Source organism: Loxodonta africana, chromosome 3 (genome assembly GCF_030014295.1).
Source record: "Loxodonta africana isolate mLoxAfr1 chromosome 3, mLoxAfr1.hap2, whole genome shotgun sequence".
NCBI lineage: Eukaryota > Metazoa > Chordata > Mammalia > Proboscidea > Elephantidae > Loxodonta > Loxodonta africana.
Window position 1 is genome coordinate 101,725,514 of NC_087344.1, and position 121,896 is coordinate 101,847,409.

Here is a 121,896-nt window from a genome sequence, read left to right on the forward strand (position 1 = left end):
TACAATAGAAGATCTCAAAAAGAATGGGGGAAAAATATAGAACAAAACTCAAATTCCTAAAAAAAGGCCAGACCTACTGGACTAATAGAGACTACAGGAAGCCCAAAGACTATTGCCCCAAAATAGCCTTTGAAGTTACTTGCAAAAAACACCTTTTGAACTTGGAATTGAAGCTATTTCTGCAGGTCACCTTTCAGCCAAATAATAGATTGGCTTATAAAATAAACGATACCATCCATGAGTAATGTGCTCCCTTGAACAATTAACTGTATGAGACCAAACGGTCAACAGTTACCCAAAAGCAAAGATGAAAAGGCAAGGAAGAGAAGAGAAGCTAGATCAATGGAAACAAAACAAACAGAATGGAAATAATGAGAATGCTGACACATTATGAATATTGTAACCAATGGAACAGAACAATTAGTATAAAAACTGTTAAAGGGGAATCTAATTTGCTGTGTAAACTTTCATCTAAAACACAATAAATACTATTTTTAAAAATTTACAAATGGATTACAATAGTAGCATCCACCTGATGGAGGAAAACAAGGCAAGCAGGCCATTTTAAAAATCACAGCTTTTAAACTAATTTCTAAAGTAAACCTAATGGTACCATAGAGAACAAGAAGAAGGTCTCCAGTCTAATCCTGGTAGCACTGTGATTTCTCACTGCTAAACCACCCAGTGTATTCACTTTTCCTTTGTGTGGGCTGGCATATTTACCTTCACCAAGGACCTTTCTCTGTTCCTTGGTTCTGTGTTATAGCACTCATGATCGATGAATTATCGTCAAGGACAAACTAAGGCTTCTGCTTCTTACCAAAACAACTTTTACAGAACACAACATTTTTCCAGGGAAGAAATGAAGATTTCAACATTATTCATTTTTGTTAACAGGTTAGGCAGGATGGTTTAATACAAATGGTGAATAAAATGAGAACTTGGAAAAGTAACTGCAAAAACGGTAGACTTGAATTAACAGTAAATACATGCAAATTACCACAGCCTTAAAGCTGTCTTCTGAGGAAAATGCCAGCTACTGATTACTTTTTAGAAGTTTAAAATGGCAATCACCCAATTATTTGCCCTTTCCTTCTGACTTCTAACCCAACCCAAAATGTTACTTCTAAAGAAAAATTATGTACATATGGCCATGATGGCCCCAAAGCATAGGAACTTTTTGTTTGTTTTGTTTTTAATCCTTTCTGGCCTGTTTCTCCCCATATGCCCAACAACCCTCCTCCCCTGTGGATACACCAACTTTGTGATCTCATCTACGATATAGACCAGGAATGCTCATTGAGTCCATTTCAACACCAGAAAAGACTTAACAACCTACAGGTACTTCTCTATCATGCAGTATACATCCTCTTGGTTCTAATATGTTAAAGTATCTCAGGTCTTAATTTACAAATCTCTTAAATATCGTGGTTTAATAGATGGTGGTCCACCTTTGGTCCCAAGCAGCAAGAGAAAGGACACATAAAAGACAAAGACAAAAGAGCTATTGAAAATAAGGGAAAACGTTATTTATTCATTCTGTCATTTTCTCTATTTTTCTGTATCTGAAATGCTTCACGGGTTTAAATATTGCTTTTCTAAGGAAAAAAAAAAAAAAAAAAGCCAGAGAAGTTACCAGGTGCTCAAATTCTAAAAGAAGAAAGAAGGAAAATTGCACCGTGTCTTCCTTTTTCAGGGGTAGTAAGTAAGTTGAAGAAAACTCTGAACTGCAGTTGCATTGGAGGGACAGTGATCTAGGGGGTCCCTGGGAGCAATATTCCTATCCCACTGAAGGAGGTGAGCCAAGGTACTTATAAGCTCTAGAGAACCTTTAACACAGGAAGCTATTTATCATAACAAGCTTGGTTGATACTGTTCCCATACTGAACCAATTAGGTTCGCCTATTTCGTCATACTTCATAACTTGGGATGATAGGTTTCCAAGTATGGTACAGTGTAGTAATTGAATTTTGATCAAACACACATGGCCCATAACCCAGTATGTGAAATTTTCAGAACAGTTCACAGCTTTTAAATATCCAGTCAACATGTTGCCAAAAGTACAGGATGTACTTGAGGCAAGGGGGAAAGAAAAGGGAGGGCTGAATCTTGGTAGAGCTGTAAAACAAATATTTTTGTTCTTTTTCTCTTCTTATTTTTCAAATAGCAGTGGAGAAAGGCCGTGGGATATCATATCATAACTCAAGTCTTCCCCTTGCTTGTTCCATGTGCATAAACATCTTTGAGTCTCATTTCAGATTACCATTTTTTTTTTTTTACATGAAACTATTTTCATGTCTTGGGCCTGTTACGCAGGACCTGCTAGCATTTCTCATCACAACACTTGTATGTTCAAAAAATATATCTTGAGGACCTACTATGTGCTAGACACCGGGTATACAAGCAAACTCCTTTGAACAACAACAACAAAAAATGACCCCTGTCTTCATTCGACCTACTGTGACTGAGGAGATGACATAAAATGAATAAAAACATCATAACTTTATGATGTGAGCTCAGACCAGGTGTAAAAAAAAAAAATTTTTTTTTTTTTTTTTATTGTAGAGACCCGCTAAATTTAAGCATATTAGTCATGGAGGAAAAGAAACTAGCCAGGATTCTCTCAATAACGACGGGTGAACACGGAAGACCCCAGTGCAGAATCCCGCCCCAAGGTGGGTGGGAAATGTGGCTTAGGGAAGACCGGCTCCCCAGTGCTGCCTGTGGGGGGTCCACGCCCTTCTGATCCAGGCCCAGCCTGTGGATAGTGTGAGGCCGGTAGCGGCCCCAGTGTGTGGGCCTAGTCTTCCCATAGTTGGGTTGCTTGGGAATGCAGCCCACAGTGGGTGGTAAATCCCATCTAAGGCTAAGGCGCTAAGTAACATGAATGAAAAATAAGGCATCAGAAGAAACAATAATGGGAATCTAATTCATCTAGGAGTGGTGAAGTGCAGAGAAGAAGCAGGGAACACATCTCCAAGGAAGTGCCATTTAAATTGATTTCTGAAAGAGGAGGAGTGATCCAAGAGAGCGAGCACTGGGAGAAAGAATATTCCCAGGAAAAACAGGTATGTCAATAAGCCCTAAAGTAGGCAAGAGTTTGACAAATTTAAGGACCTGAAGCAAGACTACCAGTATCAGTTGCCATGGAGTCAGTTCTGACTCATGGTGACCCCATGTGTGTCAGAGTAGAAATGTGTTCCATAGAGTTTTCAATGGCTGATTTTTCAGTAGATTGCCAGACCTTTCTTCTGAGAATCCCACTTTACAGGGTAGAAAATTGAAGAACTGGTACTGTGATTTACTTAGCCAACATGACAGTTAATCAAAAAAACACTCGAGCAGTTTAAATCTGAATTAGCCAACCAGTTGCTGTTGAGTCTATTCTGACTCATGGCAACCCCATGTGTGTCAGAGTAGAACTGTGCTCTATAGGTTTTTCAATGGCCGAATTTTTGGAAGTAGATCTCCAAGCCTTCCTTCTGAAGCACCTCTGGGTGGACTTCGACCTCCAACCTTTTGGTTAGCAGCCAAATGTGTTAACTGGTTGTACTACCTAGGAACTCTGAAGAAGGGCTAGAGACTAGAATAGAAAAAAAAAAAAAAAATTTTTTTTTTTTTTTAGAATAGAGAAAGGCTAAAAAGGTAGCTTGGGACGAGACGAAACAAGGCCATGTAAAAGATTATTCTAAATGCAGTCCATGAAGTGTGTTAAGCCAGGGAGCAGCATGATGGGAGATAAGATTAGAAGCAGAAAGACTAACTAGAAGGCCTTGGCAGTTGCCAAGTGGGAAGTGATAGTGGCTTGGAATAGGGCAATGGTAGGAAAGGAGAAGTGGACAAATCTGACAGGTATTTTGGAGTAGAATTGACATGACTTGGTGAAAACTGGATATGGGAAGTGAAGAGAGAGAAGTTTCCAAAAACATTTCCAGGTTTCCAGCTTGAACAACTTAATGAATAAAGTGTAGAGAATAATAAGTCATTACTGTAACTCTTAAGCCTACACCAAAGCAGTATGAGAGCTGTATCACTCTCACAAGTTCCTGTTCTGCTCTCTTTGGATTGTGTAGGAACAGATACATTAATCAGGTTCTGGGATACAGAAATTTTCCACTGCACGTGCTCATCGAACTTTCCTTACCATAAACCAGAAGAACGTCTCTAAGCTATGAAATTCAGGCTTTAAAATAAACTTTAAAATTTTACTCTCAGCTCTGTAGACACAGTCATAGATGCTTGGCAATTGAACTAGGAGAACCTGAAAGAAAACAAATTGCCCCTTTAAAAATGCTTAAAACCCAAGCATTCACTCAACAGATTTTACTGAGTGTCTTTAGTATGGGGGGTATGAGGTAAATAAGATGTCTTCTCTGTCTTGGCAAAGAGTATATCCTATTAGAAAAGCATAAAAATATGCATAGTACAGTGTAATAAATCACATAGATCAAGCAATAGAGCTACCTTTAACGAAGACAGGTCTCAATTCTGCAGGGGCTAGCGGGGATTGGCATGGGGGCACTGCTGTGAAAGACTTCAGAGAGATTGTAGACATACTGGCGTTGGCTAAGCAGAGAAGAGGGGTGGGGGAGAACTTCCAAGAGAAGGAAACAGCACAAGCAAAGGCATGAGTTTCTGAAAGATCACTAGGTATTTGAGGTTGAAGCCCTCTGGGTGAAATAGTAGGGTGTCTAATTCCAGATTGGGAAAGTCATCCTTCTATTCTGAAATCTGAAAACACAACCAACCTGATTTATCTATCTCTTGACCCAGGTAGAGAATTCTAATTTGGTAAACCTAAACCAAAAAGGACCTGGTTGTTGTTTGCTGCCATCAAGTCAGCCCTGACTCATAGGGATCCCAGACACAATGTAACAAAACACTGCCTGGTCCGTTTGCAGATCAGATCATTGTGACACATAGGGTTTTCATTGGCTGATTTTTGGAAGTAGATTACCAGGCCTTTCTACCTACTCTGTCTTATTCTGGAAGCTCTGCTGAAACCTCTTCAGTATCACAGAAACACACAAGTCTCCCCTGACAGACAGATGGTAGCTGCATATCTGGTACATTGACCAGAAATCAAACCCAGGTCTCTCTTGTGGAAGCTGAGAATCACAGCTTTGAACCAGTTCATTCTGGTTCAAGCCCTGCTGAGAATTTGCATTTTCACCCCAGATACACTGAATCAGAATCTACATTTTTAAAAAATCCTCAGGTAATTCTTACGTGTAATAAATTTTGAGAGCCACTGTTCTACTAGTGGAAACCCTGGTGGCTTAGTGGTTAAGAGCTACGGCTGCTAAGCAAAAGGTCGGCAGTTTCAATCCACCAGGTGCTCCTTGAAAACCCTATGGGACAGTTCTACCCTGTCCCATAGGGTTGCTATGAGTTAGAATCAACTCGGCAGCAGGTTTTTTTTTTTTTTTTTTAACTAATGGTTCTCCCCCATGTGTCTGGCAGTTTGTCATACTGCAGGGGCTTGCGTGTTGCTGCGATGCTGGAAGCTATGCCACCAATATTCAGATACCAACAGGGTCACCCACAGAGGACAGGTTTCAGCTGAGCTTCCAGACTGAGACAGGCTAGGAAAAAGGACCAGGCAGTCTACTTCTGAAAAGCATTAGCCAGTGAAAACCTTATGAATAGCAGTGGAACATTGTCTGATATAGTGCTGGAAGATGAGCCCACCAGGTTGGAAGGCACTCAAAAGATGAGCGGGAAAGAGCTGCCTCCTCAAAGTAGAGTCGATCTTAATGATGTGGATGGAGTAAAGCTTTTGGGACCTTCATTTGCTGATGTGGCGTGACTCAAAATGAGAAGAAACAGCTGCAAACATCCATTAGTTATCGGAACCTGGAATGTATGACGTATGAATCTAGGAAAACTAGAAATTGTCAAAAATGAGATGGAACACATAAACATCGATATCCTAGGCATTAGTGAACTGAAGTGGACTGGTATTGGCCATTCTGAATTGGACAATCATATAGTCTACTATGCTGGGAAGGACAGCTTGAAGACGAATGGTGTTGCATTCATCCTCAAAAAGAACATTTCAAGATCTATCCTGAAGTACAACGCTATCAGTGATAGGATAATATCCACATGCCTACAAGGAAGACCAGTTAATACGACTATTGTTCAAATTTACACACCAACCACTAGGGCCAAGATGAAGAAATAGAAGATTTTTATCAGCTGCTGCAGTCTGAAATTGATCGAATATGCAATCAAGACACATTGATAATTACTGGTGATTTTAATGCAAAAGTTGGAAACAAAGAAGAAGGATCAGTAGTTGGAAAATATGGCCTTGGTGATAGAAACAATGCTGGAGATTGAATGATAGAATTTTGCAAGATCAACGACTTCTTCATTGCAAATACCTTCTTTCACCAACATAAACAGCAAATATACACATGGACCTCGCCAGACAGAACACATAGAAATCAAACTGACTACGTCCGTGGAAAGAGACAATGGAAAGCTCAATATCATCAGTCAGAACAAGGCCAGGGGCCGACTGTGGAACAGACCATCAATTGCTCATATGCAAGTTCAAGCTGAAACTGAAGAAAATCAGAGCAAGTCCACGAGAGCCAAAATATGACCTTGAGTATATCCCACCTGAATTTAGTGACCATCTCAAGAATAGATTAGACTCATTGAACACTAGTGACTGAAGACCAGATGAGTTGTGGAAAGACATCAAGAACATCATACATGAAGAAAGCAAGAGGTTATTGAAAGGACAGGAAAGAAAGAAAAGACCAAGATGGATGTCGGAGGAGACTCTGAAACTTGTTCTCGAACGTCAAAGAGCTAAATCAAATGAAGAATTGATGAAGTAAAAGAACTGAACAGAAGATTTCAAAGGGCATCTCGAAAAGAAAAAGTAAAGCATTATAATGACATGTGCAAAGAGATGGCGATGGAAAACCAAAAGAGGAGAACACACTTGGCATTTCTCAAGGTGAAAGAACTGAAGAAAAAATTCAAGCCCCGAGTTGCAATATTTTCCATGGGGATAATATTAAACAACGCAGGAAGCATCAAAAGAAGATGGAAGGAATACACAGAGTCATTACACCAAAAAGAATTAGTCAATGTTCAACCATTTCAAGAGGTGGCATATGATAAGGAACTGATGGTACTGAGGAAGAAGTCCAAGCTGCTCTGAAGCCATTGGCGAAACACAAGGCTCCAGGAATTGATGGAATATACATTGAGATGTTTCAAGAAATAGATGCAGTGCTGGAGGTGCTCACTCGCCTACGCCAAGAAATATGGAAGATAGCTTCCTGGCCAACTGACTGGAAAAGATCCATATTTATGCCTATCCCCAAGAAAGGTGATCCAACTGAATGTGGAAATTATAGAACAATATCATTAATATCACACGTAAGCAAAATTCTGCTGAAGATCATTCAAAGACGGCTGCAGCAGTACATTGACAGGGAACTGCCAGAAATTCAGGCTGGTTTCAGAAGAGGACGTGGAACCAGGGATATCATTGCTGATGTCAGATGGATCCTGGCTGAAAGCAGAGAATACCGGAAGGATGTTTACCTGTGTTTTATGGACTATGCAAAGGCATTCAACTGTGTGGATCATAACAAATTATGGATAACATTGAGAAGAATGGGAATTCCAGAACACTTAATTATGCTCATGAGGAACCTTTACATAGATCAAGAGGCAGTCATTTGGACAGAACAAGGGGATACTGATTGGTTTAAAGTCAGGAAAGGTGTGCGTCAGGGTTGTATTCTTTCACCATACCTATTCAATCCATATGCTGAGCAAATAATTGGAGAAGCTGAACTATATGAAGAAGAACGGGGCATCAGGACTGGAGAAAGACTCATTAACAACCTGCGTTATGCAGATGACACAACCTTGCTTGCTGAAAGTGAAGAAGACTGGAAGAACTTACTAAGGAAGATCAAAGACCACAGTCTCCAGTATGGATTGCACCTCAACATGAAGAAAACAAAAATCCTCGCAACTGGACCAATGAGCAACATCATGATAAACGGAGAAAAGATTGAAGTTGTCAAGGATTTCATTTTACTTGGATCCACAATCAATAGCCATGGAAGCAGCAGTCAAGAAATCAAAAGATGCATTGCATTAAGTAAATCTGCTGCAAAGGACCTCTTTAAAATGTTGAAGAGCAAAGATGTCACCTTGAAGACTAAGGTGCACCTGACCTAAGCCATGGTATTTTCAATTGCATCATATGCATGTGAAAGCTTGACAATGAATAAGGAAGACCGAAGAAGAGTTGACACTTTTGAATTGTGGCGTTGGCGAAGAATATTGAATATACCATGGACTGCCAGAAGAACAAACAAATCTGTCTTAGAAGTGCAATCAGAATGCTCCTTAAAGGCAAGGATGGCAAGACTGCGTCTTACATACTTTGGACATGTTGTCAAGAGGGATCAGTCCCTGGAGAAGGACGTCATGCTTGGCAGAGTACAGGGTCAGCGGAAAAGAGGAAGACCCTCAATGAGGTGGATTGACACAGTGGCTGCAACAGTGAGCTCAGGCATAACAACAATTGTAAGGATGGCTCAGGACCGGGCAGTGTTTCATTCTGTTGTGCACAGGGTCGCTATGGGTCAGAACCAACTCAATGGCACCTAACAACAATGGTTCTCAGAACTGGTCCCTAACCAACAGCATTAGCATCACCTGGGAACTTGTTAGAAATCCTCAGCAGGGGTTCAAACCTGAACAAACGGGCCTGGTGAGAATTCTGCCATTGAACTATCCCTGCCCATGTTCATATGAGCTTTGGAAGGGCCAACTATTGAGTTAGAAGGTCCTATCTCCCAAGATTCATAATTGGTCTTACAACTTGGCCAAGGCTACAGGACCCAGCTTTCTAAGATCCCTAGAAAGGTGAGACAGTAGCCCAAGGTAATGCTTCTGTGGGCTGGAGAATGCAGACAACAGAATGACCGTGACATTTAATCTCAGTCTGGCAAATTGGTACAGCTGCCCGTGTACAACAAACAGGCACAGTGAGTGACTGCCACCAAAAAAAAGTGTGTGTGATCTTTAAATTATAATAGCTATTCAGACAGTCCTTAGAGAGAGAATTGGCTGCTCTGGCCTCGCCTTCGAGGCTTCCCCACCTGTCTCCAGGCACTGCAAACACAGCTGTGTAAGAAGGAGACAGACAGTCAGAGCTTCCAAGGAAAGAGATGGTGCGGTCTGGGAAGGAGAGGAGGTTGAAGTGAGGGTGGAGATGGGACTGCCTTTCTTACAAACCCGCTTGGGATGGGGTCTGTCTAGCAACTGCAAAAAATAAGCAAGAAGGACATGGTCAGGCTTTTTATAAAAGTTCATGTGAAGTAAAATCATTCAAGACCCAACTTGATGACCACTTTAAAACCGTTTTTTAAAGGGATGAGACAGCACACGGTTCCAGCTCAGGGGAGGACTAGGTAACATGCATTCCTGGCAAGGCCCACATTCAAGTTTTTTCCTTGCATCAAGATGAAATATAAAGACAATTTATGCACTGTCATAGAACTTGTAGTTCCTTACACAAAACACAGAACTTCCTGGTAATGTGCCTAGAAACTTCTGTCTCTGTCGTTCTCCAGGCTGAAAAGTGCACACATTTTTAAAGTTCAACTCTTTAAAAGTCAGCAGAGGCAAGATTTCAACAGACCCTGATCCAAATGTTAGCAATTCTAGAGTGGTCAGGGGTTTGCCGCTCCCAAAAGCAAGGGGAAATTAGAGGAGGGAAAAACACCAGCCGTTTTAGAAGATGAAAACCAAAGCAAGGAGATATTTTCGGTATCATTTTAATCACAAAATAGCACGAATGCGGTCTCTGCCTTCGTGCTACCCAAACGTCAATTTGAATACCACTGAACGCTAGTTTGAAAATTTCCATTTTTGTAATTTGCTTTCCTTTGTTAAGCCAAGATTTGAGAAAAACCTGGCAGCAGCCTCCAAGTCTGGCACGATTTCACCTCAGACGCACTTGGTTGGTTTGGATGTGAGGGAGACCGCACAAGAGAGAAGGAGGAAGGGAGGAAAAAGAGGGAGAGAGGAAGCGACTCCTGGGTGGCTACAGAGAGAGCAGGCCCACAGCCTTTCAGCCAGGGGGTTTGGCTCCACCTACAGGAATCAAAAGGCAAACAAATTAGATATCTCTGCATCTGCAGAAACAAGGGGGATTTTGACAATGGCCTAAAGAAATTTCCAAGTGAACAGGAATCTGAGCGGCCTGTAGGGGAGGCAGGGGGAGAGTGGTGAAGAGTTGGAAGTAGGGATCTCATCACCAGATCAAGAGAGGCATATCAGATTCAGCACTGTGATTCATATTTGGGGGAGAAAAGATACCATGCCTCCTACAGCCTATGAATTTGTGTAAGTGGGTAAGGCTAAGCTCCATGCTTGATGGCAAAGACAGTGTCTGATCCCAGCAGAGTTCCATCACACAGTATCACACAGCTCAACAAATTATGAATGAATGAAGAACGTAGCCCACTGAAAAGTCCACTCTATTAAACCACTGAGACAGTGTGATAAAATCAGACAAACAAAGCCTACTCTTTTTCCTTTTTTTCAAGTACACAGACACCCACCAAGTGTATCTATGCACTGTCAGGCATGTTGTTCATGGTTAGTAATTGCTACAACAATCTTGCACCATCTAGGCTTGTGCAGTGTTCCACTTCCAATGTGTGTAGAACATTGAGAACCATTAATTTCATCCAACATCCTCATTTTGCAGATGAGCAAAGAGAGGATTGGAGAGGTTAAATTCCTTTTCTTGGGTCCACTAGTCTATTGGTGATAAAACTCATTTGGGGCTAAATTTTCCCAAGCTTCTTTCTGGTGTTTATTTTCTAAGGCAAAAGGATCATTTTGCCTTAGTATGAATTGTCCACACGGATACCCTTAGGTGACTGACTCTCCCAAGTGGAACTTGGCTTCCCACCTACCTGTTGTCCTGTTCCTGAGCTTCTGCCCCAACTTCTGCTCTGGGCCAAGGCAGCTGCTCCTGCTGCTTTGCTCCAAAAATCAAATGAGGCTTGTAGCTGATGCCACCTGGTTGCTAAACTTTATTAATTCATGTCTTAGAGCCTAAAGGAGAGAATCTTTGAACTTGTGGGTTGGTGAGCTACAAACAGGCAGGTGCTTAGTTTTAGCAACACAGGTGTCTTATATCCAATATCTAGGACATGTACTTACACAAAGTGCCTAATAAGTAGTTATTGAGTTTCCTAATGATAGTAACTATGAAGATGATATTTACCAATTGAAAAGGAATTTTTGCTGTAGGCAGTTAGCACTCAGTTTTCTAATAAAAAAGTGATCTTTCTCATAAATGAGACACCACTGGCATTATGTCAGATGAATATGATCCAGTGAGAAGCTGAGAATCAGAGGACTAGATTCTAATCACAACTCATCTATAAAATGGAAATAACACTTTCATGACCTTTGAAAGGGATAGAACTGAAGCCTTATTATTATTAATCATGATATTAATAGTAGCTTTGAGCTGTAATTAAGTGCTTACTGCACTCCAGGCTCTCTACTAACTACTTCATGTGCATCATCAACTGTAGCCTCACAACAACCCCATGATGTGGGTTATAATTATTATCTCCGTTTTACAAAATGAGAGAACTGAAGCTCAGAGAGATTAAGACACTTACCTGTGGTGACAGCTTGCTATGGTGAGACCACTATTAGAACCCACTCCTGTCCAACTTCAAAAAAAAAAAAAAAACCGTTGCCTTCAAGTCTATTCCAACTCATAGCGACCTTATAAAACACAGTAGAACTGCCCCATAGGGTTTCCAAGGAGGGACTGATGGACTCAAACTGCCTACCTTTTGGTTGACAGCCAAACACTTAACCACTGCACTACCAGGGCCCCCTTCTGGCTCCAGAACTACTAAACATTATGCTACACAATAAATACCTGTTCATTGATTCTCTGGAAACCCTGGTGGCATAGTGGTTAACTGCTATGGCTGCTAACCAAAGGGTTGGCAGTTCAAATCTGCCAGGCGCTCCTTGGAAACGCTATGGGGCAGTTCTACTCTGTCCTACAGGGTCGATATGAGTCAGAATCGACTCGATGGCACTGGGTTTGGTTTTGGTTTGGTTTTATGATTCTATGCCGGTGGCATCCAAATCTTTATCTCCAGTTCTGAGCTCTCACTGGAACTCTATACTTCTACTTCCAATTTCTGAAAGCGTTAATTACATATTCCACTGTTAGCTCAAACTTAAAATGGCCTAAGCCAAACTCTTTCCTCCCTTCCTTCCTCCCTCCTTCCCTTCCTTCCTTCTACAAGCATTTACTGAGAACCACCCATGTTCAAACCTCCAAATTTGGTCTAGGGTAGTGGTCCTTACTGGGGGCGATTTTGCACCCCAGAGGAAATTTGGCAATATCTGGAGACATTTTTGGTTCTCACGACTGGGGTTGGAGGTGGTACTCCTGACATCCAGTGAGTGTAGGCCAAGGATGATGATAACATTCTACAATGCACAGGACAGCACAGGGCAGGCCAAAGAATTATTTGGTTCGAAATGTCAATAGTGCTGAGGTTGAGAAATCCTGACTTAGAAATATGAATGTGTTCAGACATCACTATCATCAATCATCTGAAATGGAGATGTATGTATAGATTTCAGGCAGTCTCTGGGTGGTGCAAATGGTTAACCAAAAGGTTAGAGGTTTGAGTCCACCTGGAGGTGCCTCAGAAGAAAGGACTGGTAATCTACTTCCAAAAAATCAGGCATTGAAAACCCTGTGGAGCACAGTCTACGCTGACACACTTCGGGTCGTCATGAGTCGGAATCAGCTCAATGGCAACTGGTTTTATGTATAGATTTTAAGCACAAATTTTACACAGATGCCCATGTGACAGCAAGAGTAAGTCCATAAAGAGCTGTGGGGGGTTATTATGGGCTGGCGAAGGCTTGGTGGAGGAGGTGGCACTTGAGCCAGGCATCAAAGAAGAAATACAATCTGGATTCCAGAGAGAGGAACAAACAGTGTGCAGGGTGCGGATATACGTTAGGAGGTCGGCTTATTTTAATTGGAATGGAGGAGGTGAGACATGGAGTGACAGAGAAAAGGGGCAATGTTTTGTTGGGGCCAGATCAAAGTGCCTTGAGTGCAAAGAGAAGGACTTCAGACTTTAATTGCAAGTAATAAGAAACCATTTAACATGTTCCCATAGGGGAGTAATATGACCAAAATGTTCTGGGAAGATGAATCTAGCAACTAAATGAAAAATGGATTAGAAAGAGTAAGAGTTTAGAGAGAGGAAGACATAACCCTATTGCCATATATTTTACTATTTTTTTTTGTAAAAAACCACTTAGCTAATTTTGCTATTAGTAGTAGCAAACAATAATTGAGTGATACTTATGTATATTAAGCTAAACACTTAATATATATAACCTTACTTAATGACCTCCACTATTATAAGGATTTCCTCATTTTACACATAAGGAGATAGAGTCTTAGAATGGTTAATGTGGATAGTAAGTGTCAGAATCAGAGTTGGAGCCCACCTCTGGCTACCAAAGCCTTTGCCCCTAGTTGCTTTGGTGCTGGGTACGTGGGTGGGATTCTTAATCTGACCAGACCAGACTGTTCTCATTTCTAAGGTAGGCACAGCACCAAGCAGCCCAGATCTCCTGTTGGAGTGGGAGTGCCTAGGAAAAATGATCTCAGGAAACTTGTCTCTCCTTGGCAGGCTGGAAGGACAGAGGGATGTTTATCCCACTGCACTGCCAAACTAATCTTGGGAGTGTGGGGAGCAGAGGCATATGCTCTACTACAAAGTCACCTACAGACTTTATTGTTGCTGTTAGTGGCTGCAGAGTCAGCTGTCACCTCGTGGCCACCCCATGCACAATGGAACGAAATGCTACCTGGTTGTGTGCCGTCCCCATGATTGGTTGTAGATTGGAGCATTGTGATCCACAGGGTTTTCATTGGCTGATTTGAGGATGTAGGTTGCCAGGCCTTTCTTCCTAATCCTTCTTAGTCTGGAACCTCTGCTGAAACCTATTCAGCATCAGAGCAACACACAAGCCTCCACTGACAAACGGGTGGTGACTACACACGAGGTGCATTGGCTGGGAATGGACCCTGGCTGCCTGCCGTGGGAAGGGAGAATTCTACAACTGAACCATCGTTGTCCTTCACCTGCAGACTAGTTTCCCTAAATCCACTTGAAGTTAAGTCACATAGATAAATGGTAAATGATAGCAAATATGGGGCACAGTCTAGGACATCTAAGCCAAAGACTGGGCTCCTTGTTTGAGGTCTTTCCTGCCTGATGAGGTAGCAAGCAAAAGATATGAAGTAGGGCATAGAAAGTCTGTGATTCAGAAATTGCTAACTGGATCCAGCTGTGTATTCTGGTTTTCTTTTGAGACTTTTGGCCACAGGCAGGGAAGGAGAAGAAAGGGCTGGCAATCCACTTCCAAAAAATCAGCCATCGAAAACCCTGTGGAGCACAGTTCTACGCTGACACACTTGGGGTTGTCATGAGTCGGAATCAGCTCAATGGCTACTGGTTTTATGTATAGATTTTAAGCACAAATTTTACACAGATGCCCATGTGACAGCAAGGGATAAGTTCCCAAGGAGTAAGTCCATAAAGAGCTGTGGGGGGTTATTATGGGTTGGTGAAGGCTTGGTGGGGGAGGTGGCACTTAAGCCAGGCATCAACCACATGGTTAGAGAGATTGGATGGCAGCACTAGAATTGGTGGAGGTGCTGACAGAGGAATGGGCATATACTCCAGCTGGCATATATTTGGCGTGGACCTGAAACTAGACTGTTTTTGGTGACCAGCTTGCCAGCTTTTGTCGTGAAAGCAAGGTATCATTGCAAAGACCTAGAGAAGCAAATGGTCAAAATGGTGGCCACCGCCGAGTAGCCAAGGACTAGTAGGTGTAGTACAGGAAAGAACCTCCTGGAATACTTCCAGGACTATCTGCAAGGAATCGAGAGCAGGGAGATTCTCACAGAGCAGGCAGGGGAAGAGTCAGAGGGACAGTGTTTGATGGCCAGTTGTGACACTCCATTGCAGGATAATCTTTAAACTATCTTGGAGAGTCTGTGATTTATAATTTAAAGGTCAAAGGCTCAGGATATAGCCACTCTTCTTTCTAAAATCCTACAGCTTTAAAGAAACATAAATTTTTGCTGTGGCCTCTTAGATTTTGACATTCTAATAAAAAGAATTTTTTTTTTTAATCAGTATACAATCTTCCTCTCTACACTTGAGCTCCTCAAAGTCTGAATCTGCAGCACCAAGCTCAGAAGATTCTTGAGAAATGTCTGCTGGGTTAAACTCAGTGTAACTTTTGCCCAAAACATCAAGAGTATTCATTAAATGCATTAATATAGCTTTAAAATACAAATTTGCTTTTCACCTAGTTAAAAAAAAAAAAGCCAAAAAAAAGCCTAACCTTATGCATCAATATGCCTGTTTTCACAAAGCCTTTGCCCACAGTCTGTAAGTTGTCCTAATACTAAGACCAATGCCAAGAGCAAATGTTTTATCCTTGAGAAAATCTGGAAGAGGCAGTTAAACTAAAACATACCACTCAGAAGGATCTGTTTCACTGCTTTTGCTTGTGTAAATGGCATAATTAGGCCTCTTTAAACCAAACCAAACCAAAACTAAACCCAGTGCCGTAGATTCCGACTCACAGCAACCCTATAAGGTTTCCAAGGCAGTAAATCTTTACAGAAGCAGACTGCCACATCTTTCTCTTGCAGAGCAGCTTGTGGGTTCAAACCACCAGCCTTTCTGGTTACCAGCCAAGTGCTTTAACCACTGCACTACCAGGGCTCCTTTTAAACCAAACAGTGTCCTGGAAAAAAATGAAAACCAAAAATCAAACTTCCCATTGCTCTGGCTCCCTCAGTTTATTGCCCTAACTGGGAAAATCCTTATGGAAATGAGGTTTGGTACTGAGGCACAGACATCAGGGCTTGAGGGTCTCCAGACAACTCAAAAAAATCCCTGGTCGCTTCACACACACCCCACGCTTCAAACTCTGTTGCTTGAACCCAATCTGGTGTACAATATATTACTTAACATTGAAGCATCAAAGGACCAGGCTGGCTTCATCAATCCCCATGTCTTTGTGGAGCACATACTATGCCCTCAATGCAGAGTTAGAAGTTACGGGGGTTAAAGAGAAAGGGGGGGCAAGATATGACTCTGGCCCCCAAAGTTTGGCTTATCAGCAAGTTGAAGAAGAAACGCAGCGAATATAGAACAATGGAAAACAATATTCATTCCTCTAACGCTGAGTGTCTACTTTGAGTTAGGCCCTGTGCTAGACCATGGGGATTCTGAGCTGAATTGGTTCCATTTTGTTCAGTTCAACCCTTATTATTCTCTCAGCATATATTTACTGAATCTGAATCTACAGTTTAACAAGATCCCCATGTGATTCTTATGTATAATAAATTTTGAGAACCACTGCTCTACTAGTGGTTCTCAGAATCCGTCCCTAACCAGCAGCATTAGCATCCCTTGGGAACTTGTTAGAAAAGCAAATTCTCAGCAGAGGTTTGAACCTGAGCAGGTTTGAAGCCCTGGTTTGAAGGCCTAGAGGCGAAAGAAAGCTTAAGACAGTCAACAAATACTTTTTTTTTACTATTGCCAAGATCTATGCTGGGTATAAGATAATGAATGTCCTGAAGGACAGTGCAGTAGAGGAGACAAACATATAAAGAAATGACTTCAAAATAATGTGGTAAGAGTTCTAATGGTAAGTGGTAAGCACAGGATGTGAGACAAGTACTGAAGAGGACTACCTAATCCAGTCTGGGAGAGACAACATCTGAGCTGAGTTTTGATAGTTGACTGGGAAATAGGCAAGAGAAAAAGATGTGGCAAGCTGGAAGCCCTGGTACTCTGAGGAAACATAGTCTAATGGGGAAGTTATACTGTATCATAATACGGTATGATAAGTGTCTATGAACAGTACCTGGCACATAGTATGTACTCACTAAATATGTGTTGAATGAATGAATACATAAATGCTATGCTGGTGGTGAAGTCCCTGGGGGATGCAAACAGTTAACCTGCTTGGCTGCTAACCGAAATGTTGGGGATTTGAGTCCTGCAGAGGTGCCTTGGAAGAACAGCCAGGTGTTCTACTTCTGAAAAATCAGCCACGGAAAACCCTATGGAGCACAGTTCTACTCTGACACACATGGGGGCTCCATGAGTCACAATCAACTCAACAGCGACTGGCTTTTATGCTAGTGCTAGGCGTAAGATGTCAAAGATATAACTGAGTACTAAATCGAGTGGCACCAACTTCGAGTGCCCTAGGAGTTCAGAGAGAAAAAAGAGCTCCAAAAGGGTGGAACCTGAACTGAGCTTGAAGAAAGCGTAGAATTTGTGGAATGTAAGGGAGATCCCTGATATCCATCCCGAAGAGGAAAGACTACCAGTGTCACTGCTAGGAGTGAAGCGGGGAGAAAACAGGAAACGAGCACAAAGCAAGGTTTCTTTACCTAGGAGCCACGGAATTTCTGGAGCATCTATGAAGCTCCTGAGACTATATGCAAAATCCTGTGTGTGTATGTGTAGGGCCGTTTTTCTAGGTAAGGAACTAGAGCTTTCATCAGATTCTCAAAGGGGTCCAATGACCCATAATAGGTTTAGACCCTCAGGGGGAGGACAGGTACCTTATGAATCACTTACCGATGACAAATAATTATGCCAATGGAATCCCAACACAGAAAATCTTGGGTTTGAGTAGCTGGAATGGTTTCAGCCCTGTCTTTAAGTGGCAGTTTAGCATTTCCTTGCCTTGCCGAACAGTCAGAATCTGTCTATGTTGTCAGGGTATCCTTAGCAGCTGATGGAAATACCTCCTTCCAAAGCTATTTATATGCTCCAAAGTCCTTCCTCCTAATGACTTTCCAGTGGGGACAATGCCCTCCTGTTAGAATGTCAATTGTTTACATTTCTTTGATCTTTTCTCACAGTTTCCATTGAGCAGCAGTTGCTGCAGCCACCTGAGCATTGAATGGGCGATTAATTGGAACAGATTTAATAAATGTACTGAAGAAGAAAACTGTATGTTTACGGACTACAGTGCTTTCATGGCCATGCGTAATGGACCAGGCACTTTTCCACCCACCTGCTTATGCTACCACAGTGAACACAAAATTTACATACTTGGAAGAAAACACTAGTTTCTGAAACATTAATAATAAATGCAAGAATTTTGTCTATTGTGGATAGACGTTGCCATGGCTTAACTTTGCACTATTCTATTTTGGTTTAAAACGTCTACAGTACTACCCCTTACCACCTTCCTTCTAAGGTGTACTGGTGATAACTGAAATGGCCCCATCTCAGGAATCTGAGAAATAACGATGACCTATCCTCGTATATGAGGGCACAGGCAACGTTTAAAGTTTTTAGAATAAAATAATTTCAAAGCAGAAACCTTAGCAACCAGGTTGTGCTAACAGAAATACAATGTTCAGATGAGGTAGCTGATAGTCCCTGTTTCCTCAGAACTAGACACAACACAAAAAAATACTTTTTTACTCACTACTTGATCCTTTTTTTTTACTTGATCCACATCGTAAGAGGGATAATAGTAGGTACGTGAAGTTGGTAAGTGGTCTTAAAATGAAGGCAAAATGGTAATTGCTTACATTCATGGGGTCCTCACTAAACCTTGTGCACTGTACTAGGCATCTTATATTTAATCTTCGCAACTACCCTATGAAAGGCGCTGTCTTATTATCCCCATTTCACACATAAAGAAACTCAGGGTCACACAGATAGTAAGTGGAGGAACCGGGAATAAATCTCAGCTCTGTCTGACTCCAAAGGCCCCTTAGTGCAGGAATTTGGTGTATTGTCAGTTTTTTTTTTTAATAATATATTTTATTTAGCCAACTACATTCAAAATATTATAATTTCAACACATAATATAAAAATTATGAGTGATATATTTTTCATCCTCTTCTTTGTACTAAGATGTGAAATCCAGGGTGTTTTCAATTATTCTTGCAATAAATGATTGATTATTATGGCATGGAAATCATTGCCCCGTTAGTGTGTATGCATGTGTGTGTGTGATTGTGTGTGTGATTGTGTGTGTATCTGGTTTAGTCTCATCTCACCAGTCAGAGCACACACTGTCTGAAGGCGGTGGTCACATTGATTATGCACGTATTTACTTTGCAGCCCTGGCACCGAGTTGGGCTAAGGCAGGTCTTCTTTACATCTTTCACTGAATAAAATAACTAATTTCAAAATGTTTCAAAAACCAACTCATTCATCAGATTACTGAGAATGCGTGTGGGTGGGGTGGGGAGGACACTCTCAGAGTATGAATTGTTAGATCTGTCTTGTGGGACACTTCGGCAATAATTACCAAAATGTGAAATGTTCATTCACTTGTACTTCCAGAAATTGATTCAATCTATCGGTAGTGCAGTGGTTAAGAGCTACAGCTGCTAACCAAAATGTTGGCAGTTCAAAACCACCATCCGCCACTTGGAAACCCTATGGGGCTGTTCTGCTCTACCCTACAGAATCGCTATGAGTTGGAATCGACTCAACAGCAGCAGTTTTTTTTTTTTTTTAATTATTCTACAGAAATATTGATACATATATACAAAGATACACATGCACCCTCATTATAGTTCTGTTTGTATTAGTAAAATAAAACAATCTATATGGGATCAAATTGACAACAGCAACTTGAAATATTAGATAGGAACCTTAGGGAGCAGTGAGTTTATGTTAATGGGGGAGGAAAAGCTCAGATAAGGAGGGTGAGAATGGTTGCACAATTCGAAGAATGTAATCAATGTCACTGAATTGTACATGTAGAAACTGTTGAATTGGTGTATGTTTTGTCGTTTGTATTCTAAAAACAAAAACAACAAACCCTGGTTCTCATATTTTACTCTATATAGTTCTGTACTGTTTGCTTTTTTTATAATGAAAATTTTTGTGCAATTTCTCTTTTAAAATTATTTGCTACAACTGCTTTTAATGCATTTTTACGTTTTGTAAACATTTTTTTCTGCTCTCTAAACTCCCAGGAACTTACCCATGGTTCTCCACTGGCACAGAGAAGGAGAGTGTTGAAGAATCGTGTTAATTATGAAGGCAAAGAAACCCAGATCATTACAAAAACAAGGTAAAAAGCAGAACTCTGGCTTGGATTATCTCAAAACAATTGCCTACAAATGCCCTGCTTACTTTTCCTGTTTGAACCTGGCTTTTTAGATTAATGTGAGGTGATCTGTTTTCTTGTGATTCAGAACCTCATAGAACTTGGCAGGCAAAGGAATATAAAGAAGGGGGGGGGGAATGCAAGGGGAAAGTGGGGGAAGGAAAGAAGATGCGCAAAACCTGAGAAGGCTTTATAAAGTAATATAACACACCCGTGCCATGTGGGAACAAAGGAACAAAGTTGATGGAAGACAACAGATGTTCTCCTTCCCAAACAATGAAAACATAACATTCTACACCCAAAATTCCTCCTCACTCCGAGGAGCGGCTAATACCTTTTACTTGGATATCTGGGCCAACAAAGAAATTTTTTTCTGTTTCCTTGGAGTATGAGTATTGAAAGAAAAATCACTGTTACCAGGTGCTGTCGAGTTTAGATTATCCAAATTGTCCATTTCTCTTGGCTCTTATTTTTTCCTAACTTAACTTCATTGAGGTACAATTGACATATGATAAAATGCACCCCTTGTAATTGTGCGTATCTATGGAGTTTTGAGAAAGTGATGCAACCATGTAACCACCACCACGACCAAGATATAGAACATTCCATCACCCAGAAAAGTTCCTTTGTGCCAGCCAATGCCCCTTCCCATCCCTAGGCCCAGGTAACAACCAATCTGCTTTTTTGTCACTATAGAGCTGGTTTGTCTTTTCTAATACTTCGTATAAATAGAATCATGCAGTATGTACCCTTTGTGTCTGGCTTCTTTCACTCAGCATAACGTTTCTGAGATTCATCCATGTGGCTGTGTGCATTGATAGTTCATTCCTTTTCACTGCTGACTAGTACTCTATCGTAGGGGTATACCCGCAGCTTATCCATTCCGCTACTCACCCCATGTGGACATTTGGGTTTCTTTTAATCTTTGGGTATTTTGAATAAAGCTGCTAGGAACATTTGTTTGAATCATTCTTGAAGTGAAATTCAAAACTGTCCATTTGGTTGGGACATGGAGATGGGAGATAAAACTAACATTTTTACCCACCTACTAAGTGCTCATCAATATAAATATATTATCACAGTAAATCTTCACAAGAACACTAAACCGTGAGGTGGGTATTATTTTTATTTTACTGATGAGGAAATAACAGCACCAAGAAGTTAAGGAACTTGCCCTAAGTCACAAAACTAGTAAGTAGTAAAGACAGGAATTTGAAAACATGTCAGTCTACCTCCTGCTTGACCCTCTGCCACACTGCTGCTGATTGCTGCATTTCTCATAGAAGGCTTGGTAAAGAAAGCTTCAAAGGCAGCAGGATCGTGACTAGGGGCATTGTGATGCCATAAAGGGAGAACACTGAAGGGGGAAGAGGACAGTGACTGGAGAAAAGAGGGCACAAAGGTAGGAAAAAGGGAACACCTCCACATCTCTAAAGAAAGCACAGTAAGAAGGATTCTAAAAATCAGGCAAGGAACTAGGCTCCCCGGAAATGGCCTAAGGCCTGAAATACTTCTGTTCACCATTGTGGGAAAACCTCATCCAGCCTTTTTATCACAGTCCTAGATCACTACCACATAGCTCACAGGATGCTAGAAGGGAGAGGGGGACACCTTTCAGTTGGACAACACTGCTGTTTTGCATGGAGTCAATGCCACTCACATTTGTGTTTGAGGTCAAGAAAGAAGTACTGTTTGGGATTAGAAAAATAGAAAAGAGATAAGATAGTTCTTTGAAACAATTCGAAAACTATAAACCAAAAAACTCACTGCCGTCGAGTCGATTCTGACTCATATTGACCCTATAGGACAGAGTAGAACTGCCCCATAGGGTTTCTAAGACTGTAAATCTTTATGGAAGCAGACTGATACATTCTTCTCCCTTAGAGCGGCTGGTGGGTTCGAATCACCGAGCTTTTGGTTAGCAGTTGAGCATTTTAACCACTGTACCACCAGGGCTCCCTCTTGAAAACTACAGGAAGTTAAAAAAGTTTAACTCAAAAATAATTGAATGCCTAGAAAGAGAAAAAGGAGGTAAAAGCAAAAAAAAAAGAAAATCTGTTTGCTCAATGTGTATCAAGCACTGAGCTAAGAGTTTTACCTATACTGAGTTGATCTTCATAATCCTATGGGCAAGTAACTTTTTTATTCATATATATATATACATATATATGTAGGTCTTCAGAGCGGTTAAATAACCCACCCAGAATAAATGACAGAGAGTCAGGAGTCCACTGCACTAACCATTACTCTATCCTGTTCCTAGGTGCTACATGTTGGGACTGTGGTGGGGGAATCAAAATATATAAAACATAGTCCCAACCTTTGGGAAGCTCATAGGTTAACAGTGAACAATACTTCACTTTGGGCAAGTGATTTAAAATTCCTAAATAAAGTGAGAATTAATTTTTTTTTTTTTCTTACCCTCCTTACAAGGATCATTTATTCATTCCACAAATTCTTACTGAACACGTATTATGTTCCAGGCAAAGTGCTGAAAGTCCCTCTTGGAGTCTATATATTCAAGAAGGAAGAAAAGGCAATAATCTTGTGAAAAATAGATATATATGTGTCTTAATCACCTCCTTTCCTTTTATCTCTTGTAAGATAAAAAGTGGTGCAGGCCACGCCCCAGGGAAACTCCTTTTACATTGGATCAGGGATGTGATTTGGGTAAGGGTGTTACAATCCCACCCTAATACTCTTTAACATAAAATTACAATCACAAAATGGAGGACAACCACACAATACTGGAAATCATGTCCTAATCAGTTTGACACGTATTCTGGGGGGACACAATTCAAGCCATAACAATATGGAAGAAAGAAAGGAAGGGGGAGGGATGGAGGAGGCAGGAAGGAGATTGTCTTGGTCATCTAGTGCTCCTATAATAAAAATACCACAAGTGGATGCCTTTAACAAAGAGATATTTATTCTCTCACAGTCTAGTAGGCTACAAGTCCAAATTCAGGGCGTCAGCTCCGGGGGAAGGCTTTCTCTCTGTCGGCTCTGGAGGAAGGTCCTTGTCATCAGTCTTCCCCTGGTCAAGGAGCTTCTCAGCACAGGGACCCTGGGTCCAAAGGACATGCTCTGCTACTAGCCAAGTTGACAGATATTTTGGGGGGACACAATTCAATTTATGACAGAGATTGATGTTTTGGATAGTAATAAATGCTATGAGAGAAAGGAAATTAGATAATGGGATAAAGTGTGACTTTAGGTTGAGAAGTGGTAGTTACTTTAGAAAAGGTGGTCAGAGATGTTCTATGTAAAGGGATGACGACTGACTAAGATCTGAATAATGAGAAGTAGCTGGCCATGTGCAGGCCTAGAGTTAGAGAGTTCAGGAGAGGAAACAGCAAGTGCAAAGACTATGAGACAGAAAAGGTCATGGCACATTTGAGGAACAGCAAGGAATCCAGGGTGGCCAAAACATGGTGTCATGGATTGAATTGTGTTCCCCCAAAATACCTGTCAACTTGGATAGGTCATGATTCCCAGTATTATATATGATTGTCTACCATTTTGTCACTTGATGTGATTTTCTTATGTGTTGTAAATCCTATCACTATGATGTAATCAGATGGATTAGTGGCAGTTACGTTGATGAGATCTATAAGATTAGATAGTGTCTTAAGCCAATACCTTTCGAGATATAAAAGAGAGAAGCAAGCGAGCAGAGAAACATGGGGGCCTTATATCACCAAGTAAGCAGTGCCGGGAGCAGAGTGTGTCCTTTGGACCTGAGGTTCCTGTGCTGAGATTCTCCCAGACCAAGGGAACACTGATGTATCACAAGGACCTTCCTTCAGAGCTGACAGAGAGAAAAAGCCTTCCCCTGGAGCCAGTGCCCTGAATTTGGACTTCTACCCTAGTGGACTTGGAGAGAATAAACTTCTCTTTGTTAAAGCCATCCACTTATTTCTGTTACAACAGCGGTAGATGACCAAGACACATGGTAACCAAAGGGGAGAGTGATAAGAGATGAAATCAGAGAATTAAGCAAGGGAAAGATCATGGCCCAAACCAAACCAAAGGAAACCCTGGTTGCATAGTGGTTAAGTGCTATGGCTGCTAACCAAAGGGTCAGCAGAAAGATCATGGAGGAATTTGGAATTTGGATTTTCTTGTTATTCAAATGAGAAGCCATAGGAAGATTTTGAGTAAGGAAGTGACATGATTTGCTTTTAATCTTTTACAGATCATTCTGGCTTCTCTCTGGAGAATGGAGTCGGAATCGACCTGGCAGCAATAGGATTGGGTTGGAGTTCTAGAGGGGAAGTAACAGAGCTCTGGTGGCTCAATGGTTAAGCTCTTGGCTGCTAACCGAAAGGTTGGTGGTTCGAAAGAAAGACCTGGTGATCTGCTTTCGTAAAGATTACAACCAAGAAAACCCTATGGGGCAGCTCTACTCTGTCACGTGGGATCTCTATGAATAGGAATCAACTCGACACCATCCAACAACAACAGAGAGGAAGCAGAGGGCACAGTGAGGGGTTGTTGCAGTAAAAAAAGCTGGACGAATGGAAATGGGGAACCCAAGGTGAAGAAGGGGAGAGTGTTGACACATCTCAGGGTTGGCAACAAATGTCACAAAACAATACGTATATTAATTGTTTAATGAGAAACTAATTTGCTCTGTAAACCTTCATCTAAAGCACAATAAAGTTAAAAAAAAAATTATGTCTATAAAGCCAGCATCACTTCTCAAAGGGTAAGTAGTTCCTCAAAATATAAGAAGCCCTCAAAACTGAGACCACAACTCCCACCTGCTCCTTGAAACCTTTCCAGACTTAAGAACCTCAAGGTTGGGAGAAAGTGTGACAGTCATGCCGTTCAGTTCCCCCTGCAGATGCCTGAACCCCTCACAGACTGCCATGTTCTCCTGCTTGAACACGTCCAAGGAGCAAGCATGGAGACAGACAGAACTGATTCTAAATCCTGGCTCTGTTTCCTACTACCTGTCGATCACGGGCAACTTTCTTAACTTCCCCGAGTCTCGGTTTCTTCATCTGTAAACTGAACACAGTAATACAAACCCTGGTGGCATAGTGGTTAAGGGTTTGGCTGCTAACCAAAAGGTTGGCTGTTCAAACCTACCAGGTGCTCCTTGGAAATCCTATGGGGCAGTTCTACCCTGTCCTGTAGGGTCACCACGAGTCAGAATCAACTCGACGGCAGCGGATTTGGTTTTTGGTTTACTTGAGAGTTGTTTTGAGTGATTTGGCATATATGAAAGGAGTCCCTGGGTGAAGCAAATGATTAAGCACTCAGCTACTAACCAGAAGTTAGGTGATTCAGGTCTACCCAGATGTACCTCATAAGAAAGGCCTGGTGATCTACTTCAGAAAAATCAGCCACTGAAAGCTCTATCGAGCACAGTTCTACTCTGACACACTTGGGGTCACTATGAGTCAGAATCGACTCAAGGGCAACTGGTTGTTTTTTTGTTAACATATGTGATGCACTTGGCCCGTTTCTCTCTCTGTCGCCCTCTAGTGATGATTGTCTCCCTTCTCTGAGTTCTCTCTCTCTTTAACAACAATTTTGACATCTAATCATATCCTATGTTTTATTGTTCTTCAATTACTTGTATGCATGGGTCATGACCTCCCAAGGAGGCTGAGGACAGGCAGCCATATTTTATACTTCGTGGGGTCCCCCAAAGGATTTCAGTCAATCCAGGGCACACAGCAAGCATTCAGTAAAACCTGCCAAATTAAATTAACGATCCATCATCATCAGAGTAACTTAAAACTGGCTATACTCAATGAACTGTCATTTAATTGGAATTTCTCGTAAAAGGGCCCCCTTTCTACAATATCCATTTTCAACTTAAAAAAAAAAATACTGACTGCAAATGCCTTTGCTTTTAAAAAGACATATTTCTATGCACCTCACGTCTGCATTTAAAACACAACTTCCTAACCAAGCAAAAGAGAGAAACTAAAAAAAAAGCAGAATCCTAAATCTAACAATTCAGGTGTTGTCCCTTACCCCTCAGATCCAGACATACTGAACCCCAAATTTGCCTCTTCCCTTTCCCATCTGCCTATCATTTGCATATCCCATAGTTAAGATTGTAAAAGTCTGATTTTTAAAAGAAATGAATCCCAAATCTACATATGAACTGTAAGGTCTTCATTTCAAGTGGATACAGGTTAGGATATGTTTGACCATAAAAGCAGAAAGGCTGGGCTAAAGTGCCATGAGAAATCTATTGGAAGAAATGGGATCAGATATATGTGATGCACTTCTCCTAAGTGCATATCACTTAGCTGCATAATCAGCTAGTGCTCCCAAGAATTATGCAGTCTCTGTCTGGCCCCCATTAGATTGAATGTGTTGCTACTCCAGTTAATTGCATATCGGCAAATTGCATAATTCAGCTATATGCACCCTGAACCGAGTTCCAAATGCCATCCGGTACAATGTAATCAAACTAGGGAAGTAAGTGGAGAGCCGGAATACTTATGAGATGCTGACCATTTGTCACATTTGGTTTAGAAAGTGTGTGTTGTAAAGAAGGCAGTCCCTTGGTCTCAGGCCTGTGTGCTTTTTGGATTTCCCCCCACCAACAACACAACCTCATGTAGTCCCCACTCCAAAGTTAATTGAAATGCATCCGAAAGAAAACAGGATGTCAGCATGTGAAAATCTGATTAAAAAAATAAAAAATCTGACTCAGAACCGTGATGGTATTCTTCCCAGGATACCATTACTTCTGTGTGGCAGAGTACAGAAAGCACAGACTAATCTTGGCTCTGCCATTGACTAGCTGGGCATGTCTCTTCATTTCTTCTGGGATCAGTTTCCTCTTCTGTAAGACAGGGGTAGTATCACCAGCCTTGTGTACCGCACTAAGCTGATATGAGGGTTAAATGCGATATGCTTGGTAACCTACAAAGTAATGCACCAAAAAACCAAACCAAACCCATTGCCGTGGAGTTGATTCTGACTCATAGCAACTTATAGGACAGAGTAGAACTGCCCCATTGAGTTTCCAAGGTTATAAATCTTTATGGAAGCAGACTGCCACATCTTTCTCCTGCGGAGCAGCTGGTGGGTTCGAACCGCCAAACTTTTGGTTAGCAGCTGAGCACTTTAACCACTGTGCCACCAGGGCTCCTACAAAGTAATGTAGAAATCCATGAATAGATGCAGTAGGGTAAGGATAAGAAGTTTTGATACATGCTACAGTATGGATGGAGCTTGAAGACATTATGCTCAGCGAAATAAGCCAATCATAAAAGGTCAAATATTTTATGACTTAACTTACATAAAAAAAAAGGCAAATGTATAGAGACCAAAGTTTATCAATGGTTACCAGGGGTGGGAGGAAGGGGAGAAATAGGGGTTTTTGGCGATGGAAAAATCGCCTTAAGGGTAGGGTTGTACAGCTGATTACTCTATTTTTACACAAATAAACCGCTACTACTATGTTTGTTTGCCAACTGTGCCCTCCCCCTAAGAAGTATTTTTGTAAATGTGCTACGCTATTCTTTTTTTATGGCAACAGGCAAAAAAAATTAGCATAGTAGCACTTATGAAAATACCTCATGCAGGGAGAGCAGTTGGCAAACATAGAAGGCCCGTGTTATTTGCGTAAAAATATGATATAGTAATTGCTGTCAATAAGTTGTACACCTGTGAAAAGTTGAATTGGCAAAAGTTGAGACAAATATATTCACAACAATGACAAAAAAAAAAAGTAGCTGCTGAGGCTGCTTATGTATAACCAAACACTGCAACATGGGATTTGGTTCCTTTGTTCAGAGGTTTAGGGTCATGATTTCATGAGACACCCCAGTTAATTGGCCTAGGTCAATTGGCATAAAAAAAAAGTTTATTAAGAAAATGTTCTGCACCCCACTTTGGCGAGTGGTGTCTGGGGTTTTAAAAGCTTGCAAGTGGCCATCTAAGATGCATCAGTTGGTCTCAACCCACCTGGAACAACGGGGAATGAAGAACACCAAAGATGCAAGGAAAATATCAGCCCGAGACAAAAGGGCCACATAAACCACAGACTCCATCAGCCCACCAGCAGAACTAGATGGTGCCTGGCTAGCACCAATGACCACCCTGACAGGGAACAAAATAGACAGTCCCTGACAGAGCAGAAGAAAAGTGGGGTGCAGAACTCAAATTCTAGTAAAAAGATCAGACTTAATGGTCTGACTGAGACTAGAAGAACCCTCAGAGACATGGCCTCTGGACTCTCTGTTAACCCAGAACTAATACCATTCCTGAAGCCAACTCTTCAAAGGTTAGACTGGACTATAAAACATAAAATAATACTTGTGGAGGGTATGCTTCTTAGTTCAAGTAGATACATGAGACTAAATGGGCAGCTTCTGTCTGAAGGCGGTATGAGAAGGCAGAAAGGGATAGGAGCTGGTTGAACGGACTTGGGAAACCTGGGGTGGAAAAGCAGAGTACGCTGTCACATTGTAGGGATTGCATCTAGGGTCGCATAAAGATATGTGTATAAATTTTTATACAAGAAATTAACTTGAGTTGTAAACTTTCACCTAAAGCACAATTTAAAAAAAACTGAATAAACATTTCACTCAAAGCTTTCCATTATATGGCTCTTTTATTCATCACTATATCCCTAGCACCTAGCGTAGTGCCTGGTAGATAGTACATGCTCAAGAAATACTAAGTTAATGAATTAACTAGTAATTTCAACCATTGTCTTCAGCCTTATCTTTCGCTATCTTCCAACATGAGCCCTTCACTGCATCCAGGTTGATCTATGCATGGTTTTGTAAACACTAACTTATTCTTACCTTTAAACCTCTGCTTGCAAAACGCCCCATATGCTATGTTCACTCTTTCTTCTTGTATTAAAATTTGTCCCACTTTTGAAGGTGTGATGTTTTGAACTATGTTGACTTGGCTAAGTGTGCACCTACATTTCCCAGAACCTCTTTTCCTGCATTATTCTAGGTTAGGGTTGAACCAAAGAGAAATTTCCAAGAGTTCTGGTAGATTAATGCGAAGCAGCAGTCATTACCCTCTAAAGCCCTTATTGATTAAATAGAGTAAGAGACAAAAGTAGAGATACTGGCAGGTTTTGAACTTCCCCTTGCTCTCCTCTGCTCCTTGACCAGCTCTTCTTCCCAACTGCTGGCCATGACGACCATCAACTCCCCCAGCCCAGCAGCACTTATGAAAATATCTCATGGGGGGAGAATGCAGTTGGCAAATGTAGAAGGCCCGTGTTATTTGCATAAAAATATGATATTGTAATTGCTGTCAGTAAGTTGTACACCTGTAAAAAGCTGAATTGGCAAAAGCTGAGACAAACATATTTAAACCAACGACCAAATAAAAAAAAAAAAAGCAGCTGCTGTGGCTGCTTATGTACAACCAAACACCTCATGGGGTTTGGTTCCTTGGTTTCGAGGTTTAGGGTCATGTTTTCACGAGATATCCCAGTTAACTGGCCTAGGTGAACAACCATACACAGAGTCAACAACCTCCCATAAGCTTCTCCATCAGTTCCCTTTCGGGGTCCCACCCAGCACCTGGATATATCTGGCTTCCCAGATTTCTTTGCAAGCTTCTATTTATACACCTTTGCCAGAGTTTAAAAGGGCTAGAGAGTGATTTTTTTTTTTTTTCCTCATCCTCCATCTCCACTTTCTGGACCTCACTTCTCCATATTCTTCCACAATAATGTAACATCTAATTCCTATAATAAATAATATTCCATAATACTATTTATAGTTCTGCTTCCCTGGCCAAACCCTGACTGATACACATAGCTCAGTTCAAGTATCACCTATTCCTTGAAGGCTTCTCTGACCAATCTAGAACAATTTCTTTCCTTCTTTGGTATAATGTGTTTGTGATCCTCTATACAGATTAATGATACAGTGGTTAAGAACTTGCCTGCTACCCAAAAGGTCGGTAGTTTGAATCTACCAGCCGCTCCTTGGAAACCCTATGAGGCAGTTCTACTCTGTCCTATACAGTCATGATGAGTCAGAATCGACTGGAAGGCAGTGGGATTTTTTATGCACATTGGTCACATACCGTCTTGTATCACACTTGCATCCGCATATGCCTTCACAGTGCTCAGTACATGGTTGGGATTCGGTAAGAGTTCAATGTGAAAATAAAAGTTTATGCTTATCATGCTACCAGGGTTGGTAAGTATGTGTCATCATTCTCCGCTTTCATACTTAAAACAAACATTATTGATCCCAGAACTCTTTCCCATCAAGCTTGAGCTAAGCCTCACAATCATTCTCAACATAGTGTTATAGACAGGAAATTGGAGCAGACATGGAAGGAGAAATCTACTTGCCGTACTGAAAACCTCTGAGTATAACGACTTAGACTTCCTCAGTAAACAGTAGATGTTCACAGTACATGCGCATTCTGAAGCTCAACAGATGTTAATTCCTTTCTCTACTTCCCACCCTATTGCACTTAAGTTTCACACAGTAGTTACTCAATAAATATTTGTTGAGTGATAGAATGTCAGCGCAACCTTCACAAAATGAGCTTTTGAATTCTACAAACCAAAAAGCCCCCCCTTTTAAAATAATGAATAAACAATAGGGCGGCAAGAGTGAACCTTCTGTATTTTAAGAAGGCCACTCCAGCTGTTAATGGTCCTTGATGAGCTAAAGAAGACAAAGTACAAACAAGCCCAGGCCCCATCCAACAACAACAACAAATACGTGACATATTGCCAAGTACTTGAAAGAAGGAAGATCTTTCTAGCTTCTCTTCTTCCCGTGTATTAGCCCACATCTTGGCAGTCATATACGAGGAAGATTGGGAAAGAGAAAAGAAGTTTGGAGGAAAGGTTTGGGTTTAAAAGAATCAGGTACGATTATTAGATAGGAAATATAGAGTCTAGTGAGGAACACTTTTTATTCATTTCTGAAAAGAGAACAAGAACAGAGACATGATTGATTTAACACTTAGAAATATTATTTTTGGTTTATTCTCTTTGTCTTGCCAAGTAAGGCCCATATCTCTAAGAATTCTGGCAGACACTTCCCATTCCTGTTCTCTTTCTCCCATTTCCTGTTCCTGTTCCCTTCTTCATGCCCACTCTCACTCCTATTGCCCATTCTGCCTTTGGTCCACTCTTGTAAATGTGCTCAGGATGAAGATGCCACTCATGATCCTGGCAACCAATAATCAAAAGCATAAACCAAAAAAACCAAACCCATTGCCATCAAGTTGACTTCAACTCGTGGCGATCCCATGTGTGTCAGAATAGAACTGAACAGGGTTTTCAATGGCTGTAATCTTATGGAAGTAGATTGCCAGGCTTTTGTTCCCCAGCACTACTGGGTAGATTCAGTTAGTGTTCTTGTTGTTGGGTGCCGTTGAATCAGTTTTGACTCATAACCACCCCACGTGACAGAGTAGATTCAGTTAGTAGTCAGCCACAAAAAATTTGTGTCACCCAGGGACCTTATAAACAAACATGTAGATGTGAGAAAAACAAAGCCAAAAAATGTGTTTGCTGACGAAATAAATTAAAAAAAAAAAAACACTCTTATAGGTGAGGGGATAAATGAAATAAGCTTACTCTATTGCGTAGACAATGTCCAAAGAAAATCCTTCTCCCTGTCCTCGAAGCACATGCATGCAGCTTTGGTGCTAAACAGGAAATAAAGGGCAATACTTTCTTTCCATGAGGTCTTTCTTGTTTGAAAATTGTGTGTCTAGTGTCTATTTGTTTCTCATTGGGAGAGCAATTTCAAGAATAGCTCAATTTAATTGGCATGTATTCACACATTCAAGTCCAGGGCCTGCATAAACTAACAAGCAGTATTTTGCAACTATTTCTGCCTCTCCATCAGCCAAAATGGCACACAAATTTGGGCAACTGTTAAATGTGAGATACTTTCATTTCCCCTTCACATTTTGGAAAATACTATCATAAAATAGATCCACTGTAAACATGGTTTCTCCACTAGACTGAAAGCAACATGAGGACAGAATACTATTTTTATCCGTGTTTGCAACCCTGGGACTGAAACAATGCCTGGAGCAGAGTGGGTGATCAGTAAATGCTTGTTGAATTAATGGATGCATTTTACTACATTAGTGTACAAAAACCCAAACCTGTTGCTGTCGATTCCAATTCATTGTGACCCTATAGGACAGAGAAGAACTGCCCCATAGGGTTTCCAAGGAGCTGGCTGGTGGATCCGAACTGCCAACCTTTTGGTTAGCAGCCAAGCTCTTAATCACTGGCCACCAGGGCTCCGTATTAGTGTAGTAGACAGAATAATGATGCCCATGTCTTAGTTTCCAGAACCTTTGAATAATTACTTTTTGTGGTAACAGTGACTTTGCAGATGTGATTAAAGATCTTAAAATGAAAGATTATCCTGGATTATGCAGGTGGACCTAATGTAATCACAGCCGTCCTTATAAGTAAAAGAGGGAGGCAGGAGAGTCAGAGAAAGAGATGACAACAGAAGCAGAGTTTCGAGTGATAAAGGGCCATGACCAAGGTATGCATGTGGCCTCTAGAAACTGGATAAGACAAGGACACAGATTCTTCCCTAGAGCCCCCAGAGGACATAGCCCTGCTGATACTTTCATTTTTGCCCAAACCAAAAAAAAAAAAACCCAAACCCATTGTAGTTGAGTCAATTCCAACCCATAGCAACCCTATAGGACAGAGTAGTACTGCCCTATAGGCTTTCCAAGGCTGTAATCTTTATGGAAGCAGACTGCCATATCTTTCTCCCATGGAGTGGCTGGTGGGTTCAAACGGCCAACCTTTCGATTAGCAGCTAGGCACTTAAGCACTGTGCCAACAAGGCTTGTCTATTTTTGCCCAATGAGACACAATTTGAATGTCTGACCTCCAGACCTGTAAGATAATGAATTTGTGTTGTTGTTGTTGTTAATTTGTTACAGAGCCAATAGGAAACTAATACAATTAGCATTAACAAGTCATTAAAACATGTAATTTTTTAACGTATGTAATCATAATAATAGTTGACATTTATTGAGCACATAGGAAGAAGCTTGGTACAAGATACTTTATAGATCTAGCTCATTAATTCTCAGAACTATATCGCTTATCGCAGGCAGATATTATTATTATTCCCAATTTACAATTACAGAAACTGGGCCTTGGAAAAGCTAAATTACATGATCAAGGTCCCACAATTAGCACGTGGCAGAGCAAGGATTTGAACTTAGGTAACTTTTCTTTTTAACCTGACTCCTAGAAGTCCTTCTGGTGCAATGGAACCCACCAAGCGGCTCCAAGAGAAAAAGAGCTGGTGATCTGCTCCCGTAAAGATTACAACCGAGAAAACCCTATGGGGCAGTTCTGCTCTGTCACATGGGGTTGCTATGAGTTGAAATTGACTCGATGGCACCTAACAATAACAATCTGACTCCATGCCATACTGCTGCCCATGCCAGTGCTAAAAATATGGAAAGTAATGGAGAGCTATAAGGCACAGTCCTTACAATAGAATGAGAAAGACCAGTCTAACATAAGAGAGTACATCACAAATTCCAGATGACATGTGACCTACATATAGTAAGAAGAGTATGAGAAAGCTGGAATACTCAGGACTGGATGGAGCTGGACCTTGAAGGGAATTTGGGATATAAGTAGACAGTGCATAGTGGAGCTCCCTTCCAGGCCGGGAGAAGGAAATAAGCAAAAGAATGAAGGTGAAAATAAGCACAGAAATGTAGAAAGAAGATCATCAACAAAGCCAGTGATGTTAAAAAAAAAAAAAAAAAAAAAGATAAACTACTTAATATGATAACATTTATTGAGCACCTATTCCACCAAACAGGACACGTTCTCATTTGTTATTTTCTTTAATCCACACACACACACACAAACCTGCCAAATAAATATTATTAGCCTCATTTTTACAAAAGAGGAAATTAACATCCAGAGAGATCAAGTAATTGCTGAAAGGCACATGGATAGTTAGTTTGATGTAGAACTCATGCTCTTGCCTTGATTTGTTTTTGCCCCACAATCATCTCAGCCCTTCTCTGAAAAGGAGCAAATTTCCATTAAAGTAAGAATGACAGGCAGAGCTGTCTAAAAAAAGTGGAAATGTCTGCTTCACGGAGGTGGCAAGTTAAAGGCAATCAAAGGGAGGCTAGATTTAGTCAACCAGTTGTTCAACAAACATTTATTAACAAGTCCTGTGCTGAGCACTGTGAATGGAAACCCTGGTGGCCTAGTGGTTAATGCTATGGTTGCTAACTAAAAGGTTGGCAGTTCAAATCCACCAGGTGTTCCTTGGAAACTCTATGGGGCAGTTCTGCTTAATAGAGAGATCAAAACAAAATGACCCTGCTAGCCTCATAATGCGTCCACAGTATTGTGAGGGAGACATGTGAGAAAAGAATTTTCAGCACAACTTCTGGTTAGTGTTTACCTTTAGGGAGGGAAGCCTGAAAAATATTTGGGAGGGTGGAGCTTTAGTTATATCCATAACCTTTTATTTCTTAAGAGAAAAAAAGAAATCTGAAAGAAATGTGACAAATCACTAACATGTTTAATCTTCATTTTGACAATACAGGTGTCTATTACATTATTTTTGTACATTTTAGTTGTTTGTAAAGTATCTTCAAAGAAAAGAAGAAATGTGTGCCATCAAGTTCATTCCGACTCATGGTGACCTCATGTGTGCAGAGAAGAAAGACCCCATGGGATTTTCAAAGCTGTGACCTTTCAGAAGCAGATCGCCAGTCCTGCCTTCCAAGGCGCCTCTGAGTGGTTCTGAACCACCAACCTTTTGGTTCGTAGCTGAGCTCTTAACTGTTGGAGACACTCGGAGCCTTCTAAGGTATCACAATAAGGCATAAATCAATAAATTTCAGAAGTATTGTTGCTATTTTTTAAAAGAAATAATTATAATAACAAAATCTGTGCCATGCTAGAGGAAAGCGTAAGAGGAGGGGCATCTCATCCAACCTAGAGAAATGAAGCCACATCTTCAAGAATCTGCAGGAGATATTTAGGAGTGAATAAGTAGTATTTTAGAAAAAGAAGCAGCAGTGAGCAGAATTCTCAGGGTAAGAGAGATCAGGGAATATTTCAGTAGTCTTACGGGGTCATTTCACCAAGTATGTACAGGGGAAGTGATCCACGGTGGCTAGGATTCAATCAGAAAAAAACCTTTTAAGCCAAGAAAAGGGAGAATGTGCCATCAAAGATAACTTCTCGGTTTCTTTCTTGATGGATTTACTGTCATTTTCTGCCATGGATTTACTGTCATGTTCATGCATGAAGAATAAGTTTAAAAATGAAGATGAGAACAATTTTGAAAAGGTTGTGTATGAGGTCCTGGAGAAATATAAGCAGAAATATTTTAACGGGTAATTTGGTGTTACTACTTCATGTGCAATTTATAGATGAGGAAACTAAAGCTCAGAAAGGTGAATTATCTTGCCCAAGGCCACACAGCACATTAAGTGGCAGAGGGTAGAATTTGAATCCAGGAAGTTTGACTCCCAAGCCCACACAGGTAGCCATGTGCAAAGTGAGATTCTGAGGTCAATATTAGTTTCTTACTGCTGCTGTAACAAATTGCCACAGATTTAGTGGCTTAAAAGAACACAAATTCATTACCTTAAAGTTCTCGAGGTCTGAAGTCTAAAATGGGTCTTACTGGGCTGAAACGAAAGTGTTAACAGGGCTGTGTCTTCTGGAAGCTCCAGGGAGAATCTATTTCCTTGTCTTTTCCAGCTCCTAGAGGCCACCCACATTCCTTGGCTCCTGGCCCCCTTCTGTCTTCAAAGTCAGCAATCACATCACTCTGACCTCTGCTTCTGACCTCTGCTCCTCCTCTGATTGATTCTCCTGCCTTCCTCTTCACTTACAAGGACCCTTGCAATTACATTGGGTCCACCTGCATAATCTAGGATAATCTCAAAATCCTTACTTTAATTACATCTGCAAAGTCCCTTTTGCCATGTAAGGTAATATATTCAAATGTCCTGGGTATTAGGACATGGATATCTTTGAGGGGCCATTATTTTGCCTAGCCCAAGATGTTATGCAGACATACTAGGCAGACCAATGATTCTTGCACAAACATAAACTCAGTATGAAGGCTGTAGTCTGATGTTGCATCAGGCACTCATGGGACTAAATCCTTCCTAAGGATCAGTGTTCCATGGGGATAACAGATACGACTGTTTCTTGGGGAGAGGTCCCTAATCCCTTCCAGGTCTGGTTTGTTTGGGTAGAGCTGGACCTGCAAATGGCAGATTTTATTACAGGCAGCACAGGCAGGCAGGAGCCGATACTCCCAAAGTTAGATTCCAAGTGACTGGGCAGAGATGGGAAAAACCTGACAGGAATTGTTGTTGTTGTTGTTGTTGTTGTTAGGTGCCGTCAAGTCGGTTCCAACTCATAGCGACCCTATGCACAACAGAACGAAACACTGCCCAGTCCTGCACCATCCTTACAATCATTGTTATGCTTGAGCTCATTGTTGCAGCCACTGTGTCGATCCACCTCGTTGAGGGTCTTCCTCTTTTCCGCTGACCCTGTACTCTGCCAAGCATGATGTCCTTCTCCAGGGACTGATCCCTCCTGACAACACGTCCAAAGTATTTAAGACGCAGTCTCGCCATCCTTGCCTCTAAGGAGCATTCTGGCCGCCCTTCCTCCAAGACAGATTTGTTCGTTCTTTTGGCAGTCCATGGTATATTCAACATTCTTCACCAACACCACAATTCAAAAGTGTCAACTCTTCTTTGGTCTTCCTTATTCATTGTCCAGCTTTCACATGCATAGGATGTGATTGAAAATACCATGGCTTGGGTCAGGCATACCTTAGTCTTCAGGGTGACATCTTTGCTCTTCAACACGTTGAAGAGGTCCTTTGCAGCAGATGTGCCCAATGCAATGCGTCTTTTGATTTCTTGACTTCTGCTTCCATGGCTGTTGATTGTGGATCCAAGTAAAACGAAATCCTTGACAATTTCAATCTTTTCTCCGTTTATCATGATGTTGCTCATTGGTCCAGTTGTTGAGGATTTTTGTTTTCTTTATGTTGAGGTGCAATCCGTACTGAAGGCTGTGGTCTTTGATCTTCAGGTCCTCTTCACTTTCAGCAAGCAAGGTTGTGTCATCTGCATAATGCAGGTTGTTAATGAGTCTTTCTCCAATCCTGATGCCCCGTTCTTCTTCATATAGTTCAGCTTCTCGTATTACTTGTTCAGCATACAGATTACGTAGGTATGGTGAAAGAATACAACCCTGATGCACACCTTTCCTGACTTTAAACCAATCAGTATCCCCTTGTTCTGTCCGAACGACTGCCTCTTGATCTATGCAAAGGTTCCTCATGAGCACAATTAAGTGTTCTGGAATTCCCATTCTTCGCAGTGTTATCCATAGTTTGTTATGATCCACACACTCGAATGCCTTTGCATAGTCAATAAAACACAGGTAAACATCCTTCTGGTGTTCTCTGCTTTCATCCAGGATCCATCTGACATCAGCAATGATATCCCTGATTCCACGTCCTCTTCTGAAACTGGCCTGAATTTCTGGCAGTTCTCTGTTAATATACTGCTGCAGCTGTTTTTGAATGATCTTCAGCAAAATTTTGCTTGTATGTGATATTAATGATATTGTTCTATAATTTCCACATTCGGTTGGATCACCTTTCTTGGGAATAGGCATAAATATGGATCTCTTCCAATCAGTTGGCCAGGAAGCTATCTTCCATATTTCTTGGCACAGACAAGTGAGCACCTCCAGTGCTGCATCTGTTTGTTGAAACATCTCATTTGATATTCCAACAATTCCTTGTTTTTCGCCAGTGCCTTCAGAGCAGCATGGACTTCTTCCTTCAGTACCATCGGTTCCTGATCATATGCCACCTCTTGAAATGGTTGAATATCGACTAATTCTTTTTGGTATAATGACTCTGTGTATTCCTTCCATTTTCTTTTGATGCTTCCTGCATTGTTTAATATTTTCCCCATGGAATCCTTCACTATTGCAACATGAGGCTTGAATTTTTTCTTTGGTTCTTTCAGCTTGAGAAACACCGAGTGTGTTCGTCCCTTTTGGTTTTCCATCTCCAGCTGTTTGCACATGTCATTATGATACTTTACTTTGTCTTCTCGAGAGGCCCTTTGAAATCTTCTGTTCAGTTCTTTTACTTCATCAATTCTTCCTTTTGCTTTAGCTGCTTGACGCTCAAAAGCAAGTTTCAGAGTCTCCTCTGACATCCATCTTGGTCTTTTCTTTCTTTCCTGTCTTTTCAGTGACCTCTTGCTTTCTTCATGGATGATGTCCTTGATGTCATTCCACAACTTGTCTGGTCTTCGGTCATCGGTGTTCAATGCATCAAATCTGTTCTTCAGATGGTCTCTAAATTCAGGTGGGATATACTCAAGGTCATATTTTGTTCTTGTGGACTTGCTCTGATTTTCTTCAGTTTCAGCTTGAACTTGCATATGAGCAATTGATGGTCTGTTCCACAGTCGGTCCCTGGCCTTGTTTTGACTGATGATATTGAGCTTTTCCATCGTCTCTTTCCACAGATGTAGTCAATTTGATTTCTGTGTGTTCCGTCTGGCGAGGTCCATGTGTATAGTCGCTGTTTATGTTGGTGAAAGAAGGTATTTGCAATGAAGAAGTCGTTGGTCTTGCAAAATTCTATTATTCGATCTCCGACATCGTTTCTATCACCAAGGCCATATTTTCCAACTACGGATCCTTCTTTGTTTCCAACTTTCACATTCCAATCACCAGTAATTATCAATGCATCTTGATTGTATGTTCGATCAATTTCAGACTGCAGCAGCTGATAAAAATCTTCTATTTCTTCATCTTTGGCCCTAGTGGTTGGTGCATAAATTTGAATAATAGTCATATTAACTGGTCTTCCTTGTAGGCGTATGGATATTATCCTATCACTGACAGTGTTGTACTTCAGGATATATCTTGAAATGTCCTTTTTGATGATGAATGCGACACCATTCCTCTTCGAGTTGTCCTTTCCAGCATAGTAGACTATATGATTATCCGATTCAAAATGGCCAATACCAGTCCATTTCAGTTCACTAATGCCTAGGATATTGATGTTTATGCATTCCATTTCATTTTTGACAATTTCCAATTTTCCTAGATTCATACTTCATACACTCCAGGTCCCAATTATTAACGGATGTTTGCAGCTGTTTCTTCTCATTTTGAGTCATGCCACATCAGCAAATGAAGGTCCTGAAAGCTTTACTCCATCCATGTCATTAAGATCGACTCTACTTTGAGCAGGCAGCTCTTCCCCAGTCATTTTTTGAGTGCCTTCCAACCTGGAGGGCTCCTCTTCCAGCACTATATCAGACAATTTTCCGCTGCTATTCATAAGGTTTTCACTGGCCAAGGCTTTTCAGAAGTAGACTGCCCGGTCCTTCTTCCTCGTCTGTCTTAGTCTGGAGGCTCAGCTGAAACCTGTCCTCCAGGGGTGACCCTGCTGGTATCTGCATATCGGTGGCATAGCTTCCAGCATCACAGCAAAACACAAGCCCCCCCAGTATGACAAACTGACAGACACGTGGGGGGAAAACCTGAAAGGAATACCTGTCAGATATTTTTACAGGCCCTATGGAAAAGCCCAGTGTGGAAGCTTTCTCTTGACCCAAGATAGGAACCACTCCCGAAGCCAACTCTTCAGACATGGATTGCACTGGAGAATGGGTTGGAGAGGGATGCTGGTGAGGAGTGAGCTTCTTGGATCAGGTGGACACTTGAGACTATGTTGGCTTCTTCTGCCTGGAGGGGAGATGACAGGGTGGAGGGGGTTAGAAGCTGGCGAAATGGACATGAAAAGAGAGAGCGGAGGGAACTAGCGGGCCATCTCATTAGGGGGAGAGTAATCGGGAGTGTGTAGCAAGGTGTATACGGGTGTTTGTGTGAGAGACTGACTTGATTTGTAATCTTTCACTTAAAGCACAATAAAAATTATTAAAAAAAAAGACTAAATTTAAACAACAAAACAACAAATAAGTAAAACCATATATACACAAAGCAGAACATGAAATTACTCATTTTAGGAAACCAAAAACTAACCTTTCCACATGAGGCTAGTCTGGGACTCAGGTAAGTAAGGCAGGCCACTCTAACTTCTTAAAGGAAACCCTTGACATTGTTTACATAGAAAAAAATAAATAGCTAGTAGGAGGTGTTACGAAAAGAGCACAGGGACAGGCATCAATAACTTCTACAAAATGAGGAAGAAAGCCAACTTAGAAGTTTCTTCCAGGTCATGAGTATTGCTAGTCCAAACTCAGAATCAAAATAGTATACATTGCATCCACGGAAGTTTTATAAAACAAACTTCGTTGATGCCAGGGAATCTCCTCTAAATTGTTCTTGACAAACGGGCCTCCAGCCTCTACTTAAGTTCTAGCGGTGGGGAGAGAACCTATTCTATTTTACGGGACTTTTAGTGGTAATTTTAAGCTTTAGTTTTCTCATTCTTAAAATGAAAATATTAACACCTTCCTCACATGGTGTTGTACAGATTACATAAGATAGTTATTTGTTATACTTAGCACAGTGTATGGCACATAAACAAAAAAAAAAACTAAAACCCCTGCTGTTATGTCAATTCCATATAGTATGCCTTAAAAAAATGGCAAGAGCTTTTAAGGCTTTTTACATTTCTCAATTCATGTAGTGCTTACAACACTCCTATGAAGTCAGTAGTATCATTTATCATCATTTAATACATAAGACAACTGAGAATTAAAAAACCCAAAACCAAACCTGTTGCTGCTGAGTCAATTCCAACTCATAGCAATCCTATAGGACAGGAAAGAACTGCCCCAATAGGGTTTCCAAGGCTATAATCTTTACAGAAGCAGACTGCCACATCTTTCTCGCACAGAGCAGCTGGTGGGTTTGAACCACCAACCTTTTGGTTATCAGCTGAGTGCTTTAATCACTGCACCACCAGGGCTCCTAGCTCAGGATTAGAGAGAGTAAATAACTAGCTAAACTTACACACAGATAGCAAGTGATAAACTCAGAGCTCTTCTTTATGCTGAGCTAAAACTTCTCTCCATCTTCCACCCATTAGTTTAATTTTCCTTTTTCAACCACACTGATAGATCCATCTTTCTCAAATATGAAAGCCAGTTAGTACAAAAAAGACTGATACTATCAAATGTTGGTGAGTATGTGGAGCAACTGGAGCTCTCATATTTTGCTGATGGGAGTGTCAACTGCAAAACCACTTTGGAAAAGTGTTATACGTTTAGCTACAAAAGCTAAATGTATGCTTACCCTATGATATGAAAATTCCACTCCTGCACATATATCCAAGAAAATAAGTGCACGTGTTTAACAAAAGACATAACACAAATGTTCACAGCAGTTTTAAGCATAACAGTCCCCAAATAGAAACAAGCTAAATGTCATACAGCAGTATCACAGATAAATACTTTTTATGTTCATACAATGGACTACCCCAAAATAATGTTGGATAAAGAAGCCAAACACACAAGAGAGCAGACCATGTATCCATTCATATGAAGTTCAAAATCAGGCAAAACTAATATATGGACATTGAATCATGGATGAAAGAATGGTTATCTATATGGGGCGGGAATAGCACTGACTAGGAAGGTATCTTAGTTGTCTAGTGCTGCTATAACAGAAATACCACAAGTGGATGGCTTTAACAAAGATAAATTTATTCTCTCATGGTCTAGGAGGCTAGGAGTCCAAATTCAGGTCACCAGCTCTAGAGGAAGGCTTTCTCTGTCAGTTCTGGGGGAAGGTTCTTCTCATCAGTCTTCCCTTGGTCTGGGAGCATTTCAGTGCAGGAACTTCAGGTCCAAAGGATGTGCTCTGCTCCTGGCACTGCTTTCTTGGTGGTATGAGGTCCCTGTGTCTCTCTGCTCACTTCTCTTTTATATCTCAAAAGAAATTGGCTAGCCACCATATCCCTGATACCAAAACCAGGTAAAGACATCACAAAAAAAGAAAATTACAGACCTATATCCCTCAAGAACATAGATGCAAAAATCCTCAACAAAATTCTAGCCAATAGAATTCAACAACATATAAAAAAAATAATCCACCACGATCAAGTGGGATTTATACCAGGTTGCAAGGCTGGGTTAATATTAGAAAAACCATCAATGTAATCCACCATATAAATAAAACAAAAGACAAAAACCACATGATCTTATCACTTGATGCAGAAAAGGCATTTGACAAAGTCCAACACCCATTTATGATAAAAACTCTTACCAAAATAGGAATTGAAGGAAAATTCCTCAACATAATAAAGGGCATCTATACAAAGGCAACAGCCAACATCACTCTAAATGGAGAGAGCCTGAAAGCATTTCCCTTGAGAACAGGAACCAGACAAGGATGCCCTTTATCACCGCTCTTATTCAACATTGTGCTAGAGGTCCTAGCCAGAGCAATTAGGCTAGACAAAGAAATAAAGGGCATCTGGATTGGCAAGGAGGAAGTAAAATTATCTCCATTTGCAGATGACATGATGTTATACACAGAAAACCCTAAGGAATCCTCCAGAAAACTACTGAAACTAATAGAAGAGTTTGGCAGAGTTGGGTTAGTTGGGTTATAAGATAAACATACAAAAATCACTTGGATTCCTCTACATCAACAAAAAGAACATCGAAGAGGAAATCACCAAATCAATACCATTCACAGTAGCCCCCAAGAAGATAAAATACTTAGGAATAAATCTTACCAAAGATGTAAAAGACCTATATAAAGAAAACTACAAAGTACTACTACAAGAAACTAAAAAGGACCTACTTAAGTGGAAAAACATAGCTTGCTCGTGGATAGGAAGATTTAATATACTAAAAATGTCTATTCTACCAAAAGCCATCTATACATACAACGCACTTCCGATCCAAATTCCAAAGACATTTTTTAATGTGATGGACAAACAAATCACCAACTTCATATGGAAGGGAAAGAAGGCTCGGATAAGTAAAGCATTACTGAAAAAGAAGAAGGAAGTGGGAAGCCTCACTGTACCTGATTTTAGAACCTATTATACAGCTACAGTAGTCAAAACAGCCTGGTACTGGTACAACAACAGGCACATAGACCAATGGAACAGAATTGAGAACCCAGATATAAATCCATCCATATATGAGCAGCTGATATTTGACAAAGGCCCAGTGTCAGTTAATTGGGGAAAAGATAGTCTTTTTAACAAACGGTGCTGGCATAACTGGATATCCATTTGCAAAGAAATGAAACAGGACCCATACCTCACACCATGCACAAAAACTAACTCCAAGTGGATCAAAGGCCTAAACATAAAGACTAAAACGATAAAGATCATGGAAGAAAAAATAGGGACAACGTTAGGAGCCCTAATACAAGGCGTAAACAGAATACAAAACATTACCAAAAATGAGGAAGAGAAGAAACCAGATAACTGGGAGCTCCTAAAAATCAACACCTATGCTCATCTAAAGACTTCACCAAAAGAGTAAAAAGACCCTACAGACTAGGAAAGAATTTTCAGCTATGACATCTCTGACCAGCGCCTGATCTCTAAAATCTATATGATTCTGTTAAAACTCAACCACAAAAAGACAAACAACCCAATCAAAAAGTGGACAAAGGATATGAACATGCACTTCACTAAAGAAGATATTCAGGCAGCTAACAGATACATGAGAAAATGCTCCCGATCATTAGCCATTAGAGAAATGCAAATTAAAACTACGATGAGATGCCATCTCACTCCAACAAGGCTGGTATTAATTTAAAAAACACAAAATAATAAATGTTGGAGAGGCTGCGGAGAGATTGGAACTCTTATACACTGCTGGTGGGAATGTAAAATGATATAACCACTTTGGAAATCCATCTGGTGTTTTCTTAAAAAGTTAGAAATAGAACTATCATACAACCCAGAAATCCCACTCCTCGGAATACACCCTAGAGAAATAAGAGCCTTCGCAAGAACAGATATATGCACACCCATGTTTATTGCAGCTCTGTTTACAATAGCAAAAAGCTGGAAGCAACCAAGGTGTCCATCAACGGATGAATGGGTAAATAAATTGTGGTATATTCACACAATGGAATACTACGCATCGATAAAGAACAGTGACGAATCTGTGAAACATTTCATAACATGGAGGAACCTGGAAGGCATTATGTTGAGCAAAATTAGAGGCAAAAGGACAAATATTGTATAAGACCACTATTATAAGATCTTGAGAAATAGTATAAACTGAGAAGAACACATACTTTTGTGGTTATGAGCGGGGGAGGGAGGGAGGGTGGGAGAGGGTTATTTACTGATTAGTTAGTAGGTAAGAACTACTTTAGGTGAAGGGAAGGACAATACTCAATACACGGAAGTTCAGCTCAACTGGACTGGACCAAAAGCAAAGAAGTTTCCGGGATAAACTGAATGCTTCAAAGGTCAGAGGAGGAAGGGCGGGGGTTTGGGGACTATGGCTTAAGGGGACTTCTAAGTCAATTGGCAAAATAAATTCTATTAAGAAAACATTCTGCATCCCACTTTGAAGTGGGGCGTCTGGGATCTTAAATGCTAACAAGTGGCCATCTAAGATGCATCAGTTGGTCTCAACCCACCTGGATCAAAGGAGAATGAAGAACACCAAGGTCACACAATAACTATGAGCCCAAGAGACAGAAAGGGCCACAGGAACCAGAGACTTATATCATCCTGAGACCAGAAGAACTAGATGGTGCCCGGCCACAACCGATGACTGCCCTGACAGGGAGCACAACAGAGAATCCCTGAGGGAGCAGGAGATCAGTGGGATGCAGACCCCAAATTCTCATAAAAAGACCAGACTTAATGGTCTGACTGAGACTAGAGGAATCCCGGCGGTCATGGTCCCCAAACCTTCTGTTGGCCCAGGACAGGAACCATTCCCGAAGACAACTCATCAGATATGGAAGGGACTGGACAATGGGTAGGAGAGAGATGCTGATGAAGAGTGAGCTACTTGTATCAGGTGGACACTTGAGACTGTGTTGGCATCTCCTGTCTGGAGGGGAGATGGGAGGGTAGAGAGGGTTAGAAACAGGCAAAATTGTCAAGAAAGGAGGGACTGGAAGGGCTTACTCATTAGGGGGAGAGTAAGTGGGAGTATGGAGTAAGGTGCACATAAGCTTATGTGTGTCAGACTGACTTGATTTGTAAACGTTCACTTAAAGCTCAATAAAAATTATTAAAAAAAAAAAAGAAGAAATTGGCTAAAGACACAATCCAGTCTTGTAGATTGAGTCCTACCTCATTAACATTAACATAACTGCTGCTAATTCCATTTTTTCAACATCACAGAGATAGGATTTACAACACATAGGAAAATCACATAAGATGACAAAACAGTGGACAATCACACAATACTGGGAATCATGGCATAATCAAAATGATACACATTTTTGGGGGGACACAATTCAATTCACGACATGCCACCCTTTGGCCCCCCCAAAATTCATGTCCTTGCCACACATAAAACCTATTCACCCCATCATATTACAGCAAAAGTCTTAAATCAACTCCAAGTTTAAAATCCAAAACTTCTTCCTCATATGTGAAATCTAGAATATAAGTTATATGCTTCCAAAGTACAATGGTGAAAACAGGCACAAGCTAGGCATTCCCATTACAAATAGGAGAAATTGGAGGGAAAGAAGGGATAACACGCATCAAGCAAGTCAGCAGAACACATTACATTACCACTCAAGGCTTGATTATAATCCTCAGTTCTCTGAGACCATTCACACAATGGCCCTGCCCTCCAGACTCTGGGTGTTGGCCACACTCTCTGGATTTTGAGTGTAGGCCCCTCAGCCCTGGGCTTCAACCCCACCTTCCAGGCCCACTGGAATGGCAACTTGGCTCCAGTGGCTTTAGGTGCACCATTCTCCCAGTCCATATGAGTAGTGACTCCACCCTTAGAAATTCCAGAGGCCATGGCTCCACCCTTTGAGAGCCCAGAGGTCGTGGCCATACCCCTGGGGACTGAGGCAGCTCGGCTTCCCTTGTTCCTTGTCTCTTCAGCTTCTGCTTCCTGGTTTCTTGGTCTCTTGGCCCCTCAGGCCTCACCACTTGCCTCTGCCCTGCTGGCGTAAGTATTCCAAAGCCCTGTAGCACCACGGATAAGTGCGTGGAGGCATTCCTCTCTGCCAGTAAATCTCAGTCAGGAGGCACTCAGCTCTCTTACTCCGTGGGTCGGCAAGCCCGGCTCCGCCAGTAAGTGCCCAGAGGCACCCCACTCTGCCAGGAAGCCTCCTGCGCACAGGCACTCAGCTCTCTTGCTCCGTGTGCCGCCTCCAGCGCTGCGTCACACTGGTCTCCTGGTTCTGGTGGGTTCAAACTGTCAACCTCTCGGTTAGCAGAAGGGCACTTAACCACTGTGCCACCAGGACTCCTTATACCTTAGTAGAGCATTTTAAAAAAAGAGTCATTAAGTCCTCGCAAGTTTGTCTTTCCTTCTGGATAAACAACTCCAATGTGGCAGCTCTAAAGAAGTTAATATATGGCTAGTTGTACACCTAGAACCAGTACCACTTGCCATTGAGTTGATTCCAACTTATGGCAACCACATGCGTTTCAAAGTAGACCTGCCATCCATAGGATTCTCACGTCTGTGACATTTCTAAAATAGATCATCAGGCCTTTCTTCTGAAATGCCTCTGGCTGGATTCAAACTGATAACCTTCTGATTAGTACTCAGTGATTAACTGTTTGCACCACCCAGGGACTCCTGGTTGTACACGCAGTCAGGATTTAATAGGGGAGGCAGTATAGTGTAGTGGTTTGGAAAACAGACTTAGGAGTCACAGACCTAATTTCAAGCTCTGAGTTCACCAGTTGTTACCTGTGTAAGCTTCGTTGGGTTATTTGATCTCTGTTACCCTCAGACTCATTATGCATAAAATGGGGATAAATGATAGTACTGACCTTACAGGAGTGTTAACATAAGAAACGCAAAAACTAAAACTTAAAAACAACCATCTTTCATCTATTGAATATGTATTGCCACATGGACCCCTGGTGGTGCAGTGGTTAAACGTTCAGCTACTAACCAAAAGGTCAGCAGTTCAAATCCAACAGGCGCTCCTTGGAAACCCTAAGGGGCAGTTCTACTCTGTCCTATAGGGTCGTTATGAACCGGAATCGACTCAGTGGCAATGGGCGTGGGTTTCTTTTTGTTTGTTTTTGTATGTCCCACACACTATGCTAAGCATAACATATAAGCTATTTTATTTAACCCTTACAGTAATTGTATGAGGAAAGTGTTAATATTTCCATTTTGAGAACAAGGAAACTAAGGTTTAAAGAGGTTAGCTTGCCCATAAAAAGTTGCAGGTGTGTCTGATTCTCAAATCCATGAGCTTACATATTACTCTTTATAGCCATTGGTAATAATTGGATGAACAGGGGGGTGGACAGTGAAAGGCTGAATGAGAAACTTGCTTGAGTCCTGCAGAGGAGCACAAGATTTAGCTAAAGCTTCGTGTTACATCTTAAAGGCTTGCAGTTTCTATCTATAGCATAAAAAACCTTTATCACTGAAACAAGATAATTGCCTTGCCTTACAACACGATTTTGAGGATTAAATGAGGTAAACAGGTCAGAAAAGTACATAATACATAATAGATAAATTCACAGTCCTTCTTCCTCCTCTACCTATTGTTTCTAATAATCCACTTGCTGGTCTTTTTTCAAGAATGACCTGTAGCAATCACCCACTCCAGGGTAAGGACTCAGTGTTTATAAAGTTCCCAGGCTGTGCCAGGCACTGGAGTTCTAGGTGCTGGGGACTGTCAAGGGCTTGAATGAATCAGCATAGGCTCAGTCCCTCACCTACCCCTACTAGGCAACAATTGGGGTCTGAACCATGTTTGAAAGGATGCCAACTCCTAAACTATATTATCCAAAGCAAAAGGTTATTTAACCTCAGATGAATTCATATTCCTATTAACTCATTCTACTGTTCCCATCAACAAATATTTTTTGAGCACCTATTGTGTTCTAGGAACTGTTCCAAGCACTGGGGATACAGCAATACCCAAGACAAAGTCCCTGCCCTCACAAAATTTATATTCTAGTAGAGGTGGCAAATAGAGAATAAACATATAATTTCAGGCAGCAGTAAGACTTGTGAAGAGAAATGATGCAAGATAAGGATTCAGAGTGACCAGTGAGAGGCCGGAGCAATATTTTAGAAAGGATGGTCAGGGATATTTGAGTAGAGACCTGAAAGAATGAGGAAGCAAGCCATGCAAAGAACTGGGGAAAGAGCATTTCAGGCAAGGGAAAGAGCAAATATAAAAATTCTGAGGTGGGCACCAATTTGGCATGTTTAAAGCATGACTGGAAGCCATTGGACAGTTTCTGGCAGAGAAGTGAAAAGTTCTGATTTACTTTTGAAACATTATGCTGGCTGCTGTGTGGAGAATATATTCTAGGAGGGCAAGAGCAGAAGGGGTACATAGTAGGTCAGTAAATAGTTGAGAATTAATAATTAATACTTTCCTAATGCAGTTTTAAAGGTTTGCCGTACTTACTAAAAGCAATTTGTATGTCTCAGACCGTTTCCCTCCACCAATTTGCCTTAATCATGTACCATACAGAGAAGACATGGTTTTCTTCCTGAAGTTTCTTATGTTGCAGTAATAAATGAATTTCATAGTCCATTCATATAATTAATCAAATTTTGAGGTTCTGAAAATCAAAGTTGAAACCTTGAGCCTTCATCATCATAACCTCTTAAACATAAAATTAGCTCACATTTAAAAAAAAAAAATTAGCTCACATGATTAAAAGTTCCAAACATCACATGCTTTAAAGTGTTACTGGTAAAACATTTTTCTTTGGCATATGCAGTCCAAATAGCTCTAACCTTGATCATTTTTCAAGTTTTAATCTCCACATGCTTGGCATATTCTGATAACACTGACAGGTTAAAAGCAACATTCCGTTGTATGCATAGTGATTGCTTGCAATTAACCTTAATTTAGGCTGAAAGGAGACTGATCAGCTGCCATCACAGCAACATTTCTAAATTTATTAGATAAATATCTCCAGAGAACTTCAGATTCAAAAGGAACAAAAACAGAATCTGCAACACTTCAGAGTTCTTCAGGTTAGTGCACCTGGGTTTAAATCTCGGTTTTAAAACTTACTTTTTGACCTTGGGTAAGTCACTCAACCTTTCTTGAACTCAATTTTCTCATCTGCAACATAATTCTTCCAGAAGACGCTTCAGAAATGTTGTGAGGATTAAATAATTTAAAGTATATGAAGAGTTTAGCACAAGGCCTTGCATACTGGAGAGCACGTAGTATGTACCAGGAACTTCTAACAGTTAAACCATCTTGAAGTTTTAAGATTTTAAAGCCTCAATATTATTTACAAGTTTTTTTTATTAAAAATATCTTTTCTAGGAAAGTAAATTATATTCTTCCTCCATCTAATAACGACTTAGCTTTAGGAGTCTTTTTTTTTTTTTTAGGAGTCATTGCCACATTTACTAAGAATTAAGATATTAGGCCCTTTTTAAAAAGATACAGGAATGACTCTTACCATACTCATTACCTCAACCAGAAATGAATTATTCTAGAAGTACCTGGGCAGAGGTTTAAATCCAACCACAGGTGCCTCAGAAGACAGGCCAGGCGATCTGCTTCTGAAAGGTCACAGCCTTGGAAAGCCTGTGGAGCAGTTCTACTCTGTACACATGGGGTTACCACGAGTCAGAACAGACTCAAGGGTAACTAACAGCTGGCTTCAGTTGGGTACTCAAATGCTGTTCAAAATTCTCTTATTCATTCCTAATTAGTAACTTCCGTTTTCCACATTTATGCACTTCTCTTTCCCTCTTGTGTGTTAAGATTGTGTGTCAATTTGGCTGGGCCATGACTCTGTGTTTTGGCAGTTGTATAATGTTGTGATCACTTCCTGTGGCGATCACCCCCATGATGGGATCTGCCGAGTGGTACTGGCAGGAGTAGGGCCTGTGGCGGCTCACTGCCCCCTCAGCCTTCATCTCTCTGTCCTCTGTCAACTAGTCCTTCTTGTTCTCTTTGCTGGGGCTTTTGCTTGTTCCAGATCCTGCAGCTGGTTCCTGTTCCTCTGACCTCCAGTTCTTGGGACTTGGGCTAGCAGCTTACCAGTGGTCTTGCCTGCCAGTCTTGAGATTCGCAGATCTTCACAGCCTGCAACAGCACTGCTCTCCTGTCTTGGGTTCACCAGCCCCTGCAGCTACATGAATCCAGAGAAGCCTCTTTCCTGTCCCATGGACTTGGGAGGCTATAGCCTCTAAACACTGCGTGAGCCATTTCCTTGATATAAATCTCTCTCTCTCTCTATATATATATGTACTTTACTGATTTTGCTTTTCTAGAGAACCCAGCCTAAGACACCTCTCAATATGGGAGAATAAACACCATTACAGATGAGCTTCCTACTTACTCCTTTCAACTCTCCTCCTCCCTTGTCTTGAAGTTTTCTGGAGGACAATTTAATGATGTAGTCAATAATTTGATATCCCGTGCCAAATAGATTTGCACCTTCCCCAATACCCACGGCCGTATTCCCTTCCCAACAGCTATCCCGGCCTCAAAGTTTTGCTCTTTTCCTCTAGCTCCTAGAAAGTGAGGGCAGTCATTAGCACTAATCAGCAAGTAGCCTAATTACCCAGCAAGGGATAGTCTCAGGTCCCTGCAGTGCCTTATCCTCAATTAATTTGCAAGAGGATAACTGAGAACTGACCACGGCTTTGTTTAAATTTGCGTCTGGGTTATTTGACTTCATTTCTTCTCCATTACCCTGCCTAACTAAAGCAGTATTATGTACCAAAAACATTAATATATGATTATTCTTGGACTAAGAATGATACTTCTAGAGAAAAAATCAGAAATGTACAATATTTATTCATTGGAACAATTTAAACAACAAGTAACAGGAATTGCATAAATTATGATACAGGCATGGAATACTCTCCAGCCATTAAAAATGATTTTGTAAATGAATATTTATTGAAATATAGATATCTTTACAATAGAAAAGGCAGGCTACAAAATAGTATGGATATTATTTTTGTAGAGAAAATGTATATACAAGCACAGACAAAATACTAGTAAGACATATATAAAAACATTAAGAATGTTATCTTTGTGTGGTGGAATGAGATTATTTTTTCCTTTGCATTTTTTGCTATTTTCCCAAAATTTATGCATTAAGCTTGTATTAATTTATAAATGCAAAAAAGCACCTTTAAAGAGGGAAGAGGAAAGAGAAGAAGCCGGAACCCTGGGAAATTGCTGCATTTAAGTGTCTGAAAGAGGGATCAATAACTCAGATTGAATTTTTTAAGAACTAATATTCCCTCTCACTAGTTCCATGTTTTTAGATCTGTTTAGCTTCCTCACTACCTCTTGATACTATAGTAATTACTTAGCCTTAAGCATCTAGGTTAAAAAAAAGGGGGAAAGACACAACTGAATTTTTTTTTGTAAATCAAAACATACCCAAAACTACTACTTCTTACAGATCTAGCTGTTGCATGAACAAATGCTGGCTGTAGACATAACAGAATTTTTGAAGACTTAAAGAAGTCCTTTAGTTTAATACAGTTTAGGTAAGAAATCTGCCTGAGTCTAAGGAAGTACTTCTGAAACTGCATTAATCTTTTTAGGCTAAAATAAGTACCATTGGTAAATGGCTGTTGCAGGCACTGAATGTGTTGGCAGAATTGAAAGGACATTCCATTTTACCCTAAAAGGGATTAAGAGGAACCCAAGGAATGACTGAGCTAGTACATTTTACAATTTTGGCCACTGCTGTAAAAGGACAATTTTTTTTTTTTTGTGTGCTTTAGAGGAAGATTTACACAGCAATTAGTTTCTCATTAAACAATTACTACACATTGTTTTGTGACATTGGTGTCCAGCACCGTGACATGTCAACACTCTCCCCTTCTCAACCTTGGGTTCTCCCTTACCAGCTTTCCTGTCCCCTCCTGCCTTCTCATCCTTGCCCCTGGGCCAGTGTGCCCATTTAGTCTCATTTTGTTTTATGTTGTTGTTAGGTGCTGTCGAGTCGATTCTGACTCATAGCGACCCTATGTACAACAGAATGAATCACTGCCCAGTCCTGCGCCATCCTCACAATTGTTGTTATGCTTGAGCCCATTGTTGCAGCCACTGTGTCAGGCCATCTCGTTGAGGGTCTTCCTCTTTTTCACAGAGTTTTGTTTTACGGGCCTGTCTAATCTGTGGCTGAAGGGTGAACCTCAGGAATGACTTCAGTACTGAGTTTAAAAGGATGTCCAGGGGCCATACTCTCAAGGTTTCTCCAGTCTCTGTCAGACCAGTAAGTCTGGTCTTTTTTTTTTTTTTTGAGTTAGAATTTGTTCTATATTTTTCTCCAGCTCTGTCCAGCACCCTCTCTTGTGATCCCTGTCAGAGCAGTCAGTGGTGGTAGCTGAGAACCGTCTAGTTGCGCTGGACGCAGTCTGGTGGAGGCTGTGGAAGATGTAGTCCATTAGTCCTTTAGACTAATCTTTTCCTTGTGTCTTTGGTTTTCTTCATTCTCTCTTGTTCCAGAAGGGGTAAGACCAGTGGAGTGTCTTAGATGGCCGCTCACAAGCTTTTAAGACACCAGACACTACTCACCAAAATAGAAGGTAGAACATTTTCTTTATAAACTATGTTATGCCAATTGAGTTAGGTATTCCCTAAGACCATGGTCCCTAGCCCTCAGCCCAGTAATTCAGTCCCTCAGGAAGTTCGGATGTATCTATGAAGTAAAAGCAAGACAACTACTAAAAAAAAAAAATTTTTTTTTTTATACAAAGGCCTTAACATATAATTAGTACTCACACTATGAACAAAGAGCTGTAATGAAATAGTGCACCATGAAATGAAAAAAACTGACAAACTTAAACAGAACTTAAATGCATTCACATAGGTTTGTTAGAAAATAAATAAAACACATGCAAAAAAAATCATTTGTTAAAGTATTATGTATGTTAGGTAACAGGGAATTAGGCAAAAAAGGAAAAACCGAAGTGTTCTTTTCGTGTAAGTTTAAGAAACTATAGTGAAAATAAAGCCTAAAAGTTATTGTAAAGAGACTTTATTTCCAGGCTTTATCAGCATCCTTTCTGAAGTATAGCTCATTTGAATAAATACTTTGAGAAGCACCTGCTTTGAAACAAACTTCCCACCTTGCCAAGTTAATAACTGTAACAATTATGCAAGAATCAAAATTACTTTTCAAGATTTGACTGCACGTATTATTTAACTGAACTTACGTGACTATGAAAACATGACTTTTAAAATCTGGGCTTAGATGATACTGAAGTAAACGTCAAGGTGCTGTCTGCAATCAAAAGGAACTAAGGAATGCTAGAGAGTGGGAATCTATCAGTTAGTGTAACTGTGGCCAAAAATATTCTCACCGTGAGAAAGAAGAATCCATGAGAATATAAGCTCCCCAAGGTCAGGGATTTTTACCCTTTGTTTGCCCCAGCATCTAGAGTAGTGCCTTACACATGGTTGGTGTTGTTGTTAGGTACCATCGAGTCAGTTCCGACTTATAACGACCCTGTGTACAACAGAATGAAACACTGCCCAGTCCTGTGCATCCTCACAGTCGTCGTTATGCTTGAGCCCATTGTTGCAGCCACTGTGTCAATACATCTCGTTGAAGGTCTTTCTCTTTTTCACTGACCCTCTACTTTACCAAGCATGATGTCCGTCTCCAAGGACTGATCCCTCCTGATAACATGTCTAAAGTATGTGAGACGTAGTCTCGCATCCTTGCTTCTAAGGAGCATTCTAGTTTTACTTCTTCCGAGACAGATCTGTTTGTTCTTTTGGCAGTCCATTGTATATTCAACATCCTTTGCCAACACCATAATTCAAAGGAATCAACTCTTCTTAGGTGCTCTTATTCACCATCCAGTTTTTGCATGCACATGAGGTAACTGAAAACAGCATGGCTTGGGTCAGGTGCACCTTAGTCTTCAAGTTGACACCTTTGCTTTTTAACACTTTAAAGAGGTCGTCTGCAGCAAATTTGCCCAATGCAATGCATCATTTAGTTTCTTGACTGCTGCTTCCATGGATGTGGATTGGGGTTCCAAGTAAAATGAAATCCCTAACAACTTCAATCTTTTCTCTGCTTCTCATGATGTTGTTTATTGGTCCAGTTGAGAATTTTTGTTTTCTTTGTTTCTTTATGTTGAGCTGTAATCCATACTGAAGGCTGTGGTCTTTGATCTTCATTAGTAAGTACTTCAAGTCCTCTGCACCCTCAGCAAGCAAGGTTGTTATCTGCATATTGCAGGTTGTTAATGAGTCTTCCTCTAATCCTGATGCCCCGTTCTTCTTCAAATAGTCCATATTCTCGGGCTATTTGCTCAACATACAGATTGAGTAAGTATGGTGAAAGGACACAGCCCTGACCCACACCTTTCCTGACTTTAAACCATGCAGTATCTTCTTGTTCTGTTCAAACAACTGCCTCTTGATCTATGTACAGGTTCCTCATAAGCACAATTAACTTTCAGGGATTCCCATTCTTTGCAATGTTATCCGTAATTTGTTGTGATCCACACAGTCGGATGCCCTTGCATAGTCAATAAAACACAAGTAAACATCTTTCTGGTATTTTCTGCTTTCAGCTAGGATCCATCTGACATCAGCAATGATATCCCTGGTTCCACGTCCTCTTGTGAATCTGTCTTTAATTTCTGGAAGTTCCCTGTTGATAAACTGCTGCAGCCACTTTTGAATGATCTTCAACAAAATTTTACTTGCATGTGCTATTGACGATATTGTTCAATAACTTCCGCATACAGTGAGATTGCCTTTCTTGGGAATAGGCATTAATATGAATCTCTTCCAGTCTACACATGGTAGACATTCAATAAATATTTTAATTAACAAACGAATCAAAGAGGCTGTTCCTGGTGTACATTAGGAGCCAACCCAAACTCACTTCATATAGTAGTACTTAATCTCCTACCAATTAGAGAAGCTGTTACTGAATGACTACTAAAATATGAAGCTAATTGTACTACAATGTACACATGCGAGTAAAATGAATGATAAAGAAATTATGTTTTTTACTTTTGGGGAGTTCAGGCTCTACTGATTTTAAAATTACTGTTACTAAGGAAAGACCATGATAGTATTATGGGGACATAACATTTCATGTATTTCCATTATCTTAAATCTCATAACACCGTACGCAAAAACAGGGATGACTGTACAGGTGCTGCTTCCTTCAGGCACTGGTACATCACTTAAGGCACTTGTGCTGGAATCTGCCTGGGAGTGCTAACAAATATAAGACATTAATCATCTGTTTGGTGTTCCCATCATCTCCATCTAGCTTCGAATATAACTGCACTGAGCTAGATGAGTCAGCATCTGGTCTTCCAAAGGCTAGTGTATCACTCCCAAAGTAAAAAGGAAAAAGTTCACAATTCGCAGGCCTGAATCAATGCCAGAAGATTCTAAGTTGCCTCAAGGTTGTCCAGACTCATGACTGATGATCTTTAGCTCTCTGGATGCTAAGGCAAAGACAGATCTGAAAGCTGCAGAAAAACAGGTGGGCTGTCATACACAAGACTGCAGGCCCAGGCAATATAAATGGTATTTGCTCACACCATGGATTAATGGCTTCGAAAGATCAAAATGCATAAATTTGTATAAATTCAAATATAAGTGCAGAATACCATTTAAGTGTCTGTATAACTACATTCAACATTTAGGACTGTTTTTATAATAATAAAGCACTAAAAATGTGAGTAAGTCATACTTTTATTTTTCAGAAGCAAAAATGACAAGTGGCAACTTGTCTTTGGAAAAGACATTAAAGCATATCAGGGTAATAAGCTATCTATCTCACAGAGATAGTAGACTTAGAAAGACTTTATTATCATACAGCTCTCAAAGAAAGTCCTATTAAATAAATCTCAGAAAAATACGTTTTTAACTAAAACAATAAAACAAAATTATCAACAGCAGAAAATTATGGAGAACTCATAAAGTGGTATGTAAAGAAGGAAAAAAGACAAATTTGGAAATTCACACACTGGGAAGGAGTTCTCTATTATAATCAAGGAGGCTCAAATCCTAAAACAGAAAAAAAGAAGTTAAAATACGATATTTTAAGACTTCAACCGCAGATGCACATTTTAACACCTCATTTACTCAAGACTTTTTTTCTTACTCTTGGAGCCCTTCTATCTACCACAGAGAAGTCATATGGATGACAATGTGAATATCTTCCTTATCAATGGGCCCTTCCTTCAAGTTTTAAAATTCAAATATCAGTGTGGAATACCATTTAAATGTTTGTATAATAGGCTACAGAGAATGGAATTCTTTTTTATTGTATTTCCTTTTTTACACATTTATTGTTTTAAAACTCTATTTTTGAAAGAGACACAATACTTTACAATATGAGTAATAAAGTTATGTAAAACTATACAACTCTTCTTACAAAGTAAATGACCAAACCCATTGCCTTGGAGTCAATTCCGACTCAGCAATCTTACAGGAGAGAGTATAACTGCTCCATAGGGTTTCCAAGGCTGTAATCTTTACAGAAGCAGACTGCCACATCATTCTCCTTTGGTGCATCTGGTGAGAAACCGAGTTTGGTGAGAAACCGAGTTTGGTGAGAAACCAAGCACTTAACCATTGCTCCACCAGGGCTCCTTTCTCACAAAGTAGGGCTAACAAATTCTAACATGAAGATGCCTACTACAAAATGGTATAGTCTGGGGAGTGAGCAGGGTGGGTGGGAAATAGAGAACAACTAGTGGACTATGCAGAGACGTGGATTTTAGTTTCAGTTCTGCACTAATTAGTTAAGTGACTTAGTCACAACTTCCTTAGGTCTCAATTTGTTCTCTGGTAGGAAGAAGCAGATGGATGTCTAAGCTTCATTTCAACTTTAAAACTCAATGACTCTCTACAGTTTATAAGAAAAAAATCTGAAAAACATTTTGGACAATCAGTTGAATAAATTCCTTACATCTTGACAAGGTCTGTCACTGCTCAACAACCATGATAATAATTATCAAGGCATATCCCAGAATTTTACTGTACGACAAGAGAAAATAAGGGCAAAATTCTACTTCATATCCTACTTACCCCCTGCAACATAGAAAACAAATGTCTATTCCCTTACTGGCCTCTAGAAGCACTATCTGAAATAAAGTCAACTGAAAACCTAAGCGCTCAGCTGCTAACGAAAAGGTCAACAGTTCAAACCCACCAGCTGCTCTGCAGGAGAAAAGACCTGGAGATCTGCTCCCAGCCTAGAAAACTCTATGGGGCAGCTCTACTGTCATATATGAATCGGAATCGGAAACCCTGGTGGCACGGTAGTTAAGTGCTACGGCTGCTAACCAAAGGGTCGGCAGTTCGAATCCACCAGATGCTCCTTGGAAACTCTATGGGGCAGTTCTACTCTGTCCTATAGGGTTGCTATGAGTCGGAATTGCTCGACGGCACTGGGTTTGGTTTTGGTAGTGGTATGTGTCCGAATCAAGTCAACGGACAGCAGACAACAACATGATGGTGCCCAAGACATCTAGCCTGTCTCTCTCTCTCTTCCTCGCTCCAAAATCTGGTAGGTTAGTTCCAGTTGAACTTTCACCTAAGAAGTACTCTGCACTCAATATCTAAACATGTTATATAACACTTCTCTACTATAAAGAATGATTATATCAAGAAATTGTTTTCCTGACAGCTCACCAAAATTCTTTCTAAGAAAAATCTAGCATTATTGGAGATTATTAGAATAAAGTAATGAAAATAAAATGCTTGTACAGTGAAACCTGTGAGTGCTGGAGCTCGACAGGAGTGCCTTGTTTTTCTGAGTCTCACAAGTTTTCTGCCTTTAACAGTGTGCGGTCTTATCATTTTTCTACTGCTTGTTTTAGTGGAAAATATTTGAGTTTTCTTTCTCTGACAAGTTTCTGCCTTACACAGGTTCCAGCTTTAGTAGGTTGTACTATAGTGGCAGAGTCCTAGTCAACCAGGGAGTTGATTTGGGAAGACTGATGGTATCTTTGACTTATCCATGCTCATTACCTATTTAAAGCTAAGGTACATCAAGAATTCTTAAAAGCACGGCCAAACTTCAGGTTAGAACAAGTACAGGTAGTTCAGGGTTTGGACTCTATCGACTTTCAGGTTAGAAAAGGAGAAGAGAAGAAAAAGCATGGCTTAAAGATCATACTGACTCTAGGAGAGAGGGACAGCAAAAAGTATCTGCTGTATTGAACTACCTACAACATATACTTTCATCGTAACCATCATAATAATACAGAATATTCTTTTGGTGTTATTTTTTTCTTGTGAACTTTGTCCTATAACCATATTCACTGCAAAGAAAGAGATTCTGAATTGAGAATGGCAGGAGCAATAAGCAGACATAAAAACACCTTTCAAAGGATTAGAGATCTTTCTTAGGCATATGTAGACCCAAGTTTCCTGACAAGCAAAATCAGAGATTTACACTAAATAATCTCTTAAAATTTCCTATAGTTCTAAAATTCTTATAATTTTATACAGAATAACATGCAAAAATAAGATTGGATATAAATATCACTTACTTTTTTAAAAAATATTTAGGGATACAACTGTGTTTTTCTAAATGTTTCATTAGTAATACTCAATCTTGTAAGTCTGGTTCCATAGTAATCTATAATGTAACTACTTCCATCTGAAGGTCCAACAATCTAGAACAGAAAAATTTCAAAATTACTCATTTCATAAAAGATGGTATATTCCCAATACTTTGAGTCTACCTTTCTTAGCTGTTAACTACATTATTTCAGTAGCAATAAAAATCCAACTCAAACCAATTTAAGGAAAAAAAAAGTAATTTAGTGGGTCCTGTAGCTGGAGAGGATGCTGGCATAGCTCACAGGATCAAAAGAAGAACTGCAGAAACCAACGCCTCACGGGCTGAAAGGCTGCCCCATGAGGCCCTTGGTCTGACCTTTTTCCTTAGCTCTGTTTGTCTTAATTCTGCAGATACGCACTCTCCACTGGTATCATGACGATGGTTGTGAACAACTCCAGATTCCCATCTTCCAAGCTTAGCAGTCCCCAGGAGAAAGAAAGCAAAATTTTCGTAACCATTGTTTATTCACCAATTCCAGGGAAGGACTCTGACTGATTTGCTTGGTTTTTATGCCTATTGCTGGGCAAATTACTGTATCTAAGGAAATAGGGTTGATATGATTGGCCAGGCTTGGTTAATGTATCCATCTGTCCTTGTGGGAGATGGAGTAATAGGGTGGAAAGCCCTACCAGAACCATGTGGAATGGAAAAGGAAGAGACAGGAAAAAAAAAAAAAGTTCACTACAATAACTTACTCACTTAATCACATTTGTGACAGCCCAGTTAACATGATCTCTACAAACTACCTTTAAGGAAGCAATCTTTAAACTGTAGCCATGGGGTGAACAAAGATTTATCAAGGTTATGTTAGCCTAGAGAATTTTAAGGAAATCAGTTTTGAGATCCTTAATTCCCAGTAACACTCTTTGTAAATTTGGTTTTCCTGACATCAAATTTACATGGTGGAGGCATCCTGCTAATTTGTCTTCCCACTTCACCTTCACCGTGGTCCTTTCTCCAAATTGAAAAGGTAAAACACATCTGCCATCAAACAATATCTTGAGTTTTATGATGGAACATTGCCCTGAGGTGTAAAAACTTCTGAAGTCCCAAACAAAGGGATAATTCAAAACACTGGCTTTAGGAAATCTCCTTTAATAATGGCTCAAAAAGTATGCTCCCTCCACATCTTGTTTAAAAGATTCATTCTCAATAACATCTTACTTATTTTTGTTTAAAAATAATTTGCTGAAAATTTTAACATTTATGCTGTTTTGATCAATTGTGTATCATTATGATAATTTAATTCAGAAATCAGAAATTTTTTTAATATTTTAATTTTAATGAATAAGATGCTCAGTAGAAGATTTTCAAGCATAAAAATATATTACATTAGGATAAAATCTGTGGGAGAAGGGGAATAGAAATAAAACTTCAAGGAGAAAAATAAACAATGTAAAATTTATAATGATTAAAGTTTTCATTCACATCCTTTTAAGTGGATACTATTTAAAATGCTACAATATTTACTAGTATTTACAATATTTATATTCTTTTGGATACATTTAAAAACTGATGCAACAGTTTTAGTTAAATACGTCAATATTGGCAAACCAGAATTACATTCTTTCAACTATTTAAACTTATGACAGAAAACAAATGTCAATTTAAAAATGTATAGAAGGTATAAAATATATAGGCTTTAAAAAATATATATATTAGGGGTGATGTAATCAAGAGTGTGAAGAGTAGTGTTTCAGAGCATTCCTGATTTAGAAAATGAATTTTATTTTAAAAACTATCCAACAAATATTTAATTTCTACAATAGTCCAGGCACTGTACTAGGCATTATACAATCTAGGCCATCAGAGAGCTTATTCTAGTGAACTACAAATGTTAAATACTCGAATAATACCTATAAAGCACTATGTGCCAGACACGACACTGGGTGCTGTCAAGTACTTTGACTTATTTTCTAAAGATGAAATTGATTTGAGGTTTATGAATATTTATTTACCTTTTTAGTGGCCAAGATCACAAAGGAAACTACAATGAGCATAAAGACCAAGAAAAAGATTGATGGCTAGAAATTACATATTTTGAGACTATATGGAGGAAACAAAGAAAAGGTTAAGTCCATCCAGCAGTAATAGGACAAATAGTATGGTAAAAAGTTCCCTAATTTGACATATGTGTATAGACTAGACCTGGGCCTTTCGTCCTATTATTTTTTTCTTCCCACACCATCTCTTTATTTCTGATGAGAAAAATTCCAGAAGTTGGAAATAAGAAAAGTATATGATTAGATGATCTTTTAATATCATGCTTGAGCATTTCTTATAAGATCACCTGACTCAGGAAACGTAACTGTTTAATAACTGGTTAGAACGTAGGCGTTTTACAATTATGTCAAGTTAGGAGTTAACTTAGAAAAACGATAAGGGGCTTTTAATTTTCCTGTATTGTAGAGAAGACAGACCCAAAGGTTAGGGTCTAACTGCCTGGTAATACACGATTCAGTTTTGTATTTAAATTAGCAATCTTATTACAATATTTCTTTTCCCCTCTAACTATATAATTCTGGTTTCTCAACAAGTTCTGTAATGGTAATTCCATTCCCCTTTCCCAGAATTTGTTTAGGTCTACTCATAATAGAATTTTGGCCAATCAGCTATGAGAAAAGTTTATTAGGGGACTTGTTTACTCTTATGATATGTTTGAAAGGAAACCAGATCTTTTTCTGCCTCTGAAAGTCACTATTAAAGAAGTGATGCTAAGCTAAGGACTTGAAAATGGTAAGGGAGGGAGGGAAGGAGAAAGGGAGGGAGAAAGGGTTCTTCATTATCTCCTTTAGCCCGAAGTTAACAAATCATAGAACTACCCTAGCTCCAGATTATTCCGATATGATATAATGAACTACCATATTACTAAAGCCAACTTAAGTTGCAGTTTTTGTTACTTGTAAGCAAAAACTCCTGACAATGCACTTGTCCAGTGTTTCCTACACACCACTGTCAGACCACCAACGCACAACACTGTTTGCTATTCTCTTCTAAAATGATTTGAAGAGCTGCCCCGAAGATGACCAAATTGCTCAGGGTGATAAAGCGTTAGACTCAAAGAAATATTTTGGCTTGCGGTCCCATTACTCCAGTCTCTGCCTCCATCTTCACAACTGCCTTCTCTGTCTGTTTTATAAAGGCACATGTCATTGAATTTAGGGCCCACTTGGATGATCCAGGATGATCACATTTCAAGATTCTTAATCACATCTACAAAAAACCATTTTTCCAAATAAACTAATTTTCACAGGTTCCAGGGGTTTAATGTGGATATCTTTTGGGGGATAATTTTTGGCCTACCATACCCTCCTATGGGATGGTGGTTTGGAGGGACTGAGTGGCATTCAGTTTCTTCTTTCATGTCATTCCTGATTGTTTGCATCATGAAACCGTATTCGCAGTCTGAATGCAAAAAAAAAAAAAATCTTGACTTGTTTATAGCAAGAAGAGTAAATCAGAAAACAGACAAAAACACATATTAAAATCAAGAATGTTAAGTGGTCACCAAATTTACTGTTGTTTTTCTGTCCTTTATCCTTGGTCCCCAATAGGTATCCACAAAAATAATGGGCATATACTTAATTTGGTATATGACTTGGATATATATATATATATATTTTTAAAACATGTAAATTGTTTAAAAAATTATTTTTAATTTATATGAATAGTGTTATAGATCTTGTTCAGCTGTAAACTATTTTCACATCACACTGTATTTTAAGATGTTTCCATGTCGCTGTATGTATATCTAGGTTAAGTACTTCTAATTGCTGCCTAGTGTTACAGAGGATGTATCAATTACCCTAGTATACGTCTAGGTTGATTCCAACTAACTGCTACCATCTTTGTACATGTCCTCTTATAGACAGGACCATGATTTTTCTGGGGTAAATGTCCAGAGTACCTTTTAATTTATTTATTACTTATCTGGATAACCTATTGGTTTGCTTTGCCCATTTAACTATTAGGCCGCCTACAATTTTCTGCCTTGGAAGAAGTACAGCCAGAATGCTTCTTAGAAGCGAGAATGGCAAGGCTTTGTCTCATATACTTTGGACATGTTACCAGGAGCAACCAGTCCCTGGAGAAGGACATCATGCTTGGTTAAGCAGAGGGTCAGCAAAAAAGGGGCAGACCCTAAATGAGATGGGTTGACATGGTGGCTGCAACAATGGGCTCAAACACAGCAACAATTGTGAGGATGGCGCAGGACCAGCAGTGTTTCGTTCTGTTGTACACAGAGTTGCTATGAGCCGGAACCAACTAGATGGCACCTAATAAGAACAACAACACAATTTTCTTGTTGATTTGCAGGAATTACTTGTATATTCTAGATATCAACTCCCGCTGTTTTTTAATGTTTCTAGTGTCTTTTTACTCAGTCTGTTAACTCTTAATTTTGTCTATTTATCCTTTTAAAACAAAATTTAAAAATTTCAATGTAGTCAAATCCATTGATTTTTTTTTACTTTATAGTTTACGCTTTTGGAATCTTCTTTAAGCCTTGATCCATTCAAGGTCATGAAGATAATCCCTCCTATAAGCTTTATATAAAAGTGTTACCTTAGTGAATTTTATTAATGTTGTGGTTTTGTCTATAATTCATAGGCTTATTTTGACTTTGTTACTGTAAAGTGTATTTTTGTTTATACATATTTAAGAAGTATTCTAATAGAACTAAAAGAAAAACAAGTGGTTCCCAGTAAGTACTTTAACACCTAAAATTCAGCAATAGATATAAGCCCTCATTAATGGCTCTGCATTATCTTTGAAATCACACTAATAGGTAACTCAGTAAGCATTTTATAAATTTAAAATGTAATGAGCGAATCAAGGAGTAAAAAGAAAAAATAAGAACACCTTATACAACTCTATCCATGCACCTTTTTCTATCTAATCCACTTCTGAGTTTCTTCATCTAAAGAATGCAAATATTAACACTGGCAAGATTAAATCATTTCCTGAAGACCTACCTAACCTTGTGACAAAAGTAAAATGACTCAGCTTTCTGTAATTAGAGGATAACAACGCAACCTGGGAAACCCTGGTGGCGTAGTGGTTAAGACCTATGGCTGCTAAGCAAAGGTCGACAGTTTGAATCCACCAGGCACTCCTTGGAAACTCTATGGGGCAGTTCTACTCTGTCCTTTAGGGTTGCTATGAGTCAGAACCGACTTGACGGCAGTGGTTGGTTGGTAATGTAACCTCTGTTCATCCCAATATCCCCAAAGAAGTAAATTTAGCACTTACAGTCTCTTAAAAGTCATATCACGTTTTTGTGTCCATAGTTGACTTTTGTGAGTGGTTAATTTTAAGATGAGGCTATTAAAACCTCCTGATTGGTCACACTTTAATTAAGCATCAAAATTCCTACACAGTGCAAAAAGTTATGCGTTCAGAGCCTCTGACTTCATTTGATTTAAAGATTGGTTAGTATTAACCTTAAAAGACCAATATAAACCTCAATCCTAAAGAAATTACTAAGATTCACCTTTAAGTCTTCTGAGGAAAATATAGTTTGGGATTAATCTCAGAGCCAGATTAAGATAATTACTGTTTTACAAATTTCTTTAATTCACAAAATAACCATCTGCCCACAGGGTAAGTGAACTAAGTGAAGTCTACCAATTAAGGTGACATGACAGAGCAGAGGCTACCCAAATTAGCAGCTACTTCGGTTTTCCAGGTTGTTTATTCACTGATAAATCACACCAGGATCAAATAAATGAAGGTAGTTGCTGCCAGTCTGCTCCAATTCATAGCAACCTTATGTGTAACAGAACGAAACATTGCCTGGTCCTGTACCATCCTCACAATCATTTGGTATGTTTGAGTCCACTGTTACAGCCACAGTGTCAATCTACTTCATTGAGTTCCTCTCTTTTTTACTGACCCTCTATTTTACCAAACGTGATATTCTTTTCTAGCAATTGGTCTTTGAAAGGTTTGATATCTATAAAACGTTCACTAGTTTTTATATATTGCAATCCTACATGAAGGCGCCCTGGTGCCCCAGTGGTTAAAGCACTGGACTGCTAACCGAAAGGTTGGTGGTTGGAAACCACCAGTGGCTCCACGGGAGGAAGATGTGGCAGTTGGGTTCTGCAGAGATTTACAGCCCTAGAAACCCTATGGGGTCACTATGAGTCAGAATCAACTCAACAGCAGTGGGTTTTCCTCCTACAACTGGAGTCCTGGTGTTCCAGTTGTTACGAGCTATGGCTACTGACAAAAAAGGCTGGCAGTTCAAACCCACCAGCCGCTTCTTGGAAACCCTATGTATGGAGCAGTTCTACTCTGTTCTATAGGGTTAGAATTGGCTCGATGGCAATGAGTTTTGGTTTTTTTTTAATATGTAATTTAGCAACCAACTTGCATTTTTATTCATTACCTCTCAAGTGACCCTGTAAAATTTAGAACTTCATCTGAGGTCCTAAATAAAAGTGATGATTTTTCAAAAACTATCATTTTTAGCCTCTCCTCTTCCCTTAATTGGCACACAGCCACATTTTTTACAAGGTATACTATATTCAGTTCAACTCAGCAAAAATTTTTGAAGGGATGCTCTTTTAGCACATTACTGGTGTCATAGGGGATTAATAAAAATCTCTTTTTCCTCAAGACATTTATGTCTGGCAAGTCAAGCCCATGTATGCAAAAGTTAAAAAATAATTAAAAAACAGTACATAACAGTGCTAAAATGAATGGCATCTAAAAAGTGGCAACATAAATGAGACATTTTATAAATTTGATAAATGTACTAATAATAATATTCCTAAATGTCTTGGAGGTTGTGCAGCTTTTGTAAATTTCTGCTGCTTATATAGTTATTAGTCCTTTAAGGAAATCCACTCTGTAAATTTAATAGGAATGAAAAAGAAAGTAATACCTTCATGGTGCACAGAATCTATGTAAACAAATGAAAAATCCAACATACTTCCTTCTGTCAACTTTCTACATTCCAACTCATATGTCTGTTGTCCCACTGTGCATCCTCATCTTTCTGGTTTGTAGTTGTCTTATCTCCACTTAACAGAAGAAACTTTCTTTTCTTTTTGTTATGCAGATTACACATCATAGGTTTCGGTACAATTAAAAATGTTCAGATTGTATGACCGAGGAAGGAGGTTTAAAGGAATTCAAAATACTCTTAAATATTTTTCTGATAAAAAAGGAACTTACATGGTCTAATCTGTCCATGATGTACATAAAATTGTACTAGCACAAAAGAATGAGTGTTATAAAATCTTCAGAACTACCATATGATAACTACATATATGAGTTATATACCATAGATATAAACAGTTGAAAGAGACTATATGCTACACATGTATCATTGGCTTAGATTTTTTTGAATGCACGGAAGAACTGAATTAATTCTAAGTTTTGTTTCTTACCATTCATCATTCATGTTATTTTCATATATTTTTCTTTTTATAATCACTTTTTTATGTTGTATCATATACTTTTAAGTACAAAGCAACAGAGGAAACTTTCAAAGTTTATTAGCAAATAGATAAAATTCATGAAAGTATTTTCATATAAAACAACAACATATATTAAGTACTTTAGAAATGTACACAATTAGACTTTATATTGTTTTGGTCCAAAGATGAAGTAATTAGATCTATTTTTTCTCCAAGAGGATTTTCTTGAATTTTTGTTATAAACACTGTGAAGCAAAGTATGTTTCTACAGGTCACAAGCCCATGTACAATATGCTTCCGGCATCACAGCCCAACAGAATACATTGCTATTGCAAGTCACCAGAAAGTAATACTTAATGGCAAAAGAGAAAAAGAAGCAGCAGCAGTACTAGCAGTAGCAAAAAAAAAAGCAGCAGAAGAAAAAGAAGAGGAAACCCGCCTTGAGAGAATGGGAAAGGAAAGAGGAATACATAAAAAAGATGATGGATAAAACATGCAGGGTTTATGAGAAGTTAAAAAATATACATTCAGGACATAAATATTAGTATAGCTTGTGATATTTATAGTAGAAACATTAGATTTTCTGAAAAAATAATTCACCTCTAAAACTGATATAATCAACATCCTAATGTCATTTAATATATTTAAATGCAAATCCAAGTATATTAAATGACATTAGGGTAAGGCTACATGTCGTATTTGGTGACTTTTGAAAACTTCTATTTTTCCTCCAGTTTGAAAGCAATCTAAGACAAGCAATACCTACTAAAATGCTTATTTAGGAAAATTTACTACAGAGATTTAAACACTCTAGTTCGTTCTATCTCAATAATTTCAAAACATGGTAGAATCTCAATCCCAGGAGACCTTTAAGAAAAGAACTATCTGCTCTGAAAAGTTCAGGCATTCTTGTACCAGAAGGCAGTGACTGAATCAAATCAGTTCTATAATTTTATATAAATAAAGCTACAAAGCAATTAAAATATCTCCCCAAAAAAGAACCTAGCCTCAAGATATTAACTAAAAGGCTGGGTTTCAAAGATACTGAATCCTTTTTTTAATTTATTTTGATTTAAGTGAAAGTTTACAAATCAAGTCAGTCTCTTATACAAAAACTTATTATACACACCTCGCTATGTAACCCTAGCTGCTCTCCCCCTAACATGACAGCACACTCCTCCTCTCTACCCTGTATTACCCATGTCCGTTCAGTCAGCTCCTGTCCCCCTCTGCTTTTTCATCTTGCCTCCAGACAGGAGCTGCCCACATAGTCTCATGTGTCTACTTGAGTCAAGAAACTCACTTCTCAGCAGTATCATCTTCTGTCTTATAGTCCAGTCCAATCCCTGTCTGTAGAGTTGGCTTCGGGAATGGTTCCAGTTTTGGGCTAACAGAGGGTCCGAGGACCATGACCTCCAGGGTCCCTCCAGTCTCAGTCAGACCATTAAGTCTGATCTTTTTACAAGAATCTTAGGTCTGCATCCCACTGTTCTCCTGCTCCAGCAGGAATTCTCTGTTGTGTTCCCTGTCAGGGCAGTCATAGGTGACAGCCAGGCACCATCCAGTTCTTCTGATCTCAGGCTGATGTAGTCTCTGGTTTATGTGGCCCTTTCTGTCTTCTGGGCTCATATTTACCTTGTGTCTTTTGTGTTCTTCATTCTCCTTTGTTACAGGTGGGTTGAGACCAATTGCTGTATCTTAGATGGCCACTTGCTAGCGTTTAAGACCCCAGAAACCACTCACCAAAGTGGGATGCAGAACATTTTAGTACATTGTCATGCCAACTGACCTAAATGTCTCCTAAAACCATGGTCCCCAGACCCCCGTCCCTGCTACTCTGGCCTTCGAAGCGTTTGGTTGTATTCAGGATACTGAATTCTTGATATCTTAACTTGAAGAATCTCAGTAACACATGAAATTCCTTGTATCTTCATTTAAAGTGAGAAACCCATTTCTAAGCATATGTGCATATGTACCTTAGCCTCTTCATGCCTGCTTGCCTGTCCCACAGAGAAGGCAGGGTATTTAGTTAGGCATATGTTTGCGAATGAAGACAGGAAAATTCCAACTTTAAAACTAAATATTTTCCTTGTTTAATTCTGGTATCTCATTGGCCCATATGCTGCCTCCTCCTCACAGTATGGTACCCTGCACATTTATCATCCTAGTTTTGACTTTCTTTTAAAGTATACAGATAATATCAAGCAGACAGAACTGAGTGGAAATGCAGTATGGGAAAGCAGAGCAAAACTGATGACAATTTAAATGAATACAGACAAACCTGAAGACATTAGGTGCTCTGTAAATGCTCACTGAAAACACTATTTTGCAACTTGAAGTAATAAATTCGTCCCTTTCTCTAATTTAAGAATCCTCATGAGTTAACCACCAGAAGTTCAGTATAATCAAATGGAAAACATCTGATGACACTTTTAAATGCTTAGGACAGCATTTCACAAACTGTGCCTGCCCTACATCCACTGCAGCAGGGGAGAATGAGACTGATGCAGACAGAGCAGCAGAGCTTCATATGAGATGAGTCCTGAACACACCATCTGATAATAGATTTGGTCTTGCCCAAGGCCAGCCCCACTCCTAGATTTTCCACAGAAAACCCACACATTCCTTTTTTCTCTTTTTGGCTTAAGCTAGTTGGATTTCAGTTTCTGTAGTTTGCAACCAAGAGAATACTAACAAAGGGTTTCTGTCCCGCACAAAGGAAAACTTTATTTCAGCCTCCATAATGTTTATATAAGGAACAGTGGTGGCACAACAGTTAAGTGCTCAGCTGCTAACTGAAAGGTTGGTAGTTTGAACCCACCTAGCGGTTTCGTGGGAGAGAGATCTGGTGATCTGCTCCTGTAAAAATTACAGCCTAGAATACCCCATGGGGCAGTTTTACTCTGTCACATGGGGTCACTATGAGTCAAAATCAACTCACATGGCACCTAACAACAATGCTTAGATGTATATCAGAGTCTCATCACTACCTTGTCATAGTAATCAACAAAGTGGCTGTGATTATCAGGAAAAAAAACAAGTTTGGGAAATAATATAACCACAGTATCCTTAGAAATTTGTAATACATATAATAAATGTTCTGAGTATTTATCCAGTAAAAAAACTTTTCTAATTCAGTTGAACTCATGTTTACAAATCATATTTGTGTATGGAATCCTTCTTTAGGAACTTATGTCTTTTAGAACCACAAATTGATAGAACACAGTTTGGGGAATGTTACTTGAAAACATGGCTTTGATCAGTTAGATCTAGCACCTGAATAAAAATGTGAAACGTGCATTCCTATCTACTTTCTAATTAAAATTTAAAATGCACCAGGAGAAGATTAAAGTAAAATTAGTTCACCTTCTAGACAGAAACTACTAACTTACCTGCATTGAAATAAGAATGAAATCAATTAGGCTTCCAATTCCACAAAACCCTACAGTGCAAAACTTTAACAAACCTACAAAAGAAGATAACGTTACTTACAATTTGGAAAGTCTTACAAATAGTAACAAAAATCTTTCAGTTTTCCAATAAACCATTGTATCTACTACAAAATTTTAATATAAATTTTAAAATTAACACTTTTAAAAATCAAATGTTCATTTAAAAATATGATAAAAATTTAAAGAAACTTCTATATAGAAAAATCACAAAATAACTTCCTAATTCACTTAATAAATATTAGGAAACAAAAGGAAAACTCAATGTAATCTTACAAATTTTAAAAGAAAAGGCTTAAAGAAAGAAATCTTTAAATCTCAGCACACCAGAGTTAGAGAACATCTTTTAGTGCTAATATCCTTATTTATTTACTTAAGACTTAATACACTAAGAATCCAATTTTAACATACATTTACAGTAGAAAGTTCAAATAAAGAAAGATTGTCATCCCCACAGGAAATTAATCAGGGAAAAACACTGATTTTGCAGTAAAATTATAAAATCTTAGTAGTAACCCAATTACCTTGAATTTATTGTATACCTTTTTTTCTAAAGCGTCCCATGTTTTTCAGCTCTTTAATCAAAATCAACAATTCTGTACTGGGTACTATACACACCTCTGTCCTTGGTGCTAACCCAAGACCTAAGATACTAAAATGGATAACAGAGCATAGAATCCAGGACTTATGCAAAAATATAACCCCAAAACATGATGATGGAATTAGAATAGGCAGATTTGGGGGGAGAAGGATGAGTAATCTCTCTTCTATATTTAAACTTGAGATGCTTTCAAGAATCCCACTTAAAATAAAGAAATGGTACAAAACTAGATTCTTCGTGAAAGGGTAGCCCTGAGTATCAACTACAAACAGATGCCAGCTGAAATGACAAAGAGTAGATAAGATCACCTCCTGCATACAACTTGGAAATACACAAATGAGACTGAAATATGTAGGTCAATTAGATGATTTTTTCTCTTCTTAGTATTAAATATAGAGCAGAATAATAAGTACTGGCATAGCACACGTTGGGAATAATTACTAAAATACAGATATGAAGTTTTGCTTTTAGTTTTCTTCAAAACAGTTATTATCTATCCTAAGACCAGTTGTCATTGACCAGATCCTGACTCATGGCAACCCCATGTGTATCAGATAGAACTGTGGTCCACAGAGTTTTCAATGGCTGACTTTTTGGAATTAGATTGCCAGGCCTTTCTTCTGAGGTGCCTCTGGGTAGATTCAAACCTCCAACCTTTGTGTCAGCTGTTGAACATGTTAACTGTTTGCACTACTCAGGGACTCCATTACCTACCTAACATTTTACATTTATTTATTACCTGTCTGATGGAAGCCCCATGAGGGCAGAAAATTTTATCTGCTGTATTTACTGCTGTGTACTAAGTGTTTTGAATAGTGGCCGGCACATAGCAGATGTTCAATATTTGTTGAATGAATGGATGGATTTTCTCAGCTTTTGCGTTTCCTAAAGAACCTTTTTATTCATATTTTATCCATTATGTTATACAATAACTCCTTTGTTTTTTGTTTTGTTTTGTTTTTCATTAGGCTCATTTTATTATAGTTACCCAAGGAAACTTTCCTGAGATTTTATCCACTCCCTGTATATATTTCCGAAATGTATCCCCCTTCACATAGTACTTTAGTGTAAATTTGGAAACATCGATGAGTATCCTTTCCTTCAATTTGTTTATCAAAACAATGTTAAGAATGGTCTAATTAACTTTTGGTCTGTGAAGAAAAAGGAACCATGTGAGGGCCTTTGAGGCTGCTGTGCCCTCTCTCAAGGATGTTCTTCTCGTAGCTCGCCTCATTTTTCAGACTACCTCTTCAGAGATGTTGTCCCTAATGTGCCTATCTAAAGCAACATGCTGCTCCCCCCACAGCTCAGCTACTCTAGTACATCTCCCCTATTTCCTTTATAGTGCTCACTGTAAATCTGGAAGTCTCATTCATTTGTTCATTGACTCTATCTTCCTCTGAAATGTAAATTCCTAAAGGCAGGGGCCTTTATCTGTCTTGTTCAAGTTGATGCCCTGAACAGTATCTGACAGACAGAAAGAATTTAATAAATATTTGTTGGATGAACACAAAAAAACCGAAAACAATTTACATGTCCAACGGGGAGGAACTGCCTTGAAAAATTAAGGTACATCTAGCAATAGGATAGAACACTACGCAGACATTTAAAACCACGACACAGAAGTATATTTTGGCAAAGTAATGTGATCACACCCAAAACAAAGATAAAAATAAAGAGTTCATTACAATCTAGATATTCTGCTGATGAACCTGTTTTTGAGGGTTCTTCAGAAAAATGAACATTAGAGATTCCTATTAAGATAAAATATTAGATAAGGAATAGTATGTTTGGAATGTTGGCTAATGCTACCTGATTCTAGAGTATATATTTTTAATAAAGAAACTATAAAACAGATCCAAGATAATATTTCAAAATTTAAGGAACTTGCAAACTACTCTATAGTGACAGTACTTCAGAAAAAGGAAGTGCGGAGGACAGAGAGGAAGATCACAAAGAGCTAGAAGGAAACTTCTGAGAGTGATGGGTATGGTGATTATCTTGATTGTGGTGATGGCTTCACAGGCATAAACATATTGTACATCTAAATTTTGAAAACCCTGATGGCGAAGTGGTTAAGTGCTACGGCTGCTAACCAAAAGGTCAGCAGTTCGAATCCACCAGGTACTCCTTGGAAGCCCTACTGGGGAGTTCTACTCTTTCCTATAGGGTCTCTATGAGTCGGAATCAACTCGACGGCAATGGGTCAACAGGTTACTGCTCAATTTTACATTTCAAATTTCAAATATGTGCACTTTAATGTATGTCATGTATACCTCGGCAAAGCTACTTAAGGAACTGATCAGTTAACTGTTAAAAAACAAACAAAAACTTGAATGTCTAAGCTCATTTCTGTGATATACATCCTGTCTTACTCCAAACCTATGATGTCAACTATGGTCTATCTATTTCTATCAAATTAAGGTAAAGGATGACTTCTCTGATGACATTTCTAATAATGTTATCTTATACTTGTTCTAACTTTTCAAATATAAAAGTTAATATAAAAGAGAGAAAGTAAAGAACAGTGCATGGGACCTGGTAAGCATTTGATAAACAACAGCCCTGCTGCTACTTTTGCTTCTCCTATTCCAATTATTTTTATTATCGAGAAATTTAGACAGTATAAATTCAAATTCCTTAATGTAGCATCATCTAACCTAGCCTCATCTCTTGCTACTTCCTTTTCCCTGTAGGGTCAAACAAACTACCTGAAGTTCTCTTCCACTGGGCCATCCTCTCCTGTCTCCTTCATCCATCTCTGAACTTAAACTACACTATTCTCTGCCTGAACTCCTCCTCTGCCCTCTGCTCTTTCCTTGCTAACTCCCAATCACCTTTTAAAACTTAGCTTAGATGTTCTCACTTCTGGAAAACTTTCTCTGATATCCCCAAGATGAATTCGCTGTTATTCCTAGATGCTGGAGAAGCATCCTGCCCTTAATTCTCAGAATAGCACATATCCCATACATGATTTATTATATATTTATTTGTCTGTCTCCCCCTAACCTTCTGTGAGCCAACTAAAGTCAGGGCTGTCTCATTCTCACAGCTAATATAATACCTCGTATAAAATACGCACTCAATTTGACTACCGAAGGGAAAAAATTACATCAACAGGAAACCACCTTATTTGTAAACAAACACTAATCAACTTGAATAACACAAAGCAGCACACATTCTATACAGCCTCTATCAAAACCAACACCAACCATTATTCTTGTGGGTTTTATTGTTTTGAGCATCAATACTAGTTTTTGAAAAGTAGAGATTTGTGAACTACTAAAAGTAGACTTTTTTTTTCTTTTTAATAAAAAAGTATTAATCTCTTTGTACAGACCCCATTTACTAACTTCTTATTGTGGAAAAGAGAATCAGCTACAGATTCAAAAAAAAAAAAAAAATTAAAGTTCCCAAAACAATGTTACTAATTCTCATGGATTGAACTATGTATCCCAAACATGTGTGTCAACTAGGCTAGGCCATGATTCTCAGTATTGTGTAGCTGTCCTCCATTTTGTGATCTGATGTAATTTTCCTATGTTTTATAAATCCTAATCTCTGCCTGTGGTTAATGAGGCAAGATTAGGTTATGTTAAAAAGGATTAGGGTGGGATGCAACACCCTTACTCAGGTCATAGCCCAGATCCCATGTAAGGAGAGGTTTCCCTGAGGTGTGGCCTGCAAGAGATAAAAGGAGAGAGAAGCTAGCAGAGAGAAGGGACCTCATGCCACCAAAAAAAAAAAAAAAAAATACAGGGAGTGCATTCTTTGAACCCAGGGTCCCTGCACTGAGAAGCTCCTAGACCAAGGGAAAACTTACAACAGGGACTTCCCCCAGGACCAACAGAGACAGAAAACCTTCCCCTGGAGCTGGCACCCTCGGACTTGTAACTTCCTAGACTGTGAGAGAATAAATTTCTGATTGTTGAAGCCATCCACTTGTGGTATTTCTGTTACAGCAGCACTAGATAACTCAGACATTGATCAAGAAATACCCATTTTTATTCTGAACCACTATTATTATATTTTCTTTAAAAAAAAATTATACTGCCAAATGGCTAGATTAATAAGGCTCATATTTTGTGTGTACTTTATTTTATATCTGAGTAACTTAAACTTTACATTTTAAAAACACATTAATAGTAGGATTTATATAGGTATAAAATACAAAGAACGGATTAATTTTTTATATTTCTTGCTTCACTACAGGTTGGGTCTTGCAAACATTTTTCTGTCTGGATAACTGCTTAAAAGAATGAGGACTATTTAATATTGAGGCTGTTGTTCACCAAGCCACAAGTGTTCTGCAATAATTTTGTAATTATTTATTACTATTCCTATTGTGTCTATACCTGTATTAAGGAGAGCTTTCAAATCTTAGAAAAGTTGAACCTGCAAATCCCTCTATTTGTCCTACAATATATGAATATCATGGAAACCCTGGTGGCGTAGTGGTTAAGTGCTACAGGTGCTAACCCAAGGGTCGGCAGTTCAAATCCGCCAGGCGCTCCTTGGAAACTCTATGGGGCAGTTCTACTCTGTCCTATAGGGTCGCTATGAGTTGGAATCGACTTGACGGCACTGGGTTTGGTTTTTTTTTAGTTTTATATGGATATCGTATACCAGTTCAAACTGGTACCTTCAAACCTAAAGAGACTAATATAACCAAAGGTTTTTAAGATTTGGGCTTAAAAACACACAACACTTTTGTTATTCTCACAATAAAAAAATTTTACTTTTTAAAATGAATACCACTAGGAAAAAGGGGTATCTTTCCTGTTAACTGCCTCCTCCAAAAGAGCTATTATCTTTGAGAATCCATAATCTTTCAATACTACAGATGGGCAAACAAAATATGCTAATTATTATATATCAAAAAAACACATGTTAACACAGAGTTAAAACACAAAAACAGAATATTATTAGAATGAGATTTTACAATGAAAAAAAGCTTCCAGATAGAACAGCATTAGTATATTAAGGAATAAATCAATTAAAGGAAATAAATAAATACATATGTGTGTGCATATACATGTTTTATATAGTAGGTACGTGCTAAAAAGGAATTTGAAATATCTAGAAAGGAAATTTTTCTAAAAGCAATTTTTAGATCTTATCGAATTTTATTCACCCTACACTCCTTCCCCTGCTTTCCCTTGTTTAATCGAGAAGGAGAATCGGTATAATGAAGTATTACATTAAACACAAAATTCCTGAAACACAGTAAGTTGCACACCTGCATGATTTACATTATTTATACTGTTCTTATGAAATTCCAATGACTAAAAACACTATTAAGGAAATAAACATAAAAAAAGCTGTATACAAATACTACCACTGCTTTTCATAAACATGAAGAAAAACTTTAAAAGTTATTAGAAAAACGGAATTTTTGACCCTATCTGTGACTACTTCAAACATTACATTATCCAGTTCAAATTTTTTTAATGACAGTAATCATTTTAATTGAAAATATCAAAATTTCTTAACCTTGACTTCTTAGCAGAATTTAAAAATTAAATTAAAAACCCTTTTTGAATTTTAATTAACAGTGTAATTTTTACATATTGGACTAGTTTAGCTGATAAAACATACTAAAATTCTTAATACTAAAGTAGTTTAAATGCAAGTAAGGTGTTCAAAAAAAAATATCTGAATGCTTAGAAAGATAAGAGGATTTTCAATTAAAGTTAACATAATTAACATGTCCCCAAAGCTCCTCTTACTCCAGGAGTCCACTAAAACACAGCAAAGGGATTTTTAAAAAGCCATAAACCCAATAAAGAGAATGGAAGATAAGACAATAGGAACAAAAATTTGGAAGCTATAAAGCAGATGGATAAGAGGTAACAGAATTCACAACTCTGAGAAAACTGAATCCGAAATCATTAGTCAAAATATTTGTTGAATTAATGAACACCTCAAGGTTGCTGTAGGAATAAAATATGTAAAAGTTTTCTTTTTTAATTTACACTGAAGCATAAAGCCAAATATGAAAAAATTAAATGTGTAAATTTGTGAAACCTCAACCTCAAACCAAAAGATTCTCTTTGACCCATGCTGATAACAGATTGGAGAAGCAGTGTCAGGGAATGGTAGCTCCTGGCAGGAAACTAACATTTATAACCAGAGCCACTACACCTTTACAGGTTTTCATTACCTAGAGTTTTATTTTGCAGGGGAAAAAAATGCACCAACATATTATCACGTGCTACAGTAAGTCAAAAACATTAACTTTATATAACATGACAGCCCATCTGGCACACATCTCTGGTAAACAAGATAAAAAGTCTCTCACTAAGTAAATATTTAAAAAATATCTACGTGGTGTCCGGGGTCTTAAATGCTAGCAAGCAGCCATCTAAGATGCATCAATTGGTCTCAACCCACCTGGAGCAAAGGAGACTGAAGAACACCAAATACACAAGGTAATTAACAGCCACATAAAACAGAGACTACATCAGCCTGAGACCAGAAGAACTAGATGGTGCCTGGCTCCAACCAATGACTGCCCTGACAGGGAACACAACAGACCTGAGGGAGCAGGAGAGCAGGGGGATGCAGACCCCAAATTCTTGTAAAAAGACCAGACTTAATGGTCTGGCTGAGACTAGAAGGACCCCAGTGGTCATGGTCCCCAGACCTTCCATTAGCCCAAGACAGGTACCATTCCCAAAGCCAACTCTTCAGACAGGGATTGGACTGGACAATGGAATAGAAAATGATGCTGGTGAAGAATGAGCTTCTTGGATCAAGTAGACACATGGCACTATGTTGGCATCTCCTGTCTGGAGGTGGGATGAGAGGGCCAGAGGGGTCAGAAGCTGGCAGAATGGACAGGAAAAGAGAGAGTGGAGGGAAGGAGTGTGCTGTCCCATTAGGGGAAGGGCAATTAGGAGTATATAGCAAGGTGTATACAAATTTTTGTATGAGAGACTGACTTGATTTGTTAACTTTCACTTAAAGCACAACAAAAAATTTAAAAAAAAACTACTATTCATCACTGAATAAACTGTCCTAAATAATAATGTTTCTCCCTCCCCTCCCAACCTTTTAAAAACTTTTAAAAAATCAGAAATCTTTCTAAAAATTATATATGGTCCTGTTGGCTTAAAGAGAACATACAAGAAAAGGCAAGGACTAAGTCGGAAAGCTTAGGATGTATTCTACCCATCACCAAGCTATGTTACATTCTCATTATGAACTTAGTTTCCCCTTCCTTCCTCCCTCCCTCCTTTCCTTCCTCCCTCCCTCCCTCCCACCCACCCATCCATTATCTGAAAAGAGTTTCAGAACTCTGTACTTTCTGTGCAATTTTTTTGTATACCTAAAACTGCTCTAAAAAATAAAGTGTATTTAAAAAAAACAAAATTGTGTCAGACTATATCATTTTCATTTTGGCAGCTCAGAGGCCTTTTGAGCATACTATGGGTTTGGCTCTGTTATGGTTGCTATAATGAATAGCATGAAAGTGCAGTAACACTATCATTCGTATCAGGACTGTGGCATCAACCTTTCAGCTTACTCTGCCACCAGCCTTTCTCCATTCTAAGTCATTTTCCACAATTCCTCAATGTTATCTTCTTGAAATATAAATCTGACCATGACATTCCTCTGCTTAAAAACTCTCGTGTAAAGGGTTAGGCCTAAATTCCATGGAAAGACAGTCAAACTCTTTCACATCTGACCACTGCCTCCCTGTCCAGACAGCTTCATTTCCTAAGATTGTCCTCCCTATAAAAGAAACAAACAAAGAAACAAACCCTTTACCATTGAGTTGATTCTGACTCATAGTGACCCCATGTACTACACAGTAGAAGTGCTCCATAGGATTTTCTTGGCTGCAATCTTTACAGAACCAGACCCCCAGGCCTTTCTTCGGCAACACGGCTGGGTAGGTTCAAACAGCCAACCTTTAAGTTAGTAGCTGAGCACAAACCATTTGGGCTACCTAGCGGCCAAATTTTTATCCACTATTCTTTCAACACACACACATTCTCTTTCTTCATACTCCTGTGCCTTTGTACATGCTGTTCCCTGGAACAATCTCTTCATCCTTCAAAATCTAGCTCAAATGTTGTCTGATCTGAGAAGTCCTCCCTCACAACCCCAGAGAGACTGAATTAGTCCCTTTTCTGTGTTCTCGTACCACTTAGTTATGCTTCCGTTATAGTGCTAGGCCATAAACTGGCCTAGCAACATATTTTATTTCATATTTATTTTCTTCTTAGCCAATGTGCACAGTGATCTTCATGATCATTTTCACATTAGTCATTAATATGTAATTTAGTTACTTATTTAGCATGCAGTAAACATTAAAGAAACCGTTGATTGAATAAATCAGTATACATATTTGACATTACAACATTGAGTTCCAGGTAAGGCTGTCAGAAGCACACCTCCCACCAACCCCGAGTGAAGATTCCTTTTGGATTCCTGGGGTGGGTAGCAATATGGGAGAAATAAGGTTAGCTGTCTCCTAGCTAGAAAGGAGAGGATCTATAAACTTTAAATTTGCTCAGTGAGGGCTAATACAGAGGCAGGGGATTACAGTAAATAAAGCATGATCTCTGGAACCAGAAAATGTGGGTTCAAATTCAGGTCACTAGCTGAGTGTCCTTGGGTAAATCTCTTAATCTCGTGACCATTTCCCTATCCCATAAAACAAGCATAACAACACATATGTCACAGAATAAAGCAAGGCCTCTAGGGTGAGTAAATCACTTAACTTCTTCAGTGACAATTTCCCTACCTATTAAAGAGGATGATAAAACTCAGTTGTAAGGTCTAAATAAGGTTAGGCATGTGAAGGTATTGTTTAAACAAAGGCTATAGCTAAATGTAAATAGTTTTTATAATCATTAGTAACTGTGGTAAATGTGAAGATTACAGCTAGGAGGAAGGTATGTGGGAGTGATGCTAAAGGGATAAAATCCAGGTTCCCACACCTGCTCGTCCTGGCAGTCATAGTTCCAATCCCAGCTTGTCCTGAAAATAGTAGTTTCTATTCACAAGGTTACAATGATAGAGGTTCAGGTAGAAAAAAACATTAATTTTGAAGGGATATACATTTATTCATAAAATATTTGAGTACCCACTATGTGCCTAGCACTAGCAATAACAGCTCAAGATTATTATCTTAAGTGAATGCCTACCTACATGGAGTATGTTTTCATATAAGTAAAAATCTAGGAAAGCAAAGTCAGTATTTCTTACCGAAGTTGAATTGTAGAGCTAACTACTACCTCTGTACTCACAGAAGAATGTCAGCCATTCGACCCCAGTTACATAGAACTTCTAAATGTTAATAATATGCAGAGATCTAATCTGTAAGAATACACACATTTACCTGGAACACAAGTTTTACAAGGATTTTTTTTTTCTTTTAATAAAAAAATACTCACCCAAGGCTGGGTACCCAAGGTAAAATCGATCTGCTCCCAACCATCCAAGAAAAAGAGACAGAGCAACTGCCACTTTGTATGAATATCCATTTCTGTACAAAATTAAAACCTGAGTGTCAAAGTCATAAATTTCCAACATGTGAACATTTTAGAAAACAAAATAGTTAATTATTATTTATTTGTTTATTCATTCATTCATTCGATTAATGTTTTTTAGGTGCCTACTATGTGTCAGGCACTGTTCTAGACTCTCGGGATATATTAACGAACAAAAGAGACAAAGATCCCTGCCTTTGTGGAGTTTATAATCTAGATGAGGCAAGCAATAAACATAAACATATTAAAAAAAGTAAATCACTTCCTATGTTAGTAAGTCATAAGCTAAGGAAAAAACAAAAAATGAAGCAGGTTGTACAGGAGATCCAGAGTATCAGCGGAAGAGATAAGGGACAGGTTGTGATTTTAAATGGGTGGTAAGGGTAGGCCTCATTGAGGTGATATCTGAGCAAAGAAATAAGATGAGTTAGTTATGCCTAGCCACTGAGGGAAGAGTGTCCCAATCAAAAGAAAAAGCAATGCAAAGGCAGCGTAACTGGTACTATTGCTGTTGTTGTTAGGTGCCATTGAGTTGGTTCTGACTCATAGCAACCCTATGTACAACTGAACAAAACACTGTGTAGTCCTGTACCATCCTCACAATTGTTGCTATATTTAAGGCCATTGTTGTAGTCACTGTGTCAATCCACCTCATAGAGGGTCTTCTACCTTTTTGCTGGCCCCCTACTTTACCAAGCATGATGGTCCCTCTTGATATCATGTCCAAAGTATGTGAGATGAAATCTCGTCATCCTCACTTTCAAGGAGCATTCTGGCTGTACTTCTTCCAAGACAGATTTGTTCATTCTGGCATTCCACGGTATATTCAATATTCCTCATCATCACCATAACTCAAAGGCATCAATTCTTCTTTGGTCTTCCTTATTCACTGTCTAGCTTTCACACGCATATGAGGTAATTGAAAATATAATGGCTTGAGTCAGGCTCACCTTAGTCCTCTAAGTGACATCTTTGCTTTTTAGCACTTTAAAGAGGTCTTTTGCAGCAGATTTGCCCAACGCAATACGTTGTTTGATTTCTTGACTGCTGCTTCCATGGATGTTGACTATGAATTCAAGTAAAATGAAATTCTTGAAAACTTTAATCTTTTCTCTTCTTCATGATGTTGCTTATTGGTCCAGTTGTGAGGATTTTTGTTTTCTTTATGTTGAGATGTAATCCATACTGAAGGCTGTAGTCTTTGATCCTCATTAATAAGTACTTCAAGTCCTCTTCACTTTCAGCAAGCATATCATCCAGCTTCTAGGATTATTTGCTCAGCATATATACTGAATAAATATGGTGAAAGCATACAACCCTGACCCCTACCTTTCTTGATTTTAAACCACAGAGTATCCCCTTGTTCTGTTTGAACAACTGCCTCTTGGTCTATATACAGGTTCCTCATGGAATTCCCATTCTTCACAATGTTGTCCATAATTTCTTATGATCCACACAGTCAAATGTCTTTGCATAGTCAATAAAACACAGTAAACACTTTTCTGATATTTCCTACTTTCAGCCAAGATCTATCTGACACCAACTGTGATATCCCTGGTTCCATGTCCTCTTCTGAAACCAGCCTGAATTTCTGGCAGTTCCCTGTTGATGTACTGCTGCAGCCGCTTTTGAGTGATTTTCGCAAAAGTTTACTTATGTGTGATATTAATGATATTGTTCCATAATTTCCACATTCTGCTGGATCACCTTTCTTTGGAATAGGTACAAATATAGATCTCTCCCAGTGAATTGGCCAGGCAGCTGTCTTCCAAATTCCTTGGCATAGATGAGTGAACACTTCAGTGTTGCATCTATTTGTTGAAACATCTCAGTTGGTATTCTGTCAATTCCTGGAGCTTTGTTTTTCACTAATATCTTCAGTGCGGCTTAGACTTCTTCCTTCAACACCATTGGTTCTTGATCACATGTTACCTCCTGAAATGGCTGGACATCGACCAGTTCTTTTTCGCACAGTGACTATGCCTATTCCCACCACTTTTTTTGATGGTCCCTGCGTCATTCAATATTTTGCCCATAGAATCCTTCAATATTGCAACTTGAGGCTGAATCTTTTCTTCAGTTCTTTCAGCTTGAGAAATGCCACTATGTTCTTCCCTTTTGGTTTTCTAACTCCAAGTCTTTGCATATTTTGTTATAATGCTTTACTTTGTCTTCTCGAACTACCCTTTGAAATCTTCTGTTCAGCTCTTCATCGTTTCTTCCATTTGTTTCAGCTATTCCATGTTCAGGAGGCATATTTGAGAACTATTCAGGAGGCAAGTGTAGTAGGTGAAGGGAAGACGATTAGGAGATGAGGTTGGAGAGGTAACAGAGAGAAAGAAGGGCAGATTATGCAGAGGAAAAGCTAAGGCTTTTAAGTGGACAGAAATGTGAAGCTATTGCATAATTTTAAGTAGAGGTATGATATGAATTGATTTAGACTTTAAAAGAATCACTCTGACTCTTGCACTGAAAATAGACAATTTGTCAGCTATTGCCACAATAATGCTATGTAACAAATATCCCAAAACTTTGTGGCTTAGAACAATATTTATTCTCACACTTGTAGATTACAGAATAGCTCATTTAGGCCAGCTTTGGCTAAGAGATTCTGCTTCAGGTTGAGGTTTGGCTGAGCTTGAATCTAGGCTGCATATTCAGTTCAAGTCAGCTCCACGTAAGTATTTCTAGGGCCCAGGCTAAAGAAGCACAGCTACTTGGAGCAAGTTCTTTTCAGGTCACATCATTAAAGTACAAGAAGAAAGCCAAAGCCCACAAACACATTTAAGCTTTTACTTGTGTTTGTCTCACACCTGTTAACAGCATATAGGCCAAATTAAGTCACATGGTCATGTCCAAATCAATGGAGTAGGGAGGTATACACTGCCCAGTCGGTGGGAGGAAGAGATAAATTACTGCCAAACAAATTCAAACTACCACAGGGGACAAGAGAGTTAGGAGGCTATTATAACAACCCAGGTGAGAAATAGTAGTGGCTTGGTCCAGAGTAATAGCAAAGGAAGTAGTGAGAGGTGATCAGATTCTGGATATATTCTGAAGTACAGCCAACTGAATTTCCCGATATATTAGACATAGGGTATGAAAAAGAGAAAGGAGTAAGAATAATGCTAAACTCTTTAGCTGAAGCAACTAGAAGGATGAAGCTAGCATCGACTGAGTTGGGGCAGGCTAAGGGTAGGTTAGATCTTGAAAGGAAGACTGGGATTTCAGTTTTGGACTTGTTGAGTTTGAGATGCTTATTAGACATCCATACAGAGTTGTTGACAACTTTGGAGTTAGGGAGAGAGTTCTGGGCTAGGGATATAAATTAGGGAGTTATAGACATAGTGATAGTATCTAAAGCCACAAGATTGCCATGTGAGGCTAGATAGAAAAAAAGAAAAGATCTAAGGACTGAGCCCTGAGGTATTCCAATATTAAGAGGACAGGGAGAAGGAAGAAATCAGAAAGGAGACTAAGAAGAAGGTAATGGTAAGGAAGAAGTAAAATTAGAAGAGTGTAGTATCCTGGAAATCAAGTGAAGACAATGCAGAGTGACCGTGTCCAATGTGGTTGATGGATAATGGCTGAGAGCTTACAACTAAGTTTAACCAAGAGGAGATTACTGACGACCTCAACAAGAGCAATTTTGGTGATGTGGTGAGGACAAAAAGATAGAACAGAGTAGATTTAAGAAAGAATGGGAGGAGATGAATTAAAGAAAAGAAGTATTAGACAACTCTTTCAAGCAGCTTTGTTGCAAAGATGAGTAAAAAAATAGTTAGGCAAAGTTACCATTCTAAAGTCAAATTTGATCACGTTAGTCCCTGCTTACAATCTTTTAATACTTTTGCATTGTACTTACAAATAAGATGTTTGGAGGGATTTGGGAGCCCTGGTGGCACAGTGGTCAAGGGCTCAGCTGCTAACCAAAAGGTTGGCAGTTCAAATCCACCAGCCACTTCTTGGAAACCCTATGCAGCAGTTCTACTCTGTCCTATAGGGTCACTACGAGTCAGAATCGACTCCACGGCAATGGGTTTTTTGGTTTGGGGGGATTTGGTGGAAGTAGCAAATGGCCCAGAGATAAGAAAGAGCTTGGAACCTACAATAAATGATTAATAAACTGAAACATAGGCCAGAGATACTGTTTTTGTGTCTAATATTATAAGGATGTCATAATTTATGCAGAGTGGTGCCCCATTTACCTTGAAGCAGGGCAGCAGACTGGATGTAGAGAAATAACTTAGGGGGCTTTATAGAAACTCAGGCTCTAATCTGATGGACAGAAACAGTGGGAGAGAGGACCAAATTGGGAAATATTAAAAAAGTAGAGGAAACCAGAATAAACATGGGGAATGAAAGAAAAGGAGAAGCCAAGAATGATTCTAAAATTTCTGGCTTACAAAACTGGGTGGGAACAAGAATGAACCTTGAAAACGCGCTGAATGAAGTAAGTCAATAACAAATGGAAAAATTTCATATGATCTTACTTATATATCTAGAATAGGGAAATGTATAGAAACCAAAGCTTATTAGTGGTTACCAAGAGCAGGAAGGAGAGGGAATGGGGGTGGGGGAGAGCTTATTTAGGAAGCACTGAGTTTCTTTCATGGTGATGGAAAATTTGGCAAGGGAGATGTTGGTAATGGTGTGGCACAACATGACTAAGGTAACAGGTGTCACTAAATTATACATGTGAAAACCACTGAATTGGCAAATGTGTTATATACATATTTACAACAATTGAAAGAAAAAAAACAGATGCCATTCACTAAGATAACAGAGAAAATGATTTGAAGGAAAAAATGATGGATTCAGTTTTGGACCTTAAAATATATAAAGACTGTGAGAGAAACCAAACTGGTAGATGCATGAGAAAGTGAAAACAACCAAGGATATAGTCTTGGGGATATCAAGAGTTAAGGAACAAGCAAAGCAATAGGAATCAAGGGAAATACAGGAGTGTTACATGTTTATCAGTCCAGGAAAGAAAGTATTTTGAGAAGAGAATAGCCAAATGCTTTAGAAAGATGAAGACATGCACTGTAAATATCCATTTAATTATAGTAACTTATAACAAAGATCACTGGTAAATCTCAGTATAACCAAAACCCACACATACTGCACTCAACAAAGAAATTCATGAAAGGTAAGTATTACAGAAGCAACTCTTTCAAGAATCCTGGCTGGAGAGGGGAATGAAATTAGAAAAGCAATTATCTACAAAATCAGTCTGATGAATAATCTGAAAATTAGTGTGGAGGAGACCATCTAGTTACTCATCAAACCATCTCAATTTTTCTTCTGGAATACAGCTAGACTACATTCCCCAGCCCATCTTGCAGTTAAGTGCGGCCATGGCCAAGTTTTGCCCAATGGAATAAAGATAGAAGCGATGTATGCCATTTCCATGTCTGGCCCAAGAAATCTTCCTGTAAGAGGTTTTCCCACCTGCTGCTGAATGGAAAGGACTCCAAGGAATAGAGGAAGGAAAGCCACCCAATGAAAAGAGCAGGTTCCTGCAAGACTGTACGGAGTAACTATCATCCTATCACCCTATCCTGACTCCTGAATCAAGCCAAATTAAACTGTGATATATGTGAGAAATAACTTATGTTAAGTCACTAAAATTCTGGAGACATCTGTTATTGCAGTTAGCTTACTCAAATAAATAAGTGGGTGCCTTGGTAATCAGATATGGTTACCAGGCCACAATTTCCAAAGAATGCATTATAGGATGGCCATACTTGCAATATTAAAGATGGAGTTTTAATTAAGTATTAATATTATATACAATTTGAAAAAGAATATACTAACAGGAGTAGAAGGATAATATGTAAACTGGAAAGGGGACACCCAAAGAATAATCATTTGTCAGTGGATCTTTATTCAGTAGTGTTTATAGGAGACTAGATCACTGGCCAGCAGCTGGCCCTTTGGTGGCCATGCACTGAATATCCTGATAAAGGAAAAGGATATATCAGGTCATCTTAGTTTTGTGACTCTTCCCATTAAAATTATCCATGAGTCTAATTCCCCTTGTTCTGATTCAACTCGTATCAAGCAAATTCTACTCTGGAATTGTAGATTTCAAAATAGAAGGAGAAAAAGCTGACCAGTAGACAGGGAGTATCTGGTTTCCTTGATGGTTATATTTCTTATCATAATTGACATCAATGTCTTATAAGCATGATTATGATTAGTACAATTCAGTAGCACTAAGCTTAATCTACCCTGAGACAGTGTAAGAAAAATCAGAGTTACCTTGGAAATTAAGTAACAGACAATTGAACTGCAGTGACCCAACAAATGCAATATGAACCTATAAAGGTCCAACCTGAATGGCTAGCTATTCTCAACACATGATTTTCTTAAATGTTATATTATGACCTCTGGTATCTTGGACCAGCACTTAATTATTACTTGTAGTTTGGAATATTGAAGGTAGAAATATCAATCCATAAATTTAAAAATTAACCAAATCATCTAAGTACTTTGAAAATAATTCCTTTTAACAATTTTTACTTTACTAATGAGAAATCTTGGACCCAAAAAGCTTAAGTGATTGGTTTAGGATTACACAGCAAGATACAATCTAAAATCCCTCACTAACTCAATTAAGTAGCATCCAAAAAAAAAAAAAAAAAAAAAGGACTCTAAGAGCTCTTTCTAAGAATTCTAGTAGAAACAGCAATGATACAAATAGTGATTAAAAAAGTACCATCAAATAAAATGTAACCATATACAGTAATAAGATAAAAATATGGCTCTAGCAATTAATAAGAATGGATAAAACTAAATCATATTTTTAGTACAAAGTAGAAATTTTACTGTAGCAAAAATAAAGCAAACGCAAAAGTCCTTTAAACAAGAACATTCCTAACAAGACAGAGCCATTTGTTAGAATATTCCAAACTGGTAACTTTTGAATTCTGTTTAACATTGCCACTCATCATCTGCATCTATTACAAAGTATGAAATGGAGTTTGCAAAATGACCTTAATGAGTGAATGATTAACAATAGTTGGCACTCCTCTAATACTACAACTACACAATTCCTTATCCGCACTCTAGAAATCCCCCAAACTCTGAGAACAGAATTTTTAATGATTCGCTTGGTGACATAAACTGATCTGAACTGACAAAACATGTGGCCGTTTACAGTCTTTATTCATCTCAGCTCTACTTGGTTGGGGAATCACATTTATTAACAAAAAAATACGCACACTTAAAATAGAAGGTTTCTGACATAAGCAGGAAGTTCTATTAGTGCAGGATGTTCCCCACAAGTTAACTCTTTATCTCTTCACTCCATGCAATCAAGATATCACATAGGCAAATAATCTGAAAATTTAAACTACAGCAATATACTTACACATTTCGGCAAGATATGGGCTTAAGAAAACCAACTTCGTTTCCGGTAAAATGTGTTTCATTGCCACTGAAATCCTTACAAGTTATGTTCGGTGCTGGAAAACACAGAACTGAAGGCAGAAAGTCAAGAAATCATTATTATTATTTTTTTTCTGTATAAAGGATATGCAACTATGTTTTATCTAAGACTAGCAAAATACGTAAGGAAATAAGTGTTATGACAAACCACCTCCCCACACAGCATCTGACATGAGACTTAAATTTACACAGGAACAACTATGGTATAGGTATATTCACATACAAGATAGAGGTAATATTTTATGCTGGTCTCTTAACACTAAATATAAGAATTGCCACAGTGGGTTAGACTGCATGGCCTACCTAGTCCTACCTTCTGCCTCTGGCAAAGGTGGCGAGGGAAGCACTGTACAATCTTACTGCCCTTTGCTTCATCTCAGGAGTCTGTGGTACAAATGGTTAAAGTGCTCAGATGATAATCAAAGGCTGGGGGTTCGAGTCCACCCAGAGGCACCGTGGAAGAAAGGTCTGGCCATCTACTTCCGAAAAATCAGCCACTGAAAACCACATGGAGCACGGTTCTACTCTGACACAAACAGGAATGCCATGAGGCAGAATCGATTCAATGGCAACTGGCTTTCTACTTCACCTCAAGGATAAAGAATGTTTGCTGAGTTTTTATTGGTAACTCACTGGGTAATTTATCCATTATTTTAACTTTATCTGAATTTGTATTTCCAGTTTCTATCAACTCTTATAGATAACGGCTGTCATAAATTAAGGCTCTTTTTATTTACTCTAAATGTATTTGTTTCTAGATTTTCTCCAAGATTTGATGTAGTATATCATTTCAGCATTTAGCAATTCTGATCTTTATTCAGACCTCTGGTGACATGATAATAAGAGGAAGTAAAACTTATAGAACTTACTATGTGCCAGGCAAACACTATCCTAAAGAACTTACAGCCTCACGATGTAAAGAGCCAGAAGTTTGGAATGAGAATGATCTAGTTTCTTATCTGGGCACTGCCCCTTTCAGAACCCTGGGTTCCTTATAGGTAAAAATGGCACTAAAATCACCTATCTCACAGGACCATTGTGGGGATTAAATAAGGTATAATGTATCTAGTACAGGGCATAGCATATAGTAGGTATTCAGTAAATGGTAGAGCCTGTGACGGTTAATGCTGTGTCAACTTGGCTAGGCTATGATACTCAGTGGTTTGGCAAATCACCTTCCACTTTGTGATCTGATGTGAGCAACCAATTAGGTGAAAGGAGAGCTTCCTTGGGGATGTGGCCTGGTCCAGTACATAGATGGATGTTCTGGCAAAGCTCACTCTTTCTCATCTCTGCACTCTTCTCATCACCTGACCTCTGGTTCTCGGGACACAAGTCTACAGCAGTCTCTGGCTTGCCACCTGACCTGCAGATTTTGGATTTGCCAACCCCAGCAATCCCGTGACCTGATCTGCAGATTTTGGTTCCTCAGCCCGTGTAACCATGTGAACCAGCAGAGGTCTTCAGCCTGTTGCCTAACCCTTGGATTTGGGATGAACCATTTCCTCACAATTATGTGAGCCACTTCCTTGAAGTAAATTTCTCTCTCTCTATATATAGACATCTATATATATTTTTTATATACCCTTCACTGGCTTTGCTCCTCTAGACAACTCAGACCCAGACAGTGCCTTTTCCGCCTTTACCATTTCACACTGAAAGACGCTAATGTTTTTAGGTGAGTTTCAGCATATGCTTATCCCTTTGTTTAGCATCAACAATCTCAGTTTTTGTTTTGTTTTGAGAGAATGCAGAAATTATTTTGCTCCTCAGGAAACATTTGGTAGTATCTGGAGACATTTTCAGCTGTCAACACCGGGGAATGCTACTGCATCTAGGGGAGTAGAGGCCAGGGATGATGCTAAACATTCTATAATGCACAAGACAGCCTCCCACAACAACAAAATTATCCACATCAAAATGTCAATAGTGCCAAGGTTGAGGAACCTTGCTCTAGATTATCAGTCTTCAAACATTTTGTTCACACTTCCCTTTAAAATATTTTTTATGAAACTATGTATTCTCTTACACATTTAAATTGACATCTGTGATGGTTAAGATGATATGTCAGCTTGGCTGCGCCATGATTCTCAGTGTTCATGTGTGATCACTCCCATGATGGGATCTGCTGTGAGTAGCCAAGCAGCTGAAAGTGCGTTTCCTTGGAAGTGTGGCCTGCATCCGCATATAAGCAGACATTCTGGCTTTTTGCTCATTCTGGATCCTACAGCTGCCTCCTGTTCATCTGACCTCTGGTTCTTGGGACTTGAGCTATCCGCTTATCTGCCGATCTTGGGATTCATCGATCTTCACAGTCTGTGAGCAAGAGCTCTGCTTTCTGACCTGCTGATCTTGGGTTCACCAGCCCCTACAGCTACGCCAAACGGGAGAAGCCTCTATCCTAACCCGTGGACTTGGAACGTTCCGGCCTCTACAATTGTGTGAGCCATTTCTTTGATATAAATCTCTATATATATTTACACTCTTTACTGGTTTTGCTTCTCTAGAGAACTCAGCCAAAGACATTTGGTACAGAGAGTGGTTCTAGAGAAATAAAATTGTAAGGATGAGTTTTCTAAATCGGTTCTCAAGTCTGGCTAGTCTTAAAGATGTTGATAACTCTGCTTCCAGCAATAAAGAGGACACTGCTGATCCATGGCATGAGGTGACAATGCAAATACATAAAATAACACCACCAAAAGATGAGGTACTGGTGAAAGGCGAGGCTCTGGGTGAACACATGTGTGGTATCTTCCTACAGTTTTGTCAGAATGTTTGTCTGCTAAACCACCCTGCCCAGAAAAACCATTAGGCCCTCCACTTCCATCTAATGAGATTAGTCCTAGCTCAGCTGACTCTAAAGAACCCTTGCTTGGAGTCATTGCCTGGGGCATTGCCTGAAGCAGACGCTTTACAAGACAATGCTGAATGTTCTCAAAACAATTCCATACTACCAATTCTGGCTTCTAGACCTATAACTAGACTTAAGCCCCAGTGAGCCCCAAAAAGTAAAGTATAAAGTAGGACCCAGGAGGAGGTATGCTACACTCCAAAAGAACTGCTTGACTTTTCTAATATGTACAAACAGAAACCTGGGAAATATGTGTGGGAATGGCTATTAAGGGTGTGGGATAATGGTGGAAGGAACGTAAAGATGTATCAGTCTGAGTTCATTGATATGGATCCACTAAGCACAGATTCTTCATTCAGTGTTTCAGCTCAAGAAGTTAGGATCTAATATTTTATTTGGTTGGGTTGCTGAAGCATGGATGATGAGGTGGCCTACACTAAATCAAGTTGAAGTACCAGACGTGCGTTGGTACACTGTAGAAGAAAGTATTCAAAGGCTTAGGGAAACTTATTAGGTTAAACCCACAGACCCATACATGGAATGCCCAAAGAAAACATATTTTACCACAACCGTGAAAAGCAAATTTGTGAAGGGAGCCCCAGCATCCTTGAAGGCTGCTGTGATTGCTATTTTATGTAAATCAGATTTGAACAGCGGGAACTACCCTAACTGAATTAAGACACCTAACTACAATGGGGATGATTGGACCCTGTGGTAGTAAGGGCCAAGTGGCTGCACTCAATTAACAAAGACAAGGTGGGTGTGGTTACAGTAATGGACAGTGGAGTCAAAGCAGTAATTGGCTACTTAGTCATGGTGTCCCTAGGAATGAAATAGATAGGAAATCTACTATTCACTTGATCTGTACGAATGGACGAATTCTAGGTCAGGTGATCAGCAGTCTAACTTCAATCAACAGAATAGTTATGGTCCCTCAATCAATTCCCAGGCTTGAGCGAGTTTAAAGATCCACAACTCCCCGAATGAAGAGTAGGCCAGGTCCCCTTGAGGAAGGACTCCAATACACTGCCAAAAATTTATATTGTTAATTTCTCTCCCAGCCTTTCCCAAAAGGATCTATTGCTTTTTACAAGACTGACTATTCACTGGAGAAATGGAAATAATCAAACTCTCCAGGGATTACTGGATACTGGCTCTGAACTGACGCTAATTCCAAGAGACCCAAAACGTCACTGTGGCCCACCAGTCAGAACGGGGCATATGGAGGTCAAGTTATTAATGGAGTCTTGGCTCATGTCCATCTCACAGTAGGTCCAGTGGGTTCCCAAACCCATCCTGTAGTCATTTCCCCAGTTCCAGAATGCATAATTGGAATAGATATATTCAGCAGCTGGCAGAACCCCCACATTGGATCCCTGACAAGTGGAGTAAGGGCTACTATGGTAGGAAAAGCCAAGTGGAAGCCATTAGAACTGCCCTTACCTAGGAAAATAGTCAACCGAAAGCAATACCATGTTCCTGGAGGGACTGCAGAGATTAATGTCACCATCGAGGACTTGAAGGATATAGGGGTGGTGATTCCCATCACATCCCTATTCAACTCGCCTATCCAGCCTGTGCAAAACACAGATGGGATTTTGAAGAATGACAGTAGATTATCAAAAACTTAACCAGGCACTGACTCCAACTGCAGCTGCTGTTCCAGATGTAGTTTCGCTGCTTGAGCAAATTAATGCATCTCCAGGTACCTGATATGCAGCTATTGATCTGTCTAATGCCTTTTTCTCCATAACTGTTTCGAAGGACCATCAGAAACAGTTTGCCTTCTTCTGGCAAGGCCAGCAATACACCTTCACTTGCCTATCTCAGGGCTACATCAAGTCTGCAGCCCTATGTCATAATTTAGTCCACAGGGACCTTGATCGCCTTTTCCTTCCACAAGATGTCACACTAATCCATTACATTGATGACACTATGCTGATTAAAACAAGTAAGGAAGAAATGTCCATGACTCTGGACTTATTGGTAAAACATTTGCATGCTAGAGGGTGGGAAATTAATCCCACAAAAATTCCACCACAGTGAAATTTCTAGGGGTCCCGAGGTGTGTGGCGTATCAAAATATTCCTTCTAAAGTGAATGATAAGTTATTGCATCTGGCTACACCCACAACTAAAAAGAAGGCACAAAGCCTAGTGGGACTCTTTGGATTTTGGAGGCAACATATCCATCATCTGGGTGTGCTACTCTGGCCTATTTATCAAGTGACTTGAAAAGCTGCTGGTTTTGAATGCTGCCCATAACAAGAGAAAGCTCTGCAACACATTCAGGCTGCTGTGTAGGCCACTCTGCCACTTGGAACATATGAACCTGCTAATCCAATGGTACTTGATGTGTCAGTGACAGATAGGGATGCTGTCTGGAGTCTTTGACAGGACCCTACTGATTAATCACTGTACAGACACTTAGGATTTTAGAGCAAGGCACTGCCACCCTCTGCAGATAACTACTCTCATTTTCAGAAACTGCTTTTGACTTGTTACTGCACCTTAGTAGAGACTGAACACTTAACAATGGGACACCAAGTCACCATGCAGCCTAAGCTGCCTATGGTGAACTGGGTATTTTCTGACTCACAGACTCATAAAGTTGGACATGCACAGCAGCACTCCATCATTAAATACAAGATCAGGCCTGAGCAGGACCTGAAGACACAAGTAAGTTGCATGAGGAAGTAGCCCAAACGTCTATGGCCTCCACTCCTGTTGAATTACCTTCCATCTCCCAGTGTGCACCTACAGCCTCATGGAGTTCCTCATGATCTGTTGACTGTAGAAGACAAAACTGGTGCCTGGTTTACAGACAGTTCTATGCAATATGCAGGAACCACTTGAAATTGGACAGTGGCAGCACTACAGCCCCTCTGTGGGACCTCCCTGAAGGACAGTGGTGAAGGGAAATCCTCTCAATGGGCAGAACTTCAAGCAGTGCACCTAGCTGTTCACTCTGCTTGGAAAGAGATATGGTCAGATATGTGATTTATACTGATTCATGGGCTGTGGTCAATGGTTTGGTTGGATGGTCACGGACGTGGAAGGAACACAATTGGAAAACTGGAGGCAAGCATTTATGGGGAAGAGGTATATGGATAGACCTCTCTGAATGAGCCAAAGAAGTGAAGACATTTGTGTCTCATGTGAATGCTCACCAAAGGGTGACCTCAGTAGAGGATGATTTTAACAATCAGCTGGATAGGATGACATTTCTATGGAAAACTCCCATCATCACTCAATGGGCTCATGAACACAGTGGCCATGGTGGCAGAGATTGAGGTTATGCGTGGGCCCAGAAACACGGACTTCCACTCAGCAAGGCTGACTTGGCTACAGCCACTGCTGAGCATCCAGTCTCCAGAGACCAACACTGAGTCCTTGATATGGCACCATCCCTCAAGGTGATCAGCCAGCAACCTGGTGCCAAGTTGATTACGTCGGACCACTTCCATCATGGAAAGTGCAGTGTTTTGTCCTTACTGGAACAGACACTCCAGATATGATTTGCCTTCCCTACATGCAATGCTTCTGCCAAAACTACCATCCGTGGACTTACAGAATGACCTACCCACCGTCAAAGTATCCCACACAGCATTGCCTTGGATCAAAGGACTCACTTCACAGCAAATGAAGAGTGACAGTGGGCCCACGCTCAAGGAATTCACTGGTCTTACCATGTTCCCCATCATCCTGAAGCAGCTGGCTAGAGAGAACAATGGAATGGCCTTCCAAAGACACAATTACAGGGCCACCTAGGTGTCAATACCTTACAGGGTTGGGGCAATGTTCTCCAGGAGGCTGTATATGCTCTAAACCAGCATCCAGTATATGGTGCTGTTTCTCCCATAGGCAGGATTCATGACTCTAGGAATTAAGGGGTGTAAATGGGAGTGGCACCACTGACTATTACCCCTAGCCACCCCCTTGCAAGATTCTTGCTTCCTGTCCCTGCAACCTTACGCTCTGCAGGTCTAGAGGTCTTCATTTCAAAAGAAGGAATGCTCCCGTCTGGAGACATATCACTGATTCCGTTAAGCAGGAAGCTAAGAATGACACCTGGCCACTCTGGGCTCCTCATGCCTCTGGATTAACACACCATATTGGCTGGTGGGAAACCCTGGTGGCATAGTGGTTAAGTGCTACGGCTGCTAACCAAAGGGTCGGCAGTCTGAATCTGCCAGGCGCTCCTTGGAAACTCTATGGGGCAGTTCTACTCTGTCCTATAGGCTCGCTATGAGTCAGAATCGACTCGGCAGCACTGGGTTACTGGCTGGTGTGATTGATCCTGACTACCAAGAGGAAATCGGATTGATACTACATAATGGAGGTAAAGAAGAGTATGTCTGGAATGCAGGAGATCCCTTAGGGCATCTCTTAGTACTACCATGCCCTGTGACTAAAGTCAATGAAAAACTACAGCAACCCAATTCTGACATGACTACTAATGACCCAGACCCTTCAGGAATGGTTTGGGTCATTCCACCAGGCAAAGAACCATGACCAGCTGAGGTATTTGCTGAGGGCAAAGGGAATACGGAATATGTGATAGAAGGGAGTTCTAAATACCAGTTAGGGCCACATGACCAGTTGCAGCAACACGGACTACAACTGTTATGAGTATTTCTGCTTTGTATGTGTGCATCAAATATTTTCGTTTTCTTCATTTATAAAATACAAGATGTAAATGGGAGTAGTGTGTTTTTGGTTATACACGTTAGCTGTATCATGTTTGCAGCAAGTTTGACTTTATAATTGTCTTTATTCAGAGATTATGTATGGTTTAAGGAGATGTGTACATGTGCCAAGTTGACAAGGGGTGGACAGTGATGGCTAAGATTGTGTGTCAATGTGGCTGGGCCATGATTCTCAGTGTTTATATGTGATTACCCCATGATGGCATCTGCTGTGAGCAGCCCGTCAGTCGAAAGGGAGTTTTCTTGGGGGTGTGCATCCAAATATAAGCAGACGTTCTGGCTTTTTGCTCACTCTGGATCCTGTGGCTGCCTCCTGTTTGTCTGACCTCTGGTTCTTGGGACTTGAGCTATATAAGCTTATCTGCCAATCCTGGTATTCATGGATATTCACAGCCTGTGAGCAAGAGCCCTGCTTTTCAACCTACCAATCTTGGGCTCGCCAGTCCCTGCGGCTATGTGAATTGGGAGAAGCCACTATCCTAATCCACAGACTTGGGATATTCCAGTCTCTACAAATGCGTGAGCCGTTCCTTTGATATAAATCTCTCTCTATAGATATTTATACACTTTACTGGTTTTGCTTCTCTGGAGAACCCAACCTAAGACAACATCTAAAAATTTTCACCATGGATTTCAACAGTTGTAAAAAATGTAATTTCCAGCATATTATAAATATTGCCATTATATTAAAAAGCTTATAGCACTTTACTAAATGTGTTCAATGCAATCTAAATACTACAACAATTTGACAGTAACCATCACCCATTTGAGAAAATATATGAACAAGCTCTTCTTTAAAATTCAGAAACTTCACATTTTTCTCAGGAGATCAATTATCAGAAAGAGTACATGTCTAAAAATTAATTTCCTTAAAGACATCTGTAACTGTTTACCTCTTAGAAAACTTGTCTGCCGCCACAGGCACATGTACCCCAGGTTGAATATCAACGGTTTACGTATCAGGCAAGTAAGTCAAAGAAATGTCTGTCTAAGAAAGTTAAAATTTTTGCCTTGATGAGGACAACCCCACATCCATAAAAAGAAGTGAGCTACATAATATCTATAGGTAAATACAGATTTTTCCTCAAAAAGCAGCTTTAAATCTTTTTGAATTATCAAACCAGCAAGTTCTGGGTTAGAAATCTATGCTATAAACATAGAATTACATTACCGAAGTTTGAATAATTTTTCTTTAAGAGTATTACCTTGCACTTGCTCAGTATGGAGCTGTCATACAAACTTGTCAGATCTTCCTTCAGACTATCTAAAATCAGGTCTTAAAGAGATGGTTGCAATACAAAACATTGTAATAACAGTCGGGGCTATTACCCAATCAACCTTGCCTAATAGAAATGTACTGTTCTTTGAGAAGTTAAGTTCCGGTACACGATTTTTTAAAAAACAAACATTCATAGGTAAGCTGTAAAAAGTCTTGTAAAGATATTAAAAAATATCTTGGAAAGATATTAAAAAATATTTTGTAAAGATATTAAAAATATCTTGTAAAGATATTAAAAACCAAGGAATCATATCCTTCCATTTTTTTAAATTAGATACTATTAATTGTTCAAATCACCATATTTTGACAGTTTTTTTTTTTTTTTTTTGGTAATTATACTTTAGATGGTTTGCAAAACAAACTAGCTTCTCATTAAACAGTCAGTACACACATTGTTTTATGACACTGGTTCACAACTCCACGACATGTCAACACTCTCCCTTCTTGACCCTAGGTTCCCTACTACCAGCTTTCCTGGCCCCTCTGGCATTCTAGTCCTTGCCCCTGGGCTGGTGGGCCCCCTTAAACTCTTTTTGTTTTACAGGCCTGCCTCATCTTTGGCTCAAGGGTAAACCTCGGTAGCGACTTCATTACTGAGCCAAAAGGGTGTCTGGGGGGTCATACTCTTGGGGTTTCCCCAGTCTTTGTCAGGCCAGTAAGTCTGGTCTTTTTTTGTGAGTTAGAATTTTGTTCTACATTTTACTCCAGCTCTGTCCAGGATGCTCTATTGTGATCCCTGTCAGAACAGTCAGTGGTGGTAGCCAGGCACCATCTAGTTGTACTGGACTCAGTCTGGTGGAGGCCATGGTAGTTGTGGTCAGTTACTTCTCTGGACTAATCCTTCCCTTGCATATTTAGTTTTCTTCATTCTCTCTTGCTCCCAAAGGGGTGAGACCAGTGAAGTATCTTAGACGGCCGCTCATAGGCTTTTAAGACCCCAGACGCTACTCACCAAGTAGAATGTAGAATGTTTTCTTTATAAACTATGTTAGGCCAGTTGAGCTAGATATTCCCTGAGACCATGGTGTCCACACCCCTCAGGCCAGCAATTCAGGCCCTCAGTGAGTTTGGATGTGTCTATGAGGCTTCCATGACTTTCCCTTATACAAACTGTGCTGGCTTCCCCATTATTATGTACTGTCTTACTCTTCACCAAATTGCCACTTATCTGTTGCCTATTTAGTATTATTCCATCCCCACCTTTACCCTCCCTCATATCCATCAAAGATTGTTCCTTTTGAGAGGCAGGGCCAAGAAGGCAGACTAGGTGGATGCTACCGCAGATCCCTCTTGCAACAAAGACTCGGAAAAACAAGTGAATCGATCACATACATAACAACCTACGAACTCTGAACAACAAACACAGATTTAGAGATGGAGAACGAACAAATACGGGGAGACAGCGATTGCTTTCAGAGCCAGGAGCCAGCGTACCAGGCAGGTGACCTTCGGAGCCCGATTCGGGGCAGAGCCCAGGGGGGCAGACGGCACAGACAAGGGGCCCAGCCCTAGCCCCCGAACTCATCCCGGAAGAGAGCCCCGCCGGTTGGCGCAGGCGGAGAGGCGGCGCAGCCGGTGGGAGAAGTCACCGGGAGGCAGTGACCGGTCTTGGAGCGGGGAGAGCAGCGTCCCAGCCGGGGAACCGTCCCGCCGGCAGTTTGGCAGGGAACGGGCGTGGCACGACCGCGGCGACCAGCTACATTTCCCCAAATTGACCCCGGGGGGGGGCCCAGTCGTTCGTGCGGGCGGCGCCCACCCAGTTTGCGCAAGCGGCGCGGCGCACCGGAGGGAGAAGTCCCCGGGAGGAAGTGACGGGTCTTGGAGCGGGGAGAGCAGCGTCCCAGCCGGGGAGCCGTCCCGCCGGGATTTGGGGGGGCATGGGCGGGGCGTGAGCGTGGGGACCAGCTACATTCCCCTGAATTGACACCGGCGGGGGGAGCCAGCAGTTCGTGTGGGTGGCGCCCACCCAGTTCACGCGAGCGGCAAGGTGCGCCGGAGGGAGAAGTCCCCAGGAGGAAGTGACTGGTCTTGGAGCGGGGAGAGCAGAGTCCAGGCGGGGAGCCGTCCTGCCCGGATTTTGGCGGGTGCGGGCGGGGCGTGAGCACGGGGATCAGCTACATTCCCCTGAATTGACCCCAGGGTGGTCCCAACCAGGTCGCGCGGGCCCAGCCGGTTCGCATGGGCCCAGCCGGTTCGCGCGGGCAGTGTGGCGGAGCAGCCAGTGGAAGAAGTCCCCGGGAGGCAGTGGTTGCTCTTGGAGCGGGGAAAGTGGCGCCCCAGCCGGGACGCGCAGTCGCGACTCAGGCACGGGGACCTGCTCCGCTCTCCTGAGCTGACCCCGGGGCGGGGGAGCCCACCCGGTTCGCTGAAGCGGCGCGCGACGTGGCTGGCGGGACGGGGAGTCCCCGGGAGGCAGCGACTGATTTTGGAGACGGGAGTGCACCGTCCCAGTAGGGGAGCCTTAACCTTGGGGGTGGGGCTGACAGCAGAGGATCTGACCATGACGCCAGCAGGCCAGAACCCCCGGGGGGCAATCTCCACACGGCCAGTACATATAGGCGACGCGCCCCGCGGAAATCTCAGATGTAAGAGTCATTCCAAGTAAGACAAACAATTCTGGCTATATTCTGAGGTGCTACTCTCCTAGCTCTCTGATCCCTCCCCCATCCTCCCCAGGCGGCTCCATTAACATCTGAATAGCCTGAGCCAGAGGGAGAACTCTGATAGGGATCTGACTGCATTTTTTTTTAGCGGATTTTCTGGAAAAACTAGTTTCCGAGTGATGGCTCGGAGACAGCAGTCCATATCAAACCACATAAAGAAGCAGACCATGACAGCTTCTCCAACCCCCCAAACAAAAGAATCAAAATCTTTCCCAAATGAAGATACAATCCTGGAATTATCAGATACAGAATATAAAAAACTAATTTACAGAATGCTTCAAGACATCACAAATGAAATTAGGCTAACTGCAGAAAAAGCCAAGGAACACACTGATAAAACTCTTGAAGAACTCAAAAAGATTATTCAAGAACATAGTGGAAAAATTAATAAGTTGCAAGAATCCATAGAGAGACAACATGTAGAAATCCAAAAGATTAACAATAAAATTACAGAATTAGACAACGCAATAGGAAGTCAGAGGAGCAGACTCGAGCAATTAGAATGTAGACTGGGACATCTGGAGGACTAGGGAATCAACACCAACATAGCTGAAAAAAAATCAGATAAAAGAATTAAAAAAAATGAAGAAACCCTAAGAATCATGTGGGACTCTATCAAGAAGGATAACTTGCGAGTGATTGGAGTCCCAGAACAGGGAGGGGGGCTAGAAAACACAGAGAAAATAGTTGAAGAACTCCTGACAGAAAACTTCCCTGACATCATGAAAGACGAAAGGATATCTATCCAAGATGCTCATTGAACCCCATTTAAGATTGATCCAAAAAGAAAAACACCAAGACATATTATCATCAAACTCACCAAAACCAAAGATAAACAGAAAATTTTAAAAGCAGCCAGGGAGAAAAGAAAGGTTTCCTTCAAGGGAGAATCAATAAGTTCAGACTACTCAGCAGAAACCCTGCAGGCAAGAAGGGAATGGGACGACGTATACAGAGTACTGAAGGAGAAAAACTGCCAACCAAGGATCATATATCCAGCAAAACTCTCTCTGAAATATGAAGGAGAAATTAAGATATTTACAGATAAACACAAGTTTAGAGAATTTGCAAAAACCAAACCAAGGCTACAAGAAATGCTAAAGGAGACTGTTTGGTCAGATGACCAATAATATCAGATACCAGCACAATACAAGGTCACAAAACAGAACGTCCTGATATCAACTCAAATACAAAAAGCACAAAAACAAACAAATTAAGATTAATTCTAAATAAATAAATAAATAAAATAATACACATAACAGGGAATCATGGAAATCAATAGATAAAAGATCACAATAATCAAAAAGAGGGACTAAATATAGGAGGCATTGAACTGCCAGATGGAGAGTGATACAAGGCGATATAGAACGATACAAGTTAGGTTTTTACTTAGAAAAATAGGGGTAAATAATAAGGTAACCACAAAAAGGAATATCAACTCCATAACTCAAGAAAAAAGTCAAGAAAAACGTAACGACTCAACTAACATAAAGTTAAACATTATGAAAATGAGGATCTCACAATCTACTAAGAAAAACGTCTCAGCACAAAAAAAGTATGTGGAAAAATGAAATGACCAACAACACACATGAAAAGGCATCAAAATGACAGCACTAAAAACTTATTTATATATAATTACGTTGAATGTAGATGGACTAAATGCACCAATAAAGAGACAGAGAGTCACGGACTGGATAAAGAAACACGATCCATCTATATGCTGCCTACAAGAGACACACCTTAGACTTAGAGACACAAACAAACTAAAACTCAAAGGATGGAAAAAATATATCAATCAAACAATAAGCAAAAAAGAAGAGGAGTAGCAATATTAATTTCTGACAAAATAGACTTCAGACTTAAATCCACCACAAAGGATAAAGAAGGACACTATATAATGATAAAAGGGACAATTGATCAGGAAGACATAACCATATTAAATATTTATGCACCCAATGACAGGGCTGCAAGATACATAAATCAAATTTTAACAGAATTGAAAAGTGAGATAGACACCTCCACATTTATAGTAGGCGACGTCAACACATCACTTTCGGAGAAGGACAGGACATCCAGTAAGAAGCTCAATAGAGACACGGAAGACCTACTTAGAACAATCAACCAACTTGACCTCATTGACTTATACAGAACTCTCCACCCAACTGCTGCAAAATATACTTTTTTTTCTAGTGCACATGGAACATTCTCTAGAATAGACCACATATTAGGTCATAAAACAAATCTTTGCAGAGTCCAAAACATCGAAATATTACAAAGCATCTTCTCAGACCATAAGGCAATGAAACTAGAAATCAATAACAGAAAAACTAGGGAAAAGAAATCAAATACTTGGAAAATGAACAATACCCTCCTGAAAAAAGACTGGGTTATAAAAGACATCAAGGAGGGAATAAGGAAATTCTTAGAAAGCAACGAGAATGAAAATACTTTCTATCAAAACCTCTGGGACACAGCAAAAGCAGTGCTCAGAGGCCAACTTATATCGATAAATGCACACATACAAAAAGAAGAAAGAGCCAAAAGCAGAGAACTGTCCCGACAACTTGAACAAACAGAAAGTGAGCAACAAAAGAACCCATCAGGCACCAGAAGAAAAATAATAAAAATTAGAGCTGAGCTAAATGAATTAGAGAACAGAAAAACAATTGAAAGAATTAACAAAGCCAAAAGCTGGTTCTTTGAAAAAATTAACAAAATTGATAAACCATTGGCTAGACTGACTAAAGAAAAACAGGAAAGGAAACAAATAACCCGAATAAGAAATGAGAAGGACCACATCACAACAGAGCCAAATGAAATTAAAAGAATCATTTCAGATTACTACGAAAAATTGTACTCTAACAAATTTGAAAACCTAGAAGAAATGGATAAATTCTTGGAAAAACACTACCTACCTAAACTAACACATTCAGAAGTAGAACAACTAAATAGACCCATAACAAAAAAAGAGATTGAAACGGTAATCAAAAAACTTCCAACAAAAAAAAGTCCTGGCCCGGACGGCTTCACTGCAGAGTTCTACCAAACCTTCAGAGAAGACTTAACACCACTACTACTGAAGGTATTTCAAAGCATAGAAAAAGATGGAATACTGCCCAACTCATTCTATGAAGCTACCATCTCCCTGATACCAAAACCAGGTAAAGACACCACAAAAAAAGAAAATCATACACCTATATCCCCCATGAACATAGATGCAAAAATCCTGAACAAAATTCTAGCCAATAGAATCCAACAACACATCAAAAAAATAATTCACCATGATCAAGTGGGATTTATACCAGGTATGCAAGGCTGGTTTAATATCAGAAAAACCATTAATGTAATCCATCACATAAATAAAACAAAAGATAAAAACCACATGATCTTATCAATAGATGCAGAAAAGGCATTTGACAAAGTTCAACACCCATTTATGATAAAAACTCTTACCAAAATAGGAATTGAAGGAAAATTCCTCAACATAATAAAGGGAATCTATGCAAAGCCAACAGCCAATATCACTCTAAATGGAGAGAGCCTGAAAGCATTTCCCTTGAGAACGGGAACCAGACAAGGATGCCCTTTATCACCGCTCTTATTCAACATCGTGCTTGAAGTCCTAGCCAGGGCAATTAGGCTAGACAAAGAAATAAAGGGTATCCGGATTGGCAAGGAGGAAGTAAAGCTATCACTATTTGCAGATGACATGATCGTATACACGGAAAACCCTAAGGAATCCTCCAGAAAACTACTGAAACTAATAGAAGAGTTTGGCAGAGTCTCAGGTTATAAAATAAACATACAAAAATCACTTGGATTCCTCTACATCAACAAAAAGAACACCGAAGAGAAAATAACCAAATCAATACCATTCACAGTAGCCCCCAAGAAGATAAAATACTTAGGAATAAATCTTACCAAGGATGTAAAAGACCTATACAAAGAAAACTACAAAGCTCTACTACAAGAAATTCAAAAGGACATACTTAAGTGGAAAAACATACCCTGCTCATGGATAGGAAGACTTAACATAGTAAAAATGTCTATTCTACCAAAAGCCATCTACACATATAACGCACTTCCGATCCAAATTCCAATGTCATATTTTAAGGGGATAGAGAAACAAATCACCAATTTCATATGCAAGGGAAAGAACCCCCGGATAAGCAAAGCATTACTGAAAAAGAAGAAGAAAGTGGGAGGCCTCACTCTACCTGATTTCAGAACCTATTATACAGCTACAGTAGTCAAAACAGCCTGGTACTGGTACAACAACAGGCACACAGACCAATGGAACAGAATTGAGAACCCAGATATAAATTCATCCATGTATGAGCAGCTGATATTTAACAAAGGACCAGTGTCAGTTAATTGGGGAAAAGATAGTCTTTTTAACAAATGGTGTTGGCATAACTGGATATCCATTTGCAAAAGAATGAAACAGGACCCATACCTCACACCATGCACAAAAACTAACTCCAAGTGGATCAAAGACCTAAACATAAAGACTAAAATGATAAAGATCATGGGAAGAAAAAATAGGGACAACATTAGGAGCCCTAATACAGGGCATAAACAGAATGCAAAACATTACCAAAAATGATGAAGAGAAACCAGATAACTGGGAGCTCCTAAAAATCAAACACCTATGCTCATCTAAAGACTTCTCCAAAAGAGTAAAAAGACCACCTACAGACTGGGAAAGAATATTCAGCTATGACATCTCAGACCAGCGCCTGATCTCTAAAATCTACATGATTCTGTCAAAACTTAACCACAAAAAGACAAACAACCCAATCAAGAAGTGGGCAAAGGATATGAACACACATTTCACTAAAGAAGATATTCAGGCAGCCAACAGATACATGAGAAAATGCTCCCGATCATTAGCCATTAGAGAAATGCAAATTAAAACTACGATGAGATTCCATCTCACACCAACTAGACTGGCATTAATCCAAAAAACACAAAATAATAAATGTTGGAGAGGCTGCGGAGAGACTGCAACTCTCATACACTGCTGGTGGGAATGTAAAATGGTACAACCACTTTGGAAATCCATCTGGCGTTATCTTAAACAGTTAGAAATAGAACTACCATACAACCCAGAAATCCCACTCCTCGGAATATACCCTAGAGATACAAGAGCCTTCACACAAACAGATATATGCACACCCATGTTTATTGCAGCTCTGTTTACAATAGCAAAAAGCTGGAAGCAACCAAGGTGCCCATCAACGGATGAATGGGTAAATAAATTGTGGTATATTCACACAATGGAATACTACGCATCGATAAAGAACAGTGATGAATCTCTGAAACATTTCATAACTTGGAGGAATCTGGAAGGCTTTATGCTGAGCGAAATGAGTCAGAGGCAAAAGGACAAATATTGTATAAGACCACTATTATAAGATCTGGAGAAGTAGAAAAAACGGAGAAGAACACATACTTTTGTGGTTACGAAGGGGGGAGGGAGGGAGGGTGGGAGAGGGTTTTTTATTGATCAATCAGTAGATAAGAACTGCTTTGGGTGAAGGGAAAGACAACACTCAATACAAGGAAGGTCAGCCCAATTGGACTGGACTAAAAGCAAAGAGGTTTCCGGGATAAAATGAATGCTTCAAAGGTCAGCGGAGCAGGGGCTGGGGTCTGGGGAACATGGTTTGAGGGGACTTCTAAGTCAGCGGGCAAAATAATTCTATTATGAAAACATTCTGCATCCCACTTTGAAATGTGAAGTCTGGGGTCCTAAATGCTAACAAGCGGCCATCTAAGATACATCAATTGGTCTCAACGCACCTGGAGCAAAGGAAAATGAAGAACACCAAGGTCACACAACAACTAAGAACCCAAGAGACAGAAAGGGCCACATGAACCAGAGACCTACATCATCCTGAGACCAGAAGAACTAGTTGGTGCCCGGCCACAATCGATGACTGCCCTGTCAGGGAGCACAACAGAGAACTCCCGAGGGAGCAGGAGATCAATGGGATACAGACCCCAAATTCTCATAAAAAGACCATACTTAATGGTCTGACTGTGACTAGAGGAATCCCGGAGGCAATGCTCCCCAGACCTTCTGTTGGCACAGGACAGGAACCATCACCGAAGACAACTCATCAGACGTGAAAGAGACTGGTCAGCGGGGGGGAGAGGGATGCTGATGAAGAGAGAGCTAATTAAATCAGGTGGACACTGGAGAGTGTGTTGGCAACTCTTGACTGGAGGGGGGATGGGAAGATAGAGAGGGAAGACGGCAAAATTGGCACGAAACGAGAGACTGAAAGGGCTGACTCAATGGGGGAGAGCAAGTGGCAGAAGGGAGTAAGATGTATGTAAACTTACATGTGACAGACTGATTGGAATTGTAAATGTTCACTTGAAGCTTAATAAAAGTTAATTAAAAAAAAAAAGATTGTTCCTTTTAGTGTGTAAACCTTTTCATGAATTTTATAGTGGTGGTCTCATATAGTATTTGTCCTTTTGTGATTGACTTATTTCACTCAGATGATGCCCTCCAGATTCATCCATGTTGTGAGATGCTTCACAGATTCATCATTGTTTTTTATCGTTGTCTAGTACTCCACTGTGTACATGTACTACAGTTTACTCATTCATCTGTTGATGGGCATCTAGGTTCTTTCCATCTTTTGCCTGTTGTGAACAATGCTGCAATGAACATGGCTGTGCATATGTCTATTCTTATGACAACCTTTATTTCTCTAGGATATATTCCTAGGAGTGGGATTGCTGGATCATACGGTATTTCTATTTCTAGCTGTCTAAGGAAGTGCTATATCGTTTTCCAAAATGGTTTTATCATTTTTCATTCCCACCAGCAGTGCACAAGAGTTCCAATCTCCCCACAGCCTCTCCAACATTTGTTATTTACTGTTTTTTTGAAGTAAATTTGGGGTGAGATGGTATCTGTCATGGATTGAATTGTGTGCCCCCAAAATATCTGTCAACTTAGCTGGGCCATGACTCCCAGTATTGTGTGACTGTCCACCATTTTGTGTGATTTTCCTATATGTTGTAAATCCTATCACTATGATGTAATAAGATGGATTAGTGGCAGTTATACTGATGAGATCTACAAGATGAGATAGTGTCTTAAGCCAATCTCTTTTGAGATATAAAAGAGATAGGCAAGCAGAGAGAAGGGGGGACCCTTATACCACCAAGAAAGCAGCACCAGGAGCAAAGCACATCCTTTGGATCTCAGGTTCCTGCGCTGAGATGCTCCCAGACCAAGGGAGGACAGATGACAAGGACCTTCCTCCAGAGCTGACAGAGAGAGAAAGCCTTCCCCCAGAGCTGACACCCTGAATTTGGACTTGTAGCCTATTATACAGGGAGAGGTTAAATTACTCTTTGTTAAAGCCATCCAGTTGTATTTCTATTATAGCAGCACTAGATAACTAAGATAGTTTCTCACTGTAGTTCTGATTTGCATTTCTATAATAGCTGTTAGCTGCTTGAATGTCTTCTTTGGTGAAGTGTCTGTTCATTTCCTTTTCCCATTTTTTAATTGGATTATTTTTTTGTTATAGAGGTGTTGGATTTTCTTGTAGATTTTAGAGATTAGACCTTTGTCAGATTTGTAACAGCCAAAAAGTTTTTCCCAGTCTGTAGATTCTCTTTTTATTCTTTTGGTGAAGTTCTGTGACAAGCAAAAGCGTTTAATTTTTAGAAGATCCCAGTTATCTAGCTTATCTTCTGGAGTTTGTGTGTTGTTAGTTATGGTTTATATTCTGTTAATGCCATGTATTAGGGTCTCTAGCATTGATCATATTTTTTCTTCTATGATCTTTATAGTTTTTGGCTTTATATTTAGGTCTTTGATCTATTTTGAATTAGTTTTTGTGTATGGTGTGAGGTATGGGTCCTGTTTCATTTTTTTGCAGATGGACATCCAGTTTTGCCAGCACCATTTGTCAAAAAGATGTCTTTTCCCCATTTGATGGACTTTGGGCCCTTGTTGAAGATCAGGTGACCACAGGCGGCTGGACTTACATCTGGGTTCCCAATTCCATTCCATTGGTCAATGCATCTGTTGTTGTACCAGTACCATGCTATTTTGACTACAGTAGCTGTATAGTAAGTTCTGAGGTCAGGTAGTGTGAGTCCACCTACTTTATTCTTCTTCTTCAACACTGCTTTCCTTATCCAGGGCTTCTTCCCTTTGCATATAGTTAATGATTAGTTTTTCCATCTGTTTAAAGAATGCTGTTGGTATTTGGATCGGGATTGCATTGTATCTGTAAATTGCTTTGGGTAGAATTGTCATTTTAACAATGTTGAGTCTACCTATCCATGAGCATGGTATGTTTTTCCATTTATGTAGATCTTTTTTGGTTTCTTACAGTAGCGTTTTACAGTTTTCTTTGTATAGGTCTTTTACATCCTTGGTTAGATTTACTCCTAAGTATTTTATTTTTTTAGGGACTATTATAAATGGTTTTGTTTTCCTGATTTCCTTTTCATTGTTCTCTTTATTGGTGTATAGGAATCCAACTGATTTTTTTATGTTTATCTTGTATCCTGCTGCTCTGCTGAATCTATTAGTTTCAGGAATTTTCTCTTCAAGTCCTTTCGGTTTTCTATGTACAGTATCATATCATCCACAAATAAGGATACTCTTAATTCTTCATTACCAATTTGGATGGAAGAGTTTTATTTTTCAATAACATTTTATCATTTCTACTAGCTGCTTTGTATTCAATATGAGACAGATAAGCCATAGACAAATGCCCAATGCTACAGGTGTAAAACCTCAAAAAAAAAAAAGATAGTAGGAAAGAGGAACCAGAGTGAAGGGGAAACCACATTGCTACAACTATTCTAGAGAAATTTGAACAAAAGTATGAGCTACTTATTTTAAGCAATGAAAATTATGTACTTCAGAGTAAAAAATAAGCTGCTACTCCAAGTCTATAGAGAGATTACCTAGGAAAGTAATAAATAAAAGGAGCATTGAGAGTGATCAGATTTAACTCCCATCTGTTGAACTCTAATCACTGTGACAATAAATTACTCTTAAAGAGCAGAACTTTAGACATGAACCAAGTTGGACTGAGTATTAAACCTGAGTTAACTACTGTATTCCTTTGGGCAAGTTGTAAAACCTTTCAGAATCTCATTTCATAATCTGTAAAATGGGGATGATACCCTTATATTACCCTTTGCCTCCGAGGTGATTCTGACTCACAGAGACCCTAGAGGAGCGAGTAGAGCTGCCCCATAGAGTTTCAAAGGCTGTAAATCTTTATGGAACCAAACTGCCACGTCTTTCTTCTACAGAGTGGCTGGTGGGCTTGAGCCACTGACTTTTCTAGCAACCAAGCACTTAACCACTGCATCACCAGAGCTCCTTACCTTTACATTGCTCCTACATATATATAAGTGTGTGTGTGTGTATACATATGTATATATAAAACAATACGGTATATAAAGCATAGTGTTGATTAGTAAGTATTCAAAAAGTGTTAGGTTCCTACTCCAAGAAATTAGAAAACTTCAACAGCAAGGAGATTAAAAGAATAAATCTGACAAGAGAACGAATACAGGCAGTCCCCGGTTATGAACATTCAACTTAAGTACAATCCTAGTTATGAATCAACCATCATAAAGCCTATTATATTAAAATTTGAGGTACAAACGGGTGCTACTTTGTGACACACACCAAAACATTATTATTATTATTACTACTGTATTATGTTACTGATGTTTTAGTGTATTTGGAACTGTTTCTTTAATGTTTTTTATGCATAGAAAGGTACATTATATACTACACACTAAGACAAACATTTGACTAACTGACGTTAGACACAAATCATACCTAACTGTTTCAACTTATGTACAAATTTGACTTAAAGACAGACTTAGAAACGTAACTTGTTTGTAGCCAGGGGACTGATTGTATAACATTAAAAAGAAACCCATAGCCATTGAGTCGATTCTGACTCATAGTGACCATAAAGAACAGAGTACAACTGCCCCATAGGGTTTCCAAGGAGCACCTGGTGGATTTGAACTACCGACCTTTTGGTTAGCAGACGTATTAACAACTACGCCATCAGGGTACAACACTGAGAGTGATTAAAATTAACCAAAGATTTTTGTAAAATGAAAGAAACCAATTCAAAAGAAAGGCTATGACATTAGAATTTATTTATTTTTACACATTTTATTATAATTTTGGAGTCCATGGGTGTCATGGATTGAATTATGTCCCCCCAAAAATACGTGTATCAACTTGGTTAGGTCATGATTCCCAATATTGTGTGGTTGTCCTCCATTTTGTGATTGTAATTTTATGTTGAAAGGGTTAGGTTGGGATTGTAACACCACCCTTACTCAGGTCACCTCCCTGATCCAAGATAAAGGGAGTTTCCCTGGGGTGTGGCCTGTATCACCTTTACTCTCTCAAAAGATAAAAGGAAAGGGAAGCAAGCAGAAAGTTGGGGACCTCATACCACTAAAAAAGCAGCACTGGGAGTAGAGTGTGCCCTTTGGACCTGGGGTTCCTGCGCCTGAGAAGCTCCTCGACCTTGGGAAAATTGAGGACAAGGACCTTCCTCCAGAGCCAACAGAGAGAGAAAGCCTTCTCCTGGAGCTGATGCCTTGAATTTGGACTTTTAGCCTACTTTAATGTAAGGAAATAAATTTCTCTTTAATAAATTAAAGCCATCCACTTGTGGTATTTCTGTTATGGTAGGACCAGGTGACTAAGACAATGGGTAGCCCAAATGTTTAAGCACTCTGCCTGTAACCGAAAAGTTGGCGGTTTAAATCCACCCAGAGGTGTCTCAGAAGAAAGGCCTTCTGAAAGCTCACAGTCATTGAAAACCCTATGGAGCACAGTTCTACTCTGGCACACATGGGGTTGCTATGAGTCAGAATTATAATTTCATTTGATCCTTATTTAAAAAGCAAACAAAAAAAACTGTCAAGTAAGCAGGGCTAGTAATATCCTTTTTTCCCCTTTATAAACAGGAAAACAGATTTCAATAAATTAAATGAGTTAATCAAAGTCTTATAGGAGGTCCTAGACCAACGCTCATTATTCCTAATCAGTATTCTTTCCATTATACCATGATAATTCCACATTTACAATGATTTCAGGAGAAAGCAAAAATAAATCAATATGGCACACTCACGTTCACTGCAGCATTATTTACGATAGCAAAAAGACAGGAACAACCTAAGTACCTATCAACAGACGAATGGATAAACAAACTATGGTACATACACACGATGGAATACTATGCAACGATCAAGAACACTGATGAATCTGTGAAACATCTCACAACATGGATGAATATGAAAGGCATTATGCTGAGTGAAATAAGTCAATCACAAAAGGACAAGTATTATATGAGACCACTACTATAAAACGCATGAAAAGATTTACACACAAAAAGAAAACAGCCGGATAGTTATGAGGTAGGGGAGGGATGGGATGGAAAAACACCAAACAGACAATAGATAAGCTGTAACTTTGCTGAAGGTTAAGACAATATACCATACAGGGAAAGTCAGCACAACTTGACCAAGCCTAGGTTATGGACACCTCATAGAAACATCCAAACTCTTTGAGGGACTGAATTACTGGGCTGAGGGCTGGGGGCCGTGGTCTTAAGTGACATCTAGCTCAACTGGCATAACACAGTTTATAAAGAAAATGTTCTACATTCTACTTCGGTAAGAAGCGTCTGGTGTCTTAAAAGCCTGTAAGCTGCCATCTAAGATAATCCACTGGTCTCACCTTATCTGAAGAAAGAAAGAATGAAGAAAACCAAAGACAAAGGGAAAGATTAGTCCAAAGGACTAATGGACCACAACTACCACAGCCTCCACCAGACTGAGTCCAGCACAACTAGATGGTGCCCAGCTACCACCAGTGACTGCTCTGACAGGGATCACAATACAGGGTCCCGAACAGAGTTGAAGATAAATGTAGAACAAAACTAACTCACAGAAAAACGCCAGACTTACTGGCCTGACAGACTGGAGAAACCCTGAGAGTATGGCCCCCAGACACCTTTTTAGCTCGGTAATGAAGTCACTCCCAAGGTTCACCCTTTAGCCAAAGATGAGACAGGCCCATAAAACAAAATGAGACTAAATGGGCACACCAAGCCAAGGGCAAGGAAGGGAAGGCAGGAGGAGACAGAAAAAGTGATTATGGGGAAGCCAAGGTCGAGAAAGGGAGAGTATTGACACATGATGGTGTTGGCAACCAGTGTCACAAAACAGTACATATATTAATTGTTTAATGAGAAACTGATTTGCTCTGTAAACCTTCATCTAAAGCACACACACACACACAAAATCAATATGATGAGATTAAAGAAGCCAGTTACCAAATAAATATCAACTAGTAGACAAAATTAAGCAGCATGTTATGAGCCTGAAAACTGTTCAATTTGCAGCTCTCTTGTAAAAGGTTTCGTTCTGGCCAATGTTTACTATTTAGTTGGCATCAATTCAAGCAAATAACTTCCCACTATTTCTCAATTATAAAAAGCAGCACTACTTTTTTTTAATGTGAAAATGCTAAACTAATCAGAAAACCAATGATATTTCATAGTGAAGACTGACCTACGAAGTAGGTGGTCTGGGATCCTATTCCAGTTAACATCATGCCTTTGGACCTCAGTCTTGATTCACAAAATAAGTATCAATCTAGATAAGATCTCTAAAACACATTGTATTATTAATATGCCAATCTAGAATTTGGGTGAAAGCAAAAGCTGGAGAAATAGTTAGCAAGAGACAACCCCATCTTCCTATTTCCACCATTAAAATAGCTCTCCTCTGGGAATGCTGAATTGGAAAATCTTCATTTTGCAACCATCAAAGAATGTGCAGTGCGATTAATTACTTTTGTGCATGGTCTTTCTAGCCATGGGCTTGTAACTCCCACACAAGTGATTGTGTGATAGGGTAATTGTGGCCTACCAAGAGGATTGGTCAGTTTTGCCTTAAAGATAGCCAATTCCAGAGCAGAGAAGAGGAGCCCACCACCATCAAGGAAGGAAAGACCAGCAAGAGAGATCCAGCAAAGGAGACTGCACGGTGGGCTTCCTGGCTCACAGAAAGAGAAAGCTAAGTGCCTTTGGGCAGAGACTGAGGGCCAGGGAGAGGCCTGCCTGTGAGCACAGCTTGGGAGAGGTTATCCTGGTGGAAGAACTATATCCTGAGTATTCTTGAGCCTGAATCATAACTGGTACTTCCCTAATAAACCCCATAATTGTTGAGTACGGTCTGTGAGTTCTGTATGGCCATTGAAATGAATTATCAAACCCAGCAGAGAAGTAGAGTGCTGTGGGGGGAACGGTTGGTGTAAGAATTAGTAAAGATGGGGGAAAGAGGAGGCTTGTCTAGCTTCCACCTCATGGGAGTCAGCCTTGCGCTGTTGATCTTGGTTCTCCTCCCTTGTGGGGTTGGAGGAGATCAGACACTGCCCCCACACCATTTTTACAGAATGGTTCAAGCCAGAATCATCAGAGGATGATAAATCTATGGGAAAATTTTTGATGAGGAACAGGATATCTATATGGTCTTAAAGTGTTTCCCCACAGACTGCTTATTAGTTGTAAAGGAAAAGATACTAACTGTATAGCGGACATTCTGTATCCCCAGATTTGAGATATGGAGACACTATCAATTATGTAATTTTCCAGTCTGGAATGTATAACCTAAATCTAATCATAAAAAAAATCAGACAATCCCAAATGAGGAACAGTCTACTAAAATAAGGGGGGGGGGGGGGCAGGTAGTTGTAGTTTTCAAAGACAGAGAAAGCTGTGGAAATGTTCAAGTTTAAAGACTAAATGCAAAACCTGATCCTGGGATCCTGTACTAGGAGAAAATAAAGTACTTTATCTGGGTCATTTGAGAAAACTAGATTATGGACCATAGATTGAAGTATGTATATCAATATTAAAGTTACTGAAGTTTAAAACTGAACTGTGCTTATGTTAACAGAGTATCTCTACTCTTAGAAAAAACACACGGAAGTATTTAGGGGTAAAGGACCAGTGTATATGTATTATGTATATATACATAAAAACAGACAGGCAGAGGCATGCAAAAGTGGACAATGATAAAGCAAGAGAGAAAATGTTAACTATTGGTGAATCTGGATGTTCTTTATACTACTATTATTCTTGCAACTTTTCTGTAACCTTGGAATTACCTCCAAATAACAAGTTAACAAAATATCCTTTACGAAACTAATTTACGCTGTTAGAAATTAGAATAGTGGCTACCCTTTGGGGCAGGATAGTGGTAAGAGAGAACGAGGGGGGCCTCTGGCACGCTGAAGTCTCTGGGTAGTGCAAAAGGCTACGACACTAAACGAAATGTTGGAGATTTAAGTCCACCCAAAGGTACCTTGGAAGAAAGGCCCGGGAATCTACTTCTGAGAAATCAGCCAATGAAAACCTGATGGAGCACAACTCTACTCTGACACGCATGGGGTTGCCATGAGTTGGAACTGACTCCACGACAACTGGTTTCTAGCATGATGGTAATATTGTTTCTTGAGGTATGTTCAGTTTGTGAAAATTCATTTTATGTACTTTTCTGTATATGTACTTCAATAAAAAGTTTTAAAAAAGACCATTTGCCAAAAGATCGCAGCAAAATCATCTAGAACTGGAATCTAAATGCTTTTGCATTGCATGGATAGAAAAATGGAAAACACTTTTCCTTATATATGTTACATAATCTAGAAAGAACACTTTGAGAGCATGGATTATGTCTTCTTTTATATATCAACCATACACCTGGCAGAAGCCTGCCACATAATAAATTCTAAATAAGTAATGTATATGTCAACTGACATTGGGCTTAACTGCAACAGTTTTAAATGATATCTATCTTAGTTGAATTTCCTTTGCCTTTTTTTTTTTTTTTTGGTCTCAATTCCTTGCCACCCACCCCCAACGTTCCTCTCTTTCAAAAAACTACCCCCATTCATCCCTACCCATATAGTTCAAGAAAATGAAACTTAGTTTGAGGATTCTGCTATAGTCCTGCATGTCCTCAGTGAAAAAAGTAAAGGAAGAATCATTTTGGCTGGAGATTACATAGCTCACACTTTTCACAACTCTCATATTTTTCTTCTATCATTCTATGCTAGGACCAGAATTTTTCATGCATCATTTTGATGTCCCTCTCTGATCAGGACTTAGAAGTGACTCACCAACACCACCCCATTAGTCTTTGTATGTTTGAAAAGTGGAACATAGAAAAGGCACTACCTCTGGAGGGCCACAGCCTCATGGGTGTTATGTTAGGAAGGTGGAACCCATTCCAACTTTCAGGTGGGCACCTTTGTGCAGTAAGCTGCACATCCATTTACAGGAGCCTTGCGAGTCACATTTGTCTCAGAAATTTTTTTAAAAATCAGGATAATGATTTAAAGTCTTTTATTTATTTATCTACAAACTTTATATACATCCCCAGATTCAATCAGGCAAATATATTTATACTTTACAGGAACCGATTTACTCTCTCCAAACAAGTAAACCTATCATTCTCTTTTATGGAAAGCTTTCCTTTTATTTTCTTGTAGCTCTCCGCTCATCTAGGAATACTTACCTTGATAGGCCCTGAAACAAAAAAAAACAAACCCACCGCTACTGAGTCGATTCTGACTTACAGTGACCCTATAGGACAGAGTAGAACTGCCCCATAGGGTTTCCAAGGAGCAGATGGTGGATTTGAACTGCTGACCTTTTGGTTAGCAGCCAAGCTCTTAACCATCAAAACACCTCCAAGTCCTTTACACTTACTAGCAACTTGATCACTTATTGATTTTGTGTATGTTTAAAAACTTATTATCCTTAAGTGGATTCAAATTTATTTTATACAAAAGAACTATCTAACTGGAGGGCAGAGCACTTTTCCAGCAGAAATTATTCTTTTTAGTTGTACAGTTTCCTTCAAAATTTCTGTAACTGCTAAGAACTCTGCAGGTTAGGAAATGCTTTTTTTGGGATAGCTAGCTCCTGCCTCCTAGTTTGAGGTTAGATACCTGAGTCATAATTGTATTCACAGATTTCCATTATCTCTCAAATGAATGGTTGGAACTTGACTACATTTGAAAGCTGATTCTTCTTTATTTGTGTTAATTCTACTCCCTGTTTTCTGAAAGCACGATATAAAAGACTTTGAACTGTAAAACAGGCAAAACATATTTATTAATTAACTAAAAGATTCCTTGCAGTTATTTTAATTAAGCTTAATACATATAAAATACATAGATGTGTACATATTACATAATATCTGCTACATAAATCACATATATAAACTTACTGTTGAAAAACTATTTTAGGACCACGACAAAAAGTCTAAAATACAAAATTTTAACACAACTTACTTTCAAATATTTCTGTTGACTAGAATTAGGCTGATAGTATGCCGAAATATAAAAAGATAGAAGGACATCTGCTTTTTATATACAAATTCATAATCGAGAAATCAATTACTTGAATATACATCACATATATACGCCATCCCTGAAAAAGTTCTCTAACACTTTCTTTAATTCATTTACACAGTGAATCTCTTCAAAAATAGCTTTTACTTACAAATAAAGAACATATCAATATAAGCTTATTTCTTGTCTAATAGGTAAAGCAATAATATATTCAATGGCTATTTCTTTCTCAAAATAATACTATTTAATTGCCATCATTAGGAACCACGACAAATATGATGCTAATTAGCCCCAACCTAAATCTATTCCTTACCTCCCCCACAGCAACGTATACCCCTTTAGAAGAAAAGGCTAAACAGGGAACAATTTATTACTTTTTATCTAGTATAATACACATTTTAGAAGCTCCTCCAAATCAGTAAATTGTTATCCATTATCAAAACACCCCACCAAGAAAATAGTGATGCATACTTAAAATCCTTACATTATTTTCACATTTCAGATGTTCCTCAATATATTTTATAAGAACAGGAGAGATACAGTTTCTCACTGTACCTTATTACACTAAGAGTCTCTTACTCTACTTGAGTAATTAAAAATCTAACAAAAGAAGCATCTTTGCATAACATAACTTGATAAAGGATCATCAAAACAGCCATACAAATTCCAAAGTTTAAAAAAAAAAAAGGAAATACAAACTCCCCAATTTATATAATTAAGATAATAAGATTCTTTTTCAAATTAAATATTGACAACTCCCAGTCAATTATCCATATTTAAGTTGTTATGGAAACGAGATAATAATTTATAACTTAGAAAAAAACACATTTATTAATTTTAGTGACCATATATTGATATATGTAATAGCTTATGTTATATTATTATATTATTTTTAAAGATGTTTCTGGAAGTCTTACCATGAGCTGTGTAGTTTGTACAGTTAACTGGTTCTTGCGTGGCTTCATTTATTTTTGGATCTTTACAAATGTATGTAAGAAAAGTTAAGGAAATATGATCTACATTTCAACACAAAACATCTTGTCTCAAATAACTCATATTATGTACTCATGTTTACATTTACATGTAAAGAGAGGATGCTAATTTGTCCAAGTCAAGGAGCACAACTGCAAATACACCTTTAGTGTCACTAAATATCTGAGCTTTAACTTATTATAGGTAAAGTCTATTTAGAGGAGCCCTGGTGGCACAGTGATTAAATGATCAGCTGCTAACCTGCTTTAACTTATTATAGGTAAAGTTTATTAACTCAGAGGAGCACTGGTGGCACAATGATTAAATGATCAGCTGCTAATCTGTGGGAGGTTTGAATCCACCAGCAGCTCAGCAGAAGAAAAGACCTGGCTATTTGTTCCCGTTAAGATTAAACCAAAACCCAAACCCCCTGACCTTCAGTTGATTCTGACTTATAGCGACCCTATAGGACAGAATAGAACTGCTGCCATAGGGTTTCGAAGCTGTTAATCTTTACAGAAGCAGAGTGCCACACTGTTCTCCTGCAGAGCAGCTGGTAGGTTTGAACCACTGACCTTTTGGTTAGCAGCAGAGAGCCTAACCACTGTCCCACCAGGGCTCCCCCTGTAAACCCCTGGAAACCTTATAGGGCAATTCTACCCTGTCCTATAGGGTCACTATGAGTCAGAATCGACCGGACAGCAACAGGTTTGGTTTTCATACTGCTCAGTTAGTTTCTTAGAATCATCCAGCATTTTTTGCCAAGAAAAAATACTCAATAGGTTCTCAAACTTCTAGCATAATGGTGTTCGGCAAGTTAGAGCTATTCTGTGAAAACCAAATAATGGCTACCTTTTCCCAATACACATAAAAATACGGTGAGATAGTTTTCTTAATCTTAAGAAATTCTCTCATAGAATCCTTCTTAAATCTCAGGCTTCTGTTATTAGTTTTTCTGTTCTAGAATTGGTGTAACAGTTTGTTATTTTGTACAAAAATATCTATTTTAATTTGAATATAACTCCCATTGCATTTGTTCCTGCCTTTATCAGAGCTAGGTGATAGTGGGCTGTTCCCGTTAACAATTTCACCTTCTAGATTTTTATCTGCAAATAAATAGCTAAGACATTCAACCCATGCTGTGTGCCAGGCACTATTCTAAGTGCTTTACCTGTACTAACTCATTTTTAGCATCAGAACGGCCCTTTTAATTAGTACCATTATTTTCCCCATGAGAAAACAGAGTTCAAATAATTCGCCCAAAGTCACAAAATGAAGCAGGAATTACCCCTCTGGAAGTCTGGGCTTTGAGGATTATAAGAGGTAAAAAACCCCAAACCAAACCCACTGCCCTCGAGAGGATTCCGACTCATAGCGACCCTACAGGACAGAGCAGAACCGCCTCATAGAGTTTCCAAGGAGCGCCTGGCGGATTTAAACTACCGACCTCTTGGTTAGCAGCTATACCACTTAACCACTACGCCACCAGGGTTTCCTACATGAGGTAATATATGTAAAATTAATGACAAAAAGGCGACACACATTGGCTATATCGTTATTACTTCTTTCTCTTCCCTAAAACTGGCAAACTTTTCTAGGGTCAGCTTCGGTCTTAGCAATCTTTGTATTAGCAGTGCCTGAAACAGGCCCCGGCACACCCACAAAGTGTTGAATAGGCCCACCAGTAAAAACAGATGGCTCAGAAGGGAAAGGGCTAAGAGCAGTGAGATCCTGAGGAAATCACAGAGTGGCTTCTGCCGCTCTCACCACATCACTCTTCCCCTCCCAGGGTTCTACTGTCATTAAAGGCCAGGAGTCACCGTTCCCTTCAGTACAGCCCTAGCCGGTGTTGAGGTCTGCGATCCACTCGTGACCCAAATCTACCTCGCCACTTCATAAGGTCCCACACAGGATATTGTCCCACTTTGAGGTCCTCGCACTTAAGCGTCTCCTCGCCCCCGGCGGCGGTAGTGGCAGCAGCCCCCCAAGGTCCCGTGGTGACTGACACGAACCACAGCACACCCAGGAGCTGGACGGCTAAAGACTCCGGAGCCGCAAGCCCTGAGGACCAGGTGGACGCCATACTGGGAACCGGAGCGTCCCCCACGGCTTCCGGTTCCGCTTTCGGTCTAGACGTAGGCGAGAGAAGGGAGGAGGAAGGGAGATTCTTAAAGGGACCGGTTGAACCACGTCGCGAGTTCCCCATCTACGTCAGCCGGTGAAATCACCTGGAAGAGATTTTAAGAAAATGCGAGTTCGGGGTCCCTTACCACCACCACCACCACCACCACCACCACCACCACCACCACCACCACCACCCCGGGGGGGATTTCCCTACTAATCCTTGGAAGGAGCTGAAGGGAAGGTTGGTTTTTGAGGGCAGGAAGGAGGAAAAACCCTCGGAATCAGCTGCCCTCCACCCACTCCTCATTCCCGAGTTAACCTGGCTGCGGCATTTCCGTCCTCCAGAAGTGCCATCGGCGCCTGACGCTGTGATAAACGCTATACTTACTTCGTCTCAGTTAGTCTTGGTAGGGTTTGGGTTTACAAATAAAAATCAGGCTCAAAGACGCTAAAAACACATTGCCGTTTGTTACTGTGACTGAGTTGGAATAAAATTCAAGTTGGCCAGATTCTAGAATCTCTGCTCTTACTAATTGTGATACAATGCCTCCTTGTTACCTTAAAAGGCGCCCTTGTGGCGCAGTGGTGAAAGCGCTCTGCTAACCAAAAGGTAGGCCCAAAGGTCGATGGTTGGAACTCACCAGCCCCTGTGGGGGAGAAAAATGTGGCGATCTGCTTCCTGAAAAATTAAACCAAATCCGTTGCCGTGGTGTCCATTCCCACGCATAGCGGCCCTATAGGACAGAGTAGAACTGCCCCATAGTTTCCAAGGAGGGCCTGGTGGATTGGAACTACGACCTTTTGGTTAGCAGCTGTAGCACTTAACCACCATGCCACCAGGCCTGGTACCGCCATGGTTAAGAGCTCGGCTGCTAACAAAGAAGTTCCGCAGTTGAAATGCACCAGCCGCCCCTTGGAAAGTAACCTTAGGCCTATAGGGTTCTTAGGAGTCGGAATCCACTCTACAGGAACGGGTCCTTAAAGATTACAGCCTTGGAAAACCCAGTGGGGCAGTTCTAGTCTGTCCTATAGGGTCTCTATGAGTCTGAATGGACTCCATGGTAATGACTTTGGTTGGATTTGGCATTACCTTAGAATTTGTGGAAGGCTATTAGGAACATCATTTAGGAACTCTATCACAAAGATAGAATTTACAACGTTCTTTAATAATGGAAATTTACATGGGGAAAAGCATACAACAAGAGATCAAAGAATTTACAGTTACACTAAGTGAAAAGTTGAGTTTTTTTACTCCATATCATCTTTCTAAATTTTATATTCTAAAGTTTGGTGGAACTATCTTTTATAACGAAAAAAAGTGTATTTTCAAAGTGAAAGTTTAATCCTCCTCTAAAATTGTAAAAATGTTTTGAGTTTGATTGGTGCTCCTTCATCCACATTATTGTTGTATGCTATCCAGTTGACTCCAACCGTATTTTGTCATTAGTATCAGAATAAATAAAAATCCAGGCCAAACTGTAGCAACAAAGATGTGTCTTCATAAAATATAAAACCAGTTCCGGCAGAGTAGACTCTGACTCATGTTGATCCCATGCATGTCAGAGTAGAATTGTGCTCCATAGGGTTTTCAATGGCTGATTTTCAGAAGAGATCACCAGGCCTTACTTCCTAGTCCACATTAGTCTGGAAGCTCTGCTGAAATCTGATCAGCATCATAGCACCAAGCAAGCCTCCATTGGTAGATAAGTGGTAGCTGTGCATGAGGTGCATTGGCCAGGAACTGAAACCGGGGCTCCAACATGGAAGGCAAGAATTCTACCTCATAATAAAAAAAAATAGTGATTGCATTTTGACTACTATTTTGACTCCCTTTTAAAAGATTTTGGTTTGATTTTTGAAAATGCCATGTAAAGAAAATGGGAAGATTTAAGGAAGCAACATTTTAGTTTGAGTTGATTGAAATTATGATAAAATTAAGTATTTTCTTACTGACTCCAGGAATATTGCTGATCTTTATATTTACATCATTGTTAATACAGATTTTGAATAATTAACTCTGAAAATGGGTATGCTTTGCTTATTAATCACATCACAAAATCTGTTTCTGTGATAACACTGATTATTCATTCCTGTGTTAGTCATCTAGTGCTGCTATAACAGAAGTACCACAAGTGGATGGCTTTAACAAAGAGAAATTTATTTCCGCACAGTAAAGTAGGCTGGAAGTCCAAATTAAGGGTGCCACCTCCAGGGGACGGCTTTCTCTCTCTGTCAGCTCTGGAGGAAGATTCCTTGTCCTCAAACTTCCCCTGGTTGAAGAGCTTCTCAGGTGCAGGGACCCCAGGTCTAAAGGACACACCCTGCTCCCGGTGCTGCTTTCTTGGTGATATGAGGTCCCCAACTCTCTGCTTGCTTCCCTTTCCTTTTATCTCTTGAGAGCTAAAAGGTGGTGCAGGCCACACCTCAGGGAAACTCCCTTTACCTTGGATCAGGGAGGTGACCTGAGTAAGGGTGGTGGTACAACTCCACCCTTATCCTCTTTAACATAAAATTACAATCACAAAATGGAGGACAACCACAAAATACTGGGAATCATGGCCTAACCAGTTAATACACACATTTTGAGGGTGACATAATTCAATCCATGACAACTCCAAAAACAAACAAAAAACAGTTGCTCTGGAGTTGATTCCCTCTCATAGATACTCCTGTATATCAGACTAGAATTGTGCTCCATATGGTTTTCAATGGCTGATTTATTTTTTAATAATATTTTATTGTGTTTTAGGTGAAAGTTTACACAGCAAATTAGGTTTCCATTTAACAGTATTTATACAAATTGTTCTGTGTCTTTGGTTACAATTTTTACAATGTATCAGCATTCTCATTTTCTTTCTGTTAGTTCTGTTTCCATTGATCTGGCTTCCCCTCCTTGCCTTCTCCTCATCTTTGCTTTTGGGAAATGTTGACCATTTGATCTCATTTAGTTGTTTAAGGGAGCACATTACTCACGGGTGATAGTGTTTATTTTGTAAGCCAATCTGTTTGGCTGAAAAGTGACCTGCAGGAATAGCTTCAAATTGAAGTTCAAAGGTTATTTGTGCCATATTTGTCAGTCAAGTAGGCCTGGCCTTTTTTAGGAATTTGAGTCTTATTCTACATTTTTCTCCCATTCTACCTGGGACTTTCCATTTTGTCCCTGGTCAGAACAACAGTGAACAGTGGTACCCAGGCACCATCTATTTCTTTTGTTCTCAGGTTAGAGGAGGCTGTGGTTCGTGTGGGCTGTCAGTTCCACGAACTAGTTTCTCCTTTGAGCCTTTGATTGCGTTCATTCTCTTTAGCTCCTTATGAGTAGAGACCAATAGTTGTATCTTAGATGGCCGCTCTCAAGCTTTTAAGACTCCAGACACTACTACTCACCAATTTAGGATAAAGAACATTGTTTGTGAACTATGTTCT

The 121,896-nt window shown here is 39.7% G+C and overlaps 1 protein-coding gene across 13 annotated transcripts; it reads right to left on the reverse strand.

Annotated features, from left to right (window-relative positions):
- Positions 1-35,947: 35,947 nt before the first annotated feature.
- On the reverse strand, positions 35,948-118,481 carry TM2D1 (TM2 domain containing 1). 13 transcript variants are annotated; one of them, XR_010321402.1, is made up of 9 exons: positions 118,263-118,481; positions 116,295-116,365; positions 87,338-87,446; positions 79,864-79,955; positions 69,799-69,872; positions 59,292-59,390; positions 58,903-59,028; positions 56,833-56,917; positions 56,075-56,407 (listed from the first exon to the last, which is right to left on the reverse strand). XR_010321402.1 is itself a non-coding variant. In XM_064282057.1 (8 exons), exons 1-7 carry the CDS (start codon positions 118,430-118,432, stop codon positions 58,918-58,920), a joined length of 726 nt encoding a protein of 241 aa, XP_064138127.1. In that variant the 5' UTR covers positions 118,433-118,481; the 3' UTR covers positions 39,917-40,027; positions 58,903-58,917. The 13 variants fall into 13 exon arrangements, 11 of the variants coding, with proteins under 11 accessions (XP_064138133.1, XP_064138127.1, XP_064138129.1 ...); XM_064282057.1 differs by lacking the exons at positions 56,075-56,407; positions 56,833-56,917 and adding an exon at positions 39,917-40,027; XM_064282059.1 differs by lacking the exons at positions 56,075-56,407; positions 56,833-56,917 and adding an exon at positions 44,599-48,980.
- Positions 118,482-121,896: the final 3,415 nt, after the last annotated feature.

Coding starts and splice junctions, on each gene's coding strand:
- TM2D1 (XM_064282057.1), bottom strand. CDS start 118,432: ATGGCGTCCACCTGGTCCTCAGGGCTTGCGGCTCCGGAGTCTTTAGCC. Junction 87,447..116,294: donor TACAAACTACACAGCTCATG/GTAAGACTTCCA, acceptor TTCTGCCTTCAG/TTCTGTGTTTTCCAGCACCG. Junction 79,956..87,337: donor CCCATATCTTGCCGAAATGT/GTAAGTATATTG, acceptor AATTTTGTACAG/AAATGGATATTCATACAAAG.